The sequence below is a fragment of the Microtus oregoni genome, unplaced genomic scaffold (assembly GCF_018167655.1).
Source record: "Microtus oregoni isolate MIOR12 unplaced genomic scaffold, Mior012 000004F_ref0000308, whole genome shotgun sequence".
Classification (NCBI taxonomy): Eukaryota; Metazoa; Chordata; class Mammalia; order Rodentia; family Cricetidae; genus Microtus; species Microtus oregoni.
The window spans coordinates 41,608,496-41,751,286 of NW_024543063.1; the positions used below are offsets into that span (position 1 = coordinate 41,608,496).

General features: G+C 45.9%; 2 protein-coding genes across 5 annotated transcripts; one reads left to right on the forward strand and one right to left on the reverse strand.

The window, feature by feature from the left end:
- Window positions 1–380: 380 nt before the first annotated feature.
- On the forward strand, window positions 381–118,685 carry Wwp2 (WW domain containing E3 ubiquitin protein ligase 2). 4 transcript variants are annotated; one of them, XM_041650064.1, is made up of 25 exons: window positions 432–448; window positions 2,511–2,630; window positions 13,279–13,363; window positions 17,960–18,107; window positions 18,409–18,530; window positions 41,400–41,537; window positions 44,659–44,755; window positions 65,543–65,664; window positions 78,409–78,619; window positions 91,041–91,130; window positions 101,118–101,292; window positions 105,511–105,565; window positions 108,476–108,557; window positions 109,346–109,474; window positions 109,857–109,932; window positions 110,165–110,236; window positions 110,426–110,514; window positions 112,563–112,722; window positions 113,978–114,111; window positions 114,427–114,567; window positions 115,054–115,174; window positions 115,490–115,594; window positions 116,491–116,587; window positions 116,740–116,812; window positions 116,909–118,685. In XM_041650064.1, exons 3-25 carry the CDS (start codon window positions 13,294–13,296, stop codon window positions 117,006–117,008), a joined length of 2,607 nt encoding a protein of 868 aa, XP_041505998.1. In that variant the 5' UTR covers window positions 432–448; window positions 2,511–2,630; window positions 13,279–13,293; the 3' UTR covers window positions 117,009–118,685. The 4 variants fall into 4 exon arrangements, with proteins under 4 accessions (XP_041505996.1, XP_041505998.1, XP_041505997.1 ...); XM_041650062.1 differs by lacking the exon at window positions 2,511–2,630 and having other exon boundaries at window positions 381–448; window positions 116,909–118,684; XM_041650063.1 differs by lacking the exon at window positions 432–448 and having other exon boundaries at window positions 2,333–2,630.
- A 15,842-nt stretch (window positions 118,686–134,527) lies between these two features.
- Psmd7 (proteasome 26S subunit, non-ATPase 7) lies at window positions 134,528–142,352 on the reverse strand. The gene is made up of 7 exons (XM_041650935.1): window positions 142,182–142,352; window positions 140,278–140,369; window positions 139,537–139,629; window positions 138,870–138,967; window positions 138,167–138,247; window positions 136,644–136,735; window positions 134,528–135,460 (listed from the first exon to the last, which is right to left on the reverse strand). Exons 1-7 carry the CDS (start codon window positions 142,253–142,255, stop codon window positions 135,028–135,030), a joined length of 963 nt encoding a protein of 320 aa, XP_041506869.1. The 5' UTR covers window positions 142,256–142,352; the 3' UTR covers window positions 134,528–135,027.
- Between the last annotated feature and the right edge of the window lie 439 nt (window positions 142,353–142,791).

The window sequence follows — 142,791 nt, forward strand, 5'->3', positions numbered from 1 at the left end:
CACGCTGTAGACCAAAGTCAGAGATCTGCCTGCCTCTGCCTCCCAAATGCTGGGATTAAAGGCGAGCACCCGGCTAGCATACGGTTTTTGTCCAGTAATCCCCGACAGGGTCGCTGACTTAACTGACCGGATGGTCTTCTCCCACCTGTACCACGGAGGGAAACAACTCTATCTACTTCCAAAGGAAGAAATAAGACTCCTGGTGCCCGGTGAGCCCCCAGTTTATACGTTGGCTTGGGCACAGCCACAGGGGGATGAGATCCTTTCCTTTGCGGACTTCAGTAAGTCAAAGGCTCACAGTCTAGGTTTTAGGTGGTCCGCACCTGCTCGCCCCGGCCAGCCTCTTCCGGGTCAGGTGACCGCGCGCGCTCACGTGACCCGGTCTGAGTGCGGGCGCTGGAAGGCGGAAGTGGAGCGGAGTTAGGCGCCGCTGGTGTGGCCGCTGCAGGTAGGTGGCGCGGCGCTGGGGGCTCGGTGGCGAGCGGGAGGCGCGGGGTGGCCGGGGGCGGCCGGCGGCGTGAGGGGCCGGGGGCGGCGAGGGGCGGGCGCCTGGGGGCGGCGGCTTCCTGTGGGAGGGGCCTGGCGAGCGGTTCCGGCCTCCGAGGAGGGGTGTCCCGGCTCGCGCCCGAGCGGGGTGGGCGCTGGGCCCGGTGGGAGTCGCCAGCTGCTGGCGCTTCCGGAAGGGGGACCCCTGCCTGGGCGCCTGCGGTGCGGAGGAGCCGCGTCTGTGCAGGGGTTCTGACCTCGGCCGGGGAGACTTGCAAGCTCCCTTGGAAGGGGCTGCCTGGGAGTGGGCGTCTGGCTTGTAGGGACAGGGAGAACAATCTGGACGGTGCGGCCTGGACCCCATTCCGAGAGTGGACCCCATTCCGAGAGTCTTCCTTACGTCCTCTTTGAAGAGGATGGCGACCTGAGAGTTTGATTTCGGTCCCGTTCAGTTTTTAAACTTCAGGAGGGATTCCTGAGTCTTGATCGACTGACTCTGGTCACACCCACTTGGCCCTGTAGGGTTTCCACTTGTTGGGAGCCTAGCCCTTCAGATCATCTTTCTTTGAGATGCTCCGGGATCGGCTAATCTTCGAGAACAAAAAAAATTTAAGACGTGTAGATGCTTTACCTGACTTACAACCCACACTGTTGTCAGCGACCTGGGCCAGCGTTACCTCAGCAACGCCTTGACTGCTCAAGTCTTGGACAGTTGAAAAGTGTACCGACACTGCTCTAGACATTCTGTCTGAGGCTTAAATTACGCAGCTTCTTTTACCATGTGACTTCTTATCTTGACCAGCTGTGACTAGGTGGGGTGACACAGAAGTTTCCGTGGTGTTCCTTAGAACTCTGTGACCTAGATTATATATATATATATATATATATATATATATATATATATATTTTTTTTTTTTTTTTTTTTTTGAGGTTAAAATACCCATCTTAAGGTTGTTTATCCTTCAGGCTGAGGCATGAAGTTGCTTGCCTCTAAGTTCCAGGCTAGCCTGGGCTACACTGTTAAGTCCTAAACAAGCAAACGGGCCACCCTCTTTCTCTTTACATTTACTAAACTTTGCAGAAGGGAAATGAGCTTTATGAATGTGATGAAGGAGTAGGGCTTCAAATGGGACGCTGACAGGAGCCAGAACCACAGGTCACTAGGGGAAAGAAAGTACTTTGCATTGGTACGTTAAGAGTTGACGGCTTTGGGGTATATGACAAACATTCAAAAGTTAATTTTTGTAGCAGTCTTGAGAAGTCATTTACTCTTAACAGAGAACAAACAGCTAAGAGAGTTTGACTTAAAAAAAAAAACTAGGTATGTGCATGCGTGTGTGCGTGTTCCTGTCTGTGTATGTATGTCGTATGTAGGGTGTGGGTGCCCACAGAGGGCAGAAGAGAGCATTGGGTTCCTTGAAGCTAGAGATACAGGTGGTTGTGAGCCTCTGGAGTTTCATGCTGGATCTCTGTGAGTTTGAGGCCAGCCTGGTCTACAGAGTGAGTTCCAGGACAGCTAGGGCTGGTACACAGAGAAACCCTTCCTCGAAAAACCAAAAAAAAAAAAAAAAAAAAAAAAAAAGAAGAAGAAGAGGAAGAGGAAGAAGAAGAAGAAGAAGAAGAAGAAAGAATAAAAGGTCCTAAATGAATGCTGTAGCTGCTAAGCCAACCCGGCTTGTTATGCTTTCCTTCCTTGTTTACTCATCTTCCTGCTAGACTAAATAATTCAAGGGCAGCAATCCTATTTTATGTGGCTCCCTTGGCTACTAGCTTCTTGCCTGGTATGTTGTGAGTACACGGTCCGTGTTAGAGGAATAAGGGGGTTTCTAAAGGTCGCACTGCTGTATGTAGTGAAGAAGGGGTTGGACTTAAGTTTTCTGTCTCTTGGGTCAGCGAAGCTAGCTCTGGTCTGTGTTCTTGGTCGACGGGAAAGGCTTGGGTGGGCTTGTCAATCGCTTTCACTTTGTTTTTTGTTGGCGAGCTTCGCAGCCATAGCCTTCCTTTTTGTAATTTTTTCTTTTTAGACAGAATCTCTGAAGTTTCCCTGGGTGGCCTCAACCTCCTGTAGCTCAGGCAAGCCTTGAACTTGTGCTTCTCCTGCCCCCGCCTCCTGAGTAACTGGGATTGCAGGCTTGCACCACCAGGTAATCTTTACTAAATGATAGCTTTCCCATCTGCAAAAATCTTATACCAGAATCTCATTTATTCTTATTTCTTTATTTATTTAAGACAAAGTTTCATTAGGTAGCCTTGGCTGGCCTAGCACTCACAAAGATCCACCTGCTTCTACCTCCCAAGTGCTGGAATTAAAGTTGTGTTAAATTAAAATTAAATTAAAATTAAAACTATGCTCAGCCTTTCTTTTGTTTGTTCTTTTTTTTTTTTTTGACACTGTGTCTTTTGGCTTTTTGATACAAGGTAAGTTGTAGCCCAGGCTGGCCGCAGGCTGGCTATGTTGCTAAGGAAGCTAAAGCTATGATTGGCTGAGTCTCTTGTCTCTACCTTCCAAGTGCTGGAGTTGCAGGCATTCATTTACCACTGTGTGTAGCCCAACATCTCATTCAAGCCATGATCTGTGGAGGATGAAGAAGCTGAGGCTTCCTGAAGTCCTTACTTTAGATTCCACACTAGTAAATGAATGACGGAGTTGGCTCTCTCCTTCCACCTTGTGGGTCCTGGGAATCCGGCTCCAGCTGTCAGGCTTGGTGGCAAACACCTTTACCTGCTGAGCCGTCTTTTCCACGTAGGCTTTTTTATTTCTAGATCTATTAGGTTTTATTCATAAAAGCAATAAAAGGTTTCATTTAAAAATAGTTTTTAAATATAAAAAGTGTGCTATTAGGGTGGGTATAAGTGGCATATACCTGTAATCCAAGCAGTTGGGAGGCAGAAGCGAGAGGATTGCTCACTGCTACTTTCTTACAGGCATCGTGCTGGAGTTTGGCCATTCGGCATGGAGGCCGCTGGCCATGTAGGACTGTTGAACCCTGGTATAGCCTGTGAATGTCAGATCCATCAGATTTTGAAGATTCAATATGAAAGCTGAAATGTTGCCTTGCCCCCATCCCTCTGAGCCATTGTTTCTCTGTGTAGCTCTTGCTGATCTGGAACTCACTCTGTAGACCAGGCTGGCCTCAGATCCACCTACTTCTGCGTCCTGAGTGCTAGGTTTAAAGGGTGTGCCACCATTGCTCTGCTTACACTGATGTTTTTATATTCTAGTAAAATCATATAAATGCAATCTATAAATACATGCTACAAATGGTAATATTTTATATTTATTATGTTAAATACAATATAATTAAGTTTCAGTGGGGAACAGTGACTCATGCCTATAATCTTAGCACTTTTTTGGGGGGTTGGGAGGCAGGTCTCACATTTGCTCAGTGCTCAGGCTAGCCTTAAACTGACACCCCCTTTTGAAGCCCGAGCCTCTTGGGTGCCAGGATTATAGGTGTGCTGGTTCCTGAATAAAGATTCCAAAGAGGAGAAGCCATGGGTCACGTGATTGACTGAGGGTAAAGCAGTGCAGGGGAAGGGATAAGCACGATCAAATGCCTGGAAGGAGAAACACTTTTGGAAGGTTTAGGGATCAGCCAGGAACACGGTATGGCTAGAGAAGGGTAAGTGAGTCAGGGGTGGAGAGAATGAATTTACAAGGGTGTTGGTTGTGGGAGGAAATAATTGGGAAGGCCAGGGAAGGCCTTGCAGGCCTTTGTGTGGATGTTGGTTTTCACGGGATGAGTGAGGCATTTGAGCTGAGGAGTGGATACAGTCCATCCTGCCTTTTGGCAGACCCACTGGAATTATTGTGTGGAGGAGAAAGGGAACCAGGGAAGAAGCAAAAAGATGGGTGAGGAGAGCATTGCCACACTTGGTAAAAAATGCATTGGGCTAGATTTTGAAGCTCAGCCAGTGGGATTTGTGGATGAGGTGACAGGGATGTAGAATGTGGGAGGATGGGAGCAGGCGAAAGTGACTCCAGGTTTTGGGTATGAACAAGTAGAAATGGAGGGACAGGAGCTGGAGATGTGCCCAGCTGGTAGAGTATTCGCCTCATGTGCATAAAGCCTGGGGCATAAACACCTCCTACACATGTCTGTAACCCCAGTGTTCGTGAGGTAGAGACTGGGTTATCCTTTGGGATCAGCCTGGGCTACATAGGACCCTGACTCAAAAAAAAAAAAAAAAAAAAAGGAGGGGGAGCCTATAGTGTAGCCAGGAGTTGTGTTCGGTTTTGTTCACATTCATTGTGCACAGCCTAGTGTAGACCCAAGGGAAGATGCTGGGGCAGTTAGAGGAGTCCCTGGTGTCAAGCAGGGACAGGAGGTCTGTAACCAGGGCTGGAGTTGAGAGTGGACAAGGTCACCCCGAGGGTAGTGTGAACACAGTGCTGCAGGGTTTGAATTTGTAGAGTAAATTTCAGTCCTCTGGAGGCCTGCTAAGTGCTGCTGCTGGTCAGCAGGAACTTGGTCTCTTCTTTTGTCATTTAAAGACCCTTTTTTGTTTTTGCTGCAGGATCTCACTAACTAGTCCTGATTGTCCCAGAACTCACTGTGACCAGGTTGGCCTTGAACTCAGAGATTTCTCTGCCTCTTCTAAGTGCTGAGATTAAAGGCCCTTTTAAAAACAACAGGCTTGAGGTTGGAGTGATATCTCAGCAGCTGAGAATACTGGGTGTTCTTCCAGAGGATCCTGGTTCCCTGGTTCAATTCCCAGCACCCACATGGTGACTCGCTACTGTCTGTAATTCCAGTTTCAGGGCACCTGACACCTTCATGCATGCCAGACACCAATGCACATCAACAAAAATGAAACAAATACCAACAAGCTGATAGATTTTTTTTTTTTTTCAGTAGTTGAGAACTGTTCTGAGATCGGCTCAAGTGCTAACTTCAGGAATTTCTGGCTTTCTGTGTTGACAACCAAGGTTGGAAAAGAAAAAGGCAGGTGGAATATAAATGGTTTTTCTCTAAAAATTTATTTATTTATTATATATTCACTTTCCAGGAGACAGTGCCAGGTCTCATTACAGATGGTTGTGAGCTACCATGTGGTTGCTGGGAATTGAACTCAGGACCTCTGGAAGAGCAGCCGGTGCTCTGAACCTCCAAGCTATCTCTCCAGCCCTAATACATGGGTTTTTAAAGTTTAAAATACCAACTTTGCCAAACACAAGTTGAACATAGTTCACACACACATACACACACACCCCACAGTCTGCCATCATGTAGATTAAGCATAAATGTAATCTCATACTGACTGGTGAGTGACCCTTGGATTTCAGTCTTGGTCTTGGGATCTGATGTTTTTCTCAGTAAGATAGTCTATTCATGAGCATCAACTCAAATTGTGATTAGAGCAGTGAGCTGTTAAAAAATGCATTTGTGAAAAAAATACATTTGTGTATTCATTGCGTGTACATGTGTGTTAAGGCACATGTGTGGAGGACACCATGAGATGGAATTCAGATTCTTAGTGCTGGCAGCAGACACCTTTTCCTGCTGAGCTATCTGAGTAGCCTGGCCCAAGAGAGCTTTTGAGTACCTGCATCACTTAGGACTGTGATGGACTCTGGAATCTCTAAGATCTTGTTCCATTGTATTCCAACTGGAGTCTTTATTATTAAAAATTTCCACCTCCTCCCATGTCCCTCCCCCCCCATTCCCCTTCCCTCTCCAGTCCAAAGAGCAGTCAGGGTTCCCTGTCCTATGGGAAGTCCAAGGTCCTCCCCGCCCAACTGCAGTCTTTAGAAGGCTGTGAGCTCCCTGTTCTCATCAGTGCCCTCAGCTTAGAAGCAGTGACTTGCTGGTAACTGCGGGAAACGCCAAGTCTTCACTCAGGGCAGGCCTCTTCCTTTGGTCATTCATGCCTTATCTGTTGTGTTTTTGTTTATCTTGAGATCTGTTTTGTCATCTCTGTTATTATTAGCTGATCATTTTCCTTCCATAAGTTTTTTTTTGGTCAGATCTATCAAAATCTTTTTCCATCTTTTTTTTTTTTTTTTTTTTTTTTTGAGGCAGAGTTTCTCTGTGTAGTCCCCTGGCTGTCCTGGAACTTGCTCTGTAGACCAAGCTGATCTTGAACCCAGAGATCTGCCTGCCTCTGCCTCCCTAGTGGTAGGATTCTAGGATTAAAGGTGTGCACCACCATGCCCAGGCTCCTGTTGCTTCCTAATAGCTGGGTATTCCACTGCATGGCTGCTGACATCATCTATGATGTCATGGGAACAGCAGCCATCCACATTGCAGCCCGCAGTATCTCAATAGTTCCAAAACGTTCTCTAGCTAAAGATTGGTGCTGCATCTGTGGGCCAGTGTTGACAGTCACATCAGAAGTGATGCTTCAGCTGTGTTTAATGTTGTTCTGTTTCTTGATGGCTCCTTGAGAGCTTGTCTACTCCAAGCCGTCAGTCTCACCACCACCCTCAGACCTTTCCCATGACCAGCTGCCTTGGCAGTGTCGTCACCTGCATTGTTTTGGAGACAGATCCAGGGCACTGATGTTGGGTGGATGTGGTGCTGGTCTTATCTCCAGTGTACCTCAGACACACCACTTTGGTCTCCTTCGGGCTGAACTTGGACTGCATGGTGGAGGCAGCTGGTGCTGGTAGCCTTTCCTCTCCAATTGTTACCTGCGAGTTGGCAAAGTCTTCCAATTTTGATTGCTTTTCTATTTGGGCCTCTGGTGAAAGGAAGGCAGTTCAGTGCTAGACGGTGGGAAGAGGGCGAGAAAGAAGCCTGTGTGTGTGGAAAGATCTAGACAAGCTTGAGCACGGGAAGGGAGGAGAGGTCTTTGGGATAGACTCTGCTCTTTTATGTCTTTCAGAAGAGCAACAGAGTTGGTCTTTCCTTATAAATAAGCCTGTTTCTCTCGCTAGGAATTGAACCTGGGGCCTTGTGCTATCAGGCCTGCTTATTACCTCTGAGCTATGTCCCAGTGCTGCTTCACCATTTTTATCCCTCAAGATGGTCTCAGCTTTTCAGTCTGCTCTGAACTCACTGTTGTAGCATAGGCTAGCCCTGAACTTGTGATTCTTCTGCCTGAGCCCAAGGTTATAGGCCTGTCTTTCTTTTCCTTCTCATTCTCCTCCTCCTCTTTTTCTTCTTCGTGTGTGTGTGTGTGTGTGTGTGTGTGTGTGTGTGTACGTGTGCACACACACGCGTGCTCATGCATGTGTTGTTTTTGGAAGTGCAGGGTATGAACCTAGAGCTTCATGTGTGCCAGACAAGAGCTCTGCCACTGAGCTGCTACTCCAGTACACCCCTCCTCCTTTTTTTCTCTTTTCTCTTTTTGAGACAAGGTCTTACCGTGTATCCCTGACTGGCCCAGAACTCTCTGTGTAACTCAGGCTAACCTTGAACTGACAGAGATCTACCTACCTCTGCCTCCCTAGTACTGGAATTAAAGGAGCCTTTTCTTTTTATTTTTTTGAGACAGGGTCTCAAATTTACTGTGTAACTATCACTGGCCTTAAAATCCTGATCCATTTGTCCCTACCTCCTGAATGCTGAGCTTCAAAGATCTCTCCCTCCCTCCCTCCCTCCCTCCCTCTCTCTCTCCCGTTGCAGCATGTAGCCAAGAATAACTACAACTTTCTCCTGGAGTGACAGAGGACGGTACTGATGTCCCTTTCTGGCGTAGAGGACAGCACTGACATCCCTTTGGCATGGAGGATGGCACTGGCATCCCTTTCTGGTATCTGCGTGCACACAAGTACATGTGCCTACACACACAAGTAAAAAAAACCCTAGCACAGCAAAAATGCCTGTCAAGACTCAGGAGGAGGAGAAGTTCAGAGATAGAATGCCATTTTATTTATTTACTTAGAAATTGGGTAAATCTGCCCAAACTAGTAAAGGAAAGAAGTTTTGATGTCTTCCCCACCTTTCACTGGCCCATTACTGTCTTCGGGGATGAAGTTCTTGGCCTACCCAGCCCTCAGTGGTATTTAACCACCAGTCTCCCTCCTCCCTGCCTGCCTTGGGCTCATAGGTAGCTCCATTTTCCTGACTTTTTTTCTTCTCTTCTCCCTCCTCCTTTCCTCTCTCCTACTCTGTCTTTCCGATTGTATGTAAACACTTCCTCATTACTAGCTAGAAAAAGTTGTTGGTCATCCCTGTGTATCTGAATCAGAAGCTGAACTCATTCTGTGTGCAAGTTTTCCTGTCGTGTGCATTGGAACTATGAACCTGGCACAGTACTCAACTCCTGTTGATGGTGAGGCCCCACGACAAGCCAATAGGTTCTAACTACTTGAGGACCAGTGTCTCTTATTTATGTATTCATTTTGCATAGAGTTTTGCAGTATTGCCTAGGCTAGCCTCAATCTCTGGCATCTGTCTCGGCCTCCTGTGTGGAAGGTTTAATGGTGTGAGTCAACACTCAGCACACTGATGTCCATCTTCACTTCCTGGTTGTGGTTATTTTCCTTTATATGTACACTGGGCAGGTTTTACAGTCCGCATAGCTTACTTTGTAATGGGCAGGTGGGACCTGGCTAATTGGATATGAAACTACAGACAAAGCTCACATAATAACAGAGATCAGTGTTCATAAATGGTGGGCTGTAATTACAAATGGCTGGTGAGAGAAGGCGATGGTGGATTTGGGGGCCCTTATTTCTCCTACACTCGCAGCTGCTTTCTGGACTTTCTTTAGCATTCATCCTTGATTTTGTTTTGGGGCTGTTAGTTGTAGCTCAAGATACTTAGTCTTTCTCTTCCTTAGCAAAGTCATGTGCGGGCTCCAAATTTCATTGAGTATGGAGCACAGCCCTAAGCTCAGGAGAACAAGCTGGTTCAAAATCTCCCCTTCAGTTGCCTTAGGGAAGAGAGAGCCCCGGTAGACATCAAGATTTTAAAAAATAGTCTTTTGTTTATAAAGTCTATAAATAGTGGGCCTTAACCTCTTTTAAAGCACTGACCCGAGGGCCTGATTTATCGCAATTCAGTATACTGTCATTTCCCCTAAAAGTTGTTCACTTAGAGAAAAAGGTCAAACTTACAAAATGGTTCAGAGACCCAGGTACATATCGTGAGAACACTGATTTTGGACTGGAGAGAGGGCTCAGAGGTTAAGAGCACTGGTTGCTTCTCCAGAGGACCCAGGTTCAGTTCCCAACACCTGCATGATGGTTTGCAATCTCCCATAACTCTAGTTCTAGGGAATCGGAACCCTGGCCTCCAAGGGCACCAGATATGCATTTGGTACACATATATACACACAGACAAAATACTCCTACATGTAACAGAAACATATAATATAATATGATATATATTAAAAGACCAAATATTGCCCATACAGAAGTTTCTCAGTCTCCGTTCTCCAATTCCCCTGCTTCCTGCCTTTTGTCCTGCAGAGAGGGAGCTTCTGCTTTGGCCTCAGTGGCCCCTTCCTTTCCATGCTGTCGTGTTTTCTTTCACCGTGTGTCCCCTGTGACATGCTTATTCTGTGTAAGTTCACCTGTTCACCAAGGGCACTGTACTATACTCAGACTGCATTTCCTTCTCTTTCTGCTTCTCTTGCCTCCTCTTGCCCCGTTTAAGAATTGTACATGTGAACTGGTGGTATAGCGTCACATTTTAGAAACATATCACACTTTTTTTTATGATATTCTTTATTATTTGGGCAATGATATAAATAAAAAAATTGTATATGACCAAAAAGTATATGCTTATTTTCATGTTTAGAGAGAAGATTTTTTTATTTTATTATGTGGGTGATTTTTCTGCATGTATGTGTGTATACTACATGTGTGCCTGATGTTTTTTTTTATTTAAATTTATTTATTTATTAAGGATTTCTGCCTCGTCCCCACAACCGCTTCCCATTTCCCTCCCCCTCCCCCGATCAAGTCCCCCTCCCTCATCATCTGCTCGAAGAGCAATCAGGGTTCCCTGACTTGTGGGAAGCCCAAGGACTGCCCACCTCTATCCAGGTCTCATAAGGTGAGCATCCAAACTGCCTAGGCTCCCACAAAGCCAGTACGTGCAGTAGGATCAAAAACCCACTGCAATTGTTCTTAAAAAGGCAGAAAATCCAAAGAAAGTTGTGGGGCCAGGCAGTGGTAGTGCACGCCTTTAATCCCAGAACTTGGGAGACAGAGGTAGGTGGATCTCTGAGTTCGAGACCAGCCTGGTCTACAAGAACGAGTTCCAGGACAGGCTCCAAAGCTACAGAGAAACCCTGTCTCGAAAAACAAAACAAAACAAAAACGAAAGTTGTGGGGTCCTGGAAGCTATCCTTTCAGAGTTGAGCGCACTCAGTTGTGTTTGGTGCTGTCTGCACAGCTGTGTGGAGGGGACCGAGAATCATTGTTGGAGGTGGCAGCAAGGTCTCCTGGGATCTTGAGCTCTAGACTACTATTCTACAAGGAACATTCTGGAGGTTTCTACCAGAGGCAGCATATCTATAAAGACCAGTCCAGGGTCACAGGTATAATTTGAACAGAGGACTTTTCCTGTCGTGAATACAGCTCTGGGCTGATGGTTTGTTTTAATTTTTGTAGCGTAGGCTAACCTCAAACTTGTGACCCTCCTGCCTCAGCCTCCGGAGTTCTGCTAGAATTATAGGTGTGTGCTACCCAGTGCAGCCCTTTCAATGTTTTGTTTTTAAGGCTGAGTCTTCCTGTGTAGCTCAAGCTGACCTTGAACTCAAAGAGGTCCTGCTGCTTTTCAGGTTCTAGGATTTTATTTGTGTACCTCACCTCTCAGCCTGTACGCTGCTTCTACACAACAGTTTCAGTATGGTCCTTAGATATCCAGAAGTCTCCGAGGCTTCCCATCGTCAAAACTAAAACAACACTGGTCCATCCCTCACCACCTCACTGTGATCACTCCTGCATTGAAGGTGCAGAAGCAAAGACCAATCAAGCCCTTGGTGTTGCAGCCAAGTGTGCTGTTGTCCCCATGCTCCCCATCACCATACAGTCTTGGTAGGAAGGAACACAGAATCCTCGAGTGGGCTGACTGGGGTCACACTGTTAATCTCAGAACTGGGTGGCAGAGGCAGATGAATATTAGTCAGATGATGTTAGTCAGAGGCTAGCCTAGTCTACAGTGTAAGTTCTGGGATAGTCAGAGCTACATAGTGAGACTGTGTCTCAGAAAACAAAAATAAGCCAGGAAGTGGTAGTGCACACCTTTAATCCTAGCACTCAGAAAGCAGAAGCAGCTGGATCTCTGTGAGTTTGAGGCCAGCCTGGTCTACAGAGTGAGTTTCAGGATAGCCAAGGCTGTAGAGAGAAACCCTATCTCAAAAACCAAAACAAAACAAAAAATTTAAAAATTCACTATGTTTTTATACTTAAAAAGTTTGCATCTATGTGTATGTCTGTGTGTATTTGTGCCACAGTAAGTGTTGGAAACCCTGAATTTGGAGTTAGAGGCAGTTGTGAGCTGCTTGATGTGGGTGTGGGGAACTGAATTCAGCTCCTTTAAAAGAGTAGTACATGCTCTTAACAACAGAGCCATCTCATCAGCTCCTATTTATTACTAATATTGTGTGTGTGTATGTGTGTGTGTGCATGCACATACATGCAAGCCATGAGTAATGTGGAGGTCGGTGGTCAGAGGACATCTTTGTGGAGCTGGTTCTCCCCTCCTACTGTGTGGGTCTCAGGGATTGAACTCAGATCTTCAGGCTTGTGTGGCAGGTGTTGCACCTGCTGAGACATCTGGGCAGCCGTCTTTTTCTCTCGCTGCTGGAGTGTGCACCTGCTGCATGGTGAGCTGTAGCAGCTGCTGGAGACAAGCACTTGAACAGTCCTTGAATGTGGAGCCAAAGTGTTGCTTTCTTCATGAAATAACCATTTTCCTTCAGAAGACAACCGAGAAACAAATTGAAGTTAGTAGATTTGAGAAATTGGCAGACATTTTGTTCAAACTGAATGAAGCAAACATGACACTAAGAAAAACAACTGACAGAATTTGTTGCTAGTGACAAAATCATTCTTACAGAAAAATTACAATTTTGGGACACTACCACAACGGGCTTGACAGCTTTCCACCGTTTGGACGCCTATCTGATGAGATCACTGATGACATTCACAAATGTGTGTGTTTTAATGCTGTATAATGAAATGTGCTAAGGTTTAGAATATCTGTACAGCTCAAAGAACCAATATTTTCCGAATGAAAAATGATGATGTTCCAAAAATCACTTGAGTAAGAGTTCTGTTTCAAGTGAGCTTCTACTTCTAGCTTCCAGGCGTGACAGGAACACCTGTTAGGTGGTATCGTGTATTTTTCATGGCTTTATTAGTCGAATGGGATCATTGGAGAAATGTTCAGTCAAATCTTCAGGTTCATCAGACCCATAAAAAAGTTGGGTTAATAGTTTATTTATTTATACTTTTTGGAGACAACATCTCCTAGTTATCATAGTTATAGCTGAGAATGACCTTGATCTGCTCCTCCTGCCCCCACCTTGCAAGTGCTGGGATCACAAGTTTTGCTGTCATACTAATTGCAGGCATGCATCATCATAGCTGTCCTGGGGCTGAGTTTTTTCTTTTTAATTTTTTAAAATTTATTTATTTTATGTGGATGAATATTTTATATTCTGCATACCATGTTCATGCATGGCGTCCTTGGGGGTGAGAAAAAGGCATCAGGTCCCTTAGACCTGGAGTTCCAAGTGGTTGTGAATACCATGTGGATGCTGAGAATTGAGCCCAGGTCCTCTGCAGGGTCCACAGTGTTCTTAACCACCTAGACGACTCTCAGCCCATTGGGTTGTTATTTCGTCTCTTTCTCAGTTGCCTGACTCTGCCTCCTGCTTTTCTTGCAGTTTCATGGTGATGACATGGCATCTGCCAGTTCCAGCCGGGCAGGAGTGGCCCTGCCGTTTGAGAAGTCCCAGCTCACCCTGAAAGGTGAGTGGAATTGCTTGAAGTAGTCGAGGCACCTGTGTCTGGAGAGCAGGTCTTCTGAAGCAGTGTGTTTCAGAAGCCTGTGTTCTCAAAAGCTCACCACATTATGACTAGAGTTCTTGGAAAAGAAGGCAAATCATGGGAAAGTGAGAAAACTGGAACTTTTGGCTAAAATGTTCGGAGATGGTTGATTCCTTTGTGTCCCGGGCTCCCATCTGTTCATTAATGCTCTATGTGGTCCCTTCGAGCCTCGTGGCTTTAAATGCCTCCAGTAAAAGGTCACTCTCAGATTGCTCTCTGCAGCCCAGACCTTCCTTGGAACTCCCAACTCGTGTATCTAGTAGCCGACTGTCATCCACTGGTGACCACAGAAAAGTGCCCATGTCTGGAACCACACTCTGGACTTTTTATTCTCATAGCTGGCATTAACCTAGCAGTGAAACTGGCCTCTGGCACTCAGTATTCCTCCCGGCTCCCAGTCGTGCCGACCCCTAGCCGATGGCGCTCTGTTCTGGGCTGCAGTCTGCAGACCTGCCTCTCTGATTTTGCCCTTTGCCTTCTTTCGTTCAGGCTGTAGTTACAGCAGGCAGTAGTCTTGTTGCAGTAAGACACCAACTCTCTGCATTTCAGTGTTCTCGTGTGTGTCCTGTTACCTTCTGCAGTCACTTCCTGGGTCATCTGGCCTCCTAACTACCTGGAACTCACATGGCAGGCCTCTACCTCTGGGCCTTTGCGCTTGCCATCTCTGAAATAACTTGCTTGGGTCTTTACCCAGAAATCCCCATTCCCTGGTCTACGTATATAATAGCCACAACTGCCAGCTTCCTCAAATGTGTCCATCCCCACTTTATTATTTCCTTTTCAAGATTGTAATTGTTTAACACCAAATGCTTATATTACAGATACTTGGAGGTTGAACCTAGGGCCTCAGATTTTGACCACTTTGACTTGGGGAATGCAGCTCAGTTGGTAGGTTGGTAGAGTTTGCCTAGAATACACGAAGCCCCGGGTTCAATCCTACTGAATAAATTGGGTGTTGTGGTGCATGCTCATATCCCAGAACTCCAAAGACGGGGCAGATTAGAAATCCCAAGTCATTCTTAGCTACATAGTTTGGGATCCCGGATCTCATTCGTTTAGGTGGGGATACCACACCAAACCAACAACAAAAACTAGGGAAAGAGCTGGGTGTTTGTGATGCACGTCTTTAATCTCAGCACTCAGGAGGCAGAGGTAGGCAGATCTGAGTCTGAGCCCAGCCTGGTCTACAGAGTGAGTTCCAGGACACCAGGGCTATACAGTGAAACCCTGTCTCCATAAACAAACACAAACAAGACAATAAACAATAAAACAAACGGTGAAAAAGAGCTAAAGGATAAAAACGAAAATCAAAACAGCAGCAACAAAAAATCCTGTCCTTGTTGAGCTGCGAGAGTTGGCTTGGGAGAGTTGTTTCTAGCTTCAGCCCTGCCTTTTACTAACTCTGATTTTAGATAAATTAATTCACCTCCCTGAATCTTAGATGGCTCAACTATGAAGTAAAGGGTTTAAACCCTCTCCCTAAGATTTACTTATTTTTTTTAATGACTGTTTGCCTGCATGTATGTGTGTTTCCGAATGCATGTCTGGTACCCATGGAGACTGGAAGACAGCATCAGTTCCCTGGAACTGGAGTTACATATGGCTGTGAGCAGTTGTGAGGGTGCTAGGACTGGATTCAGGTCCTTTGCCAGGGCAACAAGTGTCCATAACCACTGGACCATCTCTCCGGCTCCCCCTTTTACTTTTTGTTTTTGTTTTTTTTTTTGAGACAGGGTTTCTCTGTGTAACAGCCCTAGCTGTCCTGGAACTAGCTCTGTAGACCAGGCTGGCCTCGAACTCAGAGAAGCCTGCTTCTGCCTCCTGAGTGCTGGGATTTAAAAGTGTGTGCCACCACTACCTGGCTTCCAGCCCCCTTTTTTGAGGCAGAGTTTCACTACGACTGGTCTGGTCTGGAATGGTGTAAATTAGTCTGGCCTGGAACTCATAGAAATCCACCCTTTGCCCCCTGAGTGCTGGGACTAGAGGTGTATGCCACCACGCCTGGCAGGAACTTGCTGATTTTAAAGAAACTGTCTAGGGGCTGGAGAGATGGCTCAGTGGTTAAGAGCACTGCCTGTTCTTCCAAAGGTCCTGAGTTCAATTCCCAGCAACCACATGGTGGCTCACAACCATCTGTAATGAGGTCTGGTGCCCTCTTCTGGCCTGCAGACATGCACACAGACAGAATATTGTATGCATAATAAATAAATTAATTTTTTTTTAAAAAAAGAAACTGTCTAGGACTGATTAAAACTTGTCCCTATTTTTAAAGTTAAGATATGCAGCTCTCCTATCTCACCACCAGGTGGCCTCAGATAGCCTCGATGTTCGTGTAAAGCGGTACATGCTCCACTTAAGTCTGTGACGACCCTTTATTCTCTGCCCACCACTGTTGCTTGACTCTTAGCCCCCAAAAGAGTTTTTGTTTTGTTTCTTATGTCCTCCCTACTATTGCTTTTAGGTTTATAATAGTTACTGTTTCAAACAACCTGAGGGTGGCTCTGAGCTTTGTCAAGTTGTAGAACTTTGTAGAGCTTGTCACCTCCCTGAGGGGTCTGGGAAGGAGCTGAGCTTACTTCGTAACAGGGCCCTCAGTGGAGATCAGTCTTGTCATGATGGGTGAGGCCCATCAGTTATCCTCTGATTTAGGTACAGGGTTGATGGCGTCTAGGTGTGCTTCTTCTGATCGGCTTGGAGTTCCGCTGGGAGACATGAATGCTGCAGGATATATGCCCCTGGGAAATAATAGTCGTTGGCTTTATGTTCTATGTGTTTTTACCAGTTTGTTGGTGACAAGTGACTATCACAAGGACTCCTGTGTGCTAGGCTTGGTGGTATGCCTGTAATCTCGGTACTCAGGAGACAGAGGCCATTTTCAGCTGCTTATAAGTTCAAGTCAGTCTGGGCTGCACAGCAAGATGCTACTTAAAACCAGGAAACAAATAAAAGAAAACCAAAATGAAAGAGGAAAGAGAGGACAGAAATGAAAGACAGAGAGACAGAGGGTAGGAGATTGAGAGATTGATTGAGATTAATTCTCATGAAGGCTGGTAACTGAACAAGCAATATAGGTGTCTGACCATCATGGAGTTTGTTCAGTCTTATTGCTATGGAAGAAAAGTGGCAGAGGGGAGATATGCAAAGCCCAGGAATGGCATACAGCTGGGGTGGAGTCAGGCTGTTGGGGGCACTTTCTGGCTCATAGTTCCTTCTTTATGTAACTGGAGAAGTGACACTGCCCCCCCCCCCCCACACACACACTGTGGCCCAGACTGATCTAGAGCTCACTCTGTAGCCCAGGGTGGACTTTTGAGCTCAACGTGATCCTCTTATTTTGGCCTCTCAAGTCAGTGGGATTATAGGCCTGAGTGACTTTGTCTGGCTTTTTTGTTTTGTTTTTTGAGAGTAGCCCTGCCTGGCCTGGAACGCTCCACGAAGACCAGGCCAGCTTTGAACTTATAACAATCCTGCTGCTTCTTCCAACAGCTGGGGTTGCAGGTTTGTCCCCATACCCAGCCTTAGTGGGCTCTCTTTCCAAACCTCTTTCCTCCTGGACACAGGTGATAGTCTATTCCTCACTTCCTGAGTTGGTTGTGAGGCTTCAGGTCGAGGATGTGTGCACTGCAGTGTCCTAGTCACTGTTGAACGTTAGTGATTGTCCTTTGGCTATTTCTAAAAAACCTGTGTGCTTTGCAAAGAGTGGGGAAATAGCACTCAACTTTGCAGTGTGGTCAAAGGGCTGCTCAGGGCACCACGGGGAGTGCATGCGGGCTTCCAGAGAAGCCCCTGCAGCTGCTCAGCAATGCCTGTGAGCAGCATTCTTGCTGACCGTCACCGAGTGAGGAGCTCACAGTCATCCAGCAGTGTAAAAACTTAACACAGCCGTGCAGTAGGTTGTGTGACATTTAAAAGTTGGTTTGGGGGTACTGGGATGTAGGCCAGCAGGCAAAGCACTTTGCTATCTCATGTGGTTTTAGGTTAGAAGTGAATTTTTTCCCTTTGCGTTTCCGATTGTTTATATAGCCATACTTTTTTTCTTCTTTGTTTATGCCCTTTTTTTGTTTCTTATTTTAAAAATCATGTGTGTGTGTGCGCGCGCATGTGTGTACAAGCATGTTGAGGTCAGAGGACAACCTTGGGTATCATTACTCAGGCACTGTCCACTTGGTTATTTGAGACAGAATCTCTTGCCAGAACCTGGAACTTGCCAATTAGGCCAGCCTGGCTGACAATTGACCCCAGGGGACCTGCCTGTCTGTGAGATTACAAACAGTATTGCCACACCACACCTGGCCTTTTACATGGGTACTGGGGATGGAAATAAGGTTCTCAGGCATTCATAGCAAACATTGTCCTGATTGAATTATCGCTATGTAATTCTTAAAAAGTTTTTTTGTTTTTTTTAAAGAAGACAAAACAAAACAAAAGAAAAAGATCCTTTAAAAGGAAATAACCGAAAGGAGCCCCGGGGACAGGTAGGGTACTGACTCATCTGTTTTTGTTTTCCATCCCTTCTAGTGGTGTCAGCAAAGCCCAAGGTGCACAACCGCCAGCCGAGAATCAACTCCTATGTAGAGGTGGCAGTAGATGGCCTCCCCAGCGAAACCAAGAAGACTGGGAAGCGCATCGGGAGCTCTGAGCTTCTCTGGAATGAAATCATCGTTCTGTAAGGACATTGCTTTAGAATGTAGAAGGCAGGGTAGGAGAGAGCGCTGGGGGTTGCAGACTGCACTGCCCTTGGCCCCCCCATGGTGCTCCTCTCTTAGGTGTTTGTAACTCATTGAGCTCACAGAGCACTCATTATTAGCTAGGGGCTTACAGGTCAGTGTGTGAGCTGTGAATGTGACTGTCTTCTTGTTTTGTCCCCTGCAAGATGTGAGCAATGCAGCTTTCAGCAGTTTGTTCCATGTTAAAGGGGTGACCTGCTCATATTCTGGGCTGTGATGAGACACTTATTTGTTTTCCAGGAATGTCACAGCCCAGAGTCATTTAGATCTGAAGGTCTGGAGCTGTCATACCTTGAGGAATGAGCTACTAGGCACTGCCTCTGTCAACCTCTCCAATGTCCTGAAGAACAATGGCGGCAAAAGTACGTATGATTCATGTCTGCCCAGGGAGGCTATGGCAGCCAGTCCTAGGACTGACCATAGTATCACTGCTCCTTACAGACCACTTACGGAGTTTGAGGAAGGCAGGCAGGCTTTAGCATGCTTGGTGCAGGGACTATAGGATGCAGGACTGTGTCCCCTAATTCTTCTTTGGGGATGGAGGCTCTCCTTCTACCCACTTTCTCACTCAGGAGACATGTGATACATTGAATAAAACTGTCAAATACCTCCAGCTGAAATCATTGCTTTTTTTCCTCTGAGCCCTGGAATAGAACAAAGGCGCTGTGTGCATATGTGTGAGTTCTGTGTTTGGGATAGGGTTACAGATGGTGCCCTGGCCTCCTAGACTCTCAGTAGGCCTTACTGGCTGTTGGGATGTGACAGCAGCTCCATCTGAATTATCGAGTGTGCCTCTGCTGTCCGGACATATAAATCCTCAAGTCTGTTCCTTGCTGTTTGTGGCCAGTGGCCTAACCCACGCCTGTGGGCTGTGGACCCTCCCTCATAAAGCCTCTATTCAGAGCAGTGCCATATGTGGAAGCCAAATGCCGTAGAAAGAAAGACTCCTTTTTCTCCTGTTGCCTACTGTCGAGAAAATATTTTTTGAAGGTGGACTTAGCCTAAAGTGAGACATCGGGGCGGGGGTGTTGAGGCTTAGGGAGGGCAACTGCAGCAGTTTGCATCTTTTTCTTCAGGGTCCATCGTTCTGTCGGGCTGCTTGGGAGGTCTCGGCTCCTCCTGTGCTCTGTTCCTTTCTGCTGGACACACAGTGACACAGTGAAGGATTGTTTAAGATCAGGGACATGTCTGTATTTTGGTTGTTTCGTCATTTGAATTGATGTGTGTAATATATGTCTGTGCATGTGTGTGTTCATATGTATGCATACATGTGGTGGTCAGAGGCCAATCACAAGTGTCATTTCTCAGACACCATCAACCATAGTTTTTGTGAGAGACCTGGAGCTCACCCAGGTTAGACTGGCTGGCCAGCAAGTCCCTGAGATCCTCTTGTCTCCCTTGCCCGGGGCAGCATTATAGGCATGTGCACTGTGCCGGGGGTTTTGTGGGTCCCGGGGATTTATGCAGGTCTTCATGACTGTGTGGCCAGCATTTTGCCAGCTGAGATGCACGCCCCACCAGGCTTCCCCACCACTTTTTTGGTGTAGAATTTCATGCAGTCAAGGCTAATCTCACACTCTGTGTAGCAGAGGAGGACCTTGAGTTCCTTATCCTCCTGCCTCCACTTCTCAGATGTTAGGATCAATAGACAATTTGATCTTTATTTTTCCAATTCTTAGTCTGCTTTTTGTGATTTCAGGGTTATATTTATTATACTTGTGGACTTTCTCACATTAAAACATAGCACCAGGACTGGGAGGATGTCTCAGCAGGTAGAGATACTTGCTGCTGGGCCTGAGAACCCACATGGTGGAAGGAGAGAACAGATTCCCACAAGCTGTCCTCTGACCTCTAATGCTGTGCGCGCGCATGCACGTGCTGCCTAACTGTACTTTAAAGAACTAACGGCGGGGAGCTGGAGAGATGACTCGGGTTAAAGAACTCATACTGCTCTTGCAGAGGACCTGAATTCAGTTCCCAATGCTTGTGTGGGCAGCTCGTAATTGCCTGTAATTCTAGCTCTGTACATTCTTCTAGCTTGTGTGTACACATATACAAACACGCATAATTAAAATTTGTTTTAAATCCACAAGTCTGGGATTAAAGGTGTGCACCATCACAGCCCGGCCAACTCTGAGTTTTAAAAATAATAGTGTACTGTTTTCAGTTCTTTTGGAATTGCTTGCTGGTGGTGGGGAAATTCTGTTTGGTTTATAAAGGTGCTAGAGATTGATTCCAGGCTCCTTGCATGCTAGGCAATGCTCTACAACTTAGTCTTCATTTTTGAGGGGCTTTTCTATTGTTTCATACATCTTTTGCTCCATAAAAGGTATCACTATATCTTTAATTATTTTTCTAAAATCCAAATTTTGGTAGCTTTCTGGTATGCAGCTGTTTGAAAACTGAGGATAAGCATTTGAATACTTTTCAGTCTTCAGCAGGTAGGAAAGCAATGGTATCTCACAAGTTTGTGAGTCTCCGTGCTTATGGCTGAAGGTTTACTCAGGATAAGTTCCTGAACATGAATTGGCTAAGTTTAAACATTTTTCAATTTTATGGACCCATGTTGCCAAAAAGTTTTGTCAGTTTATCTTCATATCAGCAATGGCTGTGTTGCTGGTTTCTATTGTACTGAGGCGTGCAGTAGATTTTATTTATTTATTTACTAATTTGCTTGTTGAGAAAGGGTCTAATATCCCAGAGCTGCTGTTTGGTTTTTGCAGCTGCTACTGTACACTACTGTCCAGCCACCTGTTTTCTGCTGTAATGGCACCAGCTTTTCTACTGTTTTCTACCTGTTTTTTTAAGTTCTAAATCAGAAAAGTATAATTTTTAATCTCTTTTTCTTTAGTATACTCCCCAGAAGCCTAAGCATGCTTTTTCCAGTCAGTGCAGCTACTTGACAGCCTCGTTTGTTGGACACAACAGCTTCCTCAGACCCTCACTCACAAGGCACATTTGCTCTTTTCTAGCTCCCTTCCCTTCTTTTGGCAGCTGCCAAGATTTGAGCCTTGCTTGCCCTGAAGTGTTTCTTTTAAATTTTGATAAAATTGTCCTAGAGCAGTGTTCTCAGCCTTCCCAGTGCACTGCTCTCTAATACAATCCCTCATGCTGTTGTCACCCCAACCTTAAAATTATTTTCGTTGCACTTTATAACTATAGTTTTGCTGCTGTTATGAATTGTAAACATCTTTGACCCCTGTGAAAGCGTCATTCAGCCCACAAAGGTGTCACAACCATGAATTGAGAACCACTGTTCTAGAGCTTAAAAAAGAATATTTTTAAATTTTATTTAACAATTATTAGTACTTTTCGTTAGCTGGGTGTGATGATGCACACCTGTAATCCCAGCATTCAAGAGGTGGGAGCCGGAGGATCAGGAGCTCAAGGACAGCCTAGGTTACAGGAAATCATATAAAACACAAAAATAAAAAGGAAATACTTTTTTAAAATTTATTTGTGCTGTGTGTTATGTGTCTTTGTGTATGTCTGCGCACATGTATGTGGGGTACTCTCAGAGGCCCCAGGAGCTAGAGTCACAGGAAATTGTAAGCTGCCTGACGTTCGTGCTGAAAACCAAGCTCTAGTCCTCTGCAAGAGCATCAAAGTATTCTTAACAACTGAGCCATCTCTGAAGCCCCATTTGCTTCTTTTAAATATTTAGAGTGTATATTTGTGTGTGTGTGTATGCTTGTATGTGCCAGCTACCACACTGGTCTGTGATTTTTCTTCAGTTTATTGTACAAACTTTCCAGGCTATATTTAAGCATTCAAGGCTGATTATTCCTGGAAAGTTTGGTTAGATTCCTTTATTAATACCAGTTTAGGAATTTTCCATCAGTATTCCTAGTGACATCTGTAATTTTTTTTTTTTTTTGGCTCTTCCGTTTTTGTCAGTTTTAAAGTTTTAAAAAGTAAGCTTTTTTCTTTCTCTTCTTTTTTCTTTTTCTTTTTCTTTTTGGTTCTTTGAGACAGGGTTTCTCTGTAGCTTTGGAGCCTGTCCACGTCAAACTCACAGAGATTCATCTGCCTCTGCTTCCTGAGTGCTGGGACTAAAGGTGTGCGCCACCATTGCCTGGCTAAAAACTAAGCTATTTTAAAAGTTATTTTTATTAATTTTTTAAAAGATAGGGTCTTACATCAAGGCCCAATTTATTATATAGCCCAGGCTGGTCTTAGAATTGCAGCAATCCCTGAGTCAGCCTCCTGAGGGCTGGGATTATAGGCTCTCAGTACCTGACTTTAAGGCTAATTTTCTAACGTGAATGGAAGCACTTACCCACTGTGGGAACAGACTGCAGGCAGCATGGGAATTAGCTGTTCCATGAGTGCAGGAAAGAGCCCAGGCATGAAACCAACCAGGCCTGGCATCTTCATTTGAATAATTTTTTGATGACTTCAGTCCATACACCCCTTTCCATAATTATTGGTTTATTCAACTTTCCTGGTTCATCTTGAGTCAGTTTTGTTAATTCTTTTTTTTTCTGAGAAAAATCGATTATGAACTCTTATGTTTATTAGTATAGGATTTTAAACAGCGTTTTACTTAAGTTTTTCCCAATCTGCCTCCACCCCCAACACTTATTTAAACTGTTCTGTTTTACCTTTTTTTCTTGCCTCATTACTGGAGACTGATTCAGAGCCTCTTTTACATGCTAGGTAAATATACCACCACTGAGTTACAGCTCCAGCCCTGTCCTCTCCTCCCATCTCCTCTCTTTCCCTCCCCTCCTGTACCTTCCCCTCTCTTCTCTTTGTCTCCCCTCCTATACCTTCTCTCCTCTTCTTTTTCTGTGATGCTGGGTCAAAGCCAGGGTCTCATGCGTGCTAGACATTGGCTTCATCTCTTGCTGCCATTGCTTGTTCTGGCGTGAGCTGTAGTACATTGTGTGTGTGGCTGGGTGGGCAGGAAGCCATCCGATGAGAATCAGACAGGAAATATAGGTCATAACAGGGCAGTGGGCTGCCTTTCCTTAGAGAGACAAGTGTTTGAGCAACAGTAGCATGGTATGTCTGCATGATATTCTGGTCACATTTCATAAAGCTCTTTTGGCATACATTATAAAGAGAGGTGACCTATCCCTATCTAACATGTATTTTGTTTTGTTTTTCTTGAGATCGGTTCTCATGTAAATGAAACTGTCCTCAAACTTGTTATGGAGCTGAGGATGACTTGAGCTGATCCTTGTGCTTTAATCTGGGTTAAAGTTAATTCCTTTATGTAATATATGGGGCTATTCTTTTTCTTTTTTTCTTTTTTTTTTTTTTTTTTTTTGCGTATTTTTCAAGACAGGGTTTCTCTGTAGCTTTGAAGCCTGTCCTAGAACTAGCTCTTGTAGACCAGACTGGCCTCGAACTCACAGAGATCCGCCTGCCTCTGCCTCTTGAGTGCTGGGATTAAGGCATGTGCCACCACTGCCCAGCAGGGCTATTTCTTATATGTATTATTTGATAGCAATAACAAGCCAGCTGTCACAGGGATGGGATTACACTTGGTTTACATATTGGTTTGTTTTCTTTCTCCCTCTCTCTCTCTGTCTATCTAGTACTGGAGATAGAACCCTTGGCCTTGCACATGCTAGGCAAGCTTCTAACACTGTCCTATATCCCTAGCACGCACGCATTCCCTGCCCCCCACATTTATTTGTTTTTATTGTGTATGTGTGTTTGTAGGTGTATATGTGCATACAGATCACAAGAGCATGTGTGCAGATCAGCAGACAACTCACGGGAGTTGGTATGCTTTTTCCATCTTTGGGTCCCAGGGATTGAACTCTATTGTCAGACTTATGTGGCAAGCGCTCTACCTGCTGGGCCTTTTTGACGGTCCTTTCGCTGTCCTTTTGACATGTTCCCACCATTTGTTTTTGTTTATATGTAGTCTTGGGCCAGGCGTGGTAGCACATGCCTGTAATTGCAGCACTACGGGAGCAGAGGTAGGAAGGTCACTTCAAGTTTGAGGCCAGCTTGGTCTACATAGTAAGTTCTAGGCTAGCCAGGACTATATGATGAGAGTTTAGCTCAAAAAACCAAAACAAACAAAACAAAACAAGAAAAACCTCACACCAAAATCTAGAATCAGTAAAATTTACCCTGTAAGGAAGATGGTTTATTTAAAATCAGAAAAGGCAGAGCCGGAGAGGTGGCTCGGGTTAGGAGCTGTTCTTCCAGACAACCTGGGTTCATTTCTTAGCACCTGCATGGTGATGGCCATTTGTAACTGCAATTCCAGGGGCTCTGTCACTCTTTTCTGGACTCCATGGACACTGTGTGCACGTGGTGCACAGACATAGATGCAGACAAAACACCCGTGTATATAATGTCAGATATATTTATATCTATATATACAGCCATATGTATATACTAAGATAAAGTAAAAAATATCTTCAAAAATTCAAAAACAAAAATCAGAAAAGAGGCTTGGTATGGAGTTCAGTTGGTAGAGTTTACCTAACACACCTGGGTTCAATTCCCAACACCTCGTAAAATGGCCTGGTGACATACCTTGACTTCATAACAAGTTCTCTGTCTCAATAAATGAGTAGGTAAATAAATACCAGGAAAGAAATGGCATTGGTTCAGTAACCCCTATTCCATTCCCATGCTGAGGACTGAATCTGGGGTTTTGTACATAATTAGGCAAGCATTCTGGCTGCGTTTTACCTTGTAGTTTAGGCTAGCCTTGAACTCACTGCGTAGCCTGTGTTGGCTGGAGTTTGTATTGTCCTTTTGACTTATCTTCCCAAGTGCTGGGATGACAGTGTGTACCACCATGTTCAACCCTAGGGATTTTTAAACCATGCTCCTGGGACCAGTGCATCGTATAAAAATGTAAATTCTCAGGTCAGGCAACCCGCAGAATCAGAAACTGGGGGTGACATCCGATAGTCCTGGTTTGAAGATGGGTTTGACCCTAAGCTCCAGTCTGAGAACCATTCAAGCTAACTAACTGTGAAAGTAACGTCAGATACTGACCTTTCCAGCACCATGTGCAGCAGGTTTGTTCTCAGTGAGTTTGTTTTGGGGCAGACCCCTAGCTGTGGTGATCCTTTGTAGGTCATACTGTTCTTAGTGTTTTTGTCAGACGGAGAGTCGGTGTCATTGGACATGTTCTCCTCAGTGGTCTTAAGAACTTTCTTTGCTCTTCAACTTTCTTTTTAATTTTTTTTTTAAGACAGGGTTTCTCACTGTAGCCCTGGCTGTCCTGGAACTTGCTTTGTAGGCCAAGTTGGCCTTTAACTTAGAGATCTGCCTTCCTCTGCCTCCCAAGTGCTGGGATCAAAGGCTTGCACCACCACTGCTTAGCAGACCAGCTCCTTTTTTTTGAAACAGGGTTTCTCTGTACCTTTGAGCCTGTCCTCTCTCTGTAGACCAGGCTAGCCTTGGATTTTTTGCGTTATAGGCCAGGCAGGGCTTGAACTTTTGACTCCCAAGCAGCAAAGAGTAAAGCCTATGTTGTGATGCTGGGTTTTGATAACAGATAGTTTTAAATAATAAATAGTCTTAAGAAATAGCTAGTGTGGTGGTTCACACCTCTACTTCCAGAACTTGGAAAGCTGAGATAGGTGGGACTCTGTGAGTTTGAGGTCAGACTGGTTTAAATAGCGAGTTTCAGGTCAGTGAGGGCTACATAGTGAAACCATCTTGGACAAAATGTAAAAAAATATTCCTGTGTGTGTGTGTGTTTCTGTGCACGTGCATTCAGGCACAGGCATATGGGTGTAAGCATGCCAGTGTGCACATGGGGTCGGATGACAACCTTAGGTGTCTGTCCTCACCTTCCACCTTGTGTGAAATAGGGTTTGGTATTTTGCTGCATATCCCAGGTCATCAGGCCCACAAGTTTCCAGGGATCCCCTCTCCCCATAGGAGTGCTGAGGTTGCTACTGTTTATGCTCCGTGGCTGGCTTTTGTGGGTTCGGGGGATTTGAACTTAGGTCACTTGAGTGGCAAATACTTTGATTCACTGAGCTGTCTAACCCAACTCTCTGATAGAGTTTCCGTGTGTGCATATGTGCATGCACACACAATCGCATGCACACATAATTTGTGCACACAGAAAGCAAGTATCTCTCACCTGTATTAAACACCACGAATTCACACTGAATGAACTCTCTGATTCCAGCTAAACCTCACAGCTTTCTCTAACATTCCTCCTCTCCATAAATGAAGCTTGGTTCTCAGCATCGTCTGTATGTTTATTCATTCCCTTGCGTCTATTTGAGACTCGCCACACTCATCCTGCCGTGAGTGTGAAGTGAGCTTTCCAAAGCTCCCGCCCCTGCCCACTTCTGTGTAGCTCTTTTCTTTCAGAAAGCAAACAGTTCCCTGTTTATTTAAACATCTTATAAGCAGAAGTTTGTCACTTGGCTTTACCTCCAGAGAACAGACTAGCCAGTCAGGAGCCCAGCCTCCGCCCAGGCTCCCAAGGATGGAGGCTTCGGTGGGTGGGCCACGGTGCCTGACAGACAGTGCATGCATTTATTATAAAATAAATAGAGTGCTGTTTTCCCCGCTTTCAACTTAAAGGGAAATTAAACTCCTGAAACTTGAAGGCTGATTCAGAGAGAGAAGCAGGGAAAATGGTGAAAGGCTGCTGTTCAATTACAGTTTACATTGAAATCTGTAAAACCATTCAGTCTTATCTGACAAGTAGGCAGGCAAGGGAGGGGAGGGAAAGGGGGTGCGTGAGGTGCTGTGTGCTGGGGGAGATAGTCCACAGGACACGCTCTGTGCCATGGTGCCTTGAGCAGGCCTGTGAAAGAGGCCACTGAAGCCGTCCTGCTCCGCTGCTTATGCTCGTAACCCTGGTAAGCCACTGCGATCATGTTTTCCAGCTCATGGCCGGTTCACTAGACTCAGAGACTCTTTGTCTTGCTTGTGGGATTGAGTATTCTTAATACTCCTCATGTTCATAAAAGCATTATAAAATTTATGTTGTATGTGGATTTTGCTAAGACTAAAAATGGGGCCTAGAATGATGGATCAGTGGTTAAGGAAGTTTACTGTTCAGAGAACCCAGGTTCAGTTCTCAGCACCCACATGGCAGTTCAAAACCATCTGTAACTCCAGTTCCTGGGGATCACATGCCCTTTTCTGTCCTCCCCAGGTTCCAGGCATCTGTGCAGTGCACATTATACAATGCAAGGAAAGCATTCATACATGTAAAATGGGAAAAAAGGCAGAAGTGAAAAAATTAAAAGTTAAAAAATAATACGGGCTTTTAAATTAAAAGTATTAGTTGGTCGGTGATGGTGCACACCTTTAATCCCAGCACTTGGGAGGCAGAGGCAGGCAGATCTCTGAATTTGAGACCAGCCTGGTCTACAAAATGAGTTCCGGGACAGTTAGGGCTGTTACACAGAGAAATCCTGTCTTGAAAACGAACAAACCAAACAAAAATGTGTTTATCCTCTGATTATTTCATGTGTGTGAATGCTTAATATGTGTTAGACGTTGCTTTGAATTCTCTGTTTATATTATCTAGAAACTGTAGATGTAGGTAGATCCATACTTAGTTACTCTTCAATTTAAGAGGTAATGCCTGGATAAACCCTCTCAGGCTACAATTCCCTAAGCTGAAGTTGAATTTAATGCCCCAGACTCACTGAGCATCATAGCACAGAAGCACAGCCAACAGCTTGCTGTTTGGGAGTTGTCATTCCCCTTCCCCACTCAGTGTCTGTAGAGAGGAGTAGACTCTACTGCCATCTCGCTGTCCAGACTCAAACTCTGGACTATGGTTTCATTATGCGCGCACTGAAGGCCAACAGAATACATCATAGCCCCTGGAGCTGGAGTTACAGGTGATTGTGAGCTGCCTGGATAGGTGCTGAGCCTCGAACTCAGGTCCTCCTCTAGACGAACAGCGTTTTTTAACAGTTAACCTATTTCTCCAGCATTCTGCTCCTGTAACCATCTCCCCACCCATCAATGGAACAAGATCAATTGAAATACTTTTAATAGGTTTGTTTGTTTTGTGTTTTGAGATACGGTCTCACTATATAGCCCTCTCTCGTCAGGAATTTCCTGTGTAAACCAGTTGCAGTGATTTTTCAGTTTCTGCCTCTTGAATGATGGAATTACTGTAGGTGTGGGTCACCGTGCCTAGTTTAGGACTTTTTATTTTTGTTTTGTTCTGTATGCATCAATCCACGGTTTAACCATGGCCTATGGATTTTGTTGTGGTTCTTAAATTCTTCCAAAAATATCTTTGTACTCCTATCCATTTTGGGGGGGGGGGCAGGGGATGTGTGATAAATCTCTAGGCGTGTGATTGCTGGGTCAAAGGTCTGGTGTGGTTTGTGTCTTTTGTTGCCAGCTACTAAGGTCTGCTGTCAAGTCTGGTTAATTCATATGTTCACCGTGGGTGTGCACATTTGTCTTTCTTCATGTGACTTAAGTGACTTTGGGTATTGTCAGTTTTTTAACATTAGCTAGTCTGGTAGGCAAAAGTGATTTTATTTTTTGGTGTGTGTTAGGGCCTCGTGTGGCCCAAGTTGACTTAAAAGCAGCTATGTACCTTCATAGAGCTTCAATTCCTGATCCTCTTACCTCCATCTCCCAAGTGCTGGGGTATGTTCAACCCTTCTTTTTTTCCTTTTTTTTTTTTAATGTGTATTGTGCTGGGCTGGCACCCAGGACCTTGAACTGCACCCCAGCCCTGTCTTTTCCTCTTAGCAGCCTCCGGTTAGATCCCTGTCACCATAGTTCTGCTGCAGTTGTTTGTGCGACATTGCTAAACCCAGAGCCAGTTCTCAACCTCGACTCGCTTGTCTCACAAATGAGCACAGCTCACTGATTCCTCTGTGTAGCCGTCTGTGTTACTCGCTTTGGTAGACACGCTTTACCAGTTCTGCCTCTCTGCTGGCTCTGACTCAATCATTGGCTAGTTCTCCTTCCTGCCAGTCTTGAGACACTAAGGTGCTCCAAGCTGGCTTAGTCCTGTGTCCTCTTTTGCACCCGTCCTCTCATGAGATCATGTGGCCTCGTGGCTTTAAATTCCTCCTGAGCATCCATGCTTTGTCATCTGGGTCTTTCCTCACAACAGTACAAAGCAGTGTTTATTCCTAATCAACACCCTGAAATGTAAAAAACACTGTGCAGCTCAGCTGGAGAGTAACACACACTGGTTAACACTCAGGAGGCACCCCAAGGTTCAGTATCAACTGATCTACACAACGAGTTCCAAGCCAGACAAGGACTACCTTGTGAGACCTTAGTGTAAAAAACCAAAAACAAAAAATGAGGGACTGGAGAGATGATTTAGTGGTTAAGAATATAGGCTGCTTTCCCAGAGAACCCGGGTTCAATTCCTAGCCCCCATATGTTGGCTAACAACCATGTGTAACTTCAGTTCCAGGGTTTCCAACACCCTTGTCTGGCTTAGACAGATTCCAGGCATGCGTGTGTGCACTGACATACATGAAGCAAACACTCATCCACATAAAAATAATTAACTTGTGAAAAGCGCAACATAAAACAAAAAAAATGTACAACTCAGTGATTTTTTTTATTTATTTATTTTGAGATACGGTCTTACTTCACAGCCCTTGACTGACTGGAACTCACTTTGTAGACCAGGCTGGTCTTCAGCTCTGCCTCCCCCAATGTCAGATCCTTAGGGATATGCATTTTATGTTTTGTTCACTCTTGTTTGCTGTGACCACCCTGTGCTAACTACCCTCCACACACGCACATGCACACACACCCTCCTGAAGCAGAGAGCAGGGACCATCAGTGTACTCCTGCCCACTCTAGAGCTGTGGGCTGACTGAAGTCTCAACTCAAATGTAAGCCTTTGTTCCATCTCTCCCCTAGCCAGCCAGCATCGACATCAGCATCTACTCTTCTCTTGATTGGCACCAGATGCCAGGCTCTGGGGTCTAAACCCACTGTTAATGGTCTCTGAAAGCTCCCTGTGTGTTGCCTTCCATCCTCCTGCACCTCGGGAAGACCTGCCCAAGCCAGAACCTCAAGGAATTCTCAAAGAAGCCAAAAGCAGCTTTTTCCCTGTAGCATTTCACCCCCATCCTCTCAGCTCCCAGCCTGGTCTGTTTTGCGGCTTTGCTGTCAACCATGAGCTGTTGGAAAGAAAAGCCCTTTTAACCAAAACTCTTGAAAAGTAAACACAGCCCCACAAACGAATGTCTAAACAAACCTGCTCTCAGTGCCCCTAGCTGAGAGGCTGCTTTGTGGAGCCTCAGCTGAGCAGAGAGAAGAGCCTTCTGTTAAGCATCCTCGTCCCAGGCGGCAGGGAGCCTCAGTGCTGCCTTTGACTGCTGCTCAGTGTTCTGGGAGGCAGTGGGCTTTTCTACCTCTGCAATGGATGAGCTGAGTGCTAGTCAGGGTGGCTTCATCTTTTCTCTCTCTGCAGGGATAGGGTGGCCTTTGCATTATTGCCTGTAATAGGTGGTCAAGATGTTTTTTCCAGGCTGGGTGTGGGAGCCAGAGGAAGGAAGATAAATTTCAGACTATACTGGTCTACCTAGTGAGTTTCAAGCCAGTTGGAGCTATATAGTGAGAGCCTGTCTCAAACAAAAGGAAACACAAAGTTTTTTCCTTCATTTCTTTCTTAGGCTTAAGAAAGCCCTTGGCATTGGACCTGGATTTGTGTGAAGGAAGCTTACTTTTTCTTTGCAGGGTGTTTTCTTAGGCGCGTGAGGCTAACCCGGAGATGTAAGGGTGGGAAGTTTGTTGACTAGCATTCACACAACACCTTCCTTTGAGTGCTGAGCTAGACTGTAGAGCTGAAGCCATGAATGAGGCAGGATGCATTGCAGTTCTCCTGGTCTTAAGGGTCTAAACAAGAAGCTGAAGCTGGGCTGACTAATGGCACAAGCCTGTCCACGTGGGTAGATGTGAGAAAGAAGGCACAGGGTGTCCTGGCCTGCATCATAGACACACCTTAGCCTGGTATCCATATTGAAAGCATTATAACTGTTAGGATGGTGGCCTTGCATTGGTGACAAGAAAAAGACCATTGTTGGATATGAGCTGTTTCTTTATCTCTGATATACTTATTTTTACATGGCAGAAATATAGTCTTTCTATAAATTTCTTTCTTTAAATATTGATGTCTTGCTAGGTGGTAGTGTGACATACATTTAATTCCAGCACTTGGGAGGCAGAGGCAGGCGGATCTTTGAGTTTGAGGCCAGGTCTAGTGTACAGAGTTCCGGTACAGCCAGGACTATACAGAGAGACCCTGTCTTGAAAAACAAAAAAGCCAAACAAACATGAATATTGAGTTTTGTTTCCATGTTGTGTACACCCTTTATATTCATTAACCCAAAGCCTAACGGTGCGGCACAGTGTTTCAGGCTTTAAAATTGTAATTTCTAAAAACCCAGTTTTAATAGCAGAATTTTAACTGTAAAAGTAATTTTTTAGGAGGTCGCCTGCTTTTGCTATGCTGTGAATGTTTAAAAGGAGTCTTGTTCAATGCAAACCTGTCTCAGTCCTGTGTGTATAAACATGGCTTTGGCCCTGCTGGGCAGCTGGAGAGAGGGTGATGGCTGAGGTTCCCTGAGGGCATGGGGATGGATGATCTGTGAAAGCTGGCCCAGGCTGCTTGGAGATTAATGGTGTGAGGAGGACTTTCCCTCCTCCCGTGGGCAGAGGAGCCAGTGAGGCAGCTGCAGTAACTGGCCGATCAGCTCTTCTAAAGACCCCCGCTTCTTTCCCAGCCTATATTCATTCCTCCCGAATCTCCATCGTAATGTAAAGCATGCTGCGTTGACAGGTTGGCGGAGATGCAGACTGTGTTTTAAGGGATCCTCTGCATTGGGAAACTGGTGCCTGTTAGATGGATGGCTCTGATGACTGAGCAGTTCAGGATGGGGGATGGGGGATGAGGAGTTGGGAGTGGGGCTTCATGGATTTTAAGAACAGCCCCTCTTCCTTGCTTCAGAGACCATGGTTTCTGCTTTGTTAGGACTCCTTTCTGATTCCCCCATCCATTCTTTGTGATGACATCCAACTATTAAATGCTATTTCATCTCACTCAGTCCCCTGGAGCGATTACATGTTCACATGCTCATTTAGACCCCCTTTCTCTCCATGACTACCTTGTATAAGCAGGTGACCCACAGATTCCAGTTTCTAGCCTATGTCTCCACCCTGAGCCCCACTGCCTTACTTCTGAGGACTCAAGAGCTCTTGTGGGGCGGGGCGGTGGTGGTGCACGCCTTTAATCCCAGCACTCAGGAGGCTGAGGCAGGCGGATCTCTGTGAGTTTGAGGCCAGCCTGGTCTACAAGAGCTAGTTCCAGGACAGGAACCAAAGCTACAGAGAAACCTTGTCTCGACAAACCAAAAAAAAAAGCTCTTGTGGGTATGTCAGAACACTTCAACATGGCCACCACAGTGTCCAAATCTTACTTTATCGCCTCCTCTTGAGAAGTGGCCCTTTCTCAGTATTCTATATTCCAAGGTTTAGAGCCACTCTAAGTCAGTGAGAGACCAGGTATGGTCTTTGGGACCCTGTCCCCTCTTGATAATCTATTTCACAGTTCTCTTGGGATTTACCTTGACAGGCCTGCCCATTTTTCAATTTATTTTATTTTGTTATTATTTTATAAATTATGTGTGTATTTCTGTGTGTGAGTTTGTGCACATGGAGGAGGCCAGAAGAAGGGTCAGATCCCCTAGAGCCAGAGTTAGAGATCGTTGTGAGCTTCTTGGAGTGGGTACTGGGAATTGAACTTGGGTCCTTCTCTCTAGCCTCTTCTCACACTTCTTTTTCTTTCTGAAAAAGGATCACAGACTGGGCCCAAACTTACTAAGTAGCTGAGGATGGATGACCTTGAACTTCTGATCATTGTGCCTCTACCCAGGTGCTGGGATCACAGGTGTGCCCTGTCATGCCCAGGGAGGCCAACTCCTTTCCTCTTCATCTCTTTCTTAGCTGCATCCTTTCCTGGTCCCAAACATCATCATCTGTGGCCTCTCAGTCTGCCTCTGCCTTTACTTCCCTCCAGCTTGTTTCCTACACTGCAGACAGAATGAGATGGAAAACACAAAGCTGATCTTGTCTTGTAAAAAGTAAAAGTTATTAAGTGCACTGTGGCACTTGAGATAGTGGAAAATGAAAACCAAAGCCTATTAAAAGACCGGCACCAGGCTTTGCAGTGTTTGGCCCTGGCCAGCTAGCACTTGGCCTCATTTGGATCACATACCATTCTAGCCTCATTCACTTCTGCTAAGCTTTTAAAAAAAAATATTTATTTTTTATGTGCATAGGTGTTTTGCCTGTATGTATGCCTGTGTAAGGGTGTTGGGTCTTCTGGAACTTTAGTTCTGGAACTTTAGTTGTGAGTTGCTATGTGGGTGCTGGGAATTGAACCCGGGTCCTTTCTCTAGCCCCCTCTTCTAAGCTTCTTGAATGTGTTAAGCTCATTGTGCCCCAGTACCTTTGCACATAGAATGATTTTTCTCATAGCCAACCCCATGCCATCACCTGCTGTGCGAAACTTGAGGTCACCATTGAATTTGTCATATTGGACTTTTCTTGCTGTTTTCATAGACCAAGTAACAGGCTTCTCATGACACTACACAAGCAATACATGAAACTTTCTCACAGAGGCCACTTTACATTTCTTTGTTGTTTCTTCTCCTAGGGATGGGGGCTTCCAAGAGGCAGGGACTGTATCTGCTTTTTTCTCCAGCAGAAACAAGCTTCTAGCAGGTTCTGACAGACACCATGTGCCCAGTAACTGTTTCTTGGAATGAACAAGAAAGAGGAAAAGAACAAATTAAGAGGCTGCGGATGTAGCTCACTTAGTAGTGCTTGCCTAGCATGCACGAAGCCATGGTTCTGTCCCCAGGACTACATACAATTGGGCGTATTGGAGAACACATCAAAGGTTTAAGATCGTCTTCAACTACACTGTCAGCCCTAGGCCAATCTGCTCTACATAAAAACTTGTTTCAAAAAAATAAACAAACAAAAAACCCCCAAGAAAACAAAAGAAATATTTATACATTGGTTTTGTAAAATGAGTCTATTTTCTATAATAGAGTTCATGAAACCCTCTGTAGACTCAGTTGTATAACTGTTGTTAGTTATAGGAAGGCTGGACTCCAGCAACGGCCCATAAGAGGCTTCAAGGCCAAGGTAGAGTCTGTCCCAGGAGGCCACACCAAGGCTTGACTGTTGGAGGCCCAGGGAAGGTGGAGTGAAGCAGAACCAACCTTGTATTCTTCACAAGAATTCTAGTGTTTACAGCCTGACTCCAGTGAGGTGGGAATGTCTTCATTTGTTAGGTACTGGCTACAGTTGGAAGCTAGAGAAACCTCATAACACTAAGTCCAGGCAGCCCCTGGCTTCCCGTGCGGCAAAGGAGATGTGAAAGAGGGCTCTCTTTCAGTCTAGGGCGCTGCCAGCCTGTGTGTGACTGAGTTGCAGGGAGCTGGGAAAGACCATTGACTCTGCCCTTCTGGAATTTCCCCCGGTTCCGTTTCTCTGTACACAGCTTCTCACAGTTACATGTAGAATGAGCACCAGCCTGCTAATGAATGCTCTACTCATTTCCACTTTCCCTGCTGGACCTGTGGGATTTTGGGCAGAGGGAGGTAAGAAGAAGGTGGCGACCCCACCCAACAGTTCAGTTAAGGCTAAATCCAGCTCTTCATCCACCTTGAGACTCTCAGCACTCAAACACGTGGGCTACTCAAACTAGCCTGCTTTTGTGTCATCTCTCTTTTTTTCTTTTCAGATTTCTAGGTAAATTCATATGTTCGCATTCTGAGTTAGGATGAAAAAGAAAGCTTGTTCCTTTTGAAAGCTTTGTGTGTCCAGGTCTGGGCACATAACTTGTTGTTAGAGTGTCCTTAGCATCTTAGGCAGGAGGTCCTAGGTTCCATCCCCAACACTGGGGGAAAAACATATGTACATGCATGCATGTTTGTTTTTTAGACTTATTTATTTTACTATATATGTACGAACTACATGTATACTTGTGCACCACATGAATGCCTGGTGTCTGAGGAGTCCAGAAGAGGGAATCTATGTTGTAGATGGTTGTGAACCTGGGTTCTGCGAGAGCGATAAGTGCCCTAAACTGCTATGCCGTCTCTCCGGCACCATGCATGTGTTTGTCAGAGAAAAGGTTCTCTGCTACAAGTTTTTTCATACACTCTGTGAAAGTGGCCATGCCAGAGCTCTGGATTTTGTGATGAGGTCTCATTCTTGTGGCATGGCTTGACAGTCCCGCTTTATGTACCTTGCCTCTTGCTGGCATAAGGAAGCCAACTTCACACCCTGCATATCCATCAATACTTACTAGTATTATTCAGACAGCATGTCGGAAACCCAAGTCAGCCCCGGCCACGTCAGCCCTGGCCCTTTACAGTCAGGAATTGTTAGCCTACAGCCACTCCTGTCTTTGCAGTTAGAAGAACAAGAGTAAGAGAGCCCTCTCACTGCTTAAGTGGTGTACTCTGGACCTTTTGCAAACAGTGTCTGTATAAGGCTGTGTTCTTGGTCAGTGCTTTTTTGTTGATTTATAGATACTCTGTGTCTTAATATGCTGATCTAGGGGAAAATTAAAAAATAGTGAACAAAGTGAAGCACAGTGAAAAATATTAAAGTGTAAAGAATAGCCAAGGGCTGCTGAGATGGTCCGTGAGTAAACATGCTCACCATACAAGCCTGATGCTTTCAGCTTGAACCCTGGAACCCACATACAGGTAGAAGGAGAGAACTGACTCCATAGAGTTGTTCTTATATGACATGCTTGCCTCCCGATCCCTGGGGTTTTAAGTACTTGTAAGAGCATGTGTACACATGCACACATGCACACACAACATGCATGAGGGGATGGGGAGAAGAGCCAAGTCCCTTCTAAAATTAGTTGTTGTGAATTTCTTTCATTTTGGAAAGGTGGTCTGTTCAGACTTTGACTACAGGCACCTAGCTTCAGTTCTGCTCTGCCTTGGCCTCTTCTTGTTGGCAGCATAAGCAGGCTCCCGAGATCAGCCAGCTTATTTTCTGAGAATCCCAGTGGCTGTAACTGTTAATAAAAGTTATGTGTTTTCCCCCCTTAAAAAATTACAGGACTGGAGCAGTAGCTTAGTGGTTAAAAGCACTGGCTCCTGTTACAGAGGATCCAGGTTCAACTCCAAGTACCACATGGCAGCTCACAACCATCTCTAGTTCAGGAGATCTGATGCCCCACTGTTTCCTCTGTGGACACAAGGCACACACACACACACAATAAACACAACATTCATGTACATAAAATTAATAATAAAAAGAGTGCTTTCTTTTCTTCCAGAGGACCCTGGTTTAGTTCCCAGTACCCAGATTGGGCAGCTTACAAACTATCACTCTAGCTCCAGAGGATCTAATACCCTCTGCTGGGAGACATTCTTACATGTCATATGCCTCCCAACACATAATTAAAAATAAATAATTTAGCCGGGCGGTGGTGGCGCACGCCTTTAATCCCAGCACTTGGGAGGCAGAGGCAGGCGGATCTCTGTGAGTTCGTGGCCAGCCTGGTCTACAAAGGGAGTTCCAGGACAGGCTCCAAAGCTACAGAGAAACCCTGTCTCGAAAAAACCAAAATAAATAAATAAATAAATTTAGATTTATTTATTTATTTTATTTTTATTTTTTTGAGACAGGGTTTCTCTGTAGCTTTGGTGCCCATCCCGGAACTAGCTCTTGTAGACCAGGCTGGCCTCGAACTCCCAGAGAGAGGGAGAGGGAGAGGGAGAGGGAGAGAGAGAGAGAGAGAGAGAGAGAGAATATGTAGGCACGATTGCCATGGCGCGTGTGTAGAAGTCAAAGGACAACTTTCAGGAGTCAGTTCTTTTCCTCCACCATGTGGGTCAGGTCATTACTCACTGAGCCATGCATATGGTTTCTTGATTTTTTTTTCTTCTTAAAAAAATTACTTCCCATATATGGATGTTTTGCCTGTGTGTCTGTACATCTTTATGCTTGGTGCTGAAGGAGGCCAGAAGAGGGTATTGTGTCCCTTGGGACTAGAGTTACAGACAGTTGTGAGCTGCCATGTGGGTGCTGGAACTGGAATTCAGGTCTTCTACAGGTCTGAAACATTCTCTTAACTAATACTGAGCCATCTCTCCAGCTCCTCTTTTTTTATTTTATTTGTTTGTTTGAGAAAGTCTTACACTGTAGCCCAGGCCCCTGGAACTCACTGTGTAAACCATGCTGGTCTTGAACTCATCAGTTTCCTGAGTGCTGGTATTACAGAGTGAACTAGTGCTGTCTAGGTTTCTGAAAGAGGTAGAAAAACCTTGCTGGAAGAGAAAGGGCCTTTGTAGAGTCCTGAGTGTGGCTGTACGGAAACAGAGGGCCTGAGGTGAGGCGGCTCAGGCTCCTATTTAGAACTAAGATTCCAGTATATGTTTCCCAGCCACCAGGTCTTTCAGCCTCTATGTCTCCAGTCTGTCATTCAATTAACTAACGGTTTCTTTAGTCCCATTATACATTGTAAGGCTCCCGCTCAGTTTTTTTTTTAAGAAAATAATAGGTTGTTCTGTTCTCAGTGGTTTAATATTTTTAATAGCTTTGCCAATTAAAAAACGTTTCCAACTGTTTATTATGAAATTCACAAGTGTACAGAATGAAAGGGTAATGGGATAAACACCCAGTGCCCTCCACCTTGAGCCACACTTGGCATTTCCTCCTCTCTGCTTTATCTTCTTTGTATATGGACCATGCATGTGTGTGTTGTGTATTTGTGTGCGATGTGTCTGTACATGGTGTGTGTGGGTATGCTCACATGTGCATATGCGTGTGTGCGTGCATGAGTGCATGTGAGTGGAAGCCAGACGAATATGTCTGTGTTCTGATCCATCACTCTCTGCCTTACTCCTCTGAGACAGAGTTTCACTGAGTCTGGAGCAAGGGTAGCTGCCAACAAAGCCCAGTCCCCCCTGCCGTGCTGGGTGACAGGAGTGCAGCCACATGGAGCTCTAAGAAGGTTGTTTTTTACTGTTATTATTATTTTTATTTTATGTGCATGGATATTTTTCCTGGATGGTGTGTACCATGTAAGCGCCTGGTATCTGTGGAGGCCAGAAGAAGGTGTTGGAACCAGTGAAATTAGAGGTATAGATGGTTGTGAGCTGCCATGAGGGTGCTGAGAACTGAGCCCATGTCCTCTGCAAGAGCAGCAAGTCCTCTTAACCACTGAGCCATCTCTCCAAACCACATATCTGGCCTTTTTTAAAAAAATTTATTTATTTATTTATTTATTTATTTTATGTTTTTTGGTGCTGGCTGGGATCCAGTTCAAGTTCAGGTCCTCGTGCAGAAAATGCTCCTTTCTGCTGAGCTGTCTTCCAACTCCCTGTGTGTATTTATTTGGTCTGAATTATTTGAAGGTAAATTGAAGCTGTTATGACTTTATTCTGGAAAATTGCAGAATTCGTGCAGATGCTCTCACAGTCTGTCACACATCTCCCAAGTATTGTATTATAGGAGCTGGGCATGGTGGCTCCCATCTGTCTTTGGCTCCTGTCTATAATCCCTTCGTTCCCTTGTGATGATTGTATTTGTAAACTTTGCCACTGCAACCTAAAAAGTCATAGAGAAGCCAGGAAGTAGTAGGACACACCTTTAATCTCAGCACTGGGGAGGCAGAGGCAGGCGGATCAAGGCCAACCTAGTCTACAAGAACTAGTTCCAGGACAGCCAGGGCTGTTACACATAGAAACCTTGTCTCGTAGAAAAAGAAAAGTCCCAGAGAAAATCTAATGATCTAAGAAAGTTCATGGTAGGTAGGTAGATTAAGGGGAAGCTGTACATTTTAGCCTGTAGACAGGAAAGTCGAGATAGGTAAGTAAAAATGGCAGCCAAGGAACTTCCTTGGTGCCTCCTAAGTTTTCACAAGTGTCCTCTGCAGAATGTGCTTTGATTCCTCTGTTTTGCCAATGAGTGCTGAAGTAAGTAACTTGTGACTTGCAGAGTCACAGCTCTTTGGTAGCAGTATTGAGATTGAGTCCAGAGTACCTGACCACACCTGCCCGCTCAGCCCCCTTGCTGCTTGTTGGAGGGTATTCTCTGGCCTTTAAATCAATCACATAGAAAACAGCACTCCCTCAAAAACCCAACCCAACCCAAACCAAACCATGTATCATTCATAGTCTCTTTTCTTTTCTTTTCTTTTCTTTCTTTCTTTCTTTCTTTCTTTCTTTCTTTTGAGAAAGGGTTTCTCTGTGTAGTTCTGACTTTATTGGAACTTGCTCTATAGACCAGGTGGGCCTCAAACTCAGAAATCTGCCTGCTTTTGCCTCCCGGGTGCTGGAATTAGAGGTGTGTGCCACCATGCCTGGCTTATTTCCTAGTTTCAGTGGAAATAGATTTGGGAACAGCATGGTCGGGGATGCCTCAAGGCTCCCTGGGATTGCTCTGTCTTTTTGGTTAAGATATATATAAAATATTATATATAAATATATGCATATTATTGTATATATTTTTAAAACTTTAATATTTATTTTAAATTTATTTATTTTATATCTATGGGTATTTTCTTTGCATGTCTGTCTGCATACTAGAAAAGGGCATTAGATCCTATGGGACTACAGTTATAGATGGTTGTGAACCACCATGTGGATGCTGGGAATTAAAACCAGGGTCTCTGGAAGAGCGAACAACCAATGCTCTTTATCACTGAGCCATCGCCCCAGCCCCTGTAATTTTATTTTTAATGTATATTTTCATGTCCATGTGTATTTACCTATATATATATATGTGTGTACATATATGCATATGTATGTGTGTATGTATGTATGTTTACCACATGCATATAGTGTCTGCAGAGTCCATAAGAGGGAGTCACATCCCCTGAAACTGGAGTTACAGACGGTTATGAGCTACCATGTGGTTGCTGGGACCTGAACCCAGGTCCACTGCAAGAGCAGCCAGTGCTTCCAACCTCTGAGGCATCTCTCTAGTCCCATGTTGGTTTGTTTTTTCTTTAAAAATTTTGTGTGTATGTTTGTGTCTGTATGGGTATATGTTGCCCATAGAGTCCAGAAGTGGGTGTCAGACTCCCTGGAGCTGGAGCTAAAAGTGGTTGTGAGCTGACAGATGTGAGTGATAGGAATAGAAGTCAGGTTCTGTACATGAGTAGTACATGCTCTTAGCTGCTGAACCATCTCTCCAGTCCTTCTGTTACGTTCTTAAAGGAGCTGGGTCTGTCTTGGGTTGGAAGCTGCCTTTCATTTTTCTCCCCATTGGGGAGAGGACCGATCCCCAGAAAATATTCAGATTTACTTTAGTGCTCATGGAAACTCTTTATCCATAGACTATCTTGAGCTAGAGCAATGGTTCTCAGTCTGTGGGTCTCAATCCCTTTGGGGGTGAACAACTTTCTCACAAGGGTCGCCTAAGACCATTGGAAAATACAGATATTTATATTATCATTCCTAACAGTAGCAAAATTATAGCTATGGAGTAGCAACAAACATAATTTTATGGTTGGGAGTCACCACAGCATGAAGAACTATACTAAAGGGTCACAACATTAGGAGGGTTGAGAGCCACTGCTCTGGAGACAGGAATGATCGCTTATCACAGTGTAACCCCAGGTAACACAGGAGATGAAGTGCTGGGTTGGGTGCAGGGCAGCCGAGGAGGAAGAATCTAGCATGAGGCTATTTCTTCTAATACCTGTGGACATCTGCCTGCTGGTTCTCATTCTGTAACTACTGAACGACCTGGAGATGGAGCCTCCAGCTGCTGACTGGACCAAACTGAAGAGAGCTAAAGTGTTGGTTGTAGATGGATATTGCCTGATTGGAAGCTGTTGAGTGTGCCCTGACTCAGGGCAGGTAGGGCTGGGGTATTTGCAGGCCTGTTTCTTGTTTTGTCCTTCCTATGCGTTAGTAGGGGTATAGCTTGCCCCCAGGTTTTTTCTGTGCCCCATCAGTAGCCTTGCTCTCTGCATACTAGTTTGTAAGCAAGCACACAATATAAAGCAAGCACACAATACTATAAAGATGTCGTAGCTAATGTGGGAGGGATATAAAGGGTCTCGGGAAACAGTGTGGGTTTCCACCTGCTCAGCATGAAGTTCATTACCATTCAGCATGTTCTGCCCCACTCTTCCTCTCATGCCACAAGACACATTGGAAAGGGCGGGAAAGCTCTGCCAGGGAAGCCAGAGTAGGTGGAATGGAGGCCTCTAAAGTAAAGAATTCTAATTTGTGCATTTGACTTAGTCTGTCCATGTTGCATTTTGTATCAAACAGTGGAGAACACGCAACTGACCCTGAACCTGCAGACGGAGAACAAAGGCAGCGTTGTCTCAGGAGGAGAGCTGACAATTTCCCTGGATGGGCCGACTGTTGATCTGGGAAGCGTGCCTAATGGCAGTGCAGTGACAGACGGTGAGTGGTGCCCTGCGCCCAGGCTGTGCCAACACAGGGGTGGGTGGACAGAGACTCAGAGCTTGGTTAGAATACTATTTAGCAGCCCTGACTCAGAGCTAGCTCTATCTCTTCTTATTCTCCCAGATCAAAACATGACTTGATTTTCAAGGACCAAAATAAGTGTCATGTCTCTGTGTGTGATTGTTTGGATCGAAGGCAAAAAAAGCATCTTTTCATCCCATATGGCCTTGGAAATAAAACCTCTTCAGTAGATATGATTCTAGTTAAATCCTCTGGGGAGCTTGAATGTGTTCCTATAAGATGGTGTTAGTTGGGGAGGACTGTGTATTCTTGTGGAGACACATGCAGCCAAAAAGGCTTAAGAAGGGGATAGTGAGTGTCCATCCCCCGCCTCCTGCCCTGAGTGTGGAGTGCTGGTAGTTTGTTCCATTTGATCTAGTCTGAAATTAGTCACTTCTGGATCTAGCAGGAAATTATTTCATGGAATCTAAAGTCTGAAGTGGGTTGTTTCTCTCTCCTTTTTCTCATTAAATGTTTTGTTAGGTATGATGTAAGATGGAACTTCTCAGGCCGAGCACACTCTCTATAGTTTCAGGGTGAAGTGTGAATTCCCAATTCAAAGGCAGGGTTGGATCTCAGTGGTTGAGAAGAACTCTGCTCTGGGGCTGGAGAGATGGCTCCATGGGGTCGAGCATTGGCTGCTCCTGCTGAGGACCTGGATGTTCCCAGCACCCACATGGTAGCTCATAATCATCTACAACTCTAGTTCCATGGAATCTGATACTTTCTTCTGACCTCCACCACATCAGGCATACACATGGCACACAGACATACATGCAGTCAAAATAAATAAACAGACAGATAAATCTTACGCACCCCCTTGCAAAAAAAAAAAAAAAAGGGCTGAGCTTTGCTTGAGGTATTTTTGGTGTGTCTTTTTGTTTGTTTGTTTTGGGGCATCATTGTTTTGTGTACTTTAACATGGATAAGCATACATCTCTCATTGATTCAATTCAGTTGTATATAATTGAATACCTGGTATGTACTAGGTCTTAGGTGGTAGCCAAATGGCAGTGTGCAAAATTCACAACTCTCCTCGAAGTTTCTAATCTACTTGGCAGTGGGGAGGGAGAGTTAGGCATCAAGCGAGTAAGGACAGAAATAGCCACTTAAGTGTCACTGTGACAAGACCTCTGAGAGAGAGGGCGGGATGGTCTGAGATTCCTGTAATCGGAGGGGCCTCATCCAAACTGGAGAAGTGTTCTCAGGAAGTTGGAACCTGGACTGTGAGTTCAGGAGTGGAGAAGGGAACGGGTGGATCTGTGGTGAAAACAGAGGGGTTGGTGTGGCTGGATTCTGGGGAGCGGCAAGGAGGGTAGTAGAGTTTAGGATGGAGAGGTGGGTCTGCCTCAGAGTATGCCACCACAGAGACCATGATCAGGATGAACGTTGCCCTAAGAAACAGATGGTTGCTCAAGGGCATTGTATTTCCCTCCTCTCTGTCTTCACTGTGTCACTATGTGACCCTGGCTATCGTGAAACTGCTTGTTGTAGACCAGACTAGCCTTGAATTCATAGAGATCCACCATCCTCTGCTTCCCACTGCTGGGATTAAATGTGTGTGCCACCATGCCTGGCTTCTGCTGGCTTTGTTCATTTGTCTGAAACAAGGTCTCATTATGTAGCCCTAGAACTCACTATGTAGACCAGACTGGCCTTGAACTCACAGAGATCTGCCTGTCCATCTGACTTCTTAAAAAACATTTTGTTAGCCGGGCAGTGGTGGCGCACGCCTTTAATCCCAGCACTTGGGAGGCAGAGGCAGGCGGATCTCTGTGAGTTCGAGACCAGCCTGGTCTACAAGAGCTAGTTCCAGGACAGGCTCCAAAACCACAGAGAAACCCTGTCTCGAAAAACCAAAAAAAAAAAAAAAAAAGTTAAAAAAAAATTAGCAGGACTGGAGAGATGGCTCAGCCGTTAAGAGCACAGGCTGCTCTTCCAGCTCATTACTGTCTGTAACTCCAGTTCCAGGAGATTTGACACCTTCACACCAATGCACATAAAATAAAGTTTAAAAAAGTTATCATGTAGTACAAATGTATGGAGGGCAGAAGACAGCTTATGGCAACTGACTCTCCCTGAGGGATCTGGGCAGTGGACCCCGGTCGTTAGGCTTGGTGACAGGTGCTCTAATTCTGGCCAAACTATCGTTCTGGTGCTGGCTATTTTTTTGTTTTCTTCATTCATACCCAGTGTTGGTTGCATAAGGCTGTTTTCATGAACATGTGTAATGTTGTTTGTGCATATTCTATCCCCATGTTCCTTTACCTGCTTTTTGTCATTTTCTAGTTAGTTCTCTTTGTTCCCAGGGTTTCACTTCTACCTTAATGTCACATATATGCTTAATCTTTAAAGATGTTTTTTGTGGCGTATATATGTGTATTCCACATGTGTGTAGGTGTCCCCAGTGTCCAGAAGGAGGGACTCTGAGCTTGAATTACAGACAACTGTGAGTCATTTGATGTGGGTGCTGGGAATTGAACTCTTGTCCTCTGGGAGCAGCAATTGTTCTTAACCACTGAACCATCTTGACATTTCCATATATACATAATTTTTTGTTTGTTTTGGGGATAAGAGCTTACTGTATAGCTCAGACCGGCCTTGAACTCACTGTCACCCAAACTGCCTATTATGATACCCTGTCTCCTCAGCTAGCTGTTGGAGAACTTCTTAGGTGAAGAGTGACATGATCTACTTTGGATTTACAAGATCTGTTTTCATTGTGGAAAATGTGTGCTTACTTAGCCTTATCTTTGAGAGGCTGGAGTTCATCTGGTGATTAAGACAGGCTACATGTTGGTGTCTGGGATGTTCTTGAATATATTGGAGAAGAGACATTGCTTCCTAGGTTTGAGTCCCATCTGTGTGATCTCACATGATTGTCTCTACTTACAAGGAGTGACGTGTAGGGTGGCTATAGCTGCATAGATGTCCCTATCCCATCATGGTGGGTGACTCCTAAAATCCAGAGCAAGTTCTCTGCCTGGTGACTAACTCTTAAACAAAGGCTGAGATTCTCAACATTTCTGTCTTTTCTTGTGATTGATTTCTTCTCCAGGAGCACAACCACCTTCGAGAGAATCCAGCGGGACTGCTATAGCTCCAGACACCCGGCACCAGCCACCCAGTACAAACTGCTTTGGTGGCAGGTCCCGGTAAGTATTCCTTGTTGGTGAGATGGCCCTGGGAAGGTACTTGAAGTTATGGAAAACACACTGGCAGTGGCAAAGGACCACACCATTAGAAATTTCTTATCATTGATTCAGTCTCTTAAGGAGTTCTTGAGGGAGCAGTGCTCCACATGCTTAGAAAGAGTCTGCAGTACACTGACAAAGACCGGGGCTGGCTGGGTAGGCATTTAGGTAAGAGAGGACCTGTTGAATAGACCCTGACCTTCTCTTATCCATTAGGGCTGTAGCAGTCATGATGCATGGAGAACATGGTTTTTTGGATGTAGAATTTTCTGACTGCATTTCTCTTTTGGGGGGTGGCTGATGGTTCTCATTCCCTGGTTGACTAAACCTTCTATGCTGAGGGTCTGAGCTTATTTACACTTGTTATGCCTATTGTAGATGATGTGATTCTGTTTACTATTTTTCTCTTAGACCTGTATTTGTCCTCTAGACTCATTTCCATGAAAACTAAATTTCTAGGCAAGAGAATACTTTGAAATGTACTGGATAGATGATAGAGGAGGAGGAGGAGGATGTGCTTAGTGTTTATTACATTGTACAAAATCCCCAGGCAGTTTCAGGAAGAGAATCATATGAATATTTGTGACTATTATCTTCTTACAGTGGGCAAATTTCTGTTAGAAATCTTCCTATGCAGATCCCAGCGGGTACAGAATAATGCTTTTGGGAAATAGAGTTGTGTTCTAGTCAGTGTCCACAGCATCTGACAGATTCCCTTGAGGGCAGAGGTCATCTTCTCAATTGCTTTGTTTGTGGCTTTATGAGGTCCAGGTGAGCAGAGCTTGTTGTCAGCAAGGGAGAGTGGATGTTTGGCCATCTGTCCCTGAGACCCTAGTTTCACTAGATGCAGAGATGATGCTTTTCTGTTCTCATTGCTCCTAGTCTGTGTAAGTGTCATCTCATTGGAAGACCAGTCACCTTTTCTGTGACTTGCTGTGCTAGATGGCTTGTGTGATGTAATACATAGTTATGTCTTACAGGATTAGGACCTGTAATATGTTTTGGCAAGTACTGTATCAACAAAAGAATGGTCCAGAACTGGAGGGAACAGGATCTCTTCAGTGGTGACTAGATTGAGCAGGGACACCTCAGCATTTCTTCTCCCTTCCACAGCTGGTTTCTTTACTGTGGTGTAGGATATCCTTCTGTATTTGTGTTGCTTTCATTGGTTGAATAAAGAAACTGCCTTGGCCTTTTGATAGGGAAGAGCTTAGGTAGGCGTGGAAAAGAGAACTGAATTCTGGGAGGAAGAAGGCAGTGTGGCAGATGCCATGGTTCTCCTGTCTGAGACGGATGCTGTTTAGCTGTTTAGATTTATGCTGGTAAGCCACAGTCAAGTGGCAATACACATTAATGGAGATGGGTTAAATCAAGATGTGAGAGTTAGCCAATAAGAGGCTAGAGATAACGGGCCAGATGGTAATTTAATTACTACAATTTCTGTGTGGTTATTTCAGGGGTTAAGCTAGCCAGATGGTGGAACGCAGCCCACTCCTTCTGCAACACTGTAGTGCTTGGTAACTACTTCCTTGTTTTTTGTTTGTTTGTTTGTTTTTTTTAAGATAGACGTGGAAACTTCGGGTCAGACACATTGACACCACTTAATTTGAGGCTTAAAGGATGAGTCAATCAAGCATGTGGACCTGAGTTCACCCCCAGCACCCTCCTAAAAATTCTGAGCCTGGCATTAGTTCTAATCCTAGTAGTGATGGCAGTAGTGGAGGGCAAACCGCAGCAGGAGGTCTCAGGCTTGCTGACCAGCCAGCCTTGCCCACCTGCGGAGCATCAGGCCAGTGGAAGACCCTGTTTTTTGTTTTTTGGGTTTTTTTTTTTTTTTTTTTTTTTTTTTTTTTGGATTTTTCAAGACAGGGTTTCTCCGTAGCTTTTTGGTTCCTGTCCTGGAACTAGCTCTTGTAGACCAGGCTGGCCTCGAACTCACAGAGATCTGCCTGCCTCTGCCTCCCGAGTGCTGGGATTAAAGGCGTGCGCCACCAACACCCTGCCGAAGACCCTGTTTTAAAGGAGGTAGAAAGCTTTCCAGGAGAAGACATGGGAAGTTACTCTCTGGCCTTCACACATATGTACCTGCATGTGTACACCTGCACTCGTGAACATGTATACATTTAAAAAAAAGAGAAAAGGTACTTTATTAGATTCTATTTTTTTCTTTTCCCTCTCTCCTTTCCTTCCTTCCTTTGAGACAGGAACTCATATATCACAGGCTGGTCTTGAACTCCTGCTCCTCCTCCAAAGTGCTGAAATTATACATACGTTCATCACATTTAGATTAACAATACCTTTCTGTTTGTTTGTTTGTTTATTTGGCTTTGGTTTTTCAAGACTGGGTGGTTTCTCAGTAGCTTTGGAGCCTATCCTGGAACTAGCTCTGTAGACCAGGCTGACCTCGAACTCAGAGATCCTCCAGCCTCTGCTTCTTGAGTGTTGGGATTAAAGTTTAAAAAAAAAAATGACATCTGTTTATTTGCTTATTTATTGTGTGTGTGGTGTGTGGTGGTGAGAGGATAGTTTGCTGGAGTCACTTGTCCCTCACCGTATGGGTTCTGGGGATCCGACTCACCTTATCAGGCTTGGTAACAAGTGCCTGAACTTGCTGAGCCATCCACCAACCTTGACAAATACCTTTGTAATGGATACATTATTCATAGGTAAAAGTATAAAAAAAAAGATGAGACTGAGGCAGGAGGATTACTGTCGCCAGAAATTTGATGACAGCCTGAGCAATATAGGGAGATTATGCTTCAATAAAAACAAGACAAGTAAATTAAAATTGATAGGAAAAATAATCTTGAATACAAGAAAATGGTTGATTTTGGCCAGAGGACACAGGAATAATAAGCAAAGGCTGCAAAGAAAGTATGCCTAAGGTCATGCTGTTTCTTAGCTTGTGTGGTAATTCCTAAATCTTCTTCTTTTTCTTAAGAACTGACTATATGTTTAACATTTTCCTATGTTTATGGGTTTCACAATACAATAGCTAAATAAAAAGTGCCATTTGCCACCCTAAGGAAACGGAGCAGCAGGGATACGGGGTTGAATTATTTTATGTTTTCGAAGACAGACTTCAGATTCCAAAGGTTCTGTAATAATTACTTACATATGTTCTGCCTGATTTATGTGTGTCACAGGGTAGCCGGTGATTCTAAGGGGATGCTCCACTCTGGCCTCTTAAGACACCCTGCAGCGTTTTTTTTTTGTTGTTGTTGTTTTGTTTTGTTTTTTTTTCCTTCCAAGACAGAGTTTCTTTAAGCAGTCTTGACTGTCCTGGAACTTACTCTATAGACCAGGCTGCCTCTGCCTCCTGAGTGCTGGGATTAAAGGTGTGTACTACCACACCTTGTACACAGCCTTAGCTCTCCTGAAACTCACTCTGTAGACCAGGCTGGCCTCGAATTTAGAGAGGCCTGCCTCTGCCTTCTGCTGGGACAAAAAGCCAGCACCACCCAGTCTTACAAACTCAGGCCTGAGAGTTCAGTGTGAGGCTCGGAGTCCAGGTGAGAGCATGCTCACTCCAGGTAACTTCAGAACATCCTTCATCTCGGTGGTCTGAGAGGGCTGGTCACAGGCTAGTCCATATTTGGTTAGGGAAGAAATGGGTATGGATTGTCCCCAGACTGTTTCCATTGATGTGCATTGTATACCGTGCAGCATCCCATGTCCTTGGAGGGCCTGGTGTGTGGTGGAGGCCTGAGGGAAGCGAGTGCTTGTTGGCACAGAGACCGTGTAAGGATCCCTCATGTTTTGTTTGTTGCTGGAGTGAGGCTGGCTTTGGACACTTGTCCCATGTCTCTGGTGCTGTGGACCATCATTCAGGGTCCCGTGCAGGGTGTTTAGTGCTGAGAGAGTTTCATGGAGCAGGCAGATGCATGCGAGAGAGAGAACCAGTATGGCAGGGGCAAGGCTGAGCAGTGTGGGCTGTGGGTTTGTCCAGACATTCAGTACATGCCCCTGATCCTAGGAGTTAGGGAGACCCAGGGGAATGTTTATGGAGGGTAGAGGAATCCAATAGAAGGGGCTGTACTGGGACTGGTAGCCTTTCCTGTAGATTAGAAATGGTTGTGAAATTTCAGGCTGAAGTTGGAAAGCCAAGAGTGTCTGGATTTCCTTTGTGGTTTGCTGTTTCTTGGTCACCTGTGATCTTCTTTTTTCTTTTTCTCTCTGTGTGTGAGGTGAGTGATGGCGGAGGAAATCTAGCCAGTGATACTGTCCATGTGGTGCACTCTCCCTTCCCTGCCCAGCCTCCCTGCCCAGCCTCGTTAGGCCATCTAATGTGAGTGCTGGCTTTGTTGGAATCGCTATGAAGCTTCCACAGATGAGAAAATGAAACTTAAAAGAAATGTGCTTTTATTTCCTTTTAGCTTCATAAAGTTGTTGTTTTCCCCTCCAGCGTTAGGGATTGAATTAAATGTTCTATGTATTCCAAGCAGGTGCTCTGCTATTGATCTATATGTACTCCCACCATCTTTTTTCATTTCATTTTATTTTTTGAGATAGAGTCTCACTAAGTTGTCTAGGTTGACCTTCAACTCACTCTTGTAGCTGGGACTAGACTCAGCCTCCCAAATAATTGGGATTGTAGACCTGTGTCATCAAGCCTGGTGGAGCTTTTCATTACTAGGTCTTTACAAGGCATCTTGGTTAAGAAGCTGGATATGTGGGCTCAGTTTGTTGTCCTTTATTATATGTATGTTTGTTGGCTTTGAAAGTAGTGAATGTGAATGTTTTCTGATACTGGGAGCTGAACCCAGAGCTTTGAGCATGTCAGGCACGCATGCTAGCATCAAACTATACTCACACGTGTGTGTGAGGGATGGAGATCTGAAGGCCTTGACTTTCCCTAGGTCCTTCCAACTCATGTTAGTTCAAATCTGCTTTTGGCTATGTTCCTCCCCAGTGACGTTCTTACTGGGACCATTTTAGGACCTCCTTGTAATGGTTTTCTGTCTCCCTCTGTGACACTTCTTTTTTTTTTCTGCTATGACGAAAGCATCTTAGATTTATTAGCTCCCTTGCCTTGGCATTAATAACACCCCACCCCCAAACATTGAAAAGAACTGTATTCTGGGAAGCCTGCACAGCCCAAAGTCTCCTGTGAGCTCTGAATAGCTCATGGGCTGTGTCTGCAGACAGCGGATCCCAGAAAAGAAAGACAAATAAACTTAGGCGGGTGTGAGTCTGCTGGGAAGCCCTGGGACGGCCAGGGGAGAATGGGGAAGCAAAGCTGACAGGGAGAGAGGGACTCTGGGACCTGAGCCTTCGGGCTCTGAGCCACTCATTCAGTCATTACTGGCTACTGCCACCCCTTCTTCCACAGCGCTGATCAAAGCTGACTTGGAGATGTTACGCTGTTGGCCTGAATGGAGTTTAGCACCTTTCTACTCCCTTAAAATATTCCTGTAATCTCATTAGAGCTACTGGGAAGGAGAAAGGAATACATGTAAACCCATTTCATCATTCAATGGCAGCAGGCACAGTCCATGATTCCAGGGAACCTACAGGCTGTCTCCCGAGCAGGTGAGACTATGGGCAGCATAGTCTGGAGCATTTTTAAAAAGTAATTATGGAGATTAGTACCATCTAAATATGCATATTGATGTACTTATTATCTACTAATAAAAGTGACATTATTGTACATTTACTTTTTTGTGTCTGTTTATTTCATAGCTAGCTGTTTGGCATTTTCACTGTAGGAAAGGAGCCAAGGAATAGGTGGTGCATTCCTATTCAGAAAGCTGAGTAGATATAAGAGTAAGGAAGCCTGCTATCTGCAGTGAACACACTGAAAGCCAGGCTCACGGTAGTCATGGCAACGAAAAGGTGGAAAGACACAGCGTTTGATAGTAAGGACTCTGGAGCAGGAGGACACTAGGTACCCACAGTGTGTACACGCTCAAGTGCTAGTGTGTACACACCCAAGTGCTAGAGCATACACACCAACACACCCATGGTGCTGGTGTGTACACAGGCAAGAGTGAGGCATTTAAAGATACTTTGAAGGAGTTTGCTGACCCAATGAAATGGCGGTCAGGGTGACCCTACAAGTAGAGTCTTCTGCGTGGACAAAGGCAGGGAAAATAAGAGAGCTTGGCTTACTGGGGGACAGGAATCCTTTGGTCATGCTGACATGTCCCCTAATGGGGATGATCGCTTTAGCAGCCTGAGTCCAGCTGCCACCTGCTTTTGTCTGTTTTGTTTCTGTGAAAGCCTAAAATAGCAGCAGCACGGCAGTTTTCTTGTGCTTCCCTAGCCCATAATCAGCCTTGGTTAGAGAGGAGCCTAGGTGACACATTGTCTCTCAGAGCCATTGTTTATACTAGGGCTCTGGCTTGGTGGTGTTCATTCTGTGGGCTTTGACAAATTCATGGTGTATAGCCCCTGTTACAGGCTCGTGCAGAGTAGCCTCTGCACTCCCTGACCCTGGCACTGTTCTTCTACGTGTCTTCAGGTTGTTTTCCTTTTCTAGAATTATGTTCACTGTGGAGCTTTTTCATATTAATTTCATTGACATAGAATACAGTTAAATTCTGTTGAATATTGAATAGTATTCCATTGTTGTTTGGATTCAACACGTTGTATTTATCTACAGGCTAACTGAAGTATGCTTTAGTTAATCCTAAATTTTGCTAACTATGAACAAAGCTGTAGTTAATCGGCTTCTCAATGACGCAGCCTATATTTTACCAGAACTTCCCCAGAAGGGAGGCTGGGAGTCTTCCAGTCCCTGGGGAGGGAGCTACAAGGAAATGTCTGGCATAGGACATGTAAGACTCAAATCAAAAGCCATTGAAATGATTTCCCTTCCTTGTAGAAATTTACATTTTACCTTTTTGTTTGTTTTGTGATTTAGGATTTTGTTTTGTTGTTTTTGTTTCTCTATGTAGCTCTGGCTGTCTTGGAACTTGCTCTGTAGACAAGGGTGGCTTTAAACTCAAGATCCACCTGCCTCTGCCTCCTGAGTGCTGGGATTAAAGATGCAAGCTACCATTGCCTTGCTGACTCTTAAGACTTTAAGTCTCCACAGTCTAGACATGCAAGCCTCCATATGAAGACATGCAACTCTGACTGAAAAAGAAACTTAGACCATTTGGACACCACCATTTCAACTGCTTCTTGTCTGGAGTCTGTGTGGGCCTCAGTTCTCATTTATCTCTGGCACATACCTGCCACAGCCACAACTCCTAGCCCCAAGAAGCAAGAGAATTTTTTATTTTTAAAGAATTAAATGAGGAGCCAGCCAGTGGTGGAGCGCGCCTTTAATCCCAGCACTCAGGAGGCAGAGGCAGGCTGATCTCTGTGAGTTCAAGGCCAGCCTGGTCTATAAGAGCTAGTTCTAGGACAGGCTCCAAAGCTACAGAGAAACTCTGTCTTGAAACCAAAAAGAATTAAATGAGGACTGGGCCTGAGCAGTGGAAGTTTAGAGATGACAGAAAAGATACTTCAAGCTACGTAGGAGGTATAGTCATGGAGGAGATTGGAAGACGAAGAGGAATAGAGAGGACTCTTAGGCTCTTGAATTGTGGTGTCATCCACGGAGAAAAGGAACTTCAGAGAGAGGGGTGTGTGCCACATCTCCTGCAGTGTTGGCTTTGGTGCTGGGCAGGCTCCCTGAACAGTAGTGCTACGTGACTTTGGGAAACATCATCTTTCTGAAAGGAGGAAGAGGAACAGAAGCCAAACTTTAGAGACACAAACTCAAACACTATTCTTTTTTCTTTTTTTTTATATAATTTTTATTTGTTTTTTTATTTTGTGAGCTTTGATGTTTTGCTTGCATATATGTCTGTGTGAGGGTGTTAGATTCTCTGGAACTGAAGTTATAGACAGTTGTGAGCTGCCATGTGGGTGCTGGGAATTGAAACTGGGTCTTTTGGAAGAGCAGCCAGTGCTCTTAACTGCTGAGCCACCTTTCTAGCCCCAAACACTGTATTCTTGGGCATGGACAATATAAAGGTGACCACAATTTAGAATGCAGGACTGATATTCTAGAACTTCTCAGATCTAGAATTTGTGATTAAAAGGGGAGGTCTATAGAGAAGCCAGTGAAAAGAGCACAGGTCTCGGAGGAAGGGCTCTTTAGTCCAAACTTGGGCAGCTTGGCACGTGTGGAAAGATGAGAGCAGAACTGACAGCAAATGCCCTGGGCAGACGAGCACGGGAAGAAGAGCACCCGTTCAGGCAGCTGTGTCGGTAGCTGTGCTGTGCTGTGCTGTGGTGAGGTCAGACTTGTCCTCCGGTGCTCTGTTGGCTGCATTGCTCCCTGCGAAGCATGAATGGGTAATGGAGGTGGTAATTTGGGGTTTGGCTTAGTGACTGTCTTTGTGATGACCAACTTACTAGCCTACATAGAGTGACTCCTTTCAAATGCTAAAGCAGTTCTATATTTGGGACTTTCTCCATTTTGTAGTAGATAAAGAGAGCTATTGAACTAAACCCTAGAATTTGTACTGCTTTACAGTTTCATGAAGTCATGCACCCTTATTAGAAATTTAGCAGAGATACTGGTTTCGGTATTCCTGTGCCTCCCATCTTTACTTTCTATTTATTTACTAATTTGCCTCACTCTGGCATCTGCCTCCAGCATCCTGTCGATGCTACACCTGCCTTGTAATACCGTGACTTCGTCCTTTCCGTACACATACCATGCCTCAGATTCTCAGATTCTAAGGGAATCTCGGAGCATTTTTTTCTTTTCTTCTAATTTCATTGAACTTTATTATTTTAAATACTGTGGTAGCATATGCCTACAACTGCAGTGCCTGGGAGGGCAAGGCCTTTGTGAGTACCTAGCAAGACCTTGTCATCTTGTCTCTCCTCAAAAGTTCAAGTGGAGGACAGATTTAAAATAGGCCGTTGAAGAGAGGCATCGTGGGAAGGTGACCTTTGAGTTCAGATCTGAGGAGGCTTAGGGCTTAGGGACTGAACATTGAAGTGTGAGCTGGGGAGGGTGTGGGAGTTGTGTGTCTGTCTTTTGGTGGGTAGGTGTGTGCCTGTGGGGATGAAGCCCAGGCCCTCTGACTTGCTGGGCAAGCTCTACCACTGAGCTCCATCCCCAGCCGCTTCTTTCTCTTTAATACTTTCTCTCCTAAAAGTTATTTGGCTTGAGCAGTAGGTTCACAACTGTCTGCCCCTCCAGTTCCAGGGAATGTGATGCTCTCTTCTGGCCGATACACAGACACACTTGTAGCACCAACAGCCATATACATATTTAAAGATGATGACACCTTGGGAGAAACTCATTTAAAAATAGTATGTTAAACATAACAAGCCAAACACAAACTGTTTCATTTTTTATGATTTCACTTGCATAACACTTGAGAAAAGGCCACATGACGGAGATAAATCTAGTCAGCCGTGGCTAGGGACCCAGGGGAAAGAAATTTGGGGGCAGTGGAAATGTTCCATGTCTGGATTGCGGTGGTGGTCAGGTCACATTAGTTACCACTCATCAAATGATGCCTGTAAAAAGGATAAATTATATTGTATATAAATTGTTCCTTAATTTGAAATGTCTTCTAAAATTATGTTTTTATTTATGGTATGTGTGTGCCTGCATGAGCTCATATGTACCACAAGGGTGCAGATGCCTGTGGAACCCAGAGCTTTGGCTCTCCTGCTACTGGGTTTAGAGGTAGTGTACGCTACCTGATGTGTGTGCTGGGAACTGAACCAAGATCTGCAGTGCTCTTAACTGCTGAGCCGTTTCTTCTCTTCCTAATCTAGTTTAATGTTAGTGAAGCTGTCTACCTCCAGCTGCTTTTTGATCCACTTGGCATTGTTTTATTTTATTTTTTAAAAAGCTGGGTTTGTTGTTGTTCTTGTTTTTTAAACATTTATTTATTGTGTGTGTCACATGCTTGGTTTCTTGTTCCACCATGTAGGGTCCAGGGATCAAACTGAGGCCCTTGGATAAGACAGCAAGCCTCTTGACTTCCAGAGCTATCTCACAGACCCGACTTGACCTTTATGCCCCCATCCAGTTAAGGTCAACCTTTTCAAAGGGTCCGCTGGCTTTAAAACAAGAAATCGATGTGACCGTTTGTAGCTTTGTAGACCATGGACTGTTTATACTTCATATGATCCTTGATATTTTTGGACTTGTTTCCATCCTTGTGCCTCATAATTTCTGTCTGTCTGCCTGTTACTTTCCCTGAATGTTCAGCCCAAGGTGAGTGCAGGAGTGTGAGGGAGGGCCCCAGTAATCCTAGCCATTAGGGGGTCCAAACAGGAGGATTGTGGACTCGAAGCCAGTCTGGCTCTTGTAGTGAGAACCTATTTCAAAAAGAAAAGAGAACTTTCTTAAAAGAAGCCTCCCAAATAAACAAACAAAAAAGAATCTCAGTGAGTCGAAGATGTTTCTGGCTCACTCATCGCTTGATAACTAGATATCACAGAATTGCCCTGTATACACTCCCTGTGTGCGTATTTTCTGTTTGGCTTTTTGAAGACTTGTAGCATTTCTGTGCATTGGATATACTTTGTGTGCTTGCAAATGGCCTTTGAAGGAGACATATTTTAATAACAAAGGGAAAAAGAAAAATCAGTGAAGATCCAAAGTAGGATGTGGTACTAATACTTGTTATTATTATTATTTTGTTTCTCTTTTAAAATGGTTTTCCATCCATGTGTATGTGTATAGTATGTGTATATGTATATATGTGTGTGTTCATGTGTATAAATGTGTGTGTCTGTATGTGTGTACATGGTGTGAGTATGGAGGTCAGACAACTTGCCGGAGTCAGTTCTCTCCTTCCAACAACATGGGTTCCAGAGATTGAGCTCAGGCCCTTGGGCATGGCAGCAGATGCCTGTACATTTCACTGGCCCATTAAAGGTCTTTGCCATTTTTGTCTTTAAAACTTCTGTTTGTGTGCTGAACTCAGACTGCGCCCTTGGTGGAGTGTGCCTAAGCACACTTCCACTGCCTTAGTCCCAGCCCTCCCCCCGCAAGTTTTATTTTCAATTAAATCATAATAGTTTCCTTTATTCTTAGAGAACTGAACTAGAGAGTCAAAGGAATTCCTTCTTCTTCCGTAGTCTGTTGGTTTTCTTACAGGAGGAGATATGCCGAGAGAGTGAACTGAGACTCTAGACTGAGCGCCACATCAGGGTAGTGCACACCTCATTCGTCTCTGTCCCTCTGGAGCCTGGGGTAGTGCCTTGCTGCACGTAGCAGCAGCTCACTCAGTGTTTGCTCAACTCAAAGAGCCTTTGTGTTTCTGGGCTTCGTTTGCCAGGACTTCAGGGTGGGTCTTGCCTACTGGTTTACATTCCTGTGCCCCCAGCTCTGAGGTGTGAGGGCATGGTTCAGGAGCATGGGTGGAGGGGAGCTGGTCCTTTCCCAGTCTGACTCCTTTTCACGCATGTGGGGATCTCCCAGCCCACCCTCTCCTGTTTCATCTGCTGCCTTTCTCCTGTGCTTGATCTTTCCATATTGAACTGTTCTCATGGACTATTCTTTTCAGAACCCCACAACTTTTTTGTTTGGTTTTTTGAGACAGGGTTTCTCTGTGGTTTTGGAGCCTGTCTCCCTGGAACTAGCTCTTGTAGACCAGGCTGGTCTTGAACTCACAGAGATCTGCCTGCCTCTGCCTCCTGAGTGCTGGGATTAAAGGCGTGCGCCACCACCGCCTGGCGAGAACCCCACAACTTTTAAGACTGATCCTAGACTCAGAGATGAGTGGCCATGAGCCAAGGCTGGTTTCAGGAAAGAATGTGTAAAGAACAGCCAAATCTCATATGTAGTTGTCCAAATTCTCGAGTGCCTTTTGGACCTTGAAAGCCTGTGCCCCACAAAGGATGCAGTTCCTGCCCTGCTGTCCCGTGGTGATGGGCAGGGGATTCCAGAGAGATGCCCTAAAGGAAGAGGGTGAGATGGGACACTGTGCAAGGATTGTGCTGATGTTACTACCCAGCTGTATGTCTGAGAAGTGGTACCTTTGCAGTCTCCCACTTGGCTCCTGTCCTTATGCCAGGAATGACATGTCAGCTCTCAGGATCTCTGACTCTCTGATTTTCTCTTCTGCCACTTGCTAGAGAAAGCACTTTGCTTGGAGATGGAGGCTTTGAGTTTCTTCTTTTTATAAGAGAAAAGGTTGCTCAATATTGAGTCCAAAAGCTAAGGTGGAATGGCTCTACATCATGTTTGTATAAAAAACAAGAAACAATTACTACTTGTGAGACAAAGACAGATAACTTACACAAACTATTAGCACTATGAATATCAAAGTTAGTCAGAGAGCTGGGTAGCATGCTACCTCCTTATCTATGCTGGCTGATTTCATGTCAACTGAGTGCTTGCTGTGAGCCTCTTCAGGAAAATGACACCGTGAAGGGGCTCCGCCTTGACACAGATCAGTTGCTGTTTCTTCTGTTCTGACACAACCCACTTCAGACTGCCTGCCTCCCGACCTGTGCTTCGAAACCTCTTATCTAGTCTCCCTACGGAGCTTTCCATTGTGCCCTTAGCATCTCTCAGCCTTCAGTGGATCTCTCTTGAACCCTGTAGTCTCCTTCACGAGGCCTTTCCTAATCATATGTAGCTAACACACACACATACACACACAGAGAGAGAGAGAGAGAGAGAGAGAGAGAGAGAGAGAGAGAGAGAGAGAGAGCGCTGTGAAAACGTGATATGTGATTGGAGAGTTAATATTTATAATTAAGATTGGCGGCTGGAAAGATGGCTCGGTGGTTAAGAGCATTGCCTGCTCTTCCAAAGGTCCTGAGTTCAATTCCCAGCAGCCACATGGTGGCTCACAACCATCTGTAATGAGATCTGGTGCCCTCTTCTGGTCTGCAGGCATAAGTGCGGGCAGAATACTGTAATACATAGTAAATAAACAAATCTTAAAAAAAAAGATTGGAATAAAATTGCTTGCAGTCGTGAATGGCTACAGTATCAAGTGAAATCAAGAATTGGTGAAATCCAGTTGGCAGAACTGACATGGCTGGCACTGTGGAAAGATGTGAACCTGTCTCTGCTTCTGGTGTAGTTCACTTACAGTGGGTGATGCTACACTCGTGGGTTTTAGGCATCAGGGTAAGGGATCTTTGAGAGGAGAGCAGAGGTCGTTTTAGAAATTGGGCCTCCCATAGTAAGTTTCTCGGTTCTTGTTTTTTGATCATGTGCTAGTCTTTGCTTGAAAATGACTGTTAGAAAAAACTGCCACACCACACCAGGGTATGGAGTTGATGTGGGCACAGTAGGAGTCAGATGAGGTAAGTTATGATACTAAACCATTTCACATACTGTTTAGGGAGACCTTTGTGGCAATGTGACATTTTAGGCCTTAGGTATAAAAGCTTCCCCCTCCCCATGTGCACTGGAGTTTTACTAGCATCTGACCCCTGGTCTCAGTGATCTTCACACCTCAATCTGCCTTATGGGTAAATTTCAATATTCGCTAATGTCTACAAGTATGCAGTTACAGGCCTGAGAATGTTTCTGGACCAGTCCCCTACTGTTCTCATTCATTCAGCTATTCTTACACGCCTCCTACGAAGTCAGATTAGATGCTTGGGTATGCAGTGCCAACAAAACAGATATGGACCTTTCATGGACCTTATTGAAGACAGATGTTAAATTTAACAGTCAAGAAAACAAATACAAGCTTGAACATCAGAGTACCACAGTGGTGAGAACAGGATGTGATGAGGGTATAGGCGGGCATAGCAGCAGCTGGAGGAATGTCCTCTGAACATTTCCTTCCCTCTCTCCCTCCTGCTACACATCTACCTTGATGACTTGTTGTGTCAGAACATTTAGAAAGAACACAGTGTCCCCAGGTTTCCTGATCCTCCGTAGACTCTAGGATCTATGGACACTCAAATCACACAGGTAAAGTGGTGTAGCATTTGCTATGTAACCTACCTAAGTCTTCCCCTCTACCTTCTACACATACCCATTAAAGACCATGTACATGATTTAGGGAATAATGCCAGAAAATAAAGTCTATCTGCATTTCAGTACAGCTGCCACTCCCATACCCCCAGTTCTTTTTGATCCTCAGTTTGTTGAATCTGTGGAGATAGAACCCCTTGGATAGAGCGCAATACTAGGGCCTGGTCAGTGGTCAGTTCAGGATTAGAGCTGTCAGCCTGGAAGGCAGTAGGAGGCCGGGTTGAGATACACCCACTTCAGTAGGAAGAATGGGGGATTGGATAGACACATTGGTGTTCCTTCCTACCCTCCTTGCAGGCCAGCCCCCTGCAGTTTCCTCTTCTGTGTTAGTGGAGGTTGATGGCGCACAGAACTGTTCCTGTAGGAGTATCCCATGCCCTTGCAGTACAGGTTCTACAGGCTCAACAGTCTGCTGTGCCTGTCCCGGGAGTCCTGCTGTGTCTTCCACTGCTGTGCTGAGTCGGTTACATACTTCCTCACTAAACTTGATCTGCCTCGCAAGTTTGACAGTGTTAGAGTTTGCTGATCATTAATGTGGGACAATTAATTCTCTCCTAGGATGAACTTTGTCCAAGAAAGTAGCACTCTTTGAGAGGATTGCGTCCCCTCCAGTTGAGCGGAAGTCAGGCATTTGTCTCACTGTAGTTGAGAATGAACTTGGCCGTGCTGTGCTCTCTACCTTCCCAGTCATCTCTGAGGCTGGCAGCTTAGAATGGGGTGTAGAATGGAGCCATAAATTACCCTGGGAATGACTCAGATGGGCTCATTTTAGCTGTGATTGTGCCGTTCTCCGGTCACCTCTCCCTTCACCTCCATTTCCTTCTTCTTTTTCTAAATCTGTGCTTGGGTGAGGAGCTTTGAGAAGAATATGAGTAGGCCTGCCTTTTAGTGTGGCGGGGATGCTTGTTTCCCCATCACCGATTGCCTCCCTCCCTGCTCCATCCCTCCCTCCGTCCCTCCCTTCTTTCTGTTTCTTCTCTACTTCTATTTTAAGTGCCCATTTCTTGCTGATTCTGTCTTACTGGAAACTGGGCCAGCTCCATTTAATTTTTTTTTCCCATGCTGCTATTAAAAGACAATGGCCAGCTAAGAGTCTGAGGTGAGGACAGTATGGTGAGCAGGTACCCTTTTGATTCTAGTGCTCTCAGACAAGTATTGATTCTGATCACACAGATTTGACACATTTATTAGGACGTTTTAGTGTTTGTGCGTGTTCTGTTAAGTTGGAGGAGAGCCATCAGTTGTTAGCTCCTTAAACTTCTCTTTCCTGCACCAATGGGCAGACCTGAGGTCAATGAACTTTGGGTCTCTTCCTAAGATGAGCTGTGTGCTTGGCGTCTGCAGTTCAGCCGACACTGGGCTTTCAGGAGTCTCCACACCGACTAACACAGGGATGTTTGTTGGTCTTGGGCTTTGCCTAAGTCACAATCCTATCAAGGCTGTCTATATAAATGTGTGGTATTCTCTCACTGCAAGTTACCAGCCCTCTAAGATGTGTGCATACTTTTATTTCTTCTCAGTAAGCGAGGTAGTTCTGCAGTGGCTGAAATATACAAATTATTATTATTAGGATTTTTAAGTTACAAAGTAAGCTGGGAATGCCTTTAATCCAAGTACTTGGGAGGCAGAAGCAGTTGATCTTTGTGTTTGAGGTTAGCCTGATCTACAAAGTAAGACTCTGTCTCAAAATAAAAACATAAAGCACAAACCACAATGGAACAACAAAAATAGCTTGTTGTAGTTTTAGTTTGCATCTCCTAAGAACTCAAGATGCTGGTTACCATGCTGGCGTTCATTATTGTCTGCAGATCTTTGATGAAGGATCTGCTCACACCTTTTTTGTTTTAAAATATTGGGTTATCTTATTGTTGAGTTTGAGACTTTATGTGTTCTATAGAGAAACCCTTTTGTAGTTCTGTATTTGCAGTCTGTGGACTATCTTTTCTAATTTAGTGGGTGGTTTTTGTTGGTTTTTTAGTTTTGTTTTGTTATTGAGACAGGGTTTCTCTGGATAGCCCTGACTGTCCTAGAAGTTGCTTTGTAGTCTAGACTGGCCTCAAACTCACAGAGGTCTGCCTGCCTCTCCCTCCCAAGTGCTGGGACTAAGGTGTGTGCCACCACTGCCTAGCTTAATTTAATGTTTGAGACTTATTTTTCAATTATGTGAGGTGTGTATTTTACATGTGGTTGTGTATATAATGAGTGCAGGTGCTGGTGGAGGCCAGAGGCATCAGAGCTCCTGGAGCTGGAGTTAGAGACATTTGTGAGCAGACTGATAGATAGTACTAGGAACTGAACTCGGCTCCTCTGGAAGAGCAGCAAGTGCTGTTAACTGCTGAGCTATCTCTCCAGTACAATTCCTTTAAAAAATATTTATTGTATGTTTGTGTGTGTGCATGTGCCTGTATGCATGTGTGTGCTGGGGTCTCGAGTGTGGAGGTCAGACGATAACTTGGTTCTCTCTTTCACTTTTGCATGGGTTCTGGGGAGTCGGCTCAGGTTAGCAGGCTTGCAGAGTAAGTGCTTTATCTGCTGAGCTAGCTTGCCAGCCCATCTTTTCATTCTTTTCAAAGAATTTCTTATCTGGTTAATAGTTATTTATTTAATGTGTATGTACGAGTGCCTGCATGTCTGTCTGTGTACTATATGTGTGCCTGGTGCCCAGCGAAGGAGGCCAGAAGAGGCTGTCAGGTCCCCAGGGACTAGAGCCATAGTCAGTTGTGAACCACCATGTCAGTATTGGGGAATCAAACCTGGGGCCTCTGGAGGAGCCGCTGGTGCTCTTAATTACCAAGCCACCTCTCCAGTAGCTTTTCATTTTTGACAATGTCTTTGGAAGAGCAGTTTGTCACAATAGCATTATGGATATGCACATGTGTTGGAGCAAGTGACTATAGGTCACTGTATTTTGCCATGGTGTCAGCTCCTTGGGGATCAGGGACTATTTTGTTCCAGAACAGGGACTGGCCATCAGAAGTAATGGTTGAATACAGTTCAGTGAGCAACATGAAGGGTGAGGCACCCAAGATGTTGTAGTCAGGGTGCAGACAAAGTTTCAGGATTGAGATGAAGAGCCAAGAGCTGTTGCCTGAGACCTCTTCTGCTTCAGAACCACTTCAAGGAGTGTGGAGAGAATCCTAAACTTGGGCTTGACTGGCGTTCTTTGGTGGTTTCAGTTTCTGAGGGAGGAACTGAGGTAAGGACATTACCAATGTCCAAGGAAGGACTAACAGCGCTAAGTTTCGTAACTAGGCAACTTGAAACCATTATGGAGTTGGCCTAACTGGCCTGGTGGTTCAGCCCTCTCCTCACTGCCTGAAGGGCTTCACAGAACCTCCTTGTCCCCACAGTGCGGAGGGGGATGGACCCAAGGCTGAAGTCATTGGCAGACTGAAGCCAGGCTGTCTGTGGCAGAGGACAGCTCATCTCCTCCCATTGCCTTGAGTTTGTCCTAGCGCTATTTTGGCCTGTGGTTTCAGCGAATGGGCCAGTTTGTAATCACTACACAGTCGCATCTTTTAAGGGTTGAGTGAGCAAGCCAGGAGAGGAAACTGCTGAAGAGATTCCCCTCAATTAATGAGGCCTTGTCTTCTTTGAGAAGGTCTTACTTTAAAGTTAATACAAGAGTAAGAAAAGGGAGAGGAAGGTGGAGGGAAAAAGAGAGAGAAGAGGTAGAGAGAGCACCCAAGTGCCTGTGTGTTTCATGTCTGGGGGAGGTGGTGGCATCTCTCCATCCCCCCACCCCTGGCAGGGAGGCAGCAATTCATGCAAAGTGCTCCCAGCTGCCCCTGGTTTATGGGCTAATCCAGGCCCTGCTCCAGCCTGTCATTCAGGGTAAGCTGCTATCATTAGTGGTCAAACATTTCTGAAAGTATTTCTTCTCAACTCTGACCACATGGCCTTTCGTGGAAGAGAGGTGGGGAGGAGCCAGGAGAACAGTGAGCCCCACCCTGTTGTCCACGTCCAGCTACTCTACAGAGTGACAAGGAGGAAGTTGGAAGACAGGATTTGTCAAAGCCTGTGTTTCTGCTTCTGCTCCCTGAGGGACAGAGGCCCTACCCCGAAAGCTGTAGGTTCCAAACCTAGGAGGCCTGTTTTTGTCCTTATAAGGAGATTTTTGGTTGGAATAAACCTTTATTAACCAGTTTCACCGCTCAAGCTCTCTGCCCTCAACACATGCATACACTGGGCTGTGCTGGGCAGTAGCTGATCACCCCGAGCTGTGCTGGGCAGTAGCTGAACGCTGCCTTTCCCTCTGGAGCTGGGGTCTGCTTTCTGCTTTTGATGAGGGGCTGTGGTGAAGGTTTCAGAGTAGTATTTCTTCCCACAAAGTAGGGGTTTTGGAATCCTTTTCTTTGACTGAGGTATGGTTGACAACTTTGGTTTATGAAATTAGTGCAAGGAAAAATAAGATGGCATGGGAAAGCTAAACCGAACCCTCCCTCAGCTTTCAACAGCTGCACCATCTGTAGGTAGTGTGGACCCAGAGGCTGCTAGAGCTGGGGTCTCTCTCATTCTCCCTCACTTTCACTGTATTTTGTTTGTTTTGTTTTATTTTTGAGGCAAGGTCTTGCTTGGTAGTCTTGGCTTGCCTGAAACTCACTTTGTAGATCAGGCTGGCTTTGAATTCATAGAAATCTGCCTGCCTCTGTCTCTTGAGTGCTGGGCTCAAAAGTGTGTGTTACCGTTACTAGTTTTTTTTTTTTTTAAAGATAAAATCTCATTATATAGTCCTTGATGTTGTACCTGCTGTCTAACCAAGGCTGTCTTCAAAACCTCAGCAATCCTCCTGACTCAGCTTCCCAAGTACTGGCTTCACTGACGTATGCTACCATGCCTAGTTCACACACACACACACACACACACACACACACACACACACTATCCCAAGAACAACTGCTGCTTCTCTTCTAAAAACTTTCATGGGTTCTTTTTCCTACCAGAAGTGTACAAGTGCAGAGAAGAAAACTAGAAAAATCTAAGAACACAAACAATAAAAACAAAGTATCCTTATTCCCAGCTCCCAAGATAATCACCATTAGTGTTATGGCTTATGTCCATCTTGTCACAGAATCTGTTACTGAAAGCTGGGCATGGTGGCACATGGTAAACATCCTAGCACTCAGGCAGCAGAAGCAGGTGAATCTCTGAGTTCAAGGCCAGAACAGAGCAAGCTCTAGGACAGCCAGGGCTATACAGAGAAACCGTGTTTTTGTTTTTAAAGAATCTGTTACTGAGAAAGAAGGTGGTAGGATGGTTTCTGACCCCACAAAACCAACTGTTCGTTGTGCTGCAGGCCTGTCCCACCTGCTGGAGAGATGCTCTCAGTAGCAAGGGGACTCTGGTGGGTTCCTCCCAACAAGGAACTCCGTTAGAGATCAAGTCTTGCCACTTTCCCAGTAACTGGGGGAAAGTAGCTCCAGAGAAAGTCAGCAATGGTCCATCCATTCCACCATGTCCTCCAGCCAAGGAGGAGGAGGCTGTGTGAGAATGCACTCTGTAGAACTTCCTGTTGTTGATTTACATACCTATAAATGGAGGTCACAGAGCCGCTCTCGGTCAGAGTGGCCACGCTAAGTGCGATGGCCATTAAAATAATGCCCGGCTCCCGGTGGTGTTCCTCTGGGTCACAGTACTCAGTTCTCTTGTTGCTGGTTGTTCTGCCCCATCCCTGTAGTCTAAGTTGTTCTCTTAGCCTTTGGTTCCGGGCCTGGGAAGAACCAGGCTTGTCTTTTGATGATGTTTAAGCCATCTAGTCATTGTAAATTAAATAGTGAGCTGTGGCATACCAGTGTCTGCTGGTGAAAGAGCCAAGTCAAAGGCAGGGAGGCTTAGGTGTTTTCACCGAGTCGAGTGGAGGAACACTACAAAAGAAACTTGAAAACACATTTTTCATCACTGCTTTGTGCTCTGAGAAAATGTCAGACTGCTTCTTCAGCTATATCTCTTCGTTTTTGTAAATGGAGACATCTCACTCATTTCCTGGCTGCCCAGACCTGAATAATTACACAGAAACTATATTAATTACAACACTGTTTGGCCAACAACTTAGGTGTCTTTCTAGCTAGCTCTTATATCTTAAATTAACCCATCCTAGTAATCTGTATACCACCACAAGGCTGTGGCCTACCAGTAAGTTTCTAGAGTCTTTCTTTTTTGGGCAGCTACATGGCATCTCCCTGACTCTGCCTACTCTCTATATATCTCTGTTTGGATTTTCCACCTGGCTTTATTCTGCCCTGTCTTAGGCCAAAGCAACTTTTTTATTAACCAATGGGAATAAAGCATATTCGCAGTACACAGAGAAGAATCCCACGTCACATTTCTGTGTTGGTTTTCACTTGCTTGAAGAGCTGATGAGCCCTTATCTCTAGTGTGGTGTCCTATCATATGCACTGGCTCATGCTGCTTAATTATCTTTCCAGCTATAGAGAAAATTGATTTGCATAAGTTTGGGGGCTCCTTTTACCTAATGGGAGAAATAGATCATCTTCTGTCTGTCCAGAGATTCTTGTTTATTTCTAACATTTAAGCCCAATAAAAATAATGTGATGGTCCCAGGGTATTTTGCCAGTTATTTCAGATGTGGGGTGATTTGCTCCAGATTTGTTTACTTCAAGTGGAAAAGTTTGCACAAAGCTGCCTTTGGGCTTTTACCAAGAAGGAAGCTTCCCTGGGTCTCCGCTGGGCGCCAGCTGCTGTTGAGTGCAAAGCTGAAGTGACTACAGGGCTTGTTGCTAACAAATAGCGGGAGCGGGAGCGGGAGCGGGGAAGCGGCTCCCTTTCTCACAGTGACTTATGTCGGTCTGCTTTCTGCTCTCAACCCCCAGAACGCACAGACATTCAGGTGGCTCAGCCAGAACAGCAACAAGTGACCAAAGCCCTGGTGCTAGAAACCGGCACCGCCAACCCGTGAAGAACCCCAGCAACAGTGGCTTAGCCAATGGCACAGGTGAGTGATGACACCCAACATTAGCCTGGACTAAGAAGGAGGTCCTTGCCTGTCCTGTGTACACTCAGGGCTGTGCCAGAATATAGTGAAGTGTGTGAATTGAGCCCATTACTTATCCCATTGACCCATCTGCTTTGACCTCTGGCTTCTGGACAGCCAGGATGATTCTCCCTGTTCCCATGCATGTCCAAAGTACTCCTTTGGGCCTGGGGATATAGCTCATTTGGTAGAATATCTATCTAGCGTGCATGAGGCAGACCTGGGTTCAGTCTTCAGCACCTTATAAAACTGGCTTAAGTATGCATGTTTAGGATTCCAGTCCTTGAGAGGTAGAGAGAGGTAGGAGGATCAGAAGTTAAAAGTTATCTTTGGCTACATGACAAGTTCAAGGCCAGCCTGGGATACATGAGATTCTGTCTCAGAAAATAAAAATGAAAAACAACATATTCTTTGTGGAGAATATTTTTAAAAGTATGCTTTTTATTACTTTCTTATCAACATTGGGTTTTATGTGAATTTAAAATAGATTTATTTAGTTTAGTTTTTATGTGTATCTATGACTGGGGGTTCCTATGTGCACCACGTGCATACAGGTGCTCTTGGAGTCCTGAAGGGGGTGACATATTCCCTCAAACTAGAGTTACAGCAGTTATGAGACACTCACTGTGGGTGCTGAGATCTGAACCCCAATCTTCTCTAAGAACACTTAACCACTGAACCATGTCCTGCTGTGTTGTTTTTTGAGACAGGGTCTCATTTTGTATCACTGGCTGTCCTGAAACTCCTGGTGTAGACCAAACTAGCCTCAGACTCATAGAGATATGCCTACTACTCCCCCAAGTGCTAGCATCAAAGGGGAGGGCTACTACCCTCAGCCTTAGGTATCTTATTTATCCCTGACATATCTGAAGAAAAGAAATTTCCTATTTAGGGAGTTTATCAACTAGGAAAAAAGACAAGACTGAGTTTGCCCTAAGAGCTGAGGGGGAGAAGATGACAGCATTCCCAGGGGTCGAGATGCTGACAAGTGTTAAGTCCCCACTAGGTACTGCTGTCACCATTCCAGCATCAACACCGTAAGAGAAGAGACACTTGGTCCTTCCACACCCAGGAACTTTTCTGCATTTGACTGTTTCCCTGTGCTCAGGAAGGAAAAGCCTGCTACAAAGTAAATGAATCATTTTCATCCTATTTCTGTCTCATTGAGACAGTGTCAGGCAGACATTCATTTTCTGGAGTTCCTGAGGACTGTTAAATCTTTAGTGACAACAGGTCATTTGTTTGTCTGTTTTTGTTTGGAGCCAGTAGAGGGGATGTGGACGTTTGCTTCCATAGACTGTAGATAGGAGTGAGTAATTCCAATCGAGAGTGACACAGAAATGACCTTTATAGATGCTGTTTGGGAATGCAGAGGTGTGACGTAAAGACACAGTAGCATGTTTGTTGTTGTGACAGTATTATTGGCCTGTGTGTGACACTGAGTAGCACTCTAGTTAAGTGCTCTGTCATGGATTTCAGTTCTCTGGAAGCAGCATGTGGGGCTTCAGGGCCCCTCTGTGGCGAATGTTGCCTGGTTATCTCACTGTGTACAGGAATGGTAGGGTAAAGTGACAAGCCTGGGACATGACTTGACTTCCTGGATTTGGGGACATGCCTGAAAGAAATGAGTTAAGCAGCTTCCTGTAACCTCTTGGATGAGGTCACTGCAGGTGTGAAGTCCCAGCAGATGCTGTCTCAACCTACCCAGTGCTTCAGGTCTAGCTACCACATCCTTCCCATCTGCATGAAGGGATGGCTAGCAAGTGACTATGGACTGTTCCATAGAGCCGCGTGCAGCTCTCTGAGCAGCCGCAAACATGCTCTTCTTAGCAAACATTTGTTCGTAGAGAAGCTTGCAGTAGCCCTGCTGGGCACAAGCCATGTCACCCTAAAATCCTTTTATACACTATCCAGGTGACACATGAGGCAGTCTCCTGGTGCAGTGACCGGGCACCAGTCACTTTATCCTTCTGTCCTTGTGTGGGTATATTCATGAGTGCAGGCGCCCTCAGAGATCAGAGGCATCAGATTCCCCCCGGAGGTGGAGTTACAGGTGATTGTAAACTTCCTGGTATAACTGCTGGGAATTGAACCCAGGTCCTCTGCAAGAGCAATATGAGCATTTAACTTCAGCTCTTCTGGGATATCAGTAGGTTTTTATTTGCTTTATATTTAGTTTTAGGTACCTTTGCTTCTGGTTTTTATCTCTAGAACATTGTATTCTAGTTTGTGAGGTAGGTTCCAGCCATGTCTTTTAAAAGCCACATGTGTCTAAGTCTAGACAACCTTGGGCATGTTTTATGGTAGTAGTGCATCTGAATGCCCAAACCATTCCTAAAACCCAGCTTCAAAGGGCAGCTCCTGCCTACTAAAACACAAAGGCCTTGGCCTCTGCCTCTGCCTTTTTGCAATGATGACATTTCTTCTTGACCTCACAGGCAGCCTGGACTATAAGAAAAGAGAGAGCTAGAACTGTTACTAGGGTGGGCAGACAGAGCCCCCGCCACACACCTCTTGGCAGTGTAGGATGTGTATGAGGATGTCTCCATCCCTCCATGTTAGGTCTGTGAGGACCACTTCCAGGATGGCACTATAGGAGTTGTGTCTCCTGCTGTCATTTTCACGGGCATGCAAGATTAATTTAACAGCTCCCTATTGCCTGTGTACCGTATTTATGCTTATAAAAGACATTAAGGGCAAAACCAGAGCCCAGTCTCAGCTGTCTTTTTCACATCATCACAAATGTGCAATACCCATTTTTGTAAAATGAAAGTAACTGGAAGACTGTCTCTATGAATGCCATGTTTCTAAGTTTTGAAAGTGCTGGGGCTGAGAAGTAGACTGATGGCATAGCACATCATTGACTGTGTGCACAGGGATTTACTGTCTGATTTTTTTTGTTGTTGTTGAAAACTTCACCAAAAATTTTCATCTGTTACAGCTCCCTTTAATGTGATTTCCGTGCTCAGTGGTTATACAGGCTTGGTGGGACCGAGGCTCCCTGTACATAGTATATGTTTAACACTCAGTGACTTACTTGCTGGGGCTTTGTTTCCTCATTTGTAAAATTAGGGCCAGAGTGTGTATCTTGCATGGTGTTATAAGGAATAAGCCAGATAAAATTTATACAGAGTATAAGGCATGGCACCTAGCACATAGTTTTTATCTGTATGAATAATGTAATGATGAGGCATAGATATTTGTTTTTGTTTCATTATTTTTTTAATCCATGTTTCCATTTATCTGTGTGGTCTTTTTGTTTACTTTTTAGAGGATTATTTTTATTAATGGCATGTGCATTTTTCTGTATGCACACATGTGTGGGAGTTCCCAAGCAGGCCAGAAAAAAGTGTCAGGTCTTCTGGATCCAGAGTTAGTTATTGGTGATTGTGAGCTTGCTGCGGATGCTGGGAACTGAGCTCTGGTCCTCTGAAAAAGTAGCTAGCTGTGCCTCCTATTGGAGTTTTCACAGACAGCAGGATTGATTTAACAGTCTCCTGTTGGCTGTGGATTGTATTTATGAGTGTAAAAGACATTAGGGGAAACCCCAGAACTCCTAACTACTGAGCCATTCCCTCTTTCCAGCCCCATTGTTTCCTTCTGAAAAGTGGTTTTCATAATGGAATGGAGCTTATCTGTAGTTGGTAGAGTGCTTGCCTAGCTTGCCTGAGCTCTGGGTTCAATCCCTATCCCCGCATAAACTGAACTCAAGGGAAGCTGGGACTATGAGACCCTATCTCAAAAACTCAAATTAAAATAATAAATTCTAGTGTAGTTAATAGCCATCCATCATCTTCCTTAACTCTGATGTAGTCCTCTATCTTTTGTTTTGTTTTGTTTTGTTTTGGAGACAAGAGTAGCTAGCTTGAAAGACTGTGTTCACCAGGCTGGCCTTGAACTCCTTCTGCCTCTGTGAAAGGGTTGAAAGGGCTGCGACTACAGTCTGCACCACCTCCACTGGCACGTGTCCCTCTTTGCAGACAGCTTTGTTCTGGGGAAACCTGAAAACATTTTTTTAAGAAGCAGTTCTAGCTGTGTTGAGTACACTGGCCTTGAATTCCTGGGCTCTGGCTATCCCGCGGGGCCATGAGTAGCTGATCCTATATACACAGGGGTTTTTCTTTAGTGTAATTCTTGGGTCAATGGATGTGAATTTTTAAAAATGAGATCAGTTTCCTTTTAAGAGAGGATTGCTGATGTGTTCAAGGCTGATAAAGCTCTCACAAAGTTGTAAATACTGTTTTGGTTTTATGCTGTCAAGGTTAAGTTCTACCTCGTGGTTTATTCTTGCTATTTTTTTTTTAATTTTATTTTGCTGTTTTGATGTTGGGGATTGAACTTCTGGCCTTAAGCATGCTGTGTACACACTGTGTCTCTGAGCTACCCAGCCCTAGAGTAATTTCTTCTGTGTTGGAGCCCTGTGCTCACCGTGTCAGTCAGGCAGCTTCCGCTGTGGCTTCTCCTCCAAGCAGAGCACTTCCCACTGTCTTTTATACTGTGAGGATTTTTTCTTGTTTTGAGTAAGTCCCACTTATTTTGAATATTGGGATAATATTTTTAAATTTTTTTATTTCATGTGTGTATGTGCTTTGCCTGCATGAGTTTGTCACCATGTGACTGTCTGACAGGAGTCAGATGCCCTGGGACTGGAGTTACAGATGGTTGTGAGCCGTGTGGTTACTGGGAATTGAACCTGGGTCATCTGGAAGAGGTGCCAGTACTCTTAACCCCTGAGCCATCTCTCCAGCCCTGGCATATCATATCTTTAATTCTGAAAGGGCTAGCTCTGCCTTGTTACTTTTTCCTCTTTGAAAGTTCATAAATTTTTCAAAAACAAGTTTTAGACTTTCAACTTTTAGAGGCATGTGTTGTCTACTTAAGCTGATTAAGACTTTAATCTTACCACTAATCAGGCATGGAGGTATGGTTTGTTCACCTTTCCCCTTTATTATTATATAACTTTATTTTTTCCTTTTGCATAAAGATTCATTGTTATTGTTTTGTTTTAGAGAGAGGGTATTATTATGAAATTCTAACTATCCTGGAACTTGATGTGTAGATCAGGCTGGCCTCAAACCCACAAAGATCCACTTGCCTATCTGCCAAGTGCTGGGATTAAAGGCCTGTGCCACCACGCATATCTATCTTTATTATTTTTAATCCTGTGTCTGTGTGTGGTTATGTGCCAGAGGTGTCTGCTGTGGGTGCTGGGAGCCAAACTCAGGTCCTCTCCAGCTCCTAATTTAAAACAAAAAATCTTGTGTGTGTATTATGATTTTATGTGTTTATGTGTGGGTATATACATGTGTGTGCGCACGCACTTGTGTGTGTATGATGATTTTATGTGTTTATGTGTGGGTATATACATGTGTGTGCGCACGCACTTGTGTGTGTATTATGATTTTATGTGTTTATGTGTGGGTATATACATGTGTGTGCACACGCACTTGTGCACCTTTCTGTATAGGTCAGAGGTCACTGTTGAGTGCCTTCCTCAGCTGCCCTTCACCTTTTGTTTTGAGACAAGATCTCTATCTCTCTCTTTACCTTCCTTGCCCCTCCCTCTTTTTCTCTCTGAACTTGGAGCATGCCAGTTGCTAGGCAGGCTTGCCTGGGATGAAGAAAAAGAATGTCCAGTTCCTGATCTTTTTCTTGGCTAAAAGGTTTCCTGTTCCTGAATGGATGTGATTCATAAAGTTGAAGTGTTAACCACCATCACAGAAGAGCACGTGAAACACTTGTAGTTGCAGAAACCAGTAGCTGTTCAGCTGCCTTGGTACCTCCCCTCCCCTCCTGCCCTTGGTCCTCCACTTTTCTTCCTATCCAGGACAACATCCAGACCCTCTTCTTTTCCTTCTTCCCCATTATTTCCACCTCTTGATACCCTGGATTTGAGTGTCAATTCTGCTGCTCGCTGATTGCACAGCACTCTAAGCAGTCGTGGAGCTTGCATGTCTTTGAAGGGGGAATGACATTTTCCGCATGGGCTGTTGGGATTGCAAATGAGCTAATAAAAGTATCCTTGCTAAAGGCAATGAGGGATCCTGGATTGGATTCTTGAACAAAGTCTAGAGTTTAGTTAATAGTATTATACAGATTCTTTTTTTAGTTTTGTCAAATGTGTTATAGTTATATTAAGGAATAGCACTAGGGAACATTGGGTAAAGGACCACCGTCTTTTCAACTTTTCTATATAAAGATTCCTTCTAAAGTGGGAACTCAGGAGGTTGAGGCAAGAGGATCATAGTTCAAGGTCAGCTTGAGCTACATAGGCACTACTCCATCTCACACAGTAAGCAAACCAAAGCTAAATAATTGATCACTCCCAAATATATTTGAAGACCTATTTTTTAAATGGTAATGTTATCAGGTGATTATAGTTCTAATATCTTTTAAAATTATTAGATTTAGTGAATGCTTATTTGTTAAATAAATATTTATTAAATACTGTTTTGCTGGACAGTGTAAACTATAAGCCAGGACAAGACCCCTGCCTTTTAATCTTTCAGTGAAAGTTGAAAATACATCCCAATCAAGTGCCAGCCGCTGTTGCAAGAGCTCTGTGCTGCGTAGCGGAGGCCACAGACACTGCTGGGTCTCTGCAAGCCGTGACCAGCTGCACCGCAGTGGCTTAGAGAACATCTGGGGGAAAGGGCTGGTGTGACAGATAGGCAAGGACGTAGGGGATAGAAAGGAAAGTGTTGCTGGGGCTGTGACTCAGACCGTAGAGTGCTTGCTTACCTAGTGTGTCCCAAGCTCTGGGTTTGCTCCTCATACTGTATACACACGCTTAGTGGTGCATGCCTGTAGTCCCAGCACTCCAAAGGTAAAGACAGGAGGCTCAGATATTCAGGGTTAGTGTTGGCTACATAGTGAGTTTGCGGCTAGCCTAGGATATGTGAGACCCTGTCTCAAAAGAAAAAAAGAGAAAGAGAAAAGAACAGAAAAGCGGAAATATTGGTTGTACCAACAGCAGAGACAGCCTGAGTCATTTTCAGACTTCCACTGAGGTAAAGCTAGATCCTTCGGTTTGCCACACAAAAGAATTCCAGGATGAATATTATGAAGCAGAATTGGAGTTTATTAAAAGTCAATAATAATAATTATTATTACTGTTATTATCATTACTGAGATGGTTTCGCTATGTAATCTATGGCCTAGAACTCTGTGTAGACCAGGTTTGGCCTTGAACTCAGAGATCCAGCCAACTCTGTTTACAGAAGGCTTTATTTTTATTTTATGTATACAAGTGTTGTGCCTACCTGTATATTTATATCCCACTTGGGTGCCTGGTACCGCTTGAGACCAGAAGAGAATATCAGATCCCCTGGAACTGGAGTTATAGATGGTTTTGAGCTGCCATGTGGGTTCTGGGGACCAAACCTGGGCCCTCTGCAAGAGCAGCAAGTGCTGTCAACTGCTGGGCCATCTCCAGCCCCTTTAAAGGCATTATAATATAGATATAGATTTAATATGTAATGTAAGCTCAAGGGCTTATGAGGAGCACAAGACACTGAGAGCATGATTATGGGCTAAAGAAGAGTCACAATACCATTGTCGTTACAGTATTTTTATCTAGAACCTGATATCCCTGGGGCTGAGGAAATTTAATTAAGAAAACTTGCTCTTCTTCTAAAGGATGTGAATTTGGTTCCTAGCACCCACGTTATTCAGCTCATGACTAACTGCAAACTCCTGGTCTCAGCAGGCACCTACATTCACATGTATACACATACATCTATTAACAATTTCTAAATAAAAAGGCATTTTAAGTTGGCGTAGTGGTGCAAGCCTTTAGTTCCAGCAATGGTGAGTCAGAGGTAGGCAGATCTCTGAGTTCGAAGCCAGCCTAGTCTACAGAAAAGTTCCAGGACAAGCAGGGCTATACAGAGAAACCCTGTCTCAAAACTGAGAGAGAGAGAGAGAGAGAGAGAGAGAGAGAGAGAGAGAGAGAGAGAGAGGAGAGAGAACATAGCTCAGACAGACATGCAGAGGCAGCCTCTATTGTGTTTCTTGTGATTTCCCCTAGAGCCATTCTTTAAATGTACAAGTGAATGCATGTGTGTTATCTGAGGGGAAAAAGACACGTGTGTTCGTGCACATACAAACGATAACAGTATATATACCCTGTTCAGCAATTTCTCACTTAATTATATTAGAGTTTTTCCATAGGACTTGAAGCTAATGTGAAGAACTTTGTCCTGTATATTCCTCCAACTAAACCTAGCTAATTGGGCAATAACACATCAATTAAAATGTTTGAATCCTATACCTCTGTGTTTTTTTTTTTCTACAACATTTTAAAGCTTTATTTGTAATTCTGTGCGGGCGGATGCGTGTAGAAGAGTAGAGGGAATGGAGCTGGCCAGAGCTACCAGATCCCTGGAGTTAGGTTACAGGTGTTTGGGAGCCATCAGAGGTGCTGGGAATTGAAGTTACATTCTCTGGAACAGCAGTGTGTATACTTCCACCCCCTCAATAAATTTTTAAAGAAAGTGAAACGCCATTTTCAGATGATGCAAGGTCATCAGCTTGTTATTCTGGAGACTGGCAGAGGGAGAATCAGGTTTTTCCACAGGCTCCATCCCCCACAGTCTGAACCCTGGGGAAGCAGAGTGGTTGAGGGCCAGCTCCTCTTTACTTAAATGAAGACCACACCAAGGGTATTAGAATTGGCATTTTGCAACCTCCAATGAATTATTGAAGTATTTGTCAGTTTCTGACTCTTTGTTAATTTACTTATTCTCTGACTTTTCACAATTTAGTATATTACTATAGCTCTGTAATAAGTCTGATATGCTGGAGAAAATCCCCGACAGAAACCAGCAGTCTTCTTTAGACTTTCATCTCTACTCTTGCAAATTTAGTTTCCCTTATAAATTTTACAGTGAATTTATCTACGACTTAAAAAGGCATGGTGGGTTTTTTTTAAAGATTGGAATTGCATAAAGTTTATAGATTTGCATAAAGAGGATTGCCATCTGTTGTAGGTACTATCTTAGCTCAGATAGAATATGGAAAACAAGCAAAGTTTTGCATTTATGTTGGGAAAACATTCTTGGTACAGATTTAGTTATTAAGCATCTGATGTAGCCTCTTTGCCAGATAGCATTAACACTTGGAAGAAAGCAGCAGTCTCAGGGTAAGGATACAGCCCAGCTCAGGGACAGTGCACTTGCCTAGCCCTTGCAAGGCCCTGGCTTTGATCCTCAGCACTGCAAGATAAATAAATAGAACAAAATCCAAGGGACTCAATCAGAGGCAGTTTCACGTCTCAGGGTCACAGTCATTTGTTAAAGTCAAGCTTGGTCATATCCTGGGAAGACATTTTGGTTTCAGCTGACTACCAGTGTTAGCCAGTTGGATCTGGTTATATGTAATCTTTGTTCCCACTAAAGGATGTGCAAAAAAGTGGAGAGAGTTACTTAAGCCCTGGAGGCTGACAGCAGAGTATGAATTAGATGTCTTATGACCGTGCCAGGTTATTCAGTCTCCTGGATGCTTGATTCCTCAGTAGAAAGTGGGACGGTTGAGGTGCCTAGCTGTGGGGCTGTGTGTGAAGCTTCAGGAACAGAAACTAAAGAAAGAACTTTGTGTTCTGTCTAGCACACACCCCACCCCATCCCATATTCAGTAGTAATGTTTATTATTCTTATTTAAATTTGTCGTCTGGAACTAGAGAGATGGCTCAGCAGTTGAGAGCACTTTCTGCTCTTTCAGAGGACCCTGGCTCAATTCCTAGCACTCACATGGCAGCTCAGAACCTTCCCTATCTCCAGTTCCAGGGAATCCGTTGCCCTCTTGTGAACTCCTCAGACACAAGCACACAAGTGATGTACATACATTCATGTAGCAAGCCATTAATACACATAAATAAAATAAATCTCTTAAAAAGATAGTCTTCTGACTCTCTTGGCAGATCCTGATACTATGTAGGAGAAATGCAGGCAGTTAGACAAGGATAGCCTGGAAACAGTGAGGAAATAGTAGCCTTTGTATCAGGGTCAGAGGCGGGAGACTAATGCGGAACAGGAAACATACCAGGTACTTCTTTTGGATTGCTTTGGCATGGACAGTGGAGGGCAGCTGATGGAGTTGAGCTGAATCTCCTCCAACCACATCTGCTTTACAGTAAACGGTAACTGTGGCATCTCCATGGAGGTCCAGGAGCAGGTGCTCACCTGCTTTTCTAGGAGAACTACAAACAAATTTCTGAATTAGAAAGAGGAAACTAAATGATGACTAAGCTGTTTTGCATTGAAATTCTGATTTAAATGTGTAAACAGTTCTGCATATAACTCCTCTATTTTCAAAGAATTGCAATTGTTTGAAACCATTTGCTCTCTCTGTTCCAAGTCAGAGAATTTAGAGTGCCTTGGGGTCCTTGTAGACATAGTGATCATCAAAGACCTGAAGAAACTAAGTGAGGTAAGGAGGTTAGGAGCTGCCTTGTTCACTTGTTGTTGTCTGTTGTTGCCTTGGAGACAAGTCCTTAGTTCTGAGTCCCTTTTACTTTTACATACCTGTTAATCCCTGATTCTGTCCTTGAATCAAGAATCTTTTCTCTACCTTGGGTCACAACCCTTTGGGATTGAATAATCCCTTCACAGAGGTTGTGTATCAGATATTTACATTACAATTCATAACAGTAGAAAATTACAGTTATGAAATAGCAATGAAATAGTTTTATGGTTGGGTCACCACAACATGAGGAACTGTATTAAAAGGTCACAGCATCAGGAAGGTTGAGATCCATTGCTTTAAGAGAACACTATGGGGATTGGTGAGATGGCTCAACAGTTAAAAGCACTGGCTGCTTTTGCAGAGGACCTGGGAACTGATTCCCAGCACCTCGGTGGTGGGTGGCTCACAACTGCCTGTAACTCCAGTTCCGATGGACTCAACATCCTCTTCTGGTTGCAACAGGCACTGCATTCGTGTCGTGCACAGACACACATGGGAACAAAACACTCAAACACATAAAATAAGATTAAAATAATAAAAAAGAACATTATGGAAGTTTCTGCCTTTTTCTGTGTGCTGTCCATGTCTAGCAGACAGATGGCAACTTTAAAGGAAAGGATGCACTCCTGTAAACGTGGCCTTGGCTGTCTTCACTTACAGCAGCACCCTCCCTCGTTACCCTGTCCTGTTACTCTTTCTTGTATTGATATCACTGTGACCACAGCATATTAGAAAACCCTAATAAAGTTATGTTTAATTAATTTACTTTTGATCTATTTTCTGGGGCTGGGGAGGTGGCTTAGTGAGTAAGACTGCTTGCTCTTCAATCAAGGAGACCTGAGTTTGAATCCCCAGCACTCATAAAAAATACAGGCATAGCTTCCATGTGCCTATAATTCCAGCATTGGGGAGCAGAGACGGGTGGATCCTGAAAGCTTGCTGGTTAGATAGCCTAGCCAAAACTACAAGCTTCCAGTTCAGTGAGAGACCCAGTCTCAAAACTGTAAGGCAGAGAGAGATAAAGGAGGACACCCGCTACGCTGCTGCAGCATCTGCACACAAGTGCACAGGGTGCAAGTGCACATGGATGTCACTCACATGCACACACACATAATTCATTTTCTCATGTCCTTTGGGAAGACATCACTAACCTAATGTAATTTTTATAGTAATGCTTTTGTTGTTCTTTTGTTTGTCTGTTTTTGGAAGTAAGTTCTTATATAGCCCTGGCTGTCTGGCCGAGAGTTTACTGTGTAGCCCTCTAACCAGAATACCAGAGTTTACTGTGTAGCCCTCTGACCAGAATACCAGAGTTTACTGTTTTGCCCTCTAACCAGAATGCCAGAGTTTACTGTGTAGCCCTATAACCAGAATACCAGAGTTTGTGTCACTTGTCACCAAAACACTGATAAGCAGATACAGGAATCGTATTTTTTTCTCAAAATTGTTATTTTTAATTATGTGTAGGTGTGTGTATCTGCATGTAGGTATGTGCATATGAGGCCAGAGGTGACGGATGCCCTAGAGATGCTCGACAAGAACACTGCAAACCTAATGCAGGCCCCCTGCAAGAATAGCAAGTACTCTTAACCACTGAGCCATCTCCTTAGCCCCAGGAATTGAGTGTTTAAACTATACTTTTTAGATCTGACAACTTGTGAAAATAGGATTACTAGCCCATAAAATCTGCCTTCCCTCCCAGCTCTTGCCACACACCTCCTAGGGAGTGGGAACAAAGGTCATGCTGGAGCCTTGTGGGAAGTCTTGTCTGTGAAATCCACAGTGCAGCTCTTCTTATTGTCTCCTTATTTTCTCTTGTTACTAAATCTCGCGTGTAGCCAGCTCTCGAGTCCCACTCGGGTAAGTTAGCTCAGGACACACTCATCATTGTGTCTGCTGATTATGATTATTCTGTAGTGTGTATGTGCAGAGTCTTTCCCACATTATGGAATACAAATGTGCGCTTATAACTAGAATATAAACGTGTCCCCACCTACTGTTTTGGCTACCATCAGACCTGATTGGCATAAAATTTACTATGTGGCTTCAAACATCTTCCTGCCTCCACTGTCTGAGGGCTGTGACCAGCGTGCAAGGCCTGGTTTTGTAAAACTCACAGTTGTCTAGTGTGAGTAGGGCCGGTGTCATAGACGCAGTGTTAGTGAATGGTGTGCAAAACCTAGTCAAAGAGAGCAAAATTCTTATTCCTAGTTATCATGAAGTATGATTTGTGCATTTCAGTGAACGAGGAACCTACTACAGCCAGTGATCCCGAAGAACCTTCTGTTGTTGGTGTGACAGCCCCACCAGCTGCAGCTTTGAGCGTGTCCCCAAACCCCAGCACAACATCTCTCCCTGGTCCATCCACACCAGCGGAGGGAGAAGAGCCCAGCACTTCGGGGACACAGCAGCTCCCTGCCACCGCCCAGGCTTCTGATGCTCTCCCTGCTGGGTGAGTAGCCTTGTGTCCCATCATGTTACTCGACTCCTCAGCAAATGCCTTCTCCACCAGGTCAGAAGCAATGTGGTCAATTCATACCTAGTGGCCAGGGGTCTCTGGGAAGGCTGCCATGTTTAGGAGCAAGAGAGGTGTAGAGGTGCTTGCTTGGCAAACATCTGAAAGATCCTAAACTATCTCAGGAGGCAAGTTAGTGCTACCTTCCCCTGGGACCCAAGTGCACAGCTTCTGTGGGACAAGGAGCTTGTTGCTTTTGTGAATTGTTTGTGTGTGTGAGAGAGGGAGGTGTCTGACTAGATGCTGCCTAGAGAATAGCTTTTTCCCTCCTGAGTTTGACCTTGGCAATCCATGAAGGACTCAGGCTTTAGGTGCTGAATTGCTGTGCCCGTTATCCCCATAGCCGTGGCCCGTGTCAGCACAGGTACTCACTTCTTTGACCCCTTTTACTCTGGATAGCAAAGACCTCAACCAAGATGACAACTCCGGCAAGACAAAGAGAAGCTCAGTTTTGACTATGTAGTGAGATGGGACAAGGAATATGGATTCTGGGGACTGACCAGATGGCCCAGCGGATAAAACCACTTGCCACCAATCTAGGCAACCTGAGTTTGGTATCCATATCCACATGGTGAAAGGAGAGAACTAGCTCCTACAAGTTGTCCTCTGACTTTTTTAATATATATATACACACACACACACACACGCACGCACACAGAAATAAGCATATGTAGAAAAAAATTAAAAGAACATGGATTTGGAAGGGGGGGATCAATTAGATTGGGGATTGAATCCATTCCTTGACTTCACCTGTGTGGCCTTGTCTGTGTGAGTTACATGTTAGTTATGTGGTGACAATAAGCATCCATGTCTAAGAACTCCAATAAGATGGTGTGTATGAAACATGTGCTGACAGACAGGCAAGCCTTGCCTTGAAGTGGCTGTGAAGGAGCCGTAAAAACAGAGACTGCTTCTGACCTGGGAAACAAAGTCTTAACCTCAGTTAAGGCCGAGTGTGGTCAGGGCCAGTCCCATTGTCCATCCTGGTTATCAGTATGTCCCATGCTGGCAAGATGGCGTACTGTAAGTTGATTGCCACCAAGCCTGAAACCCCCCAGGTGGAGGAGAAAGCCGATCCCTGCAGGTTACCCTCTGACTTCCACGTCTGCCCACTGTCACGTGCTCCCTGCCCCTAAGTAAATGTTGTTTAAAAAATTGTTCTAGGGCTGCTGGTGCCATGGTTCATCAGGTAAAGGCATTTGCTCCCTAGCCTGGCAGCCCAAGATCAATCCCCAGACCCTCGTGTAGGAGAAAGCTGAGCAGACTCCTGTGGGTTGTCTGTTGGTCTCTCCAGGCTCTTCCCCTCACAGACACACAAACAAATAAATGCCGAAAAAAGTAGTTTTAAAGAATCCCGTTTCTGTCCTCCTCAGTCACTGGTGATGTGTTGATGTAGGCTTGAGGATGGTGAGTATGTCCTTGATGTATAATTCATAATGGACGTGGAAAGCTGTCTCTTGCATCCTGAGGATTATGACGCCTTGTTCATAGGGCCGCTTCTGATCTCCCAGTTGTTAAAATCCTGTATCCGAGAGCATGTGTGGTTTTTGCTGCTTGTATTCACAGAACTCTTTTCTCCTAAATAGTGTGCTGAGCAAATGGGAACCATTATAGATAAGTCTTATTAACTCAAATCTCAAGAAAATTGGAGCGTTGAGAGGCAGTTCTGAAAAGGCCATCTTTTTGGTCAAGGGTTTGATTTTGTGAAAAGCCTATTCACCAACTACTTGTGTACCCCTGCAGAGATTTTCTTTCCTCTTTCACATGTGCTATGGGAGGCTTGAAAGAACTATGTGTTGTTTGTACTTTCAAATCTGTGTGCTATAATTTGGGGGACCAGAGCAGAATCATTTTGGCAGAAAGGAGAGAAAATGGCGGCCTCTGTCCCCAGTGAGCTGTTTGTTTTCTTTCCGTTGAGCAAATGCCTGGAAGCCCGGCCTCTCTCCTGTGTCAGTCACAGGCAATTAGGGCTAATGGCTCAGCATGTCTTTATGTGGGGTGTGTGTGAGGGTTTACTGTTCTCTGGGATTGGGCTCTTCCTGTTTCCAAGCAGTTGGAAAACTCCAGACTCTGAAAACGCGCTTTATTCAACAGTCCAGGGAAGCCTGCCCCCACTCACCCCCCTTGCCAGAGGCTAAAACACTTTTCTGAGGTAGAATTTAGACAGTGACTTTTTCTTAGAGAATTTAGAATGTGACAAGGCCCATGCATGTTTGTGTGCGGGAGTGTGTGCGTGTGTGTGTGCTGCTACCCACTTTTATGTATAGAATATTCCAGAGAAGAGTTTGGGAGTCCCGGTTTTCCAGGAGTACTCCTACCTCTGTATCTGAAGGACCAGGTCAGTGCCCAGGGCATGCCACTCCTCTTGGAGCGGGCCACCAGCACTGCTGAGCGCATGGCAGTGCAGACAGCAGGCTTTTTGGTTGGCTTTGGTATTGGAACCCAGAAAGGACATAGTTTCTACAGCGGTCCTCCCAGTTTGTAGACCCAGTGCCTTCCTCCCTCCATTGTTTCTAAGTTGAGACCCAGGCAACAAGATGGTGAACACAGTCTATTATATTACCGTAAATACTAGAAGAGGAGTGAAGTGCAGCTCCATGTGGGGCGCCGATGGGGACCACAGAATACCTTTATCACTTATGAGAATCTAGAAAGGAAGCGTCTAAGCTGACGTCTCTAGTGTCCAAGTTACAGACAGGTCAATGCCTTTGTAGGATGATATGCATTTTTTTATTTAAAAGTTTTTCATTACATTTTTTTCATTACATTCTTTTTAAAAGCATGTGTAGTTGTGTGTACAAAACATACAGAGCTCAGAGGACAGCTTTTAGGGAGTTTCTCCTTTTCTTCCATCATGTGGGTTCTGGGAGTTGAACTAAGGTTGTCAGGCTGGTGGCAAGAGCCTTTCCCTGCTGAGCCATCTCACTGGCCTGCATTTTTCCACCAGACAGGATAGTCGTTACTGTTTAAGGGACGGCAAGTCCAGGGCTAGGCCCTGCAAATGGACAGCTAAGCAAGAAACAGTCTGTGAAGTCTGTTCTAGTCCCACTGAATTCTCTCTCTGGCACCAGATTCGATCCCTTGCCTTCGTTGAGAACTGATGCCAGCTCTCATTTCTATATCTTGAGCCCACTGTAGTAGCTGTGTAGCTTAACTCAGCCTAAAACAGAACCATTACCTGACCCATCCTAACTTGTCCTGCACATAGTACACCATTGGCCCAGGCGACCACCAGGCCATTGGTCTGTCTTTTTTTTTTTTTTTTTTTTGGTTTGTTGAGTCAGGGTTTCTCTGTGTGTTGCTCTGGCTGCCTGTCCTGGAACTCCCCTTGTAGACCAGGCTGGCCTCGAACTCAGAGTTTCCACCGACTTTTGCCTCCTGAATGCTGGGATTAAAGACTGGTGCTACCACCATCCAGCTATCTGTCTTTCTTTAGACTAACCTTTTAAAGTAAAACTTCTAAGCATGACCTTTCCCACTTGGAGTGCCACAGCAGCTTCCTATTGTCTTTAGGGATAAGTTTCCAAATCCTTAACTAAGCTGCAAATCTCCGACAGATGGGCTCCACCTGCCCCAGCCTCCTGTGGAAGCCGTCCTCCCTTTGCAGTCTCAGTCATAATAAAGGCCTTTGGTCCAACCCGACCCATGCCTGCCTCCTCCAGGCCGAGGGGCCTCCCCATGACAGTCTTTCTCAGTGCTTCTTCAATGTTGTTTTACATTTAATTCCTTGTGTTTCAGGGTAATGACAGTCCTCAGGGAAGCAGTCCTTCCCGACCCCTGGTAGACAAGGTTGAATAAGGCCATATCTCCTCTCACTCTTGTCATTGCTTGTTCAAGTCCCTCATCATTCTGGGCTGTAGGTGACTAGGAGCCTGGCACAAAGTAGGCCCAGGACCTACTTGTAATGAATACTTCTAAGTGCTGTCTTTCTCCTCCCCCATTTCCTTCCCCCTCCCTTTAAAAAAAATCTGAATTAATGCTCTGCTTCACCGATGCTTTAAAGAAAAGGCATCTCTAAAAGAATATTGCATTTTTCTTCATTCGCCCTGTTGACCGGCCTTGGGCTCAGTGGTGTCTGTCACAGATCACAGCCCACCCCTTCATAAAGGCTCCTCATCTCTGGATTCTCCTCAGCTTAAAATATTTTTAAGCTAAACTAGATTGTTTGCTTGGGCCTCAGGCTGACTCCTCCATCTCATCTGCTTTATTGAATGATAAGGAGAGAGGAAGGGAGGGAGGGACGGAGAGAGAGAGAGAGAGAGAGATTTATTGGGGATTCCAAGAGTTGCCACATTGGTGCTCTGAAGTTTCCAGCAGGAAAAACTGGTCACACACATCTGTGTGCTTCCAGGCCAAGGGCTTCTGAAACGGGGACTGCCTGAGGCCAAATACAACATTCTTTATTCCATTTCTCTCTGTCTGGAAATCCTTTTTTTTTTTTCTTTTAACCTAATTAGCCCCAGAGAAGCTACTGGAAGGTGTGGAATTTCCAGGTTATAAGTGTCTATTGAAAGAAGGGGTGTTGAACACACGTGAGGTAGTGGCCCAGGCAGGGAGTAGAAAGCGTGGCCACTTTGGTCAGTTGGCCCTGTGTCTGGTTTTTGTCAGTGTTGAGCCCACTCTGGAGACTGAACACCCATGAGCAGACCATGTGTACATAGCTTTGACAAACCTCCAGCACGCCTCGGTCTCTCACTCTCAGAGTCCCTCACACAGAGGCGCATTATTTCGGCCTGGCAGCTAGCGCATGGCTGTGGTTTCTTACATAAGAGAGTACGTTGTGTTTGGACTGCCGGCTTACCTCAGCTCTGCCATTTCACACCATCCTTGTTCTCCCCAAGTCGTTGGCTGCCCTGTTTCCTGCCTCAGAGTAGAATTAATGGGGTGGTGTTTTCACATTTGCCATCTGTTCCCGTGCCCGTGCTGGAGACACAGAGGCTTCTCTAGGTAGACCTTGAGACAGCTTTGGGAGAGTTCTCTGATATTTTGTTTGTAGAGACACCAAAAGGGATGGGGGAGTTGGGAGCATCTCTGCTAAGTTATAACTAGTCTGGACCATGGAATCTCATTCTGCATTTGATTTTGGCTTAAGCCAAAGTGCTTCTCACTCCGAGCGTTTATAGTGTTACACAAGGTATAAATGAAGAACCTGCTTTGGTGGGGGATGCTATTGATTTATTTCTAAATTTTTAACCTATGATGAATCTTTATATTTGTTTTACCTTCTGCTCAAGGTATCACATACATATCTAGATGCTGTGGCAATGTCATAGACACAGAAGTTACTAGAAGCTAAGAAACTTCTCTGTTTCTGGGCACAAACTCTTAACAGTTTGGACCATGGACCACATTTTGAGTGTCTTGGGATTCACAGATTATATCGGGAGACTGTGCTTTTTTCTCACCTTTTGTTTTGTGGAATATAACTTTGTTTTTGACGCTAAAAGGATTATTACATGCATAGATAACTCAAATAGTGCGTGTTGTCTTCTTTCCAAAAGACTCTGCTGTCACTAGTGGACTCCGGGAGCCATGAGCTGTTCCTCTCATATCAAAATTATGTGATCACATGTAATCCTTAGGCCATTTACTATGCTTTCTTGAGAGCTCCTCAGGAATGAGGGGTATTGTGCCCATCTTGGCACCCTCAGCATCTTCCGTGGTGTGAGGAGACGGAGTGGCAAGTTTAAGTAGATAAGGGACTCACATTCTTACTTGTCCTTAGTATTTTAATTTCCATTTGATCTTATAAAAGACCATTGAGCTGAACATGGTTCCTCACACCTGTAATCCCAGAATTTAGAGAAGCTGAGGCAGGAAGATGGTTGGATCTGAGACTAGCCTAGGCTAGAGTAAAAGACCCTGTTTGAAAAAGCTAAAAAACAAAACCCACAAAACAACAGCAAAGCAAAACCAAACAAGATTTTTAATAGGCAGGGTTGGGGATGGGGTGGGGAGTATAGACACAGCACAGCAACAACAGATATTTTTGTGCATCTTTTGTCATTTTCCTGACCATTAATAGTAGCCACCAGATGGAATGCACTTTCACACTGACTTGGGGATCGCTGAGTTTAACCCAGAGATCATTTTGTTCATTCTTTCTGCAATATGAGTTAGCTGCTTTTGTTTTCATGCCCCAAGTGAGGACACCTTAAACAGTTCACCTGGGGTGACAAATTTTGACACCAAGATTACAGATATTGACACCAAGGGGACAGTTATCAACATGGGATAAACATGTATCTATCAGATTTTTGTACTTATAGAACTATTAAAAGCCTGTAGATAAAAATGGTGACTAGGAGGCAGGTGAGATGCCTTAGTTGGTAAAAGTGCCAAGCCTGAACCTGAATTTGGTCCCTGGAACTGGGAAGATGGAAAGAGAGAACGGCCTCCCGCAAATTGTCCTCTGACTTCTTTACAAGTGCCTTGCAGCTCCCCAACCCCCAATAAATATGTAAATGTAAAATTTTCTCCCCAGAGACCTTGAGGCCTAAAATACTTTGAAAGTCTTACACACCCCTTTTTGATGCAGTGTCCGTGTACAGGAATACCTAGTCGTGGTCACATCCACATAAACAGCCATGTGGTTTTCTGTTATATGAATAGTGCAAGTTTACATGATCTTGTTTCTCTACAATTGCAGCTGTGCTGCTCTCAGGCCATCCCCTGTACACAGCTTTTTGTACACATGCTTATTTCTGTGAGAGCTGTAATACCTGGGGCTGGTAAGACCTCCAGTGCAGTGGCAAAGCACTTGCTCAGTATACATAAGGTCCTATATTCGATCCCCAACACTGCCCTGAGAAAAGGGCAGAGGCAGTGATGCCTAATTAATGGTGTTTTGTCAGGCATGGTAGTGCACATCTGTAACCCAGCACTCATAAGAAAGCAGATCAAAGAGGAGCTAAGTGTGAGGCTAGTTTGGTATAGACAAGGTCTGGGGCAACCTGGAACGAGATTCCATCTAAACAAAACAAAACAACAAAACATAAAAACAGACCAAAAAAAAAAAAAACGAACAAGAAAAGCAAATGTCCTTCTGGAAGTGAATTTCCTGTACCCAGACCTTCAACTTTGGGGACCCCTCTCAAATTGCTTCCTTGGGTCAGCTATGGGGGACCCTCTCAAATTGCTTCATCAGATCTTCTTTGGGTACACATATGTGATCTTACTACAACGCACATGGTTGGCTCTTTTTCATCTTTTTGTGGTTTGAATTTGAATTTCTTTTATTATCATTGATACTCTTTTTAATATTTTGCTTTTTTATAATGAATTGCCTTATTGGTGTAATTTTTGTTCCACTTTTTCATTTGGCTATTTGTGTTTCTCTCTATTTATTTATTTATGTAAGTACCCTATTTGCATATATACCTACATGACAGAAAAGGGCATCAAATCTCATTATAGATAGTTGTAAGCCACCTTGTGGTTGCTGGGAATTGAACTCAGGACCCGGTAGAGCAGCCAGTGCTTTTAACTGCTGAGCCATCTCCCTGGCCCCCTTAAAATTTCTTTTTTTGTTTTTGTTTATTTGTTTGTTTTGGGGGGGTTTATTGTTGTTTTTTCGAGACAGTTTCTTTGTGTAGCTATGGCTGTCTTGGAACTCCCTCTGTTAACCAGTCTGGCCTTGAACTCGCATAGATGCACCTGCTTCTGCCTCTAGAGTGTTGAGATTAAAGGCAAGTGCCACCACAGCCCTAGAGTGTTTCTTTCCTTTTAAAAAAGACTTATTTATCTTGCTTTTGAGTGTATGAATCTTTGTCTATATATATGTATGTGTGCCATATGGTGCCCTGGAGGTCAGAAGAGGGCAGTGGGACTGAAATTGGAGTTATGGACAGTTGTTGTGAGCCATCATGTGGATACTGTGGAACTGAACCCAGGTCCTCTACAAGAGCAGCAAGTGCTCTTAACTGCTAAGCCACCTCTCCATCCCTTTGTTTTCTCTTTAGCCAGCAGGATTTGTTTGCTTGTAACAGGATCTCTTGTAGCTTAGGCTGGTCTTGAATGTGTTTTGTAGCCTACGCACATGACTTGAACTCCATATCCTTCCTTTGCCTCTTGAGTACAGATATTGCAGATGTAGCTTCATGATTCTTAATATGTGCTAGATAATGTCCAATGATATATATTGTCAAAACTTTTTCCCAGACTGTAGCTTATCTCATTACTTTGTTTATAGTGCCTTTAAAAAAAATGGGTCTAGAGAGATGTTTCAGCGGTCTAGAGCGGTCTAGAGCAGTCTAGACCATCTTCAATTTCTAGCATCCACAGTGGCCCACAACCATCCTAACTCCAGTTCCAAGGGATCTCTTGCCCTCTTCTGACCTCCATGACACCAGTCATGCATGTGGTGCACATACATACATGCAAGCAAAACATTCATACTCATAAAATTAGACAGCTTTTTAAAATTTAAAAATGATAGCCGGGCACGGTGGTGCATGCCTTTAATTCCAACACTCAAGAGGCAGGTTTTCTTTGAATGTGAGGGCTGTTAATACCCATTGCTTAGGTAAATAAAACAAGCATAGTAATGACTAGAAATAGTCCATACTCTTTCTTTTTTTAAAAAAATTATTTATTTTTATTTCATGAGCATGTATATTTTGCCTGCATTTACATCTATAAAAGTGTCAGGTCCCCTGAAACTGGAGTCAGACAGTTGTGAGCTGCCGTGTGGGTGCCGGGAATTGAACCTGGGTCCTCTGAAAAGGGCAGCCTGTGCTCTTAACTGCTGAGCCATCTCTCCAGCCACATCAATACTCTTAGTAAGAATGTAGTTTGAACATTTAACCATGTAATTTTATAAAGGTCATTTAGGAAGAACCCTAGTACTAACCTGAACTCCTTGTCATTATCAGCACATTCCCAGTTTTGCTTTTTTTTTTTTTTTGGTGAAACTGAGATCTGTCCAAACACAGGATCCGACTAACCAATGCATTGATCCGGATGGTTTGACAATATAATGTAATGGCAGCTAGTGGGTAGCTCATTTCCTGATGATTTTTAATGGAGAATTACTTTTGGAGGGAATTTCTGCATGACACTGAGAGCTCAGCCCAGGGCTTTGTGCATGCTAAGAAAGCAATAACAGAGTTCTTGATATGAAGCTTCCGCTGGCTCAGGCTATCGTGAAGTCCTGATCCTTCTGTCTTTGCCTCCTGAGTGCTGAGAGTCCATGTAGGCACCACACCACGCTGATGGTAACCTTTTAGATAATGGTGTAGAAAGTTAATTGACATCATCCTAAGAATGGGATCGAGGATTTGTCTTGGCCTTTAAACTCTTTAATGTGGAGATTGTGGGGAGACTGGGGATCAAGGGTAGAAGATACACAACAGAATAAAGGAATGAAGGTAAGAGAAAAATTACCTTAAGACTGAATTAAATGGGAAACTTCTTAAGTCTTCAAAAACAAGACTCAGTGTGGCCACTATTCAGTCCGGTGTCACTCACTGAGGGCCAAGGAGCAACAAGTTGGGTAGTGACCTGAAACAAACTCGCTGCTGTGAACACTGTTTCTGAGAGCATCAAAGAAAGCTGTTCAGTACGTAGATAGAACCTGTGTGACCCGGATGCAGCGCTGAGCAAGACCCACAGCAATGGATTGAAAAGGCTTTTTATCTCAGTGTGAAGAAGATGCTTATAAGGGACAGAAACTCAACCCCTGGCAGGGATATGCTGACAAAAGTCAAAGCCAGTATCGTTTTCTTGGCATGAGGAGACCAAGCCAAGATAGTCGGGAGGCTTAATTTATGTGGGTCAAGCAGAAGCAGGAGGCTCGTGCACGGCTGGTGACAGAAGTGACCCACTGTGCTGAATGAATGAGGGGAAGGCTGTGTGGCTCGTGAATAGCTGTGCAGGTAAGGGAGGAGTGAGAGTTCTCAAGGAAAGGGAGGCAAGCCAGGCCGGGGGTCAGGAAAGACCCCACGGTCATTTAATCTGAGCAGGGGTCCGGTTTTCAAAGGCTGTGTAGATAGTAACAGGTGGAAGGAAGGTCTGGTCCTTCGTTGTTTCCTAGCAAGTCAGTTGAGAAGGTTCATAAGGACACAGAGTAGGGCTGGACAATAGCAGTCCCTGAAAGAGTGACTGTTGCCATCAAAGATGAGAGGGCAGATCTCACCTAGGCCTGTGTGCTAAAAGAGCAGCCAGAACCGTGGGCTGCAGGGGAGAGGAGGGGAGGGGTAGCTCATGTGTCTTGGCAGTTCTGTACCACTGTGTGGATTAAAGGCATCCATTGCCTGGAATTTCAAGTATCTGCCTATCTTCAGATTAAAATATTAAGCAAGGCATAATAAAACCATTTCCTTTGTTTCAAATGGAAGCTGCATATAAGATGAGTTATATACTGAAAGGGTTTTAGGAATAAAAGAAAAATATGTTCAGGGTTTTTGCTTTTAACTTTTTCAGTGAATTTTATTAGTTGTTACATTATGATTCAGGGTCCCAGGGTAAGGACTATCATAAATCCAGGTCCCCTTTTTACTCTCTGAGGAGAAAAGAAAAACAGAACAGAGGAGAGGTGGGCGGAGCCAGGTCAGCTCTTCCCAGGAAATGTGCCCTCTGCTCTGCAGCCATCCCAGCTGAGGCCCATGATACGGGGCTAAGGGATTGTACACACAGGGGAACCACTCACACAAGTCACCCAAAAGCCTTAGCAGTCATTGTCGTCTCCCAGCAGTGTGGCTCCAGGGAGTTCTGCCAGCAGCTCCTGGTCTGCTTATGCTGTGGGTTGGGTGTTTCGTAGTTTTTTATTTTAGTCTTGATGTCTGCGGCCATGGTGCTGACTCCTAGACTGCCCCGGAGCAGCACTAGTTCAGTGTGACCCTTAGCAGAGTCACCAGTGCCAGTTGTTCATTTTTTAGATCTCCGTTTGCTACAACAGATACTCTATCTTTTAAAGAGGGGTGTTCCAGACCGGGTTTGGTAGGACATGACTGTAAGTCCCAGCACTCAAGAGGCTGAGGCAGAGGATGGTAAGGAAAGTTTGAAGCAGCATGGACAGGGTTTCTCTGTAGCTTTGGAACCAGTTCTGGAACTAGCTCTTGTAGACCAGGCTGTCCTTGAAGTCTCTTAGAGAGAGTCACCTGTCTCTGTCTCCAGAGCGGTAGGATTAAAGGCATGAGCCACCACCCGCCCAGCCTGGGTGTGGATAATTTCTATGTGAGTAAGTTTGAATGGGGTAGTTCCTGTCAGTGTTTCTTTTCTTTTCTTTTTCTTTTTTTTTTTTTTTGGTTTTTTTTTTTTTTTATCTTTTTAAAAGCCTACCTGTCTCATGTGTCGGCAACTCTGCCAGTCTGGTTTTTATTTATATTTTTTTAATTTATTTATTTATTAAAGATTTCTGTCTCTTCCCCGCCAATGCCTCCCATTTCCCTCCAAATTTTTTTTTTTAGGAATTCATTTTAGAAAGAAAACATTCTCTGTTTCCATTGTAATCTTTTTTTAAGATGTATTAATTTATGATGTATAGTGTTCTGCCTGTACACCAGAAGAGGGCACCAGACCTCATTTTAGATGGTTGTGAGCCACCATGTGGGTGCTGGGAATTGAACTCAGGACCTTTGGAAGAGCACTCAGTGCTCTTGACCTCTGAGCCATTTCTCCAGTCCCTCCACTGTATTCTTTTTTTTTTTTTTTTTTTTTTTTTTTTGGAGACAGGGTTTCTCTGTAGCTTTTTGGTTCCTGTCCTGGAACTAGCTCTTATAGACCAGGCTGGCCTCGAACTCACAGAGATCCGCCTGCCTCTGCCTCCCGAGTACTGGGATTAAAGGCGTGCGCCACCACCTCCCGGCCCTCCATTGTATTCTTAAGGAATCTTTGATCCTATAATACCCAAGAAACACCGATTTGAACAATTCACAGAGCAGCTGGAGAGATGGCTCCTCAGAGGTGAGGAGCACATACTGCTCTTCCAGATTGCGATATGATGGCACACCACTGCCTGTAGCCCTAGCTCCAGGAGGATCCAGTTCCTCCATCTGGCTTTCTCGGACACCTGCACTCACTTGCATATACCCTTACACAGACACATAATAAAAGATAAATTTTTAAAAAAAGAAAAAAAATGATCATGGCATGCAAGCTTGTGCCCAGGGGGATTTCCAGTGCTCTCTGTTGTGAAGGGATGCACAGCAGTCTTGTCAGGAGGGTTCCAGCAGCAGCATAGAACTGGTGTGACGCTGGGCTGACCAGTCATCTTTGTGGTGAAATGTGTGAAATGTCATCTTTGTGGTTTTTGTTTTGTTTTTCTTTTGAGCCCATGGACAGTGAATGCCTTCCTTCCTGCCTGAGACTGTACCTTTCAGCTGTATGTGTCATGCCTCCCCTTGGTGTTATTTTCCAGATGGGAACAAAGAGAGCTGCCCAATGGACGTGTCTATTATGTTGACCACAATACCAAGACCACCACCTGGGAGCGGCCTCTTCCTCCAGGGTAAGGCCTGAGACTCTGGAATGGGTACCAGGGATCTCCCATGGGGGAGTCTTTCACTCTGCCATGCTGTCTCAGTCATCCCCTGTCTTTCTTTGCTGGCTTGCCCCTCCTTCCGCTCTCCCCTGTCTCCAGCCTGTCCTTTACTCCACATGCATTGTATTGGACTCGACTCATGGCAGGACCTTCATTATTGTGTGATAGTCAGTGCTGACAGGGCTGTTGAGACCTGGAGACAGGTCTGAGGAAGCCTCCTAGATCTCGGGGTCTCAGTGGCCTTACCTTTATCTTTCCCTCTCTCTTTCTTCCTTTCTTTCTTTTTTTTTTTTAAGATTTGTTTATTTACTATGTTTACAGTGTTCTGCCTGCACACCAGGAGAAGGCACCAGATCTCATTATAGATGGTTGTGAGCCACCATGTAGTTGCTGGAAATCGAACTCAGAACCTCTGGAAGAGCAGCCAGTGTTCTTAACCTCTGAGCCATCTCTCAGCTTTCCCTTAGTCAGCTTTCTGTATGGAGACACCTTTGTGAGGATTGGCAATTCAGCAGTTCAGTTCCTTTCTTTAGAGGCAGCAGACATTTACCCTAGTTTGGGTTGGTCTCTCTCTCTCTCTCTCTCTCTCTCTCTCTCTCTCTCTCTCTCTGGTTTTTTGTTTGTTTGTTTAATTTTTTTTTAGGCGATTTCTCTGTGTAGCCATGGCTGTCCTGAAACTCGATCTGTAGACCTGGCCTTGAACTCACAGAGCTCCATCTGCCTCAGCTTCCCGAGTGCTGAGATTAAAGGTGTGCACCACCATCACCTGACACCCCGTATCTCTTAATGACTTTTCCTATCCAGTCCCCTTAATTTAGTCTTTGTTCTTAGGATATACTATAATGTTTTAAAAGTTTCTGGGGTTAAATAGGGCATAGGGTAAGTAAGAAAGATGGCCACGGACTAGGGAAGTTCTCAGAGATTAAGAGCACTGACTGGTCTTCCAAAGGACCTGGGTTCAGTTCCCAAAACCCATATCAGGTGACCGACTACTCATAACCACCTGTAATTCTAGCTCTAGGGAGTCTGATTTCCCTCTTCTAGACTCTGGGAGCAGTCACACATGTGCACACCTACACACATACATATAAATGTAAATTAAAAATCTCTTAAAAAAAAAGAAAAAGAGGAACAGGACTCAAAGCTGGAGAGATGGAACAGTTGGTAGAGTCCTTGCCAGGCAAATATGAAGACCTGAATTTAGATCCCAACACCTGTATAAAAGCCAGTGTGTACCTGTAAGCCCAACACCGAAGGGACAGAGACAGGAAGATCCCTGGGGGCCACTGGCCAGCCAGTCTAGCTGAATTGGTAGGTTCCGGTTCACTAAAATACCCTGCTTCAAAAATAATAAGGGGAGCAACAGAGGAAGACACCAATGTCAACCTCTGTCCTTGTACATATGTGCATATACATGTGGCAGATATGAACATGTACACAAATGTAACATGTATACAAATGTACATTTCCATGTACAGCCTGCCCCCCAAAGCAGGTTGCTCCTAATTTCTCTGGGCTTGGTGAGAACACAGTGAAGTTCTCCAAAACCGAAAGCCAAGAAAGACTGTGCAAGTTCAAGGAGAAAAGGGGTTTGATTTCCTGTCTGCCAGGGACAGAACGTTCTTTCCACATGTGTCTCCTGGTCTTGAGAACTTCCGAAAGGGAATGAATTCTGCTCTCAAGAAAGATTCGCCCTCAGCCCACCTAGTGCAGCCATGAAGAGCGCCTGCATAAATATGAACACCATCCTCCCAGTGTACCTAGGGGAAGGATGGTGGCTGTGGGGCTCTGGGAAGAGCCTCTGTGCTTTGTTAAGTGTGTGCCAGGCAGTCCCCACCTCACTGTCTGGCTCCACAAATTTCCACAGGCCTGCTGCTGTTGCTCCAGTTTCCAGCAGAGCCTTTGGTTTTCCTTCTTGCTTTCCTGGGAGTGGTGCTCCTCATCCGTTATCCCTAGTGCTCGCTCTCTTTCCTGGGAGTGGTGCTCCTCATCCGTCATCCCTAGTGCTCGCTCTCTTTCTACTTGGACTCGACGTCAAGTGAAGGCTACCGAAGTTAAACATTGGCTTCTTAGTTGTTTTTTTTTTTAAATTTCCACAATTTATTGTGGGAATGGTGGAAATTTTTATACTGTTACGGAAATTTTCAAGTATAGAGAATGGTATAATGAGCCTCACATAGTCGTAGGCAGTTTTATCTGTAGCACGAGTTGTCCCCTTATAGCAGCATGTGGGTGAAATCAAGCCCTCCACCCATTTTTGTAAATATTTTCTGGGAACATGGCCATATTCATTTGCTAACCACTCTCCTTTTTCCTTTTTTCTCTCCTTTCAGTACTAGGGATTCACACTCAGTGCCTTGGGTGTGGTCGCCATGGTACCTCTGAGCCACACTGAGGTTATGGGAGGGTTTTTTGTGGCTGGTTAGCAGGTTGGTTGGTTGGCATTTTGTTTTGTTTTTGAAACAAGGTCTCTCTATGTACCCCTGGCTGGCCTAGCACTCAGTATGTAGCAGACTGGCATCTAACTCAACATAGCTCTGCCTGCCTCTGCCTCCTGAGTCTAGAGCTAAAGCTGTGTGTGCATCACCACATCTGCCCCGAGTGGTCCCGAGTCTAGAGCTAAGGCTGTGTGTGCGTCACCACATCTGCCCCGAGTGGTTGGGTTTTTGAGACAGGCGTCTCACTCTGAAGCCCAGGCTGTTCTGGAACTCACTTTGTCTCATTAAGTAATGAAGGCTGCCCATGAACCTTTAGTGATTCTTTGCCTCAGCCTCCTGAGGGCTGAGTTTATGTTTCTAATGGTTGCTTTTATTCTTCAAGCAAGCATAATCAAGTAACTGCAACACAGACTGTACCAGAAAGCTTTAAACATTTACTTTATAGAAAACCTTTCCAGTCTGTGATCTGTAACCCTCATCCACTTTCCTTAGTTTTCTTGGTTTAGGTTATTTTGAGGCAGATCATATACATTATCATTTACCCATATTTCAGTACACACTTCTAAAATATGCCATTAGCCAGGCATAATGGCACATACCCTTGATCCAGAGCACTTGGGAGGCAGAGACTGGTGGATCTTAGTGAAGCCAACCTGACCTGCAGAGTGAGTTTCCGGACAACCAGGGCTACATAATGAGATCTAGTCTTGAAAAGACAAACAAACAAACAAACAAAACAAAAACAAACAACAACAACAATAATAACAAAAAGTCACTAAGGTAAAATCTCCATGTTGTTAGTATTTGTGATGGTACATCAAAATTACAGAACCAGACCACTTCATAAGCAGAAAAAAAAAAGATTTATTGGGGCTCAAATTGCAAAGGCCGTCTCAAGGTGGTGGGGAAGCAGAGAAGCCCATTTGTATGGCAGCAGGGGAGAGCCTGAGCTGATACATACTGTTCGTATTGATCCAGAACTAGGTGTCTTGTGGTTGACCTTTCGGGGAAGCTTAAGGGAGGTTCAGCTTTTCTAGTAAATGGAAACCTTTAGGCTTGTCTGCCTGGTAACAGTTCTGTTTACCTGACCTAAGTTCTGTGTAGGACTGCCACCAGGACTGCCATGTTGGCTGAGATGGGGCTTTGGTCCTGGCAGTTAGCAGTATTTATTGTTCCATATCCTCCAACACACAGTCAACGTTTGTATTTCCCTAAATGTGTCACAGGTCAAGTGTTGACTTAACAGTATGACTTGCACTTTTAAACTTTAGAACAAGAATGCTGTAAAATGTACTGTTACTGTCTCTGAACCCTCTGGTCTATAAGAAGTATAGATGTTGTTTGGGCTTTCTTTTCCTTCCCCCTCTCCTTTCCTTTCCTTTTCATTTCCTTTCCCTGCCTTTTCCTTCCTTCCTTCCTTCCTTCCTTCCTTCCTTCCTTCCTAATTTCCTTCCTTTTATTTGAGACAGGGTTTCTCTGTGTCATCCTGGAACTCGCTCTGTAGAACAAGCTGACCTCAAACTCAGAGATCTTACTGCCTCTGCCTCTCAAATGCTAAGATTACACATCATCCCTAGTTGATGTGTAAACATTGATCTATTGAGCATTTTGGAAGAGCTAAAGTAAATATGGGGTTCTAAGAATGACTAGGGTCTTACTATTCATTACATATTAAGATGGGACACCAATCAAGCTTTCTTCTTTCTAGGATAGGGTTTTTGTGACTAGATTTTTCTTTTCTTTGTGGTTTTTTTTTTTTTTGAGGCAGACTCTCATGTAGTGCAGGGTGGCCTCAACCTTGCTATATAGCCAAGGCTGACATCAAACTTCTGATCTTCCTGCTTCTGTTTCCAAATGCTGGGATTCCCAGTATGCACCGCCTCACCTGGCTTATGCAGTTTTGGGTCTCATGAATGCTAGGCAAGCACTCTACCAACCTAGCCACAGCTTGGCTCCCAGGATACTTTTAATGTTCTCATGGGAGAAGCTCATCTTGGTACCTAACACAATTCTTCCAGAATTTTAAGTGAAGGGTTCTTACTTCTTTGTATAGTAAGAAACCTAGAAAGAACATAAACAGCCGGGCGGTGGTGGCGCACGCCTTTAATCCCAGCACTTGGGAGGCAGAGGCAGGCGGATCTCTGTGAGTTCGAGACCAGCCTGGTCTACAAGAGCTAGTTCCAGGACAGGCTCCAAAAAACCACAGAGAAACCCTGTCTCGAAAAAACAAAAAAAAAAAAAAGAAAGAACATAAACATTTAACATAGTTAATAACAGAAGTTTCTGCCCAAGGTAGCATGAGATACAATTATGATCAACTTTAAAATAGCAAATAAAACCATTATCTCAGCAAACCTACTGATTGAAACAAGATTAAAGCCAGGTGGTGATGGCATATGTTTTTAATCCCAGCACTCGGGAGGCAGAGACAGGCGGATCTTCAGGAGTTCAAGGCCATCCTAGTCTACAGAACGAGTTCCAGGACAGCTAGGACTGTTAACAGAAAAACTCTGTCTTGAAAAACCAAAAAAAAAAAAGGAAAGGAACAAGATTGAATCAAATACTTGTATCGGCGTAAATAAATGCAAGGCAGATATTAAAGAATATATACAGCTTTAATGGCTAAATAAACCTACAGAACCGAGGTTCCTGCGTAGCACAGGAGGCAGGAAAAGGGACAAGCCGCCTCCCACGCCCGATTTATCAGTATACATTCGCCCGAGGCAAACCCGCCCCCTAAAGGGGCTGGCTTAACCCTACAAATACTTGATCTATTATGGCTACCCTATTATAGCAAATTCCTGGCAGCATATGTGCAGTGCAGTCCTTTTATTCTGGAGCACAAAGTATTGGGCCTGTAGCCAAGGCTGCATCAGGTGCTCTTTGGTCCGACCTGAGCAATGCTCAGACCAGAGCTCGGCAGGGGGGAGGGAGACACTAGCAAGCCCCACAGACAGTTGTAGGAGGGCTATACTTACATAGGAGGATGGCATCAGTGGAGGTGCGGTGGGAATATGAAAGGTTGTAGGGAGTGGTGCATGAAACCGTTTGCCAGAGTGGAAGATTCAAGTCAAACTGGATGCTCCAGGTGTGCCCTGTCAAGCCTTTGTTTTTGGTGCTCGGTGGAGCCAGAGCGAGTAGGCTAACTCATCTCTGTTCTTAAAGATTATGACTCCTCTCAAGATTTATAGGGAAATAAATAATGAAATTACACAGCTTAGAAGTTTGAAACTTTGGAATAGAGAGATGTTAACAGCTTGACAACTGTTAAGAGTACTTGCTGTTCTTCCAGAAGAGCTGAGTTTGGGTCTTAGCACCCATGTCAGCTGATGTACAAGCATCTGTAACTTCAGCTCCAGAGGACTCTGTACCTTCTTCTGTTGTGGGATATTTGAGCACAGAGGACTCTGTACCTTCTTGCTGACACTCCCAAGACTGCCAATAAAGTTTACTTTGAATCAGACAGCAGAGCTAGCTACTAGCTGGCCAAAATTAGCCTTACAGGGTGACCTCCTCTCTCTTTCTCAGTTGATCCACAACATTCTTCTGGCCTCCTAGAGCACTCGTACACATGTGGCATGTGAATGTGCACACACATGTGCATACACACACGTGCACACACACACACATGTGCATACACACGCATGTGCACACACACGCGTGCGCACACACATGCACACACACGCACATGCACACACATGCGCACACACACACATGTGCACACACACACATGTCTTAAGAAATTTGAGGGCTGGAGAGATGGCTCAGAGGTTAAGAGCACTGCCTGCTCTTCCAAAGGTCCTGAGTTCAATTCTCAGCAACCATATGGTGGCTCACAACCATCTGTTGTGAGAGGTCTGGTGCCCTCTTCTGGCCTGCAGGCATACACACAGACAGAATATTGTATACATAATAAATAAATAAATATTTTAAAAAAAAGAAATTTGAAATTCACCCAGCAGATGACTTCTAGGTAAACATGTGGACTGAACATGTATTTATCCCATTCTTCCTGAAAACTTGCTAAAATGGCAATAAATTCATTTTAGGAAAAGCACAAATGTTCAAAAATAAGACATAGCCAGGCATGGAAGCACATGCCTATAATCCTAGCATAGGCCAGAAGATCAGAGAAGTTGAAGGAAGGATGAAGGAAATAGAAGGAGAGGGAGACAGACAAACAGACAGCACACAGGAGATAGTGACCCAGGTGTCTTTGCTGATAGGCAGGTGGTAGAGCTGAGGAAGCCTGCGGTCTGAAGGTCTGGCTGGATCTCAGCACAGAGCACCAAAGACCCGAGGAGGGTGTGTATGAGATGAAAGCCTGGAGGTCACCTCACGGCTTCTTTGCAAGAGCAGTTCAAGTCTCAGGCTGTCTGTCATCTTTCCCATTCTGTTGCCTCATGTATATGTTTGAGCACATGCATCCTGCCACATGTGCATACACACAGACATACACACACACAGACATGACTGTCATTGGCCCTGAAAACTTCTCAGAGAGCCAGACCATCGTTAGGGGCACAAGTCATAATTGTAGCAACGGATGAACTGAAGAAACCATCCTTAGGTTAAAGACTGGAGGGTTTTTTGTTTGTTTTGTTGTTTTTTTCTGTTTATTTGTTTGCTGGAGAAATTGGCCAGCCTATAGTAGGAAAACTGCAACTGATGTCCAAGGACCCTCAGATGGGCTAGCGGAGCCTCTGCCTCAGTAAGACATGTGCAGCCTGCAGCTCCTACCTAAGTACTCAGCCTGCTCCTGGCTCATTCACAGTGATTCTCCTGTCTCGGCTTCCAGAAAACTGGGATTACAGACATGAATCACCATTCCCAGCTTCTAAATTTTAATTAATATCCTCAAAAGTTTGGGGAAAATGAAAATATAGCCTTGGTATAGAGCAGGAGATTGTGAATCTCTTCCTGCTTACTGAACTCTGTATAAATAAACACTCTGGTTGATAGTCAGGCTGCAAGAGTCTCCTGATCATCCTTCCCTCATGACACTTTACCTCCTCCCTAACCACTGGCAGTTAATGTGTGTGGCAATAGAAATAAAATCAAAGCCAAGTATAGTGATAATATACTTGTAACGTTAGTTCTTTTTGTTTGCATATTTTTATTTTATGTGTGTGAGTGTTTTGCCTATGTGCATATATGTGCACCACATGCATGTCTGGTGCCTAGGGAAGTCAGAAGAGGGTGTTGGATCCCTAAGACTGGAGGTATAGACAATTATGAGTTGCCATGTGGGTGCTAGACTTGAACTCGAGTCTTCTGTGAGAGCAACAAGTGGTTTTAACGAGTAATGAATCAACATGGCAGCCCAATAATCTCAGTTCGTGGAAATAGAGACAAGAGGATGAGGCATTTAGGCCATCCACAGCTTCATAAGGAGTTGGTACAGTCTCAGCTACACGAGACTATGTCAAAGTAAACAAACAAAAAGAACCCAAAACTTATTAGAATGTTTGGAGACATGAAAATTAGAACGTAAATTTAGGGAAGCTGGTACCCCAGTACGAGACCAGACAAACAGAGAATAGGGAGTGACTGTTGTAACAAAAATAGGAAACTACCAAACCTCGGAGCTGCCAAGATGGGTGAAAGTGCTTGCCATTAAACTCAGCAACCTTACTTCAATCCCTGGAACCCGTCGACTCCTGAAACTTCCTCTGACTACCATATGTGTATATGTACACTGTGGTACACACATGTGCATACATACACATACACACACTAAAATGGCCAAGACCAAAAACACAGATGTCAACTTATGCTGGAGAGTTGGGGGATAAAGGGAACACTCCTGCATTGCTGTGGGGAGTGCAAGCTGGTACAGGCCTTTTGGATGACAGTGTGGCGATTTCTCAGAAAATTAGGAAACAACCTTCCTCAAGACCCAGAAATACCACTTTTTGGTGTATATCCTAAGGTTGTTCAACCATGCCACAAGGATATGTGCTCAACTATGTTCATAGCAGCGTTGTTTGTCATAATCTAAAAAATTTTAAAGAAAAAAATGATTACACAGAGAAACCCTGTCTCAAAAAAGGCAAGAAAGAAAAAAAAAAGAGCTGGGCAATGGTGTTGCACACTTTTAATCCCAGCACTTTGGAGGTAGAGGCAGGTAGATCTCTGTTGAGTTCTCGGCCAGCCTAGTCTACAGAGTTCCAAGACAGCCAGGGTTATCACACAGAGAAACCCTATCTCGAAAAGCAAAACAGACAAATAAACAATAAAAAAAGAAAGGAAGGAAGGAAGGAAAGAAAGGAAGGAAGGAAGGAAGGAAGGAAGGGAAAAAAATGAGGTGACATGGTGGTGCACACCTTTAATCCCAGCACTCAAAGACAGAGGCAGGTGAATCTCTGTGAGTTCAAGACCAACTTGGTTTTCATAGTGAGCTTCAGGACAGCCAGGGCTACATATGAGACCCTGTCTCAAAAAACCAAAATGAAAAGAATTGCCAAAATGGAAATGCGAAGCATCCTGATTAGCAGGGCCCACATCCAGTACTCAGCCTGGAAAATGAAGAGTGACCCACCCAAGCCACATCTAATGGAATCTCAGAGTGCCAAGAAAGATGTTGGAAGCTTCCAGAGGGGAAAATAGGGTACATAGAAAGGACTGGGAGTCGAGAAAGCCGCAGCAGCAGCGGAGTGGGCCGTCACAGCGAGGATGGAAATAGCTTCCTTCCCATTTTTTTAACATCCCTCAGATAGGGTGAGTTTCAGAAACTTGACTTTGGAGCCTTTACGTGGGAAGTACTGTGTCACTTACTTCAGCAAATGAGAGCAAGCTGACCCAGAAGAGAGGATGGGTGCAGCACCCAGGGTACCCAACCCAGAGTCCATTGAGAGCCCTGTCAGGAAGATGGGGTGAGACGACTTGTGACAACAGTGGAGAGCAGAGTGTTATGGACATACAAGAGCCAACATTAGAGGAAGAGTATGGGAGACCCTTCAGCTAGGGAAGTAATGACATCAAGAGATAGCCTGTCCTTTTAGAGAAATAAATCACAAAAATTCAGGAGCCAGGAAGATATCTGATGTCAAAGCCAGCTTGATCTACAGAGTGAGTTACAGACTAACCCAGAGTACATAGTGAGACTCTCTCTCAAATACAAACAAATCAAAACCCAGTCTGACTTAGGCTTTGTAGGGACTTTATCAGCTCACGTGATGAAAAATTCTAGATGCCCTGACTTCTAATGAAGCTTGGATCTTGTGTTTAAACACTATAGCCCTAAACCCAGCTTTTCTCCAGTGTTTGTATCCTGCTGTCTACTGGGCCAACCTCACTGTGCAGCTGAAAAGTGAGGTTCAGAAAAGATGGAAGACTGTTTTCTCCCCTAGGATTTCCCAGAAAATACCCTGAGGTTCATGCCTACCTGTGGCCCAGACAACTAGTCAATTCCTTATAAGACCTCCTAAGACTATGTTTAGAATTTGGTGGGGTAGGGTCATGGGGCAGCAAAGATGGTGAGGTACCCATCTCAGCATGAGCACCTTGTTTCCAGGTGGGAAAAACGCACAGACCCCCGAGGCAGGTTTTACTATGTGGATCACAACACCCGGACAACCACCTGGCAGCGTCCAACCGCTGAGTACGTGCGCAACTACGAGCAGTGGCAGTCCCAGCGGAACCAGCTCCAGGGGGCCATGCAGCACTTCAGCCAAAGATTCCTCTACCAGGTGAGAGGGCCAGGGCCTGCCAAGCCTGGGTGACTCGCTGCGCGAGCCTTTGCAGATGCACTCACTCTGCGGTGCTGCGACACTACAGACCTCCCTCAAGTCTCTCACTTAGTAACACTGTGCCTGCCTGGGATCAGTGAACCAATGACCAATGTGTCTGAAGCTGGGTTTGCCATCGTTCTTTTCGTTTTCGTAGTGGTCTTGGCTCCCAAACCCGGAAGGCCTCAGACAGCTTTCTTTGGCCCCTTTTTTTTTGTCCAACTTCTCTATAAACTTTAAAAACATCTATGAGAAGAACCTTCTTTTCTTCTGGCCCAGATGTCAAGTTCTCTAATAGGTTGTCTAGGTAGGACTGGAAGAGTTCCGGGTTCTCTTCTGCTTGGTCTTTCTGCAGTTTTTCTTTTTGCCAGCCTCTCTCATTTTAGCAAGCCCTTGGGGTAGAAATTTGGAGGGGGGGGTTGTCTTAAGAAGTGAAACTTAAATACCAAATCCGTTTTCTTTCTGAGTATCGTGGAGCTTTGCTCTGCTTGGCTGGGGAAGCTGCCTTGTTCTGTGAATAGAAGACGTCTTGTACTGAAGGACCTTTTTTTTTTTTTTTTTTTTTTTTTTTTTTCCTGCGTAAAATGTCTCTGTTGGTTTTCTGCCGCGTTTGGTTTTCCCTCTCGTTTGCTATGGTGCCATGTCCTGGTTACAAGTAAGAAGGCTGCTTTCATACAGCTATGTTGGGGTTTGGCCTTGACCCAGGGTTTTACTAGGAAGACTAAGAACTGATACTGTGCTAGCGGCCCCCTCCCCACCCCACCCCCGCCTCCTCCTCTTGCTGGGCTTAAACTGAGATCTTGTTCTTTGCTGCACTTTAGAGAACATGAAATATAGTTTAAAATGGGCATCAAGGGCATCAGGATTGCTGGCTCCTGCCATCCCTTCCTGGACCGCCCTCCATACGCACCTTTTCCATGTTCCCTGGGTTACTGTTCTCTGTATTTCGATGTTTTCTTTTTTCACTGCCTAAGGTGCGTTTGTTGCTCTGAATCAGCGTGCCCATATTTTTGCTCGCTTCACCCTTGCCAACTCCTTTTGCTCTGTGCTGTGCTCCTGCTGTGGTCCACTGAGGACACCAGCACAGTCTTGCACTAGCACTCGTCCCACAGGCTACTGTTTAGATGACGCCTCTGTCTTCATTCCGCCTGTCCTCTGACAACTAAAGGAGGAAGTCAGGGTCTACACTACCAGCCCAGTTGCTGGTGTGGACTCGGATTGTACCTTCCAGAAACAGATAGCTCCAATCCTTCCCTCCGTGAGCCCTTGGACCACATCCTCGGGCACCTGGATTTTACTTTGACTCCATCAGGTCCATCCTGCAAGCATGATGCATGCCTTCTGCTCTGCACCCTCTGGCCTTCCCAGAGTCTTTTCTGCCCTCGGCTGTGATGGCTAGACATTTTTATTTCTGAATTTGTATCTTAAAATATTACAGGGACCTTGTGCTTAATCCCAAAGGGACTTGAACTCACGTGAGCTTTCTAGCTCAAGGCATGCATCCTGGACCTCCAGCCCTGGGACATTTCCCAGTCACACTTGTGCTTCTGGTTATGAAGGACACCACTCTGTCCTCAGAGTTATCTGCACTGCCAGGCATCAGCCCCTTGTGCTGTCTGTGTGCTTCTCCGCCTCTGCTCTGTGTAGCACACTTGGACCCCCCGGGAAGCTGAGGAATAGGGGCATTTAGTCCCCAGGGAAGGCATGGGGGTTTGCTTTGGGTTTTCTGGTCATGGCGCAAAGTTTTTATTTATTGCTTTTCCTTCACTTCATGTCCTTTCCTATGATTTGAGTTGTAAAATGTATCTTATGGAATAAATATCCAAAAGAATCAAGTGATCCACTTTAGCTATGAATAGTAAAATTACTGTTGGTGTCCATCGGCTCTGATTTCCCATGTGTTCTTCAGTCTCATTTCACTCTTTCCTGTCTGTCTTTCTTCAGACTCAGGGTGTGGTGAGTGGAGTCCGTGTGCTAGAAACTGGAGGGTGCCAAGGAAATTCAGTAGAGACCTGCTGTAATGAGGGAGAGCCAACATCTTAGGAAGTCTGGAGTAGAAACAATGAAACTAAACATAAATAGCAAGGGTTAAGAAGAGGGTTGTTAGCTTGGTTCGCTGGTCTACACCTGTAGTCCTAGCTGTTTGGGAAGTTGAGGCAAGAAGGAAGTGTGAGCCTGAGTTTGAAGTCAGCCTCAACTATAGAGATTTCTTTTCAAGAAAGCAAAGAAGAGGCTGATGACTATTTTTGTTTCAATTTCTGTGCCATCAGTAAGGAAACTGCTAGAGCCTGGAATGTTTTATGCATTATCTATACATTCTAAAGAACCTGAAGCATCAGATTTATATGCCAGTTGCCTCTTCTTTTTCTTTCTTTCTGTTTTATGTTTGTTTGTTTGTTTGTTCTGGTTTTTTTGTTTTTGTTTTTTTGAGGCAGAGTCTCTCTGTGTAGCCCCGGATGGCCTGGGCCTTGCTATATAGATAGACCAGGCTACTAGCATTGAACTCAGAGACCCATTTGCCTCTGCCTCCCAAAGTGCTGGGATTTAAGGTCTGAACCACCACACCTGGCTTGTTTCACTTGCAGGCTGGGCATGTTCTCAGTGGTAAGAGTATTCACTTAAGGTATGAATCCCTGCGTCCAGCCCCTGAAAACTGCAGAGTGATGCCTATTGCTCGCACTGACCACTGCCTTCGGCTTGGCTCTTACCTGATGGATGAGTTGTGTTTCACATCCACATTTGGCTTCACTACTAAGCGGTGAAGGCTTCCTACACCTTAACTCTGAAGCACAGTTGAAGGAGTGTTACTAGATTTCCAGCATTGAGGCATATCTGAATCGGGGTGGAGTTGGCAGTAACAGGCCCCAGACCCTAGGCCGACTTCCCCAGCTTTGCACAGCTTCCTTTTTGCCATGTGGCAGGAGGCCCTCTACTGAATGGAGCCCTGTCCCACCAAGGCGCCTATGGTTTCAAGACTTAAATGACTCTGTTGGAGCTCACTTGGAAGAGGAGCCTGTATTGCCACCTTGGGAAGAAAGTTCCTCTGTCCCTTCGGTTGAGGGTAGAAGCCGGGCTGTGGTGGGGTTGGTTGGCATGGAGCACCACCAGTGTTTGTTCAAGCCCAGACTGAGCTCCATTCATCCTCCTGCGGGAGTGTGTGTGTGTGTGTGTGTGTGTGTGTGTGTGATCCCCAGATGGGGCCAGCCATGTCTGCAGCCTGAAATCTGCATTTAGTACTTGATCCCTAATGTGATGATTAAATTCTAGTAAGTGAACTAGAAACGCTTGAGTTGGGGAGAGAAAGGTGCACAGAAATACTTGTTTCATTTAGGTATGAAAAGTTTTCGACAGTGCACCCCTGCTTCCCGGAGGCTCTGAGAACTCTCCATCCACTGCTGCTCTTCCCCTGGGACCTGGAAGCAGAAATAGCTGAGGGGCACTAGTGTAAATAGTGACCCTGCCGTCGTGGAGCCCCTTCCCCCTTCTCTTTCACCAGCCCCAGCCCCACCTCCCCAGACAGGCAAAGGCAGAACACTGAGCAACTTCAGGTTGAGGCAGGGAAAGAATAAAGGTGCTTTGTGAGGGAAGGAAAACATTCCTGGGGGAGGTGAGGGGCTTGGGGCATGAAAGTGCCCTCAGTCTGGGTGGATGCTGAGCTCCCAGGAGGGAGGTGGCGGGAGGAGGGCCGGGCCCCAGCCAGGAAGCCCTGGGCGTGGGCAGGGCTTGTGGGAATGATTTCATTGGAAAGGCCTTCGGTATTTTTTCCCCTCCTGTGTGTGGTTCTTGGAGAAAGTTGGAGGTGGTAAGGATTTCAGTTGCTTTGGCTGCGTGGAGCAGGAGCTGAGCAGAGGCCGGCAGTGAGCTGGCGGGGAGCTTGCTCTGAGCCTGCCTGCCATGCTCAGGCCTGGCTTCTGGGGCCCTTGCCCACCATCCTCGGATCACCTCTAACCCCACTTGCTCTCCCTGGCCTAGCCCTCAGTGCTGCATAGAATTCTTTTTCTGGTTTTTCCTAAACAAAGACTCTAAAGGAGCAGATGCTGTCTAAAGTGTCGCTGCGTTCTCTCCTAAGGGCTAACATGTGGAAGTGAGTCTTTGGCTTTCCAACTCTATTGATCCATTTATTTTTAACCAGAGTCTTCGTTTTCTTAACTTCTGTGTTCTGCTGTTTTTTGTATTTAGTCTTCGAGTGCTTCGTCTGACCATGATCCCTTGGGCCCCCTCCCGCCTGGTTGGGGTAAGTATTGATTTCTTGGCCTTCTCTTTGGCAATCATAGCATTCTGTCCCCATCTCCTGCATGTGCTATCCCTCGGATTTTCGTAGCACTTAAATGCGTGCTGAGGATACCCAGTTGGAGCGATGGCAGTGATAGAGCCTGTAGGGTTCTCCTGTGCCACTACAGTGGTCACCTGCCACAGCTAAAGGAGTCTGACTCCAAGAAAGATTTCCCCAAGCATCCACGGGACTGTTGTGCTTGTGTCCTGAGTTTCAGGGTGGCCACTCAGGAATCCACTGAATCCCACAGTTATTTTGACCTGTCTGATGTCCACGCAGGCTCTCCTCTGATTGTGACTCTGGCATAAGTGGCCATCTTAACAAGTCTTCTTCTTTGCAGCTCAGACACCGGAGGACAGACAACAGCCTAGTTTTGACTAGTGTCAACTGCTTATGTCTGTGGTTCTGTTGTGAACGAGACCACAGGCAAGCAGAGTTGCACACTGGGTATTGGCCTTGAGAGTACAGCACTGCTAGTTAGTGGCTGGGGCTCCCTTGTCAATGGTAGCCACTTCTCACCTATCCCAGGGCTTTGGTATGATTTGCCAAGGGTTAAGGCCCAGGCATCCATTAAAGGCGAACTATCATGACTTGGGAGAGATTGCAGGCTTCATTGCTATTCTAGGAAGGAGTACTGTGCAAAAAAGTGTTATTAGAAATGGCAAGACTCAGGAAATTCTGCAACTCTCAGAGCTGGGCAGGATTTTATTCAACCTTCTAAGAGTCTCTGATGCCAAAGGGAACAGTCTTCACAGGAATAAGCAGGTATTGGGTTTAATTTTTTGGCTAGGGTATCAGAAGACGGTAGGTGCTGATTTAGGTGCTCGCAGTACTATGTGGGTGGGGAAGTGCCACTGGGATGCTGACAGTGTCAAGGGCATCTCCAGGCTGTGCTCCTTTGATGCAGGCACAGCTGTTCCCTGGTAGTAGTTTAAGAAGTTCTATCAACTCCCCCAGAGTATCATTGAGCTCCTGTTACATTCCAGAGTGCCAAGAGGCTCCTGTATCCTGGCCGGAAATATTGATTAGTAAAAGCCCATGGATTTTTTTTTTTTTTTCAGCTAGGAAATCCCCATACATACAAACAACTTGCCTGGCTCTCCGGTCCCTGATGTAAGGTTACTGGCACCCTGAGGATTAGTGGGTCAAATGTGAGAGTAAAACTTGGGGATCCTGACATGGGCATCAGAGAAAGTGCATCAGGCTAAACAGGAGTTGGCAGCACCGTATGGTAGCTGGTGACTGGAGTCTGGACTGGAGTTTGGTTGTGGCTGCACGGGCAGTCCATGCAACTCAGTCAGATGCACTTTCTTCTTTCTGTAGCCATTTTGCTAAATGACAGTCACCGGGGAGAGAACTGTGGAGCCTGGGAGAGTTCACAGGTTCAGAGTGTGCAGACTTGTGAGGTAGGAAAAGAGAGTCAGGCATCAGAAAAGCAGAAGTGCTCCGTAAGTGAGAAAAGAACACTTTAGGCTGGGCATGGTGGCCCTTGTCTGTAGTCGTAAAGCTGTGGAAGCTGAGGCAGGAGGAGTGCTAGATCCGAAGAATTGGAAGAAAACACTGTGCCAATACAATGTTTGGGGCTCTGGGCTGAGGTCACCAGGACGGCGGCAGGGCTGCCTCTTCCAAATGGTAAGAAGAATGGAAAAGTAAGGCCAAAAAAGAATACCTTTAATGGTGAGCCTGCTGGTCTTCCATTTGCCTTGAGGTTTTAAGTGCCAATGTAGTCCTCCAAGGAGCCCCCATGGCTGCCCCTAAGTATTGTTTGGGGGGGGGGCGCATCTCCAGTGTAGAGCTACATCTGCTCCTGAGCAGCCGTGGCATGTGACAAATGTTTCCAAGTCCATTTGTCCCAAAAACATGAGCCGCTGTGCTCACAAAGGCTCCCCGATCCCCACACTACAAAACTCTTCCCGGAAGGCTGTCCAGGGGGTACATAGGCCTCCAAGCAGTAGCAACACAAGGCCAGTGGCCAAGGGCTCTGACCCACTGTACAGATCACCCTGCTTTCTTATTGGCCATGGCTTTGACCCTTGACTGAGCAGCCATGGAGGATGCAGTTTACAACAGTGGATCCCACCTGGGGCAGCCAATCCCTCAGAAACCTTAGGGTGGGGACTGGGGTAGGGGTGGGAGCTGCTCTCCAAGGCCAGACATACCCACTATCTGGAGATGGAAAGCCTGTAAAGGTACCACTGCCTCCTGCTCCCTCCTTCCCTTTCCTTTCTTAGCTTTGTGAGGGTGTGGTTGACAAAGTCTCTTTATAGTTTCAGTTGTGTAGAGTCGGAGACGAGACCTCGGCATACAAGAACTTTCTCAGCATGGTTCTAGAGGGGAGCAGGGGCTGCTGGTCTCCCCATTTCTTCCCCCTTTTCAGTTGTTAGGGTCCTCTAGCTCCTGGAACTAATTATCATTGTTTCATTACTGTACTGTGTCACGGTATGGAGTGAGTGCGTTAGTCTGCTGATTGCCAGGACAGACACAGCTCCCTGCTCAGGAACTTCCTGGAAAAGGTGGCCTGTTGAAGCTTGGAGCTTGCCTCTGGTTTTCTTCTACCCACATTCCATTCCAGCCTGAGGGAGAGGAGGTGGCAGGATAGCTGTACTGCACAGCTGGTTCACAGGGTTGCCCATCTATACTACCACACTGCCCTTCCATCTGACAGGGGTTGGGAGTGCGTGTCCCCTTCCCCTGCCCTGCAACAGGAAAAGGCTCTTTGGTGACAAGTGTGACTGGGCCAGACTCTCTCCTCTTAACCTATAGTAGGTTGGTGATGGAAACAGAAATTCTAACTCGTCACACGGGCAGCAGGAGCCGAGGGACAGACTGTGTTAATCTGATTGCACTCTCTCCTTTCTTCTCCTGTGGCAGAGAAGAGGCAGGACAATGGACGGGTGTATTACGTGAACCACAACACCCGCACTACCCAGTGGGAGGACCCGCGGACCCAGGGGTGAGGACTCAGGTGGAGGGGCTGTGAGGGATGGGGCGAGGATCAAACAGCCTTTGCATTTGCCTCATGGTACTAACATTTGGGGACTGTGAACCTTCCATGAGGACGCATAGCAGTCTACTGAGAGCATCACACTCTTCTAGTGGGCACAGGGACATGGGAGGAGGTCAGGCAGGCGCTGAGAATTGGACTGTCAAAAAGTTGAGGGTACTCCTGCCTCTCAGAAGATGGACAGGAAAACCAAAAAAAAAAAAAAAGGGGGGGGGGGGGAGAAAGAAAGTAAAATTTAAGCTGGGCAGTGATGGCTCACACCTTTAATCCCAGCCCTCAGGAGGTAGAGGCAGGCGAATCTCTGTGAGTTCAAGGCCAGCCTGATCTACAAGAACTAGTTCCAGGACAGGCTCCAAAGCAACACAGAAAAACCCTGTCTCAATAAACCAAAGGGGAGAGACAGAGTGAGAGAGAGACAGAAACAAAGAGAGAAAGAGAGAAAGAAAGAGAAAGAAAGAAAGAAAGAAAGAAAGAAAGAAAGAAAAAAGAAGCAGAGCAGGGACACTTGATATCTCAAGACTGCTAATGATCATGCAGGCTAATGTCACCCACCCTGGACTGGCATCTTAGCCCCGTAATAAATGGCCCCCTTTTGCACATGACCTGTTTTCTCACAACTTGAGTCTTGCCAGGTGTATATCCTTGGGGTGCCTAGAGAAGGCAAAGACAAAGTAGGACTTTGGGGACCCCAGCCTCTAAGCACATGACAGCCTATAACTCCTCTTCTGTATTTTTAGGATGATTCAGGAGCCAGCCCTGCCCCCAGGGTGGGAGATGAAATACACTAGCGAGGGTGTGCGGTACTTTGTGGACCACAATACCCGCACCACCACCTTTAAGGATCCTCGCCCAGGGTTCGAGTCAGGGTAAGAACCTTCACAGCCACAGCCTTGTCCCCCAACACAACCCCAGTCTGTCTTATTCAGCTGGCTGGGGAGGAGGGGTCTCTATGTGTTGTGCCAATCATTGCCTCTAGTGCCAATGTGGATGTCACCACTCAGGGATGGGCCCGGGGCCATCCTCCTTACCCAGAGCAGGGTGTGGAGGTGTGTGCCCTCTAAAAGTGAGCGGTGTGGCATTGTCTCCACGCGTCTTTCCCTCTCAGTGGCAGTCGCTCCCTCTGTGTCTCACTTTACTCCTCTTTAAATTCGCGGAGCAGAGCATCCCCGTTCCCTAGGGCTCTCAGAAATGGACTGCTCGTTTTCTGAGAGATCAAACAGGTTCCAGCGTATCCTTTGCTCTTGCCAGGACAAAGCAAGGCTCACCTGGTGCCTATGACCGAAGTTTTCGGTGGAAGTATCACCAGTTCCGGTTCCTCTGTCACGTGAGTCCTGGTTTTAGGGCTCCCATGGGAGTGGGGCTGTTAAGTGCTGTCAGTTGGGTCTCTCAGACCCACCTAGCACTGGGGGTATGTCTTAGATGGGTGCAAGATGCTTGCCCCACTCTGAGCTGCTTGTCTCTAAGGAGTAGTCTTCTAATCCTGGGCTATGGGGCTGTGCTGTCACAGATGGGAGAGCCCATTGAGCCCCAATTGACAGTGTTCCTTTCCTTTTTAGTCAAATGCCCTACCCAGCCATGTGAAGATCAGCGTTTCCAGGCAGACACTCTTTGAGGACTCTTTCCAGCAGGTTAGAGAATATTATTGATGCTGGGATCCTGGGCCAAGCAGGTTTCCTCCCATCACCTAACCCCACCTCAGGGTGTAAGCATTGGTGACTATATCTGCTAGACAATAAGCCTCAGCATCCCCTGCCCCCACATCCCTGCCTGCTGTGCTGGGGTCATGGGCAGGATGGCCGGATGCCCTGTCTCCCCAGATTATGAACATGAAACCTTATGACCTGCGCCGCCGGCTCTACATCATCATGCGTGGTGAGGAGGGCCTGGACTACGGCGGCATTGCCAGGTGAGCTAGGGTGCCCAGAGGGCTCTACTCTACTCCATGTCCCCTCGCTATAGGGCCCATGGCTAGAAACCTCCTCCATGCTGTTCTTCATCCCCTGAGTTCTCCTGCATCAATAGGATGGGCCCTGGTGTGATACTGAGAATCATCTCTTGGGTTGGTGATGTGGCTCAATTAAGTTAGGATGCTTGTCTAGTGAGCAGGCCCTGGGTTCGATCTCCAGCAACACATAAATCAGGCCTGGCAGGTAGTTCACATCTATAGTTGTACCACTTGAGCAATAAAAGCAAAAGGATTAGACATTCAAAGCTGTCCTTGGCTACATAGTAAATTTTAGGCCAACATGGGTCTCTGAGATCCTGTCTCCGAAAGGAAAAGGTGGAAAATCCCATGACAAATGTCTGGCTAGTCCCAGTGAGCCATGAAGCAGGGGCAGGCCTTAGCCCTTTGGTTACTAGATTATAGGGGTGCTGAAGGGTTCTCGAGGAGGGACGTGATGCTCTGTGCCAGCCTGTGTGTCATTTTTCTCTACTCACAAAGCAACCTGTCAAGTTGTATCAGTGGGCAGTAGGGTCTGTGGGTACCCCTTAAAATCAGCTCTCGGCTTTCCTTTTTCCTGAGGCAGCCAGAGCAGGTAAAGTCAGGTTTCTCAGCGTGTATCTGATGTCTCTAAGCAATCCATCCCCTGCTGCATCGTGTGCACCAGTCAACAAAGTCCCTTAAAGAACCCAAAGCACTGTGTTACCTTCACCCCACAAAACTTAGCAGGCTGTTTGGCAAAGCATCGCCTTGGACGACAGGCAGAGGGCCCTGGCAGTGAGAAGGAGCATCTTGGCTGTGGTGACCTCTTATCTGCTGACCTTGTGGTGGGGGGATATCTTCCTGCTTGGCATTGGGCTCACCCACCTCTGGTCCTGTTTGCTGGTGGTGTACTCTTCTTGTTGACCCCATCCTGCGAATGGATTGTTCTTTTTTCGTGGTGACCTCCCCAGGCTGTGCTTGGTGGGCTTCTGGTGTGGCTCCCTCCCTGTGTGTCTCTCTCTGTGTCCTGCCAGTGGTTTTACCCTATGGTAGGTTACGTCATGCTGTTCTACCACAGGGTAGAACCACGGACAGGATACCGGGGCACCCTCTACATCGAAGGACTTCGTCTACACAGCCACAAACAGACCAGCAGCCAGAGGCTGGCCCTCTTGGCCCGTGTTCTCTGTTGGTTTAGCTCAAGCCCTAAAAGACCCTGATTTCTGGCTTATACTTGGGGTGTAGATAGATGCTGAGGCATCTGTTGGGTGGTGTCAGTCGAGATGAATGTGTCCGAGTTTGGGATAGGGTATGCCGATGGGTTCTGGGGTGAAGGGAAGGCAACATGCAAGTGAGGTAGGTACCTGTAGGATAGCTAGAATCAATGAGGTTCCTGGAGGCTGAGTGGATCCCAAAGCCTTCAGGGATGGGTTTTGGAACATGCAACTGTCTGTGTATTCTTCACATTGCATTTCATACCAGGTTGGGTGCATACTGTCATAGAGCAGAAATGTCATTGTAATAAATGTGTATATTTACGATTTCATTGCATTTATTTGTTTATTTGGGGCATAGATGTATGTGTGTGGTTCTTATGGCCCATACAGCATGTGTGAAGGTCAGAGGACAACTTAAGGGGATTCAGTTCTCATCTTTTACCAAGTAGGTCCCAGGGATTGAACTCAGGTTGTCAGATTTGGATGCAAGAGCCTTTATCAGCTTACCCATCTTGCCAGCCCAGTCTGTAATGTTGTGGTGTAGTGCCTTTGTAAAGTACATAGCCCCACAGGGTGCACGGTGGTCCTGCGTTTGAGGACCCCCTTTGCCACCAGAAGCTCTAGATACTGTAATGTAAATGTCCTATGGGAGCCAACACGCACCCAGTTTTCCTGAGTGCCACCTTCAGGTGCTATTGTTTTGCTTCACCCAAGAACTGGGATGAGCTGGTACTCTGACCTTCCAGGGCACACACGTTCAGATGGTCTGACACAGCAGAGGGCTCCATTGTTCTGTCCTCTCTCCTCTCACAGAGAGTGGTTTTTCCTCCTGTCCCATGAGGTGCTCAACCCTATGTACTGTCTATTTGAATACGCTGGGAAGAACAATTACTGCCTGCAGATCAACCCAGCCTCTTCCATCAACCCTGACCACCTCACCTACTTCCGCTTTATCGGCAGATTCATCGCCATGGTAAGGGGCCTGGGATCTCTGAGCAGGGCAGCCTCTAAGGAGGCTGGCTCTAGTCACCAGGCGGCAGCAGTGGCATGCGCTGCAGACCTTAGGGATCAGGATCCTGCCCTCTGTCTAGGATTTGCCATGACTCTCCCCTCTTCCTCACACGACTTCTAACCGAAAATTAACAAACAAAAAGCAAGGTAGTTGTGGAGAAGGGAGATACTTTGCAGTGGCCATCTGGGGCAGTTACAGGGTTTCTCATGTGACTTACTACACAGAAGCCCAGGAACTTCACCTAGGTCCATTGGGACTTACAGGGTGTAACTAGGCCAAGCAAAACCCTAACTGTCTGCCTGCTGCCTCTCACTTGGGGGTACTGCATCTTTCATGAGCCGCAATAGCAAGGGGACCTTTGGAAATGTCTGCCCGAGACACAGCCCTCTGGAAGAGAGTTAGGAATCGGCGTGGGCTTAGGTCAGAGCCATAGTGAACTGGCTGCTGCAAGGCCAGGGGCCTTCCCAGCAACTGTAGTCACCTAAGAAGTACAGGCTCAACATAGCAGTGAAGAGGGCCTTACCGCATGATGACCCACACTGATGAGCAGGGGCCTGCGAGGCTGTGCTCCGACTGTGCCCCAATGATAGCTTTTCTTTGTTGATGTCCTGAGTCTTACCCCACACATTCCCTTCTCTAGAATACCAGAGGCCTAAGGCTCTGTCACTAAATATGGCCATTCCCATCATCTGGAAGTTCTTGTTAAGTGCTGGCAATGGCTCTAGAAGTGGGCACGTTCTTCCTAGGTCTAGAGACCTGCCTGGCCCAGCAGCAGACAACGGCAGAGCGGCCAGACTCTCAGACTGTTACTCACCACTGGCTGCCAGTTCTCGCCAGCCTCAGTGTCTGCATTATTCTTGGCCTCTTGTGCCACCCGCTCAGAGTGCCAGTGAGTCAGGACTAGAGCTGTATTGAACAAGTTTTCCATGGACGTGGGGAACAGGCCTTTGCCCGAAGAGGGAGTGGCCTGGCCAGTGTGCTGGGCAGACAGTGGGCCTGCTTTGCCCATGCCTGTGGCTTTCAGGGTGGGATGAGTCTGTCCATAGGCCCAAGTCAGAGAAAAGTGCTTGTTTCCCACACCTCCCCTTCAGCTAGGGCAGCTGGCTCCCAGGGAGTCCTTTCAAGGGGAGGGCAGCTGACATCCAGAGCACTCCTGAGTCTGCCTCGGGTGCTGTCCAGAAAGTAAAACCCTCTGCTGTGCCTCTCCCTTGCCCAGGCTCTGTACCATGGAAAGTTCATCGACACAGGCTTTACCCTTCCTTTCTACAAGCGGATGCTCAACAAGAGGCCGACGCTGAAGGACCTAGAGTCCATTGACCCCGAGTTTTATAACTCCATTGTCTGGATCAAGTGAGTCCTGGCTTGCCCTGCTCTGATGGAGCTGAGCTCTGATTGGCCACTTGGCACCCTGACCCTGATTTCCTCTACTAGGAAATCCCTGGGTGCTTACCTGGCTTCCCTAGGTCTATAGCGATAGAGCTTCTAGGTCCCCTGTTCTCAATTCTCTCTCTGGAGCAGAGACTGTATGTACCAAGCCACTGGTCAGGGTTCCTGGCCACCTAGTGAGTTTCTAGTGCCTCTCGGGTGCCTTAGTAAGAGGTTGAGCAAGTCAAGGGCAGGCCTTGATAATGTGGACATCTTCCCACTTGGCCTCCTGTGTCCCAGAGAGAACAACCTAGAAGAGTGTGGCCTGGAGCTGTTCTTCATCCAGGACATGGAGATCCTGGGCAAGGTGACAACCCATGAGCTGAAGGAAGGCGGCGAGAGCATCCGAGTTACAGAGGAGAACAAGGAAGAGTACATCATGTGAGTCTCAGATCCGGGGACGGCACATTACAGAGAAAGGGCGTTTGCCTTGTTTTTGTAGCATTTTTGACCAGTCCCCGCTATGGGGCCCATAGTGCCCACAGACTGCACTAATACCCTGGCTGTGTCTGCCTTGGTTGGTGACATAGTGACTTGAGCTATGGACCTGGAGCCTCTGGTTACCAGCTCCGGGTTGATCTGTTTGTGTTCAAGAGGCTTTCCAACTGCAGGGAACTTTTCAAAGAAATATAAAGCTTAGATGTTATCATCTCTCCTGACCCAGAGGATTTCTGTGTCCAGTGAATTTCAGTCTCTGGCTCTCCACTGCGCATGTACAGACTTCCCGTTCGGGTCCTTTAGGCTGTTTGCTCTGTTCCATTAAACCATGGAGTTGTTACTTGTGAGGTTAAGTCTGAGGCTCAGCAGTTAAAGAGTGCACCAGGCAGGGCGGCCTGGGCTCCTTCAATGCCTTGTCCTTGGTTTTAGGCTGCTGACTGACTGGCGATTCACCCGAGGAGTGGAAGAACAGACCAAAGCCTTCCTGGATGGCTTCAATGAGGTGGCCCCTCTAGAGTGGTTGCGATATTTTGATGAGAAAGAGCTGGAGGTGGGTGCCAAAAGTTGTGGGCCCTTGAGTTCAGGTCTTTTAGGGTATCCCAGATCTGTGATGTACACCCACAGAAACTCACCCACCAAGCCCCACACTTCAAGCTAGAGGCAGTAGTGTGGGTAGTGTCGCCTGGATCTTCAGCCCTAACTTCTCTGTGCATAGAGAGCAAGGACATTAAAATTTCTGAAAAAAGTAGCAGGTTAACAGAGTTCGGGAGTCATGTTATGGTGGGAGGAGGCAGCACCGTGTGGGCGTGAAGCAGTGCCATGCAGAGGGCTTGCTGCAGGCTTGCTGACATGTCCCTCCCTACAGCTGATGCTGTGCGGCATGCAGGAGATAGACATGAGCGACTGGCAGAAGAACGCCATCTACCGGCACTACACCAAGAGCAGCAAGCAGATCCAGTGGTTCTGGCAGGTGCGTCCTGGGCTCTGGGTCCCCCTGTTGGGCTGGGGGTTCTTGTCAGGGATGGTTACCAGTTACCCAAAGGACATGACCCCAGACTCAAGGACCTTTCATCTTTGACACATTCCTCCCCTCCCAACTTGGAGAAGTAGAGGATAAACCTATCTCTGGGCAGGATAGAGGTTGTTGTAGCTACAATGTCGCTAGTTTGCATGACATAGGTTGTCAGCAGTCAGCAGTGGCTGGGAGCCAAGGGGACCTGCGGCCAGGAAGTTCAGCTGCAATGGTTATGTAGTCTCCTCCAGTCAGATGGGGTAAGAAAGGAAGGCACACGTGTCTAGAAAAATACAGTGAGCCCATTATCTTGAATTGAATGTCTTAGTCCCTTTATATATGTGGATTTTACAGCTGTTTAACAAGGAGAGTGTGCAGTGAAAAAGACATATACAAGTATCCTTATATGATGTGTGTGTGTACTTGCATGTAAAGTTTTTGTGGAGGTGTAGTTCACATGGCATGCAATTCATCATCTTAGATATTTTGAGGTGTTCAAATCAGTGGTTTTAGCTCCTTCATTGTGTTGTACAACCAACAGCATTATTCAACTTTACTACAGTTCATTTCCCCAAAAAGAAACCCTGTTTCCACCAAACAGCTACTCCCAACCTTAGTGTGTCTTTAAAAGCAGACTTGGGGAGAGGGTAGGGAAATACCCAGCCCAGGATGTCCCTGAGACTCATGGACCTTTGTGGGACATTCTACAAACACCCTTAGAGAAAGCATCTTTGACAGTCCCAGATTGCTGTCTGTCTCCCCTTCCTGGTGTGGCCCCGCCTGGCCTGGAGATGTCCCTGCTGAGGCCTGAAGTGCTGGGCTAACGGCACCCCTGACGCCTTCTGGAATTGCAGGTGGTGAAGGAGATGGACAACGAAAAGAGGATCCGGCTATTGCAGTTTGTCACTGGAACCTGCCGTCTGCCTGTTGGGGGATTTGCTGAACTCATTGGTGCGTTTTTCCTTTGTCCTCCTGGGGCCTTGGCTGGGGGTGAGGACAGCATGGGCCATACACATCTTCCTGGAATTTGGGGAGGGAAAGGGTCTTGTTTTGGGAAAGGCCATCTGTGTTGACACAAAGTAACACCTTGCCTTGGATGACAGGGAGCAATGGACCCCAGAAGTTCTGCATTGACAGAGTTGGCAAGGAAACCTGGCTACCCCGAAGCCATACATGGTGAGTTTGCTGGAAGACGGCAGGCCGGGAGCCTCACTGGTGGGGGCAGGACTCTGAAGCCCTGGTCTCCCCATGCCACCCTTCTGTCTTTTACAGCTTCAACCGCCTGGACCTCCCGCCCTACAAGAGCTATGAGCAGCTGAAAGAGAAGCTGCTGTATGCCATCGAGGAGACCGAGGGTTTTGGGCAGGAGTAGCCAAGGCTGTCCCTCCCATACCCTCCAGCACAAGTAGTCCTGAGTCCTTCCTGCCTGAGACGCCATTGGCTGCACAGCCCTTGGAAGGCCCCTTTGGATAGTGGCCCTGTATGGATCCATGCTTGGATCATGTTGGTGACTGAAGAGTCTGACCCCAAGAGGCCCTGTGGCTCCTTTCTCCTACTTGATGATGGCAGTCTGGAATAAAGCCCCCTGTCACCTTTGACTTCATCACCTGTTGCAAAGTCAGAGGGCTGCCCTTCTGCAATTTTGTCCCCTCCACTAGGACCAATTCTGGGTGTGTGTGAGTACGTAAGGGAATGTGCCCTGCCTCAAAGGGCTGCCCCAGAAGCTGGGCCTCACATGGTAGGTGAAGAGATAGGCTGTGTTGCTTGGCTGACTGGACCCAGAAAGCCAAGGGTCTTTGGCCGCAGAAGAGGCTCCGCTTCCGTTGACCTTTGCTGGAGTCTGTGTGGAGCAGGCCTGAGAGGAGCAGCTCTGCATCAAAGTTGTCTTTGCTGTACTGCCCGGTGGGCTGCAGCCCAGGGGACCGAGCAGGAAGCACTCAGTACTACCAGTCCGTCTCTTCCTAGCAAGCAAAGGGTTGAAGAAGTCACCACTTGTGTGTCAGTGGGAAGAGACAGACTCCCTGGACTGTCTTGTGACATAAACTTGAAGTATATTCATGTATAGGGTTGCCTTCTGTTTTGTTTGAGTATGCCGCTATCACCTTCTGTCAAAGAGCTGGTGCCCCAGGTGTTCTGGGTCGTTGAGGGGCTCAACCCTCTTGATCCAGTAGCTTCCCCAACAGCTGCTCCCCTCAGGAACCTGCTTAGCAGTTCCCCAGCTCAAGAGGCCTGGCCCTGCAGCCCAGTGCATCCCTGCCACCCTCAAATCCTCCATTGACAAGATCCCTTTGCTAGACCAGGCAAGGCCGGTTAGGACCAGGTTGGCAGTACTGTCTCTCAGTGGCTTCTGGAGCTCGCAGTGGCTTAGGATGGGGCACATCTCGGTCAGCCGAGTGTTTGTGCTGTTCAGGCATGAGGAAAAGACACCGGTTGGATTTATGGCGCTTTTGACAGCCTCCCATGTAGGTCCACAGGCCTCTCTGGGGTTTCAGAGCAGTTATAGTGGCGCACTCCCTCATGCAGCCTCCCTGCACATACTAGCTCTGGGGTACCCCAGGCATGCTCTTAAACCAGTCACAGGAGCCTTCCGAAGACAGGCCCTTTCTGCCTTCATCCTTCCTCCAGTACAGCCTGTGACCCCCCCCCCCCCCACACACACACACACACTGCACATGCTGATTTGAGTGGCTCCGCTTACTGCTGCTCACCTTTCTCTCCCATGCAGTCTCTTGCCATACTCCCCATGCGCATCACAGAAGCTGTTCAGTACTGGGTGGGGAACCAGCTGCCAGCAAGGTCAGTCAGGAAGCATCAGGTTCACAGGTGTTCATGCGTGTCTGTGTGTGTGTGTGTGCGTACGTGTGTGTGCGTACGTGTGTGTGTGTGTGTGTGTATGTGTGTGTATAACTGAAGTGTGTACTGAAAGGTCTGTGCTAGCTAGCACCAAGTTGGTTGAAAGATTGTTTTGTAATGCCTGCCCCTGCCTTGGTATTGCCAGTTTCTTGTGCAATAAACAATCAGCAGCCGTGGGTGGTGTCAGTGTGGCTGTTTACACACACTCTTCTGGGAAGAGGCTGCCAGCCCCACAGGTCTTCCAGAATCTCCAGGCCAAAGCAGAGTGATAATGCCCTAGCCTTGCTGCCTTGGAGGAGTTCGGGTACCAGTAACCAAGTAGCTTTATGTCTGGGCTGGATGGCTGGGTACCAGTAACCAAGATAGCCTTACTTCTGGGATGGATGGTTGGGTACCAGTAACCAAGGTAGCCTTACTTCTGGGATGGATGGTTGGGTACCAGTAACCAAGGTAACCTTACTTCTGGAATGGGTGATTAGGTACCAGTAACCAAGGTAGCCTTACTTCTGGGATGGATGGTTGGGTACCAGTAACCAAGGTAGCCTTACTTCTGGAACAGGTGGCAAGTTCTTCTCCGGAGGTCACTTGCCTCAGCCCTGGTCACTGTGTTACTCTCTTAGCAACAAAATCGTTCCTTTTGGAGCAGAAGTGGCTCAGGTTGCATGAGTCCCATGACAAGGGATTCCTTGATGCTGAAGTCAGGGTCACACCTTGGTTTAACACACAATTATATTGACAGGTAAAACTTCCAAGATGGAGCTGGGTATAGTGGTGCATTTCCTACAATCCTAGTAATTGGAAGGCTGAGGCAGAAGGATTGCTCCACGTTTGACGCTAGACTACATAGACTGCCCCTGCCTCCAAAAGAGCCGAAGTGGGTAGAGAGATGATTTGATGGTCTTTATTGCCCCACAGTGGACCCAGATTCAGTTCTCAGCATCCACACGGTGGCTCACATTGCCTGTAACTCAAGTGCCAAGGGATCTGTCACCCTCTTCTGACCCCCACAGGCACCAGGCACAAATGTCACACATTAATACATGCAGGCAAAACATGAATACTCCCATATCACAAGACTGTTCCTAAAAGCCAAACAAGTGTGGGCTAGACCACCACCTGATGAGTGGACATTGAAATGACTACATGTTCTTTGGTTTGGTTTGGTTTTCTGAGACATGATCTCTTTGTGTAGCACTGGCTGTCCTAGAACTTGCTCTGTAGACCAGGCTGGCCTCAGACTCAGAGATCTGCTTGCCTGTTCCTCCCAAATGCCAGAATTAAAGGTGTGCGCCACCACAGCCCAGCTAGTGACTGTCACATTCTAATCACACTGATAACAGGAGGTGGAGGCTGGCTCCTTAAAGTGTAATGGCTAGTTCACTTCCTCATTTTACTTCGGGGTGCGAGAGCTTGAAAACTTTGTGCTTGCTAAGCATGCAAAACCCAGGTCTATGCCCTTCCAAAGGCTTTTTTCCACTTGATGGGGAAACACTATACTTTGATTAAAAATTATTGGAGAACATTCACATGGTATACGTAAGTTTCATAGTAAGGCATTTTTGTTGTTGTTGTTTTGTTTTGTTTTCTTGAGACAGGAACTCCCTATGTAGTAGCCCTTGCTGGCTTGGGAACTCTGTGTAGCCCAGGCTGGTCCCAAACTCAACAGCAGTTTGCCTGTTTCTGCCTCTGCAGTGCTGGGCACTTTAGTAAACTTTAATAAGTTTTAGTATGACCTGCCACAGTGGGGACTCACCTACATGTCTCCAGGCATAACTGCCACTTAGCGGGCAGTGGTCCTTCCAGACAAGTTTGTGTCCATATGCAAATTATAGATGTCTTAGTTAGGGTTTCTGTTGCTGTGAAGAGACACCATGACCACAGCAACTCTTACAAAAGAAAAACATTAAATAGGGGTAACCTACATTTTCAGAGGTTTAGTCCATCGTCATGGTGTGACATGCAGGCAGACTTGGTGCTGGAGAAGTAGCCGAGTGACCTACATCTTGACTTGTGGGCAACAGGAAGTGGTCTGTCTCACTGGGCGTGGCTTGAGCATATGAAACCTTTCAGACCAGCCCCGTAAGTATGTATGATTTTTAAATATACTGGAAATGGGATTGCATAGCTGTTGTTTCATTAATGAGGTGTTGGGGCACTTAGCATGTTGGTCACTGTATTTCATTTCTTCTCTGCCATGTGACTTTCATACCATTGTTCTATAATGTACCCATTGCCTTCCTGAAAGTGAGCTGTGGATGTCTCCAGCAACTTGGCAGCGTCTACACGGCTTCATCAAATGACCTTGGGCAGGCCCAGCAGGAGACAGTTCTAAAAGCCCGATTGTTGTGTCTTGTGGGTTTTGTTACATTTGAGTCCATTACTAAGGAACACAAACTGTCTTAAAATAGTGATCTTCCTGGATGATGGTGGCACAGACCTTTAATCCCAGCACTCCGGAGGCAGAGGTAGGCAGACCTCTGTGAGTTCAAGGCCAGCCTAGTCTACAAGAGCTAGTTTCAGGACCAAGAAAGCCTGTCTCAAAAAATAAATATATAAATAATAAAAAGAAGAGGAATCTTCTTGCCTCTCACCTAACCGCTAAGATTTCAGACACTCACCACCACTCCCAACTAGACTTTTTTTTAATTTATTTTTTACATACCAATCCCAGTTTCCCCTCTCTCCTCTCCTCCCGCACCCCCCTTTCCACCATCCCACCCTCACCTACTCCTCAGAGAGGTTAAGGCCTCCCCTGGGAAGTCTGAACTAGGTTCTATGCAAATGACAATGGTGTGGCTTGGGCAGTATATGGGGCCACTGGCAGGGAGACCAGGATCGAACTCTAATGCATGAACTGACTCTGTGGAGCCCAATCTCTATGTAGTTATACCCTGCTCAGCCTCAGCACTGGGGGAAGGGGGATTCGTCCTGCCTCAGCGAGGTAATGGGATATACTTAGTTTCCAACTATACTTTTTAAAGAAAAAAATGTAAAATGTTCAAGTTCAAAGATACAAAGGTCTGCACAAAAGGCCTCTGTCACTCTGGTGTCTGCCCCCCCCCCCGCCCCGCCCGCCCAATCCCCAGTCCCTGTCTGTCCTGAGCTATTCAGATCTGCTGCCACCGCTCCAGCAACTCGGCCTTTCACCCTTGTTAGGTCTCAGGCTCTCCACACGTCTAGAAGAGCTGGACTATAGGAGGATTTCTGCCCGATAGGTAAAAGCCAGCTTTCCTCAGGGGCTCGTGACATGGCAGTGAGATGGCCTTCCCGTCCTCAAAAGCTGTCCCTCATCCTGCACAGAATTCTCATGATTTGTCCTCCCGCGCTCTCTTGCTCCCTGGGGCTCTCTCGCTTGCTCGTCTCCACTCTTCTTTCCTGTATCTCTGGCCCTGGCCGTGTCCAGCCTGCTTTCCTTTCTCTCTTCTCTGGGCTTTTCCGGGTGCTTTTGGATATTCTGGAGTGGAGAGGTCATGTCGGCAGTTTCTTTACTGTTCCCTGCATATACCCATGTCAGGCACGGGCCACAGTGTCCGGTTTCCTTTTCCTGTCTCCCCTTTTTTCTTTTCAGATCTTAATTGCCGTTATTTATAATATATAGCAGCTCAGACCTAAAATGCTTCCGATTCCCCCAGTTTCGGTCTTGCTTACCACTTTGCACGTGGTGGCTTCTGACCCAAAGAATCTGTGGTCTAGGTTTTATTTATTTATTTATTTATTGGTTTAGGTTTTTTTCCTTTTTTTTAATTTATTTATTTATTTATTAAAGATTTCTGCCTCCTCCCCTCCACCGCCTCCCATTTCCCTCCCCCTCCCCCAATCAAGTCCCCCTCCCTCATCAGCCCGAAGAGCAGTCCGGGTTCCCTGCCTTGTGGGAAGTCCAAGGACCTCCCACCTCCTTCCAGGTCTAGTAAGGTGAGCATCCAAACTGCCTAGGCTCCCACAAAGCCAGTACGTGCAGTAGGATCAAAACCCAGTGTCATTGATCTTGACTTCTCAGCAGTCCTCATTGTCCGACCCAAAAAGAGGAACATGGGATGTACTCACTCATATTTGGTTTCTAGCCATAAATAAAGGACATTGAGCCTATAATTCGTGATCCTAGAGAAGCTAAATAAGAAGGTGAACCCAAAGAAAGACACATAGTCATCCTCCTGGAGATTAACCTTCATCGGGCGATCAAAGGAGACGGAGACAGAGACCCACATTGGAGCACCGGACTGAAATCTCAAGGTCCAAATCAGGAGCAGAAGGAGAGAGAGCACGAGCAAGGAACTCAGGACTGCGAGGGGTGCATCCACATACTGAGACATTGGGGATGATCTATCCAGACCTTAACAAGGCCAGCTGGCCTGGGTCTGAAAAAGCATGGGATAAAACCGGACTCACTGAACATAGCGGACAATGTGGTCTAGGTTTTAAAGCAGGCTGTTTTCTTCTGTTTCATATGGCTTTATTATGTTTACCCCCAGAGAAGGGAAGTGTGAATTAACGGTGCCCTTTTGAAAGTCCCGGGTTGACTTCTCTTGGCTTTAACTCTCTGTGTGTAGGGAGGGCATGCACTTGAGTGGGGGTGCAAAGGCCTGTATGTGCACAAGCCGAGGCCAGAGCAGGTGTCTTTCTCTGTAACGCCCCATGGTTACTGCTTTTACACAGGGTCTGTCATGAAGCCAGAAGCTGTTTTGGCTGAGCTGGTTGGCCAGCAAACTTCCGGGACCTGCCTGTCTCCACCTCTCAGTTTAACTGCTGGGGTTACAGTTATGAACAAGTAACAAGAAAAATCCCAAAATTAATCAAAAAATTCTGAAATTTGTATCCAATTCCCCCTTCCCCCGAGCCCCTGGTCATCACCATTTTACGTTGTGTCTACAGTTCTATGTCACATAAATGGAATCTCGGTGGTTTTCTTTTTGCGATTGGCTTAGGTCACTTGGCATGATGTCCTTGTTTCTACAAAGAAGATATTCAGATGAGTAGAGGATGTAACTTAGTTGATACTGTGTTTGCCTGATATTCACAAAGCCCAGAGTTCAGACCCCAGCCCCAATAAGCCAGGGCCGGTGATAGGTGCTTGTAATCCCAACATTTGGAAGTGGAGGGGGGAAAATCGCCAGGGCCAGTGATAGGTGCTTGTAATCCCAACACTTGGAAGTGGAGAGGGGAAAATCAGAAGCTCAAGGTCAGTCTTGGCTGTATGGTAAGTTCAAGACCAGGCTGGGATACTTGAGACTTTGTATCAAAAGGGGGAAATGGGCCTGGTGAGATAGCTCAGTGGATAAAGACTTGAGTTTGATTTCCCAGAACCCCATAGTGTAAAAGAGAAGATGAGTTCCTACAAGTTGTCCTCTGACCTTCATACCTGAGCCATGGCATGCCCCTCTCCCCCACGACAAATTAAAATGTAACAAAATATAGATCTGTCCCACCTGGCAGGATGTGCTCATAATTCCAGCACTTTCGAGGTGAATGCCATAAAGAAGGAATTCAAAGCCAGCCTCAGCTACAGAGCAAGTTTGGAGTTAGCCGAGGTTACATGAGCACTTGTCTCAAAACCAAACAGGGCTGGGGAGGCGGCACAGTGAACAAGACTGCTCTACCTGTGGACCTGAGCCCATGTAAAGTCAGTAAGCAGTGTCCCTCCGTGGCCTCCGTTCAATTCTTACCTTCAGGTTTCTGTGGTTCCTGTCCTGATTTCCCTCAGTGATAGAGTGTTACCTGAGACTGAGCTGCAAGAAACCCTTCTTCAAGTTGCTTTTGGTCATGGTATTTTAATCACAGTAGAAAACCCAAGTCATTGCATAACCCCCTCGTATCCCCTGCCCCTGCTGATACACCCCTGAGGTGGGTGGACTTCTTAGGTGGTCCTCGACACTCTCCTACTGATGCTTGCAGCTTTGTGCAGTAACTCTTTCCTTGAGTGTGGACGGACGAGTTTTGCACCTCTTTCCAGCCAACAGACCATGGCGACTATAACGGGATGTCCTGTCTGATGGCAGACACCTGTGGCCTGGCCGCCAGCTGACTCTCCTTACTGTCTTAGGTTTCCAACATGTACACTCCGAGGATGTGGCTGCCGTGGTGAAGAAGCCCTCGTGGCAAGGGATGAGCGGGGGGGGGGGGGGGGGATTCCTATCAACTAGTGTAGTCGCATTTCCGATGTATTTTAGTAAATAAAGCTTGCCTGAAGATCTGAGGGTAAAACAGTCCCCCTGGCCAGCCTTACAGACCAGGTTATGGTAACACACACCTTTAATCCCACTAGCAATAATGACACACACCTTTAATCCCAGTAGTCATACTAGTTGCCATAGAAACTAGGTGCGTGCCTTTAATCCCAGTCCTGGAGAGGAATATAAAACGGGGGAAGACAGCTTTCAGACACAGTCTCCTTCTGAGATTCCAGGAGGCAGGATCGCCATTTCAGAGCAAGATTGAGGTAAGAGCCAGTGGCTGGCTGTTTTGCTCTTTTGGATCTTCAGGTTGAGCCCCAATTTCTGACCCGAGTTTTTGTTATTCGTGTTTCAAACCAGCTAGCAAAAGAGAAAGGATGTCCAGTAGGCCATGAGGCCTTGAGTCCTTCTAATGGCTAGTACAATAACTGGCCCCTTGCTCCCTTGAGCTGTCAGATGCCATCATCCCAGGGAACAGCTGGATTGCACCCTGTGACCAGCCCTGAGCCAAGGCTCCAGGTAAACCATGCCTGGGACTGCTGACTCACGACACCATGTGGGAGGTGGGAAAGCTGTGTTGTTTTGAGCAGCGAAATCATAGGGTAACTTGTTACCCAGCTGTAGATGACCTACCCTTGCTGTAGGATCAAATGTGCTTAGATTACCTTTGCTTATATTGCCTGGTACCCAGGTGTGGCTGTTCTTAGTAAATATGAGGGTCACGGTGTGGAGAAAACGTGATGTTGGGCATGACAGGACAGGCCTGAAATCCCAGCACTCAGGAGGCAGAGGCAAGAGGATCTCTGAGTTTGAGACCAGCCAGGGTTACATAGTGAGACCTTGTCTCGGTCCAAGAAAACACATAAGCAAAGCAGGAAGCCAGCATCTTGTTAGCCTGTTCTCCATGCAGAAAGGCCATCATCATATTCTGGGGGGAGCAGGTGCCACAATAGTGTCACTCCTGTCCTTGCACCCAGTCCTCAGCTGGCACCCTTCTCCTGGAGCTCGGCCTAGCCTGAGACTGCAGGTGGACTCAAATGCCATTTGGACTTGTCTGGGCCTCCAGCCAAACCCAGTTGGCAAGGGTCAAGCCAGTCTCTCCAGGACAATTTTGGGTTCATTTCCTGTGTAATTCCAGGGTGTGGAACCAGGAAAACAGTATTATTACAGCAGTAAATTAGCCCAAAGAGTGGCCATTGCAGCCCTGGACTCTCTCTGAGGGTGACTTGGGGTCACAGTTCCTGCTCCGGGGGCTGCTTGTGTATATCTGGGCCCAGGCCGGTGGTGGGTGAAGAACTCCCTCCTTCCTGGAGGAGGTCATTTCACCTCTGTGAAGTGGTAGCTGTTTACCACCTGCCTGCCATTGCTTCCCGTTGATTAAAATGAGAAACAGGTGACAAATGTCCTATGCATGAAGTGGTGCAAACTGTCACCTCGTCCTGCGCTGAAAGTAATGCTGGCCAGGGCACAGGACAGGCGTTTTTCCTCTGCAGATTAAAGAACTAAGGGAGGACAGACGTGCTGCTGGGAGTCCCAGCGAAGCCATCTTATAATACCTGGGAGGTCAGTGCCCTCTTTTGAGGTTCTCGGTTTCATTAGTAAAAGATTTTAAGAATGGACACTGAGGACATTAAGGCGTACCCCTTGAACCCCAGCACTCGGGAGGCAGAGGCAGGCGGATCTCTGTGAGTTCAAAGCCAGCCTGGTCTACAGAGTGAGTTCCAAGACAGGTAGGGCTGTCACACAAAAGAACCCTGACTTGAAGGGTAGAGATAAAAAAAAAAAAAAAGACAGAAGCAGAAGCTTGAGTTTAAAATGAAAACAGGACATTCAGGTTGTAAATCTTGAAGCTGACTCGAAGGGAGGAGAGTGGAGAAGAGGAGGAACCAACGCCATGTTGCTTTAGACAAGGCAGGGAGCAGAGCTTTAGAAAACCTAGACGAGTGGGGGAACGTGGGGCTATGCGAGGGACCGGTCCATCTGCAGACTGGAACTTAAGGAAAGCGTCTCTCTCTGTATTAGGGTTCTCTAGAGTAACAGAACCCAGAGAATGGGTGTCTGTATAGAAAAGGGATTTGGTAGAATGAGTTCCAGATCCAGCTAGTCCAACAATGGCTGCCTATGAGCAGAAAGTCCAAGAATCCAGCAGCTGCTCCGCCCATGAGGCCGGATGTCTCGGCTGGTCTCAGTTAGACGCTGGTATCCTGAAGAAGGTCTAATGCCAGTGCAGACTTGCTAGCCGGGTGAGTGCCAGGGGACAAAGAGCAAAAGCTTCCTTTTTTGACATCCTTATCTAGGCTTCCAGCAGACAGCTGTGGCCCAGATTAAAGGCGGGACTCCCCACCTCAAGATCCAGATTGAGCAAAAATCCCTCACAGGGGTGCCCTCCGTATTTGCATCTTAGTTAATTCCAGATGTAGTCAAATTGGCAATCAAGAACAGCCATCACAGGCTCCATTCTAATGAGGAGGTGGGATTTAATTCTAAGGAAAATGTGTGTTGGGGTGGGGGTGGGGGGGACAGGTTGACTCTGGAGACCCAGACACAGGAGTGGTACGACCTGAGTATCTGTCCCAAAACGTGGAGTGCGGAAGCTGGAGCGTCAACAGCTGGGGAAAGCACTAGAGTAGCTGGGTGGCTTCGCTGCCAGAGATAGGTCGCGGTTGTTGGTCAGGCTCTGACGCTGATAAACACCATACAATGGACAGACATGTGCTGCCTTGTGAGGTGAGATCGACACGATAGATGTTGCTAGTGAGCTGGAAACGGCGTGTGAAGGAAAGAACGGAATCCAGGGTGATTTCTAGCTTTGGGGGCTTGAGAAGCTCAAGATGGCGGTATTGTTTACATAGACGTATAAGCATGCAGGAGAAAGTTAAGCTGAGCTCCTCTTCCTGTAAACACGGGGTAGAAAATATCTGGTCTTAACCACGGAGGGCAAAGAGAACCCAGGAGGATTCCAGGTAGCGATCTCGCCCTCCCGGCTCTGTGGGTAGGGGACTGAGAGTGGTCAGCGGGAGTGGGACAATACACGGTGCCGGGAATGCTGGTGTGGACTGGCCACTTCCTGGAGCAGAACTTGGAGTGGAGGGACGGTGTTTGTGATCCCAAAGCTGGGGAAACCGAGACAGGCAGATCCCTGAGGCTTGCTGGCCATCCTGTCTAACCTCGTTGGCGGGTTCCTCTCTAATGAGAGACCATTGTAGCAGACTGTCTTGGACCTCCAGCCCACCATCATGACATGGAGACATTATTAATTATGAATGCTCAGCCTTAGTTTAGGCTTGTTTCTAGCTAGCTTTAAAAAAAACAACAACCTTAAACTAACCCATTTCTATTAATATGTGCCGCCCCAGGCTGGCTTATTTCATCTATGCACTGACCAGCTGCTTCCCGCTTCCTCCATGTCTGACCAGCGTTTCTCCCTGCCCACCAGCCCTATCCAACCCTCCTCTCTCCGCCTCTCATCTGTCTTGTGGCCACGTACGCACGGGATAATGCCCTCACTTCCACCCATCGATGCCTAAGGCAGATGGGAGAGTTGGCCCTGTGGTCCTGAGAGTGGGAAAACTACCTGATCCCCACAAGCTGCAACACTTGGGAGAGCAGGCCCCATGCCTCGCCAGGGAAGCACAGTAGAGCCAACCTTGTTAGCGCAAGTGGGGGTGAGCCAGCCCTGAAATTGTGAGCATGAGAAAACTGTCCCCATTACCCATCTGACTTATGGTGCCATGGGCAGGGAAGAGTTTCCCTCCTCACCCAAGCCCATCAAAGTCTGGGGCAGGTGGGAGAGCTGGCCCCTGGTCAGAAGAGTGGCAGGCAGCCCTGAAGCTTAGTTGTAAGCATGGGAGAGGTGTCCCCATTTCACATCTGGTGGACCAACCCTAAGCTGCAGGATCTCTGCAACACAGGGCAGCGACGGGATATCCAGGAGTTGGATATCTCCAGAAGTGCCCAGCTTCGGTAGGTAGTAGAGACCAGAAACCTCAAACCAGACCAACGACTCTCTGCAGTGAACACTTGCAAGTCAAGCTATCTGGACAAAGGGGTGCATGGGGTGACTCACGGGGGTCACACTGCAGCTTCCACGACGACGTTCTTAAGTTTTTCCCTTTTTATTTATTTTTCTTTTATTCTTTTTCTCTTAAATTTTGTTTTATTTGGGATATTTTCAGGGGTGGAGAGCAGATTCAAAGGGACCATGAAATGAATAGGATCAAGATACATAGAATAAATAAAATTAAAAAAAAGAGTGAATACAACTCTTCCAATGGTGCTCAATTCTAGCTCCAAGTGATCCAGCGCCCTCTGCTGGCCCCTGTAGGCACCCGTACCCCAGCACAGATAGACATACACATAAATGATAAAATAAATCTTAAAAACAAAGACAACATAAGGTGATAGCACCTCTGGTCTCCATATGCTCATACTTCACATAAAGAGGCCCCTTGGGCACTGCGCTCATGTACCCATACCCACAGACACACATAATGAAAGCAAATCTAAGACAGCCTTTTAAAAAGGTTGCCATGGCTAATTCTGACGTGTTTGTTTCCGTCTTTGGAGAACGGAGCTAGCATGGAGCTGACGGGCAGAGATGTAGCTCTGTAAGTGGAACACCTGTTGAGCATGCATATGACCCTGGGTTTGGCCCTCAGCACCACAGAAACTGTGCCTGGAACGGTAGTTGTCTTAGGGTTCCTATCGCTGATGTGAAACACCATGGTTTGTTGAGGCAGAATCTCACGTAGCCAGGTGGGCCTTGAGCTCCTGATCCACCTGCCTGGCTCTACCTCCCAGGTGCTGGGAAGGCAGGAGTCGGCCGCCACGCTAGGATTCACGTGTGCACTCGAGGTCACTTCGCCGTGTCTTTGTGGATATACTTCACAATTCTTCGAATCTCTTGGCTCCTGTAGTTCGGCTGGAGTTTGCCCTGAGATGTTTCCATCAGGGAAATGGGTGTAAACGATAGCAAATCCAGACCTCGCACCCCGCTGAGAGAACTGTGTGCTAAGAGACTGCAGTGAGGACAAAGTGGGCCCTGAAGGGGTAGATTTCTATACAGGCAGTTAAGTAGTGTAGGCAGAGTACAGGGTCCTGTGCCAGCTTCACCCAGTCTTAGCACTCAGACACGTTCTAGGGTGTTTCTGAAATCTTTCCTGGATGGTTGCAGCTCTAAACAGAAGCGGCAAGAAATGACTTCAGAGGAATTTCTCGTTTATCTAAAACTAGGAATCAAGAACGTCGCTGCTTTGAAAGGGGTTAGCAGACAATGGCGCCACCTAGTGTCCAAGAACAGATTGCCTCCAAAGAGGAATAAGGAAAAACCCTCTTTATCTGGGCTCTCGATGACCTGGTTTCCACAGGGGCTGCCTAACTATAAGTGTGACAAACATGGGTGACTATTAACTTGTAATTTTTAATACCTATATAGCTTAAAGACTAAGGTTTCACGTTATAAAATTAAACTGTCCTTAAGCATATGTGAAGCAAATCAGGACAATGACCTCAAAATGTAAACAACATATTTAAGTATCTTGATCAGTGGTAGAAATGTAAAGTGCAATATGATCAATAGATCCTAAAATTGCATCAATATACAAAATATCTTAAGCAGCGGTAGAAACATGCATGCATACAATATGACAAAATAACTTTGCATATGTGTACACATATTGTAAACAGAAATAGGAGGGTACTCAACATCACAAATATAATTTGAATTTCTATCAATGTACAAATTATCTTAGACAGGAATACAAGGATAATTTTACATATGTATCAATATGCAAGAATCTATACCAATGTAAATTATCTATAGTTCACAAGTAGACACACTAATCTATCTACTATCCCATCCTACCCAATCTCCCGGTCTTTTTTTTTCTTTTCCAAAAGAGATCCCTGAGCCTACTTCATTTCCACCCCCAACCCTATACAACTTATAACCAAGCCCTAACAGATGACAATTGTCCCTAACTCTGAGGACAAATTTTTTTTGGGAGAGGGGACATTGTCTTTTTAGAATTACTTTTAGCTGTCAAGGGGCTGATGTTATTTCTATGGGATTCTGTGAAAACTAAAATGATGATTAAGTCTCAAGATTATTGTCTGGTACAATTGTAGATGGTCTCTGAGTAGTTGATATGTTTTTTTTTTTAAGTTCTTATTCGAAGTTCTGGCCAGAATGTTGTAAGTAGGTGCACCATCTCAGCTAGCCAAGTTGGAATCATCTTGAGCAATTTGTAGCCCCAAACTGCCCCTTGAGTGGTGCGGTAAGCTCAATGGTATCATAAGATCCAGGTGAAATCATTGTTGTGGGGCCCCACCTTCTTTCTGAAGACTTCAGAGATTACTGGAGGAAAATTTATTGTTCACTGTGGAAAACTTGAACATTATTTATATCAATATGTAAAGTTTGAATTTCAATAGAAATATATTTAAAGAAAAGTAGCATAGAGACAAAAATAGGTATGGGGAGAAGTAGAATTTTTGGAAGCAGAGTTTTGATAACCTCAGTCCCTAGATTTTTATTTTCCTTTGTCCAGCACTAGGGGGCTCCTGATATGAAACAGAAACCCCAAATTTTTTTAAAAGATTTATTTATTATGTATATAGTGTTCTGCCTGCATGTATGCCTGCAGGTCAGAAGAGGGCGCCAGATCTCATTATGGATGGTTGTGAGTCACCATGTGGTTGCTGAGAATTGAACTCAGGACCTCTGGAAGAGCAGCCAGTGCTCTTAACCTCTGAGCCATCTCTCCAGGCCTGATTTTTTTTTTTTAACAACATGCTTAGGTTTAGAGAAGGCTAGCAGCTGTCCAACTCCAGCTTTGATTTGTGAGAGTGTCAGGGCTACCATTATGCTGAGAAGTAAGGAGATAGGTAGACTTAGGTAGAGAGATTTCACTCCACAGAGACTATTGGCATTATAAGTCAGATAAGTCCTTCCTATTTTCTGGAAAAAGTCCGACTAAGTATTATTTTCTCGCGGTGAAGTCTGACAAACAGTTCCTGATTCAGTCTCAGTTTTCACAGGCAGACGGGTGGAATAACTGCCCAGAACCCCCTGTGGGTTGCTGTATTTTACTTTATCAGGGTCAGCATCATTTATTTGAAGAGACATGTTGTGTGTGGTTGGACTCTCAATTGAAGGGGCTTCTAGGAATGGGAGTAAAGCCCAGTCTCCAATTTCTCCTTGAAAGACAATGTGTGCAGGGCAGTGGAGAGACAGGCAGATCTCTGTGAGTTTGAGACCAACCTGGTCTACAAGAGCTAGTTCCAGGACAGGCTTCAAAGCTACAGAGAAACCTTATCTCGAAAAACAAAAAAAAAAACAAAAAAAAAAAAACAAAAAAAGAAAGACAATGTGCATCTAGCACATTGGAAAATTAGGGAGCCCCTCAACAACAAACCCTCTTTGTCCTTTTAGTGACTGATAATCTGAGATAAACTGAAGGACATTAATTGGTTGGCTCTGCACCCTTCCAATTCTGACAGCTTCCATCTTATCAATAAGGAGAAACTCAAGGACAGCTCTTTATTAGTTACTCTCTGTTGCTACGTCAAGACTCCATGACCAAAAGCAACTTTCATTATGGAAATTTTGTTTGCGCTTGTGATTCTGGAGGGATAAGGGCCCATCACGGCAGTGAGGCAGGGCAACAGGCACATTCCTGTGGCATGGGAACTGAAGTGGGGCAAGGCTATGAGCGCTCAGATCCTGCCCCCAGTGACACACTTCCACCAGCAAGGCCTGTGCATCCCCAGACACCACCAGGCGTTCGAAGCTCTGCATCTATGAGGGACTTCTATGAGTGAAAAACTTCTGTTACCGCTCTATTGCTGTGGTTGAGAACACTACAGTTTTAGAAGTTTATTTGGGCTTATGGCTTCCGAGGTTAGGGTCCACAGTGGCAGGGACAGCAGGTGGCAGACAGGCAGGGCTGAGGGCTGAGGGCTGAGGGCTTGTCCTGAGCCACAGCAGGGAGCTGAGCTAACTAACACAATGGGACCGCACTGGGGACACAATTGGCTTTTGAAGCCTCAGAGTCACCCAGTGACATAATTCCTCCAACAAGTCATACCTTCTACATCTTCCAAAGCTAGATGCACTAGACTTACGGGGGACATTTTATTCAGACCACCGTACTATCGCAAGGCTATTTCAGATACTTTCAAACAGAAAACCAGGAAGGAGTAATGCTGTCAGCACAGGTCTGACGGCGACGCTGCTGGGGAACTGAAGGGAGGCTAACGTGCCTGTGTGTGGGAGAGAGCCCGCCCTGGGACCACACTTCTGCACCGGCCCCAAAGAACAATTTATTTAGGAATCTTGAGACTGCCAGGTTGTATAAGCACAAATCTTCTTTTTAAGCCTGGCTCATGGGTTGGCAGTCAAATCCATGGTCACTTGTATAGGCGACTTTATCAAAGCCTTCTAGGCTGACTATCTACGGGATAGTAATTTGGCCTTAGAAAATATACTCAAGTTGCAAGCTGTTCTTGCTTCTTGGCTTTTTCAAAACCCTGGCTGTTGTGGAACCTGCTGTGTGGGCTGGGTTGGCCTTGAACTTATAGCAATCTGTCCACCCATGCCTCCCGTGTGCGTGTGCTGGAGACTGAGCGCAGGGTTCACCACTGAGACACAGCACTAGTCTACTTCCCTTAGAGACTGAAGGCCCCGCTAGGGAACAAACAGTCTGTGTGCCCACATGTGAGTCACACTATTAAACAGAGAAGTCCAGCCAGTACCGCTCTTATTCAACAAATACCCAGTTTATTAAAAGGGATGAGCTTAACGCTTCGGCACTGGGAAGGCTCTGAAGCCCAGTCTGCATGGCCTCAGTTCAGATATGCACGCAGCCCTTGACTTCTACATGAAGGACCCATCCTGTAGATGACTCTCCACGTTCCTCCTACCCCAAGTTTCAGGACCATGGCAACCTGGTTTTTTTTTCCCCCATTCCTTGGAGAAAAAGTTTAACTGTCTAGTTTCTTCTCATCAGCATGTTCTAAAAAACGGCAACCCCGTCCATCTCCAATTCAGTGATCTGGGGTCTATCTCATCTTAAATTTTTTACTAGCATGTATTATACCCTAACGTTTTCATACACATATGCATTTTAATCATATCTACCCATTGCCCCTTCTTCCTATTTTCAAGTCTTTTGTGGGTGTTTGTGATCCAGTGAGCTGACTTAGGGTTTTCTTACAGCAGTGTAATAGCAGCTACCTTACTGAGGACAAACAACCCAGCAACAAGGAGGGAGGGAAGGGAAAGGCCTTGGGAGCTCCTCCCCATCAAATTTAAATTACGTATTCCACATTTCTTTTATCCAGTTAGATGTGGCAAACATCTCAATTCTAGACGAAACTGTCATTTGACCTTCATATCTCAGAATCTTAATTAACTTCAGTGACCTAACACAGGTTTCACCTACAGCTCTTTACATTTTACCGTCAGCATTTGCACTGACTGGTCTTTGCGCAGGTCTATGCTTCCGATCTTAACCCCATTCATTTCACCGTTAGCTTACTTTTCATTATAGTATTCTAGAGCTTGTGAACATGTTAGCTCAAGTGGTAGACTTGAGAATTCTCAAGAATGCTGTGGGTGTTCAAGGAATTAGCAGGGCAGGCATGGTGGTGCATGCCTTTAATCCCAGTACTTGGGAGGACAGCCAGGGCTACACAGTGAGATCTTGTCTCAAAACAGAGGATGAATGGACAGCTGTGTGACTGTCCTGTGCCAAATTCCTTACTGTGTGCCTTCCCTGGGGACACCCAGTTAATTTCTCAGTGCTCCATTCTCAGCGAATCCTCCCATTAACCTGTTGCCCAGAGCAACACAAACCACTAGAACACAGACTTAAAAACCAAGCCATTTAATTGTATCTTTGAAGGTAAACAATACATGGACCTGGACCCCAAGCCCTAACAATGCTAGAGTTACAGGCCCAAAATGTGGTGTGGCTGAAGAGTTCAGAAGGGTCAGAGCTCAAGTGTTTGGTAGCATAGAGTATGTGATCCAAGAATTCCACTTAGCGGTTTCACCAATTACCGCCAACAGATCCCAAGGATCTTCTAAGACAGGAAAACACACTCAGTCCTGGTTTTAAGGATAACAGAATGAAGGGTGCCAAAGATTATGCTGTTCTCCTCCCAGCACACCCCCAATACGTGCAGCTGAAGCTGCAGTGTAGGGCTGAGATCGGTCCTTCTGTCCACTCAGCTCCACAGAATGCCACAGGCAGTGTGCTTGTCAGGACAGCTTTTTAACAAGCACCGAATGGGAAAAAGAACCCTCTAGTGGCACACCAAGTTAGTTTATAAGATTTTACTCTTTACAAATAAAAAAAGCTACATGATTTACTTTTTCTCCTTTTTCTCTTCTTTCTTTCCATCGCCCTTCTCCTTCTCTTTCTCATCCTTCCTCTCCTTCTTGCTCTCTTCCTTTTCCTGTCCCTCCTTCTTCTCTGCATCCCGGTTGGCGATCTTGTTGTTGATGAGGTTGTGCAAGGCGACCACAGAGCGGATCAGTGAGGCCAAGTACACCACCACCATCTGATCATTGGTCTTCAGGTAGAAGGCCTTGACGAACTCCTGCAGGCTGGCGTCCGGCAACAGGTTGAAGACGTCCTGCAGCTGGTAGATGATCTGGTGGTTGATGGGCAGCTTGCCACTGGCCACTTTCTCCAGGTAGCTCCTGATGTCCAGGAGCTTGGAGTTCAGTCCCTTCAAACCATGGACCTGGTTTGTGATTCGCTGGGAGAGAGTTCCCACTGTAGTGTCCTTAATGTCTCTGGAACAACCCAAAAGGCAGAAAGTGCATAAGATTACACATTCACAAATGTAAGGACAACAGTTCAGATCAGCAACAACTTTCTGGTCATCTGGGTCTTCAGAAAATTTTATTTTTAACTTTGTGTATATATGTGTGAGTGCAATGCTCCCAGAGGCCAGAAGAGGGCATCAGATTTCCTTGAAGTTTAGAAGCAGTTGTGAGCTATCTGACCTGGATGCTGGGAACCAAACTCAGGTTCTCAGCAACAACAGTCAGTGCTCCTAACCAATGACCACACATCTCTCCAGCCCTCACAGGTAACCTTGCTTAGTTCTCTGATTTGGCATCCCTGGTTTAGAAAGGATGACATTTCCCCATCTGTTTTGCTATAATGTTGAGCAGCTTACATCAGTCAGTCGTCATTTTCAAAGCCCAGAAGAACTTAAGTGTAGGTGAACACGAAATCTTTCAAGTACGCTCTCACACAAATACCATCCCAGGATTCTCTGCAGAAACACACTGATCACTGGATAGCACAGGCCTGTGTTTACACGTGTGTGTGTGTCCTGTCACAGCATGTAGCCTCAGCCAAGACACTTCAGAGTTGAACTTGTTCAACCACATTGATTTGTAAGAAATCAAAGAGCTGGAAGTGGCAGCTCACGCCTTTAATCCCAGTACCCTGCAGGATGAGGCAGAGGATGGCGACTCTGACTAACCTGGGCTACAGTGAGACCCCATTTTAAAAAGCCAGAAAGAAACCAAAGGCTCAGAAAGGGGCTGTGACTCATTTACAAGAGAAGCGTAGTGGCTAAGCTGACCCTGAGGTGAACTCCTAACAGATAGATCCCTCTACAAATGGCTCACTAGGCAGCTAACTCTGGCACTGTACACGATCTCCATTCCCTCCACCCCCTGCCCTCAAATTCAGAGATCCACCTGCTTCTGCCTCTCAAGTGCTAGAATTAAAACTGTATACTACCATGCCCAGACTGATTTTTTTTTTATTATTTTTGTTCCTGGTGTGCACGCCCGCTTATCTATATGTGCACCATGTACGTCCCTGGTGCTCTTGGAGGTGAGAAGAGGGCGTGAGATTCCTTGGTGCTGGAGTCACAGGTAGTTGTGAGCTGCCATGGGGTGCTCCTACAAGAGCAGCAAGTGCTCCTCACTGAGTCTTCTCCAGTCCCCACCGGCTCACCTCAACAAGTGTTCCACTCCAACTTCCTCAGCTTCCTCTGCCCCAATTTCACTGGTCACATGCTCAAAAGTTTTTGATGTTGGCGTTCCGTCCTGTGAGAAGAAGCTTAACTTTTGTTATTTATTTTCAACAAGCCAACTGGCACGTTTCTCTTCTCACAGCCGAATTGCTGGGACACTGCTGCTAGCTTGTTCGCATCATGTTGCCACTAAATTGTTCTCTACAGAAATTTGTCTTGTCAAGGAAAATTGTATTCCCTCAAGCCCACACTTGGGGAATCAGTGCTCAGAAGACTCGAGTTAAGAATTTAGTTATTTCTAGAGTGGAAAATACTGCACTCGATATACATGAATATACATGTATATTCATGCCAACAAATTTAACCTAAACACGTACCATCCCCTGAACCAAATGACCCAAATGTGATACAACCAGTGACTAGTGGTTTGAAGGAAAGCATCCACAGGGGTGGGGGTGGGGCCAGGTGGGCGGTTGGTTCACCTGACCAACAAGTGATTCCATGGTGGTGGAACTTGAGGAAACTTTTTAGCCCGACTGCCAGCAGAGGCTGTGCTCCCATGAGGGCTCTACCAGCTTGTGCACAGTAGGCCACAGGCCCTGGACAAGCCTTTAAGTCATATCACACACTGAACCTGCTGGGAGTGAAGCTGGCTCTCATGTTATGCAGGATTGTGTGAGAAGCCCCCCAAAGGTACTCTAGCCTTTGGACACTAAGATGGCCGAAGCCTTCTAGTTTTTTAGGACTTCATGACAACTGGGTCAAGACCAGGGATAAAGCTTTACTGCAACCAAACATACATTTGGATTTAAGTTCCATGGAGCTACAAAACAAAAGCAAAAAACAGGACTAGGCTTAGGAGGGAGCCACCCTAGAACAACCCTTTCCAAATTCTAAATCTGTATAGTAAGAGAAATATTACAACCTGAATCCCTCTTGACTGTGAAGACTGGACTCTTTGGAGAGCCTAATACAAATATTTTGTGCTCACTCCCCAACCCTGTTTTATCAGGCTCTCCCCACGAGCTCACAACCAGCTTTCCTAAGGACAGAGAAAGGCTGGCTACTGCTCACTGCTCTACTGACTGCAACCCAAGTGTCAGAAGATCACAGGCCTGGCACTTGACAGCTCTTTGTACTATATTTGAAAACCTAGGACCTGTCTGAAGGGATCGAAATCTTCAAAAGGAACCTGTACACTGTACTAAATCAGGACCTCGCTCTTGGGCCTAACCTCTCCTTTGCTGTGAAGGTCTCTGGGTTTCATCTGACTACTCGGGGCTTCAGTGTCTTTAGTGAAAAAGGATTACAGGTTTCTTGGTCCTTTTCTAGTTCTAAAATCTGATGATTCAAAACTCAAGGCTAGTCTGCTAACAGGAACCAACACCTTCTTTTCATCACAGAGAGATAAAGATTTGTTGAGTTGAACATGAACAACAAACCTAAAAAAGCTACCCAAGAAAGAACTTGCTAACCAATCTCCAGCCCGGAGCGAGTGACTTACGTCATGAACCTCTTCCACTGAAATGTAAGCTTCGGTGGGAAGTCCCAGGTCCTTCGGCTTCACGTCAATAATGACCAGCACCTGGCAAAAACACAAATTAGCAAACCTCCCTCCTGACAAGGCACAATTTCAGCCTTCCCTCTTGTCACTTGGATCGTTTCCTTCTTTCAATTAGACACAAGCCAGAATGTTCAACAAGAAATAAGCTGGCATTTCACACGATCCATCAAGTCACAAGAATCCAAGTTTCAACCTCTGCCCCACTAAACTCATCACATTTTACAAGAGTGAGAGAGGGAGGGAGAGAGGGAGGGAGGGAGGGAGGGAGGGAGGGAGGGAGGAAGGGAGAACAATTGAGGAAGTCAGTTCTCTCCTTCCCCAGTGTGGGTCCAGGAGAAAGAACTTGTCAGGTTTGATGACAAGGGCCTTTACTCACCAAGTCACCTTGCTGGCCCCACTAACCATTCCTAACTTTAATATTCTCATTTATAAAGACAACATATAGTTACTGAGATGATTAAGTCAGTTATATACATGGCACGCAGCAGGTGCTTTACTTGCTAAATACACTAGTTACAACAAATTACTCAGAAACACACTCTACTGAAAGCTATGGAGAAGCAATGATGAATGTTTGCTACCCAGGTTCTTCGCATGATGCCCTTGAGCAGCTGGCAAAGGATCATGGGAGCAGTGTACTTACAGAGTTGGGGCAGTATCTTTTCATGAGTTCATTGATGGCGATATCATTCTTGTGCAGTTTGGGGCCTGTGTGGTACCACCCAACTATTCGTTCTCTGGCTAAGAAGCAAAAACTTAGTAAGTTTTAATTATTTCACTGAGATCTGTGCAATTGGCTCAAAATAACAAGAACACCAGTACTTAAGTTTTCTTTTTAAAAATTCCAGACAAAAATGAATCTTGACACATTTATGAAATCTCTCAGAAAATAAGCAGCATGTGATGTAGATACAATGTATCCCAGACTTGCGTAGGGACCAATCCCATGTGAAGTGACCATCTATCAATATCAATCACAGAACAATATATGAACAAACGGGAACAACATCACATTCCCATCACACAGGCGGCAGCTGTGTGAAGGGGTAACATGAAACAATGCACTCTGCCACTACATGCAAGGGGCATATAGACCCAGGGCCAGCCTGCCTCCAGCCCAGAGGGTCTACAGGGCCTTACACTGCTACTGTTTTATCCATCCTACCTCATTTCTTTATTACCCACCACTAGTCTATTTTCACTTAGTCCAGCTAAGTGAACCGATTCTTGACAATAAACAAAGACAGACACCAGGTTTAAACACAGACACAGACACCACAGCACACAAGCAATTAGAAACTCAGACTTACCATTGACCTTCTTAAACATTCCATACATGTTTTCCAAATAATCATGGTCTAAAAACCAGACAGAATCATCTTTGTCATCTTCATCGAATGGTACTAAAGAGAGAGAGGGGGAAAGAAAATAAAGATTTCTGCTAGGGGCTAGATACTCAGTCACAGTGAAGCCCCTCACTTGTCCACTGCAGGACTGCTTCACCTTTGTCCAAAACCTCCAGATTCCCAGCTACTCTTAAAATGCTAAAGACTCTTAAAAAAGGACACATAATCTCTGGCTCGCTAAAGGCCCAGTTCTTTCTGATATTTCCCGCATGGCCAATTATAGACAATACCCACTGTCCTTTTCTAGAACACAGATCCTGCCAGCAATACAGGGAACATAAATGTAGCATCATGGCTAAAGATTCATGACAGAGCATTAAGGCTAACAGCCCCACACACAAATCTTTCTTTCCTCCTTGCTCTACCACAACCAGTGTTCAAATATTTAGAGTCAGAGCCGACAGGCTATCCCGAAGGCTTGTTCTGAGATGCAACCACACTTCTATGTTCACACAATCGGGAGCAGTTCTTGCACTCCAAGAGATGAGCAGCTACAATGGACACTGCGAGTTAAAAATACTCACTTCCTGGTCTAGTGTGTAGCCATTCAGCTCAAACAGCAATTCTGAAATAGGATCTTCAGGTTGTAGTAAAAAATGCTCATTTTCCATAAGTAAACCACATCCCAACCATGCAAAACTTTACCTGCAAAACTGTTGGATACATCAAGTACTTTCTTTTGCCATGACCCCAAAAGCACACCAACGACTCGCTTCTGGTTTCCAACCTTGCCAATTCTGAATGAGAAAAACAGGTGGTCAGGTTTTAGAGGCGGGCAGACACTCAACCCCAACAGTTAGCTACTCAGTGGCGAGTTTCAACAGCACAGATACAATTTAGTTTATGTGGGAACTAAGTCCATAAACAAATGTAACAGATCAGTTCCCGATAAGGAAAGCTAAGGAAACTATCCTAACACACACTGGAAGGTTACTTTCTAAAGACGGCAGAAGCTTGCTTGGAGAAAATTCATACTTTCTTTTTTCTTTTCCAGTTTTCCTTTAAACTGTCTTCTCTACACTGAAATCTCAGGGATGAGGTCGCGAGAGCAGCACCAGTTTTATGGCACAGCCAGTTCTCTCAAACCTCTGTGCTGTGCCAACCCGCTCCAGATATGTACTTCATGCTCTGGAAGGGCTAGTGGTCCAGGTGGATCCCCACTCAGAAGCCACAATGTGCCATTTTGCAGCCTCTCTCTCTCTCTCTCTGCTTTATTAGGCAGAGGCCAGCAAGAAGCTGGTGACAAGCACATGGGGAGAAAGGCTGGATGAACAAGGAGGCTTTTACTTCACAATGTCAACCTGTCTCAAACCTCCCCTGTGGTTTTCTGCTAAGGAGGTACAAGCATCTCGCTCTGTAAAGATTTTTTTCTTTTTAAACCACTAGTAAGTTATACATTTGGAAATAATTTAATTCTCTGCTAAGGAAACACATAAGCCGCAGTGAAGTCCCGAGCTTCTCGTTAGTTTAACTGTAGTGTTTTTAACACAGAGCCTGGCAAATCAATACTAAATCTGGGGTATGGGTAGAATGAAATCGAGGGTTCTCTATTCCTGGTGCCCCCCCCCCCCCCCCCCCCCAATTCACTGAAAATACTTCATACAGTGAGCTTCTACAGGCCAATGGAAACTTCACCCACGGGCCTTTTAGTTTACAAAAGTCCACTTGTGTCTTTAGAGTCCTCCAGCTGTTCCAGGACACAGCCACCAGCAGAGTCTGCCCTTCCTAGATTCTCACCAAGTGTCAGAATAAAACCGATGCTGTCCCAAGGGAGTAAAACTGCGTCTACTGTAGAAAGCCCACAGATCCAGTTAATCCCAGGCATCGACAAGCAATACAACTGAACCCGGAATCAAAACGCTCCGTCTCGAGGGTGTTTTGGGCTCTGGTTGAGTTAGCTGCACAAAGCTTGGCTCGGGCCGGGCACTAGCATGACTTTACAGCAAGCTCCCTACGAGATATTCACATTTGTGAATTCAACTAATTATCTCGTAAAACTTCCAAACACGTGCAACAGGTCTGGCAGGCTGAACGGCTGAGGAAGGGTGGAAGTGGCAGGGAGCTAACTAACCAGGGGCACTGTAGGATGACCCAATCTGGACAGGCCTCATTTTTTTTAGGGAAAAAAACGGCACCTTATCCACGTTTTTAAGGTACCATCCAACCAGACTTCCGGTTAAAACTGGGTGGTTACAACCAATGCCCGTCTATAGAGTCGTTCATCGGGGGCGCCGAGACTAGAATTTCGGTGACAGTTTTCACAGGCACGGACACTTGAGACTGAGGCGCCGTCCCGTGACACCGAGCCGCCCTGGTGAAAGGCGCGGCTGAGGGCGGGTAGCAGGGTCCAGATTCCGGTCACTCAACAGGCGGGCCAGGCCCGGGAGTGGCGACCGCGGCGGGGGCTCCGAGCACCGCGGTGTGGAGCCGCCAGGGTCTCCCGCCCCCCACCCGCGTCCCCATCCCGGTACCCGGCCGCCGCGTTATGCCGGGAGAGCCCGTGACTCAGCAGCCCTGCGCCGTGCGGCCGCCATGCGCCGCCCGCTCACCGGTTGAAATGATCCACCACACTGAGCAGCACCAGGGGGTGAACCACCACCTTCTGCACAGCCAGCTCCGGCATCGCGACACAGCCCGCCCGCCGGCCCGGCTCCCTGCGACCCACAAACACCGGCAACCACAGCTACACAGGCCGCTCCTCCAGGCCCCAGTGCCTCCCCTTCCGGTTTGACGACCGCCGGAGAGGCGACTTCCGCTCCCAGAGTGCTTCGCACGCGTGCCCGCACTGTCGCCAGGGCCACCATCTTGAGAAAGGGAAAGGGCCGACCGTGGGACTTTGGATGCTGTTGATGAAGCTTGACTGGAGCTTCTCCTAGCTTTTTGCCTCAGTTCCTCTAGCTCCCTGTTTTGTTTTTATGAGCGGTTTCTCTGTGTAATGGCTCCTCTGGCAATTCGTGGAACTCACCATGCTGGCTTTGAACTCACAAAGATCCACCTGCCTCTGCTCCCCCAAGCACTGTGATTAAGTGCTCCCGTCACTGCCTGGCATTATCTCATCATTTTTATTGTTGGAAATTTTCCTTAATGTCCAATTGAACATAATGAAACAGTGACATTCGGGTTTTGTTAATCCTAAAGATTTGAGGAGAAGGACCCTTG

Excerpts from the sequence above, each read along its gene's own strand:
- Wwp2 (XM_041650061.1), top strand. Across the intron at positions 105,566-108,475 it reads CCCCCTCCCGCCTGGTTGGG|AGAAGAGGCAGGACAATGGA; the intron begins GTAAGTATTGAT and ends CTCCTGTGGCAG. Across the intron at positions 115,595-116,490 it reads AGATCCAGTGGTTCTGGCAG|GTGGTGAAGGAGATGGACAA; the intron begins GTGCGTCCTGGG and ends CTGGAATTGCAG.
- Psmd7 (XM_041650935.1), bottom strand. The coding sequence starts at position 142,255 with ATGCCGGAGCTGGCTGTGCAGAAGGTGGTGGTTCACCCCCTGGTGCTG. Across the intron at positions 138,968-139,536 it reads AATGTTTAAGAAGGTCAATG|CCAGAGAACGAATAGTTGGG; the intron begins GTAAGTCTGAGT and ends TTTGCTTCTTAG. Across the intron at positions 138,248-138,869 it reads AAAGATACTGCCCCAACTCT|GTGCTGGTCATTATTGACGT; the intron begins GTAAGTACACTG and ends TGTTTTTGCCAG.